Source organism: Scyliorhinus canicula, chromosome 4 (genome assembly GCF_902713615.1).
Source record: "Scyliorhinus canicula chromosome 4, sScyCan1.1, whole genome shotgun sequence".
Classification (NCBI taxonomy): domain Eukaryota; kingdom Metazoa; phylum Chordata; class Chondrichthyes; order Carcharhiniformes; family Scyliorhinidae; genus Scyliorhinus; species Scyliorhinus canicula.
In genome coordinates this window covers 205,327,293-205,471,471 of record NC_052149.1, presented here as the reverse complement: position 1 = coordinate 205,471,471, position 144,179 = coordinate 205,327,293, and the positions used below count along the sequence as shown (strand labels likewise).

The following is a 144,179-nucleotide window of genomic DNA, read 5'->3' as shown; positions in this document are numbered from 1 at the left end:
CTGAGGCTAACCCAATTTAGTGTTTTACAGGATGGACAGGGAGCGTGCAGCGTCTTACCGTGTCAGGGTGTACGAAGCTTTCCGTGCTCCCGGAGTCCAGCAGGCAGCCCGTCTCGTGCCCGTTGAGGTGGATTTGCGTCATCGTCTTGGCGAGCGTGCTAGGACGTGACTAGTCGAACTGAATGGCCGTGAGCCATGGATAAGATCCATAGTCGTCGTCGTCGGCCGAGTAGGTGCTGGCAGGACCTTGTGTGCCAGCCCAGGATGGCGGCGCCCAGGACCCGCACGTGGAGTCGGGGTCCCAAGATGGCGACGCCCAAGACCCGCACGTGGAGTCGGGGCGCCAAGATGGCGGCGCCCAGGACCCGCACGTGGCGTCCGGGGCCCAAGATGGTGGCGCCCGCAGGACCCTCGTGGTTGCTGGGGGCGGGGTTAGCGGTGCCGGCGGGCCGATCGGACCGGCTGAGAGCGGGGGCAGAGAGGCACGCAGGCCGGACGCAGGGCCCCGGGGGCGGGGGGGGGGGGGGGGGGGGGGGGGGGGAGGGGGCGGGGGGGGGGGGGGGGAGATTGACGCAGTGCGCTGGAAGGGCCCGGAAGGGCCCGGAGGAGGAGATCTCCGGTCGCTGCGTGGCACAGCAGCGACCGATTTGGCCTGGCAAACCGTCGAAAAATGGCCCTTCTTCCCGCAGCTCTTACAAAGGGCGGAGCGGGCCAGGCAGCGTGGGCGTGGGTGTTTGGCAAGCCCACAGAAATAGCAGCGGGGCCCCGCGGCCTTGTCGGGGCATCCCACGGCGCAGGCCTGAGGGGGGTCAGGAGCGGCAGATGGCGGTGGGGAAGCGTGCCAGGAGGCCCAGGGCGCTGCAGCATGGCTGGGGACATAGGCGCGGGTGTTTATGTCGGCGACCTCCAGGGAGGTGGAGAGAGTCCTTGACTCAGTTAGGCTGAGGTCGTCTTTCTCCAGCATCCGCTGGCGGATTCCGGCGGACTACATCCCAGCCACGTAAGCATCTCTGATTAAAAGTTCCATGTGCTCAGTGGCTGAAACTTGGAGGCAGGCGCAATTCCTCCCCAGGACAGCGAGGGCCCGGTAAAAATCATCTAAGGACTCACCGGGGAACTGTTGTCTGGTAGCCAGCAGATGTCGGGCGTACACTCGGTTTACCGGCTTAAGAAATTGTCCTTTTAGCGTATCCATGGCCACGTCATATTCCTTTTCTTCCTCTATCATCGCGTAGGCCGCTATGCCCATGCTAGAATGGAGAATATGAAGTTTCTGTGCCATGGTGGGGGGGCTGCTTGCGGTCGCCAGATAGCTATCGAAACACAACAGCCAATGCTTGAAGATTGCTGATGCGTTCGGAGTTTGCGGGCTGATGCGGAGGCAATCGGGCTTGATCCAGAGCTCCATCTTCAAATTTCTAGTATATTAAATTGATGTACCATCAGTTGAACATGAGACGAGTTGCTGAACAAAAGTATGGCTTTAATATACTAGATGTTAAGCCCTGCGGTCGATTACAGAAGGACGACCTCTGGGAGTACTGGGTATTTATACCCCAACTCAGCCTCTCGACCAATCGGGGAGCCGTCACATGACTGGTCTCAACCAACCGGTCGAGAGGCACATGACTGACCAGGGCCAATGGTAAGCCGGTGTTCTGCACCAATGGCAGGCAGCTATGCTAATCATACCACCACACTTTGTAAATAAAAAATGATTCATAGACACCGTCGATGCGCACGTGACCACAATACTGTCATCATATTTATACAATGTGTGCATATGTACTTTAATCTTTTTGTGCATTTGTTGGTGAAATGGTAATACGTATTTCCGAGTGCACAAGTCTTTCATGATCATTATGTGCGCTTTTCTTTCAGTTCTTGCTTTTAGTCTTCGGCTAAAATGGTGTGTAACATGAGTGAAGACCCGGGACTTCAGCACCATGCAAACACCAGTAGCATTGTATGGAGAATGGAGCTATCATTGGGGTCAACTCAACCAATCAGAATAACCACTTCAGGCCAGCACAAAGCAAGCCAAGCCACTAATGAACAGCTCCGTTGGCATGTGCCATGGTAAATGGCAAGCAGCGGCCAGCCAAATTCTGAATGTAGAGCAGTGGTTGTTCAGGCATGCCTTCATGCATCAGTCAACATACTTGGCAAAACACTCTGATGAAGCTGAAGTGCAACAGCTGGACTTACACATTGCACGAAGGTTGTCTGTGCTCGATAAGGCAACTCCAGAATTGCAAATTTTGGCAAGACTGAAAGATTGTAATGAATGACAGTTGATTTGTGGTCAGTAAGTATACATGGGAAGTGTAATTTCCTGTATTGTGCCAAAGCTACTGTCTACAAAAAATATGCATGTGGCTAAAATGGTGTCATTAGTCAATGACGTCTCGGTCATTGTCATTAACACTGTCTTTGGAAGCAGGGGACGGGAATGATTGATAGGAGAGTAGGGGATTCTTTTGTACTTTTATGTTATTCACAGGCCATTTTTCTGAATGCTTACTCATTATGTCACTGGTGAATGCACATCAACAGTGAAGTGTAGGAAGTTCCTTGACTATTCCTTCTGTCTGTCGTTTATTTATTTGAATAATGTGCACAGTGTAAAGTTTAAGGTTGTTGAATGGTAATGAGCATATTTATTTATCTCCAAAGTTTTTGTCATTTATTACTGACTGGCAGATAGTAACAAATGATGTGCCAATCTATAAAATAGGAGGATCCTGCCAGGTTAAAGTGACCTGGTGAAAAGGGTGCAGCAGGTCTACAGAACCAGCTTGTCTACATGCTTTCTGTTAACTGGAAACCACATTCACCTGATTTCTGGGAAGAGGCTACAGAATAATACATCACATTAAAGTGAGATTAAAGTGACACAGTGTAGTCACTCCCCGAAAAACAAATTGTTGGGTGCTAGTCTTTGATTGGATCCCACTATTTATGAAAGAACAGATTTTTGAAATCTGAGTCATAGGACCAGCCCATTTACAGGAAAAGCAGAAACCTTTTACAATGAAACAGCTCTTTGCCCAGCAAAAACTACAGAACTTGCCTTTGGACTGGTCAGAACAGACTGAGATTCTGTCAATTCGGCAGAACTCCATCTTGGGAAACGCATGAAAACCTAAGGAGATTTGCTCCTTATTTGCCATGCTCACTCCCAGCCATAAATTATTTTTATTTTTTAAGTTTGTCCAATTAAGGGCCAATTTAATGTGGCCAATTCGCCTACCCTGCACATTTTGGGTCGTGTGGGTGAGACCCATGCAGACACGGGGCGAATGTGCAAACTCCACACGGACAGTGACCCGGGGCCAGGATCACACCGGGTTCATGTGGCAACAGTGCTAGCCAGTGTGCCACCATGCCGCCCCCCCAGTCATAACTTATGGCCATCTGACATTAACTCCCGTTTTGTTAACATTTGCCCCAGTCGCCTTCAGACGTAACTTAGGGCCCTCTAACAGAAACTTCATTAGCTTCTGCTTTGTTAACATTTGATCTGTTGGCCAGTAAATATAACTCAAAAGCAATGAGACTCTGCCTGGAATATTAGAAACTGCAGGGTTTGCCTGAAACGTGTTCCCTAAATGGCTTAGCTAAATTAGGCCTGCTCTAAACCAAAATACCGGTTGTGATAATCATTGATTTAAGGCCTGAAACTAGGCTAACAAAGCACGACCAAACACCACAGGAGTCTCAATCCTTCAATGTGACTGGAATGCTCACATTTGTTATCAGCAGAAGAAATAATCAACAGGAGATTGTGAGTGTAAGGGAGGAAAGCATAACCACAGATGTTCCTTCCATTAGTTTACCTCAGAAGTGTTACGAAGTCGTATAAGAACTACACTTTGTAACAGTATGTGATTCATTTGAAATAGTGCAGTTCTTCAGATCATGACTATTCAACAGTATGTATACATTTTAAACAGTGTCTATTGCTAAGCACTTATATTATACCTACTCTGCATAATTTTAAGTGCAACTTGCATTGTAACCTTTCTGTGTTAGTACCGTGTAACATTCTGTAAGTTATAAGCCTTTACCACACTATCCTTCCTTTTAAAAGTAAAGTGATTCATTCCAAGTTCCAACACTTACAGTGAGAAGGACTGGGGCCTCACAGTGAGATTGCTGATAAGGGAACGACATGTCATAATATACACACAAGTATATGATGGTGCACAGACAGACATTGATTGACACACAGGATGGCCAATGAACACACAGAACACAGCAGCCAATCACCAGACAGGACATGACCACTATAAAGCCAGAGGGCACTAGTTTTCCCGCTCTCTCGGGATCCAGCCTCTGAGACAGTCAGAGCTCGTGAGCAGCAACTAGAACATCCACCATGTGGTAGTAAGATAGTCTGGTCAGGTTAGCCTCAGGTCTCCAGTCAACTCAGCATAGTGTCAACCCACAGTTAAAGTATGTTTAATAGTTAAGAGTTCAATAAAATAGAGTTGCATTTCTCCAAGTGTTGGAAGCCTGTCTCTCTCACTGCTATGGTAAGCGCAGTCCTCACAGACCCAGCATACCCAACACATCATGGTACCAGTGCGTGATGTTAGAGTTTGACGGACCCACCTTGAGATAATCTGCCTTTGACCAGCGATCAGCCATCCGGTAACATGGACAGCGTCCGCCCTCCCCCGCCGCTCCGCATCGCCGGCAACCTCGGTGCCAACTGGAAGATTTTTAAGCAGAAGTTCCAGCTGTATCTTGAAGCCACCGACCTCGAAGCGGCATCGGATGCCAGGACAATCGCTCTCTTCCTCTCTACAGCCGGGGACCACGCTATTCACATTTTTAACTCCCTCATCTTTGCTGAAGGTGAGGACAAGTCCAAGTTCAAAACAGTCCTGCTGAAGTTCGACAGCCACTGTGACATCGAAGTCAACGAGAGCTTTGAACGCATGGCAAGGCCCCCAAGATGCAGAGCGGGTGCATGCCGTAAAACAGCTTCAGGGCCTGAGTCTGGATGAGGGCAGCCATTTTGCGCGCTTTTCCCGGGCCCCTGCGCATGCACGCAATGACCGAGGGGATGGAGATGCCGAGGACCGAACTGTGCAGGTGCGCACATCGTTCGATCGCACCGCGCATGTGCGGTGGCGCACGGAGCATCCTGACATCGGCGCCATGACGTGCAACAACTGTGGCTCCTCCCACTTAAAGCGGCAATGTCCCGTGAAATCTCGACGCTGTCTCCAGTGTGGCTTGGCCACTACGTAGCCCTGTGCAGATCTGCTCAACTGCCCACCACACATCGATCCCAGCCGCAGCGCAGGAATGTCCGGTCAGTGCAGCAACCCATTGCAGACTCCGAATCCGACATAGTTCCAGATCCCGACACCAAGGATCTCACATCCCCATTCCGGGTGGGCATCATCACCAAGCATACAATGCTTTCCTCAAAAAACGCCAAACCCCTCCCAGTGATGAGCATTGATCTGGAGGACGAGTGGTGTGCCACCCTTACGGTCAACAAATCTCGTATACTCTTCAGGCTGGACACCGGCAATTCAGCTAACCTCATTTCGCAGTCTGACCTGGATACCATCCACGTCAAGCCGAACATTCTTCCATCGGCCTGCCAGTTTCTCGACTACAATGGCAATGCCATTGCTGCCAATGGCTCATGCCAGCTGGTGGTATCGCATCGTTCTTTAAGAGCCACCCTGCGTTTCGAAATTGTATGTTCCAACAAAGCTTCCTTGCTCGGTGCTCAGGCCTGAAAGATCCTGAATCTCATACAGCGGGTTCACTCCATGTCGCCCACTGAGGCATCAGCCTCGCCAGATGCCAACTTCCAAATCCAATTAAATGACATCATAGCACAATACCACAGCGTCTTCGAGGGTATGGGCACACTCCCCTACACGTACAAGATTCTTCTGAAACCGAATACCACACCTGTTGTTCATGCACCCCGTTGGGTGCCGGCGCCCCTTAAGGACCGCCTCAAGCAGCAACTGTAAGACCTCCAGGACCAGGGCGTCACTTCTAAGGTCACGGAACCCACGGACTGGGTTAGCGCCATGGTTTGTGACAAAAAACCGTCAGGGGAACTGCGCATTTGTATCGACCCCCAAAGATTTGAACCGCAACATCATGAGGGAACACTACCCTATCCCTAAGCGCGAAGAGCTCACCAGCGCAATGGCTCACGCCAAGTTTTTCACGAAGCTGGATGCCTCCAAGGGGTTTTGGCAAATACAACTTGATGCATCCAGTCGAAAGCTCTGCACATTTAACACCCGTTTGGCCGGTATTGTTACAACCGGATGCCCTTTGGCATCATCACCGCCTCGGAGGTGTTCCACCGAATAATGGAGCAAATGATGGAGGGCATCGAGGGGGTGCAGGTGTACGTCGATGACATCATTGTCTGGTCCATGACTCCGCAGGAACACATCGATCGCCTCATATGAGTGTTCCAGAGGATCCACGGGCATGGCCTCCGACTCAACAGAGCCAAATGCTCGTTCGGTCAAGCAGAAATGAAGTTCCTCGGTGACCATACTTCGCAGTTCGGTGTGCAGCCAGATGCAGATAAGGTGTCGGCGATCAATGCTATGAAGACACCAGAGGACAAGAAGGCGGTCCTCCGCTTCCTGGGGATGGTCAACTTCCTTGGGAAGTTTATCCCAACCTTGCATCTCACACCAGAGCTCTCCGCAATCATGTGAAGAAAACCACCGAGTTCCAGTGGCTCCCCACTCATGAGCGAGAGTGGCATGAGCTCAGGGCGAAACTCACCAAGGCCCTGGTACTGGCGTTTTTGACCCTGCCAAGGAGACGAAGATCTCCACTGATGCGAGCCAGTCTGGCATTGGGGCAGTACTCCTCCAGTGGGACGAATCCTCCTCCTGGGCCCCAGTCGTATATGCATCTAGAGCCATGACACCTACTGAGCAGCGCTATGCTCAAATCGAGAAAGAGTGCCTGGGCCTCCTCACGGGGATTGACAAATTCCATGATTATGTGTATGGACTCCCCAAGTTTACGGTCGAAACGGACCACAGGCCACTGGTTCACATCATACAGAAGGACCTCAACGATATGACGCCACGCCTACAACGAATCCTCCTCAAACTCCGTAGCTATGATTTTGACCTGATCTACACCCCGGGCAAGGAGCTCATTGTGGCCGATGCACTCTCTCGCTCCCTCACCATGCCGTGCGAGCAGTCGGACTTCGGTCTGCCAGATCGACGCCCATGTTGAATTCTGCGCATCCAACTTTCCGGCCACTGACGAAAGGGTCATACAGATTCATCATGAAACAGCCAGGGATCCTCTACTCCAACGGATGCGACTTAGCACCCTGCCTTTCTCAAGGTCTAATGGGCTCCAGTTAAATATAGAAGTTGATGAATTGATGTTGGATTTGACAGTTTTAGTGGCCCACTACCTTGAACGGCAGCACAAATAGGAGATTGGTATGTCCTGAGGCAGCCAGCAGTATTCATAAAAATCATGGCTGCGTGCAGCCTAATTGGTGCTTCATAAAGGGTCTTAAACACTAGTGTAAAATGGAATAAGTAACTCATTATCCTCAATGATACAGTATTCATAACGCCGCCGTTGCCGCTCTCCCCTAAGAGGTTTACCACGAGCCCGGTGGTGGCGGCGATCCAAAGAATCTGGGGACAGTGGAGACGGCATAGGGGGAAACAGGGGGCTCGATGAAGGGAACATGTTCAGATACTTGCAGGTAAAGGCGTTTGTTAGGCGACAGGTAGAGGGATTCCCTTTGCTGCCCTCGCGGGGACGATGGACAGAGTGCTTTCGGGGGTGTGGGTCGGAGAGGGAACGGTGTCGGACATCTATAAGGTAATGCAGGAGGTGGAGGAGTCATCAGTTGAGGAACTGAAGTCTAAATGGGAGGGGGAACTTGGGGAGCAGATAGAGGACGGGACTTGGGCGGATGCCTTGGAGAGAGTCAACTCTTCCTCTTCATGTGCGAGGCTTAGCCTCATCCAATTTAAGGTGCTGAGAGGATCAATACAAGGGTTCTATAAACGATGGTAGCCTTTTCTGGACTTCCTGGCTCAAAGATAGGTATCTTGGTCAATAGCAGCAGCATCCCGGGGAGGGAGGGGGGTTTCTATTATGTAACTTAATATTGTGTTAATTTGCGTTTTAATTTGCGTTGTTGTTAATATGCTGTGTTGTTCATGGAGGTGGGGCGAATGTTTATGATTGCTAATATTATTGTTATTTTTGGTATTTTATTATGGTTCGTTGTTGTATAAATTCAAAATTTTTCAATAAAAATTATTTTTTTAAAAAAATGATACAGTATTCATTATAATTGGATTCAAAAAGTTGAATATGATTTGATGAGCCAGTCACTGTTCATAATTTAAATGTTGAAAAATGAGAACAATCCGAATTGGCAGCATTTTCTGATGCACTGAAACAAAACCCTGCCTCATTCCTTCAACGGTTGAGTGGCTGGCCGGCGGCCTCTCATTCTTGTGGTACTAATCTGCTACGTAAAGGTGATAGGAATTTGTTTCAGCAGCCCAGCCAGCAACGCTGTAAATAAAAAGATAACTGCTTTCCAGTGAATTATTCTCCGGAACCACAAGGAAGCAGTGTTGCTGCCAGAATATGTGCTGCTGTCCTGCGCAACACAGCTCAGGAATGTCACCAGGGCCTGACTTTATCCTTCAGGATACACCCAAGGTCAATGTAGCCAGAAGCGGATCTCAAACCTGCTCCCATCCGAGATGGCATTGCTCACACAATATTACGTTGACTGGCCAATTAAGGCCCACCCAGCGTCAAACTCAATGGCCTGTTGGCTTTCCAATGTGTGGGGGGGGGGGGGGGGGGAATGTGTCAGTCTTCGGGTCCAACAGGGACTCAGCGGTGGGGTTTCAAAACTGGAGAGATAGCTTCCCGAAGGCTGCCAGAGTTATGGGGCGTCTGAGGAAGGTATTTGGAAGTTTTGCAATAACTGTCCCTGGTGTCTTGTCATGGCGTCAGCTTCTGATGGTCATGGAAGGGGAGAGGGAAAGTTGGATGGGTACTCTAACCCCCCCACCCCCATTTTTCTGATGGGTACCTGGGAGTCCTGGTTGAGGAGGTCAATGCCAGGCAGAAAATCATGTCAAGGGGCAAAGGACTTAATGACCTTCTGCAGTCAGCAAGCATAAGTGCAGAGTTGGCATGGACCTGTGCAATGAAGTGTAATCGGGTGCCCGTTCCTCAGGGCACTTAGGGGTGTAAGAACGTGTACGTCAATTGGCATTGAAGTATGCTCTGCCAAGGTTGGGATGTCAGCATGCTTGGCCTCTGTGCATTGCAGGGTGCTGTTTGCCACTGTGAGACAACCCACTAACTGCTGGGGTGGGAGGAGGGAGCGGTAAGAGTTGTAAACTGGAATGGAAATTCAGGGAGATGGAGCACTAATAATAAATTCTAGTTTTCCCTGTCAGGAGAAGAGAAGCCATAATGCTGTAGAGCGACAAAGAAAGGGTGGCCACGTTCTTAATCTGTATAACCTCATCAAATGTGAGAGCTGAATTGCTACAGGCCAGCACGCTCCTCCGGTTGGGTGTGGTCGGTGTTGGTGGGGACAGGCTGGGGGGGGGGGTGTTGTCAGATGAAGTTGAAAGTGCATTTTACAGATTCTTGTGCGCTGGGTACTGCAAATATCGTGGGGTCGTCTTGGCTGAAATGGAGATATCTCAGTGAGAGTGCCCATTGATCCTCCAACGCATATGGCGCCATGCTGCAGGTCTCCATTGGCACCTCAGCCTGCCCAGCATGCATTTTTAAAAATTCATTCATGGGATGTGGGCACTCACAATGCTGAGAGGGAGGGGGTTTCAGGATTTTTACCTAGTGGCAGTGAAGGACTAGTGATATATTTCCAAGTCAGGATGGCGAGTGACTTGGAGGAAATCATCTAGGTGGTGGTGTTCCCATGTATCTGCTGCCCTTGTACTTCTTGATGGTAGTGGTCATGGGTTTAGAAAGTGATACCTAAGGAAACTTGGTGAGTTCCTGCAGTGCAACTTGTAGATGGTACACACAGCAGCTACTGTTCACCGGTAGTGGAGGGATTGAATGTGTATGGTAGCAATTCAGCAGGCTGCTTTATCCTGGATGGTGTCTAGCTTCTTGAGTTTTGTTGTAGCTGCACTCATGCAGGCAAGCGGAAAGTATACACTCCTGACCTGTGCCTTGTAGATGGTGGATAGGCTTTAGGAAGTCAGGAGGTGAGTTACTCGCTGCAGGATTACTAGTCTCAACCTGTTCTTGTAGCCACAGTATTTATACGGCTAGTCCAGTTCAGTTTCTGATTAATGGTAAGCCCCCAGGATGTTGATAGTGGGGGATTCAGTGACAGTAATACCTTTGAATGTCAAGAGGTGAAGGTTAGATCCTCTCTTGTAGGAGATCGTCATCGCCTGGCAGTTGTGTGGCGCAAATGTAACTTACCACTTGTCAGCTCAAGCCTGGATATTTCCAGGCCTTGCTGCATTTGGACATGAACTCCTGACTATGATGTCTCAAAGTACTGGTATCTTCTCATCCTCTTGCAGATGAGTTGTCTCTAGGAGTCTACGACAATCTCAAGGAGCCCTCATTAAACTCGGAGGAAGATTTCGCACGTGCACTAGCATCACACTGTCTTTGGGAACCAGGCACCAGCGCAGATTCTCACACGTCGGTGGGCATTAGGTCATCAGCTCCACAGGTAATGCACTTGTGTGAGGAGCTGGCAGAGGCTGAGAAATCCCAGGGCACTAACAGTGAGGGCACAGCTGGAGATCAGGACCGTGCTAAGTCCAAGGCAGATGGCAAACCTCTGAGATGTCTATCAGGCAGCAGATGGTGGATGTCCAGTGGGATGTGTGGGGAGATTTGGCAGAGATTCAAGAGGGAATTGTGTGCCATAGTGTGCGTCATGGAGGAGTCCATGCAATACTGCATTGACACTGAGCAACAAGTACAGCCAGCCATTAGGAAAACAAAAGTAGTTTAAAGGGAATTAGATTTGTATTGGCAAATATTAAAAATGAGGTATAATTTTAAGTGGGTTTAATTTAATGTTTCTGTGCCTGGAAGGGTAAAACCTATAGTTCGATTCATGCTGGACAAAGGGGTTTGTACGTGTGGGGGTTGATTAAGTTCCAACTGTGTTTCTATTGTGCATAGAGAGCAACAGCATGAAGAATAACCTGATGCATCCAGGGATCCCACACGTGAACCTGTCCATATGATATTGGAAAATGTCCGCGGCTTACGGAAACCCCGAATGGTAACCTTTGGAAACAGAACCTTCCAAAAGGAATGCGGAAAGTCATTATCTCCTGGGATGTCTTCTCCAGATGTTGCAACCGGTAGCCATTTTTTGACATTGAGTTGAGAAAATAATTTGGCAGTTGCAAATTGGGGTACAGCTCTTCAAGTGTGGGAATTTTATGAAAGCATCACTTTAGATCCGTGTCCTGATGTTTTGGGACCAACCAAATATGTATAGAACAACCTTTCTTAATGAGACTCACGAAGGAGTTTACACTAGTCTGTGCGGGGTTGGCCTTCTCAGGCAAAGCCATTTCTCTGTTTATTTTGATTTTTGTACATGATTTGATATTGGATTTGTTATTTCACATTATATTTCTTGGTTCAGACTCTGCCCTGTGCAATTCAATCTAGTTGATTAAGGAGATGCAAACGTTTTTCTTTCACATAGGTCCCAGACCCCTGTTGAGGTTGCTGCAACAAGGTGTTGTGTAAATTCAGACGGTAATTAAACAGGCAAAAGCAAGTCTAACAAACAGCAGGTGCCATTTATTTACTGTAAATTACGGCCCCGTGACTTTGCTTTCTCCAATATTTACTGGAATAGATTCTGATTTCCCCAAGTCTGAGGAGCGGACAAGCAGTCTGGTGGCACAGAGACAGTGGATGGAGTCAAGGAAGGTAACAGAGAGCTAGTTGGAGCTGGAAACTTCCATGTTGCTTGAGAGTGAGAGCAGGCTTTTTGGCAGGTCAAAAGCCAGCCATGACTTCCTAATGAAAGGTACAAGCAAGGGTACACAGCTGATAAAGAAGTAGCATCACTTGATCTGCCGCTGGCAGCTACTAGCTGGGATATAGGCAGTTTAGAGAGTAGTACAGAAACAGAAATTACCCAGCATATGTGGGCCACAGCCTGGCCAGGGGGAAAGGGCGGCTTGTGTGTGTGCCAACTCTCAAGGGGATGAGGCTGCAGAGAGATTCTGGTGCAGACGATCCAGATGAAGACTTTGATGAGACAATGTATAAGAAAATGCTGCTGAAAACCGACTGGAGGCCCAGAAGGTAACAATTAAAGATCTGGAAAGGGCCTCATGGGACCAGAGCGACTGGATTGTTGCCTTGGAAAAGGAAGTGGCAAGGCTGATAGCGACACAATGCAACCTGAGAGGAAAAGTTGAGGATTAGGAGAACTGGCCGAGCAGGCAGAATCTCGGAATCGTGGGCCTACCAGAGGGGATCGAAGGTAGGAACCCCACAGACTATGTGGCCCAAATGCTGGGTAATCTGGTGGGTAGGGACAGCTTCCCCAACCCATCAGAAATCGACAGAGTGCACCGGTTGCTCCGACCAAAGCCCAAAACCGGGGAACCGGCGAGGGCAATAATTGTAAAAATACACCAGCACCAATACCAGGAGAGAATCCTGTGCTGGGCCAGGCAGTCCACAAACTGCAGCTGGGAAGTTCACAAGATCCGGATCTATCAGGATATTGCGGCTGACCTGGCTACGCGCCGGGCAGAATTTAACAAAGCAAAGGCCGCGCTGTACAGAAATGGTGTAAGATTCGGAATGCTGATCCAGCGAAGCTCTGGGTTACATATCAAGGCAGGGAGCACTTGACTCTGACACGTTTGTCGCAGAGAACGGTCTGGAGAAGCGGTAGCAGGGGCAGCGATGAAGAGCCCGCAGAATGAGACTTTGATAACGCAATATTTTAACAAAAAAAGTTCTCCCCCTTTTACAGTCTCTACAGCCAACAGTAGACCATTGTCACAGCGACCGCTTTGCACGGACAGCACTGCCTCGTTTTGGAAACAAGACCAGCAAGAGAGGGAGGGATGACCTAAGCACAGCTAAACACAGGGTAAAGTGGGGAAATGGCAGACAGGGGAGCCCACAGATTGGGCAACGGGAGGTAGTGCTACAATTCCCAGGAGGGGGGCCAACACCAGAATTCATGAGGAAGAAAGAGGCCGCGGCACATCCCTAGCAAGGGGGAGGGCGTCTGGCAGGGAGGGGTGGTGCTGATAATGGATACGGGGGGAAATTGGAGGAAGAAACAGGGGCAAGGGGTTTAGCTATGGGATGGGGGGGGTAAGAAGGCAGAGGGGGAAGGTGAGGGAGAGCACCGCAAGGGAGAAATAGGTAAAGAAAGATGGAGGGCATTAGACTGGCTACAACAGGCCACACATGGTGACTCGGCAGCACGGTAGCATTGTGGACAGCACAATCGCTTCACAGCTCCAGGGCCCCAGGTTCGATTCCGCCTTGGGTCACTGTCTGTGCGGAGTCTGCACATCCTCCCCGTGTGTGTGTGGGTTTCTTCCGGGTGCTCCAGTTTCCTCCCACAGTCCAAAGATGTGCAGATTAGGTGGATTGGCCATGATAAATTGCCCTTAGTGTCCAAAATTGCCCTTAGTGTTGGGTGGTGTGACTGGGTTATGGGGATAGGGTGGAGTTGTTAACCTTGGGTAGGGTGCTCTTTCCAGGAGCCGGTGCAGACTCGATGGGCCGAATGGCCTCCTGCATTGTAAATTCTATGATTCTAAAATGGCGCTGCAAGCAACCACTTGGTAAGGTCCTTGGACAAAGGGAAACCGGGATTACAGGGGCTCATCCGCATGGTGAATGCACAGTTAGCAGACATGTTGGATGCCCCCTTTACAAAGGGAAATCCCAGAATGCAGGGGCCCGACCTCATGGGGAGAACAGTGACCGCGGCCATTTTGGACGGCCCCCTAACAGAGGGAAACCCCGGAGTGCAGGGGCACATCCACCAAGTTAGTATGGTTGAACAGGGGGACAAAAACCTCGCATCATCTAGATAGTCACCTGGAATGTTAGGGGGCTTAACTTAACAGTGACAAAAAAGTCTTCGCCCGCCTGAGAAACATGAAAGCCGACATAGTCTTCCTCCAAGAGACGCATCTGAGGGAGATGGACCGACTAGAGGTAAGGAGGGGCTGGATGGAACAGGCCTACCATTCCTGCTATAGGACGAGCGCCAGGGAGGTAGCCGTTTTGCTCAATAAGAGAACGATGTTCACGGCGACAAAGACGGTTACGGATCCAGGGGGACGGTACGTCATGGTCAGTGGTGCCCTAGACGGCCCCGGTAGTCCTCGTTAATGTGTACGCTCCCAACTGGGACGACACAGAGTTTCTAAAGAAGACCATGGTGGGATCCCTGACATAGATACGCGCTGGCTGATCATGATGGGGGACGTTAACTGTGTACAGGACCCACGGATTGACAGGTCGAATCCCAAAATGGGAAAGACCTCCAACATGGCAAAAGAACTCAGCCTATTTATGGAGCAGACGGGGGCAGAGGGCCCATGGTGATTCACCCACCCAGGGCAGAAGAAGTTCTCAAAGAACAAAGAGAGCAACCTTTGCCAAAACCCTCAGCACTTCTTTGTGCCATATCCCTCTATCCTCGTCCTATCCGTGTGTTTGTCAAGATGCCTTTTGAACACCGTTAATGTATCTGCTTCCACAACCTCCCCTGGCAACACATTCCAGGCACTCGCCACCCTCTACGTAAAAAACCTGCCTCGCATATCTCCTCTAAACTTTGCCCCACGGACGTTAAACCTATTCCCTCTGGTGACTTATCCCTCCACCCTCAGAAAGAGTGCCAGCCCATCCACTTTGTCCAGGCCCCTCATAATCATGGAGACCCCTATCAGGTCACCCCTCAACCTTCGTCTTTCTAATGAAAACAGTCCAAGTCTATTCAGCCTCTCCACATAGCTAACACCCTCCAGACCAAGCAACATCCTGGTAAACCCCCTCTGCACCCTCTCCAAAGCCTCCACATCCTTCTGGTAGTGTGGCGACCAGAATTGTGCGCAATATTCCAAGTGCGGCTTTACCAAGGTTCCATACAACTGTAGCATGACTTGCCAGTTTTTATCCTCGATGCTTCATCCAATTAAGTCTTACAACACCAGGTTAAAGTCCAACAGGTTTGTTTCGAATCACTAGCTTTCGGAGCACTGCTCCTTCCTCAGGTGCTCAGGCCAGTTGGTGGGGGGTGAATATAATGCGCCATGATGTGGAGATGCCGGCATTGAACTGGGGTGAGCACAGCCTGGGCTTGCGAAATCCTACCAACTGTCCTGGCTTGAGTCAATTCACACCTCTTTAACCTGTGATTCTCTCTCTCTCCAGTTGCTCCGTTTGGACCTGCAAAGACTTAATTACCTGTAAAGAATCGCATTCAAAGTATTGTCTTGCATCTTTAATTTTGTCTATGTATATTTTTCCGTAACCTACCTCTTCACTCACCTGAGGAAGGAGCACTGCTCCAAAAGCTAGTGTTTGAAACAAACCTGTTGGACTTTAACCTGGTGTTGTAAGACTACTTACTGTGCTCACCCCAGTCCAACGCCGGCATCTCCACATCATGACCATCCAATGAAGGCAAGCATTGACTGAAGGGGGGGGGTTCAGCGATGATACCTCTTAAAACTGAATAGTTAGCATGCCACTAGAGTAGTTTTACATAAGTTTCTTTATTAAGGATGCAAACTATTCAGTTTTAAGAGGTATCATCGCTGAACACCCCTTCATTGACTACCTTGTCCACTTGTGTTGCCACCTACAAACTAGTTTGCACTGACCCTTCAAATGTGCCCTCTACCCATATCCATTCACCAACCCCCCCCCCCCCCCCGCCTCATAACCCCACAACCTAACCTGCACATCACTGGACACTAAGGGGAAATTTATCATAGCCAATCCACCTAACCCATACATCTTTGGACTTTGGGAGGAAACCGGGGCAACCAGAGGAAACCCACGCAGACATGGGGAGAATGTATAAAAACCCACAGGCAGTGACCCAAGACTGGAATTGAACCCTGGCGCTGTGACGCAGCAGTGCTAACCACTGTGCCATCTCCCTCTGGGCCCCAGCCACAGCGGCACTCTCATCCCACCTAATAAATATTCAACAAGCAACACTCCAATCATGGAACCAACTGCGACAGCATTCCGAGCTAACCAAAGTGCCCGATAAAGCCCCCATCTGCAACAACCACAGGCTCTCGCCGGCGACCATGTATGCCTCCTTCAAAAGGTGATGACAGGACGGGGGTAGCTGACAGTTAGGGAGTTATACGTCAACAACAAGTTAACAATGCTCGAAGAGCTGACAGAAAGATTCCAGCTGACAGGGGGCAACAAACTTAGGTACCTACAACTCAAGAACCTTCTACAAAAAGAAACAAGGACGTACCCACGATCACCACGACAGTCACTGCTAGAGGACCAGTTGGACATGGACATTTTAGGAAAAGGGAACTGCGGTGACATGCACTGATGACTGCTAAGGGGGGGGGGGGGGGGCAACACCCAACTGGACGAAACAAGAGCGAAGTGGGAGGTGGACTTGGGGTTTGAAATAGGGTGGGGACTCTGGAGCGAAGCACTGCACAGCTTCAACTCCAGCTCCACGTGTGCAAGACGCAGCCTAATGCAGCTAAAAGTGGTACACAGATCCCACTTAACCAGAACCCAAATGAGCAGGTTCAACCAGGAGGTGGAGGACAGATGTGAACGGCGCCAAGGAGGCCCGGCCAACCATGCCCACAGGTTCTGGTATTGCCTCAGATTCACTGAGCACTGGACAGCCTTCTCTGAGGCAATGTCCAAAGTGGTGGGGATGATGGTGGAGCCATGCCCGAAAGTGGCAGTCTTTGGGGTATCAGAACAGCCAGATCTCTTCATGGGGTGGAGGGCCTTTGCCACCCTAATCGCCCCTGGAGAATCCTGCTTGGCTGGGGGTCAGCAGCACCACCCAAAGCTGCAGACTGGCTGTCCGACCTGTCGGAATTTCTCCAAATGGAGAAAATCAAATTCGCCATCCGAGGGTCGGAAGAAGGCTTCCACAAAACGTGGGAGCTATTCACTCAGTTGTTCCAAGACCTGCTTGTAGCCAACAACTAGGAAGCTAAAGATCAGGAAGGGGTAGCCACAAAACAGTAAGGAAGGAGGTGGGGGGGGGGGGGGGGGGGGCAACAACAACCTGAACAAACGGAAGAAAAGCAAAGAGAAAACCAGTGGGGAACGTAACGGAGGGGACCACAATTACCATGGCAAACACTGGCAGGAAGGAATAAAAGGAAAGGAAGGGAAACTGATGTATTTATATAAATAGTCAAAACCGACCTAGGTGTAAATAGTTCTAATTTACTTCTTACATATTTTCCTGTTTAACTCCTACTGTTTGTTCATACTTATATTTGTTTTTATACTAAAAGCTCAATAAAAAGCACTTAAAAAATACATTAGTGAGTAAGGATCAGGAAGTAGAATTAGCATGGAATATTAGGAATCGCTAGGGTCAGAAAGCACTTGTGGGAAAAGCTCAAAGGCTCCCGAGCAATAATTATGCCAATGAGCATAACATTAAGCAACAAATTATTGGAACTAATGGCAAAGGCAATGTAATAGTTGTTGGGGGCTCTAATCTTCAATTAGACTCACTCTAACATTAGATGTGATTCCACAACTGGACAATACTTGCTGAACAATCCCAAATGTGTTAAGAATTACGCAAATAACCAATTTAAGATTATTCGTAGGTCTCACAATGTGACTCATTTATGCTTTCTGGAAGCTATGTATATTCCTTTGCAGGGACCTATATTTTGCAGCCAAAAGGACCATGTCCAGGCATTGTACCTTCTTTGAATTTGGAGACAATTGTGGCCTGGTCCAAGTTCCATGGCAACGCCGCAACCTATCAGCCTTGACTTAGCAAACAACCATCACCCTTCGAATGCAGTATAAATTGTTGTTCCCTTTGAAATGTAGCATTCTTGCATCTGTCTGATCAGTGCAAGATAAAAGTCTTCAATGACATGTCTTTCTTTTAAAATACTTATGTTCTGTACTACAATGGTGCCTGTCCAAATGCAGCAAGGCCTGGACAATATCCAGGCTTGGGCTGACAAGTGGCAAGTTACATTTGCGTCACATACGTGCCAGGCAATGACCATCCCCGACAAGAGAGGATCTAACCAACACCCCTTGACATTCAATGGCTTTACCATCGCTGAATCCCCCACAATCAACATCCTAGGTGTTACCATTGATCAGAAACTGAACTGGACTAACCACATTAATACTGTGGCTACCAAAGCAGGTCAAAGGCTAGGAATACTATGGCGAGTAACTCACCACCTGACCCCTCAAAGCCTGTCCACCATTCACAAGGCACAAGTCAAGAGTGTAATGGAATACTCTCCACTTGCCTGGATGAGTGCAGCTCCAACAACACTCAAGAAACTCAACACCATATGGGCGGCACGGTGGCACAGTAGTTAGCACTTCTGCCTCATGGCGCCGAGGGCCTCGGTTCAATCCCAGCCCCGGGTCACTGTCCGTGTGGAGTTTGCTCATTCTCCCCATGTCTGCAACCCCACAACCCAAAAAGGTGTGCAGGGTAGGTGGATTGCTCATGCTAAATTGTCTCTTAATTGGGAAAAAAGAATTGGGTACTCTAAAATTATAAAAGGAAAAAAAAAACTCAACACCATCCAGGATAAAGCAGCCCACTTGATTGCTACCCCTTCCACAAACATTCAATCCCTCCATCACCGATGGACAGTGGCAGCCGTGTGTACCATCTACACGATCCACCGCAGGAACTCGCCAAGGTTCCTTAGGCAGCACCTTCCAAACCCACTAACATCTAAAAGGACAAGAGCAGCAGATACCCTGGAATCCCACCACCTGGAGGTTCCCCCCCCCGCAAGTCACTCACTATTCCAACTTGGAAATATATTGCCGTTCCTTCACTGTTGTTCAGTCAAAATTCAGGAAATCCCTCCCTAACAGCCCTTAACTACACCTCAGGGACTGCCGCGATTCAAGAAGGCAACTCACCATCACCTCCTGAAGGGCAACTAGAGAGGCAATAAATGCTGACCAAACCAGAGATGCCCACATCCCATAAATCAATTTATCAATTCTCCATATGAGAGCTGGAGCTGCTCAAGGAGGAGGAAGCTGCAGCAGTGGAGCGGGCAACAACAGAACAGGAGGGAGCTGCTGATGATAGAGAGCCAGCCTCCCAACAGGCTGAGGAGGAGGAGGTGCAAAAGAGACGCCGCATGAGGCCTTGTGTGTACTGGCAGCAGCTGGCATCGTGGACCTGTCAGAAAGAATATGCCATCGAAGACTCCGGCTGAGCTGGGGGGACTCCGGCTGAACTGGGGGGACTCCGGCTGAGCTGGGGGGACTCCGGCTGAGCTGGGGGGACTCCGGCTGAGCTGTGGGGACTCCGGCTGAGCTGGGGGGACTCCGGCTGAGCTGGGGGGACTCCGGCTGAGCTGTGGGGGCTCCGGCTGAGCTGTGGGGACTCCGGCTGAGCTGGGGGGACTCCGGCTGAGCTGTGGGGACTCCGGCTGAGCTGTGGGACAGTGCGACATATCTTCCAGATGATGATGCACCTACCATCGCAGGGGTATGGGGGAGGACACCCGCTCCCAGTGGCCATCAAGATGATGGTCGCCCTGAACTTCTATGCCACGGGGTACTTCCTAGCGCCAAGTGGGGACCTATCAGAGATCTCACAGAGATCGGTGCACAGGTGCATCCACATCGTCATGGAGGCCCTTTATGCCCAGCCGGCTCAATACATCGATTTCAATGTGGACAGAGCCCACCAGGATACCCGGGCAGCGAGGTTTGCCACAATCGCTGACATCCAAGGGTTGATAGACAGGATGCATGGCGCCCTATGAGCACCTACAGATGACAAGCCACTCTACGCAAATCAAAAGGGCTTCCACTCAATGAATGTGTAGCTAATATGTGACCATCAGATAGACATCATGCATGTCTGCACGTGATACCAGAGCAGTTTGCACGACGCCTTCATTCTGGCACACTCAACAATTCCGGGCCTCTTCAAGACGGCCCCCCAGCTGGGATTTTGGCTCCTGGGTGACGGGGGTTATCCACTGCGGGTGTGGCTGATGACACCTATTCAAAGGCCACTGACCGACACAGAGACCAGCTACAACGATGCCAATGCAGCGACCATGGGCATCATCGAGCGGTGCTTCAGCATCCTGAAGATGACCAGGGGCACGGGCACTGCATCCCACGCCCACACACCCACTCCCCCCAGGCATCACCCCACTTGCAACCCCCTGCCGAACTATGGGGTTGTGGGCCCTGGGTTGGCAGTAACAGCGGGTCTGGTTCATGGGATGGAGTATGATGACAACCTGCTCTGCGATGGGCCCTGGTGCTCCATATTGTTCATCAATGCCTGACTCCTACGCACGGTAGCACTTTCCACCGTCCACCTGGGTGATCCCTGCATGCGAGGAGTTGGTCATTCCCTCACACGGTCCCATCGGATCCCTGGGGTGGCGGAGATGGGGATGATGTGGGGGGATGTTGGGGAGCCCAGCTCACCCACAATGTCTGCCCATTCCCCCCCCCCCCTCCTTGCCCTGGCTGGCCAGCCCAGACCAGCCCACCCCTCACACCTTCTGACAGAGCACCGCGACAGTGTGAGCAGGTGTTTAATGTGAACAAATATATACAGAGTCATGCCCTCGCCCCAATAACTATACTGTACATTGCTCCATGAGATGGGGGTGCGAGCGGAACTATCCCCTGATGTCCCCCTGCCACCTGCCGCTGCCAGTCCAGGATGTCACTCTCATCTCAGCCAGGGTCTGCATGCTCGCGGCCATGGAGCACAGGTAGTGGACCTTCTCCGCCTGGGACTGTGCCACATAACGCTGTGATTGTGCCACCACTTTCTAGGGCCTGTGCCACATCAGCCAGTGACTGGGCCATCTCCCTCTGAGACTGGACCACCTTCCTCTGTGTCTGTGCCATGTCGGCAAGCGCCTGAGCAATGCTACCGACACTCTCAGCCATGACCCTCTGTGACTAGGCCACGCTCAGGAGCGCCGCTGCAATGTCCAGGTGGCTCTGGCACATGGGTGCCTGTAAAAGGGCAGCTTGAGATATGACAGCCTTGTCCTAGGCCTTGGCTACTGCCTGTACAGAGACCCCAGGCCTTGGACATACTGATCCATAGCCAAAATACTCGCCCTCGAGATCCCCACCTCAGACGCCACCTGTGCGGTGTTGGCCTGGGTGGCATCTACTGCTCCTGCACGCGGTTGGACTCCTCCATCTGCACCTGAAAGTGCTGGATGCTCACTGACAACCTCTTATGTAGTCCCTGGCTCTGTGATGGTATCTCCACAATAGAGGAGACTGTCCATTCGAGAAGCCCCTGGGGTCAGCCCGCCCTCGACCAGAGCGGCTGTGTGCTCTGCACCGGAGAGTGTCCCAGGAGCCTTTTCACTAAAGTGCCCAACCGAGGTGAGTGTCTCTGGGATGGTGGTGTGGGGATGGTGTGGGGGTGAGGGTGGTTTGGGGATGGTGTGGGGGTGAGGGTGGTGTGGGGTAAGGGTGATGATAAGGGTGGTGTGGGGGTGAGGGTGGTGTGGGGGTGAGGGTGATGGTGAGGGTAGTGTGAAGGTGAGGGTGGTGGTGATGGGAAGGTTGACATATGTGGCATGGGGGAACCGGAACTCAGAGTGGTCTCACTTCCTCGCCCGTGGCCGGACTCCACCCCAGTGACCTCCCATTCCTCAGGCCCGCCAACCACGTCGAGGACCCGCTGCTCTGCCACGGTGAAGGGCCACAGGTCCAGCGGTCCCCCTCTAGGTTCCTCCCACTCCCTACGGTTCTGGGTGGCCTCCTCCTGGGTAGGGGGTTGGGGAGAGACAGAAAGCACACAATGTTAGACAGTCTGACGCATGCAGCCCGGGGTGTGGCAGGTGGCTTCAGTGGCCAGGACACCTAGACAAGGCGGAGGGTATGGGTGCTGTCATGTGGCGCAAAATGGGGGATTCGACCATCCTCCTGGTGGGGGGGGGGAGGGGGGGTATTACGGGTGTGTGGGACAGGGGTTGGTGCCACCGTGCCGCCTTCTCCCCCTAGCCGCCCTGAGGCGGTTGTGCAGTTTCCTCCAGCACTGCAGGTAGGTCTGGATGGTGGTGCTCACCGTGCTGACCGCCATTGCCACCTGTGCCCGGGCATGGTGAACGGTGGTGGCAGGAAGCCTCCTTCGAGGCCCGGGGTACAGTGTTGCCTGCCTCTCCTCCACAGCGTCCAGGAGTCGCTCAGCGTCCGTAAATCATTGGGTCAAGTCTCTCGCTGACATCTTGTTGGCTGGGATGGTGTGTGTGGGGAGTGAAGTGTGTATTTGTGGCTGCAGCTTGTCAGCCTCCTGAGTGTCAATCACAGACCCGGCGAATCCAGCACCATTTTTCATCAGAATCGATTGTGTTCCACATGGTGCCGATGCAAGCCCCTTTACAGTCGCTGAATCGGTCCAGGTGCGACGCCATTTTGCTGTCGTGGAAGTCCAGGAATCCTGCACTGGGAATACTGCCATTGATCTTTCAGGGAATCGAGGGATATATAGATTGGACAGTAAAGTGGAATTGAAGGCCAAGGTCAGCCATGGCAATATTGAATGACAAAGGAGGCTCGACAGGGTATGTGGTCTTCTACTGCTCCTGTTTATGTTTCAATGCAATGCCTGGTGGCCGATGTCTCAGTTTCCATTGCACCACAGGCAGAAGGCACACAGCATCTGAGTGCTGCAGTGTAAGCTCAGCCTGGGGTCAGGAGATTCATGCTAGTCCCAATGCAAAATCAACTGATCTTGCAGGCTCAGGCTCCTGCCATTATGACTGTGGATGCCAGTGATCAAAAGGGCAGGTAAGGTTTCAATCCAGCTTTCTGTATTTTAGCAGATTTCAAGGATTGTTCCGGTGATTGTTCCGGCAATGACCTCATGGTACAAACTTACTGCCAGACTCTCAGGATGACAGCATTCATGTTCCCACCACTACTACTCCACCCGTGCCCCTGCTGAAGCCTGTCAGCCAGGCAGGACTGACTCCTGCCATGTTGAGGTGGCGCAGTATTAAGCCAGACATCCTGGGGCTCAAACTGTTAAAGGACATCTTGCAATCCTCCTGATTGAAAATCAATAGCAACCACCAGCCAGGTTGCTGTCAGAGATATAGCATTGTGTAGGAGTATTGGCCCAGGCAAAGGCATCCACAGAACAAAGGGAATGCACATGGCTGTATAGTTCAGTTGTATGTATATTATTGGAAGTTCTGTTGGGTAAAGTCATTCTGGAAATCTTTTGTATTGTCTTTTATTTCAGGATTCTGGCCAAGAGGAAGCGGTGATAGGTTGTAAGAGAGGGATGCAAAATGGTGCCATTGTGATGTTGGGATGGTTTTTGGGGAAGCAGAGTCTAATTAGCCACACATGAATCGTGATTGGATCCCGATGTCTCTTCCCTTCCTCCTCCACTTCTCCATCCCAAGGTCCTTGCTGAAGACTTGATGGCAGGGGCTACATCCTCATGAATACTAATTTGTGTATCACACAGCAGGTCACCATGACTTTGGAAGAAAGCTCTGAAGGGTGTTGTAAAGCACCCCATAATTGGTACAAACAGCGGAACCAGTGTTTTAGAACACCAATGTTTTCAGGCAGTAGTCCATAATCAGACCCACTCCTCCTTGTAACACTTTTTGACTATCTGCCTACAGGGGACATTTAGATTCCCTTTCATGCTCGTTGCCTTCTGCTAACTCTTTGCTTCTTCAATTCACCGTTTATATCCAGCCTGGCACTCAGTTGAATTATCCACCTGGCATCTCTCATGAACTTACCTTTTCTGCTTAATCTTAAACTCCAGGAAGGCCAGGACCACTTGTGACCACTCAAGTGAGGTAATTGAACCAAGATTTGCCAGCAACCTTCAGCACTTTGTTGGTATTTCATCCATGCCCTCGGGGCTCGACCTGGCACGGACATCCACACCTACCTGCTGTCAGGGCCTTATAAATGTGTGTACGAAGGACTCCTTGGCCCCTAGCGAACACAGGACTTCACTCCTCCTGTTCACCTCCTCCTCCGCCAAGACTTCCAGCGCCATGTTTGAAAACCTCGGAGCCCATGCTGTGCAATCTTTCACTTGTTTCCCAGATTTATTTTCTGCAGGGCTGCAAACTCTCGCTGTCACAGTTCACCCCTGTTTAAGAGAAGCAGGCCAGATCGAAATGGTGCCAGCAAGTTCTGGTTCTTTGGTTCCCTGGTGACATGTGCCCATCAGCACGTTTAATGCTGGCTATCCACATAAATCATTGGGAAAGAGCAGGCAGCACAGAGGGATGGGGATTTAGGGATAGGCAATAATTACTGGCCTAACCAGCTAGGTCCACACACACACAGTGAAAGAATACAAAAATAGTTGGTATGGCTCAAGCAGTGCATAGGATGCATGTTGCTGATGCAGTGTGAGTTCCCACTTGCTATTTTTGGGAGACTAACCAGTTTAGATGCCGTTGCCCATGCCACATTTCAACTTTTACAACGAGATTTTAATTGCTCATAAATGAAGTGGTATTTACTGATACAAACGCACCCAAGTATGGTTGTGTACAGTGAGGTGATGTGCAAACCCCGGTCTGTCTTACGCGGGAGGACAAAAGTGAAAGATGTGAACACGCTGGAGTGTGGAAGTGAAAGTAAAAGTTATACGTTAAATCTGTTGGAAAGGACAGGGCAGCTTTCCTGTTTGTCAGCGGCAAATTTAACGGCAGATCCCCGTGAAAACGCTTCGGGATTTTATGAAATAGTGAGTTTGGGATTACAGAGATGTGCGGATCGAGGGACACTTCGCTCTGTGAGGTGAGATTTGAGCTCTTAACGTTTTACAGATAGTTAAACGACATGGTTCTCCCAGCGTTTTGTGCTGTGAAAGCAATGTACAGATTTCCTGCTTACCTTGATGTATAGGTTTTGTGTTTGATGTGCAGGTTGGGACAGTAACAGATTTGACCTGTCGATCTGTCGAGAGCGAAAAGGAAAATGTTTACTTTCGATGGGCCAAGCTCCATTATTGATTCGCCTTGAGTTACAATATGTGTACATTACTGGTGATGGGCGTAAAAGGAGAATTAATTCGCGTAGGTAATGAGGTGGAAACAATAGGAGTGACTTTTAAAAATGTCAAAATAGGGGGGGGAAATGGTACAATTTAAACAGATTTATACTCTTTTCATATATTTTATTTCCTTTCGGTTTCACTTTCTGTGCTGGAAGGGGCTGGTTTAGCACACTGGGCTAAATCGCTGGCTTTAAAAGCAGACCAAGGCAGGCCAGCAGCGTGGGTTCAATTCCCGTACCAGCCTCCCCGAACAGGCACCAGAATGTGGCGACTAGGGGATTTTCACAGTAACTTCATTTGAAGCCTACTTGTGACAATAAGCAATTTTCATTTTCATTTTTCGTTTCATGTTTCGACACCATGTTGAGCTGGTACCTTTGATTAAGGAAGATGCTGGAGGTTCTACCTGCCAAATTAGAATGCCCAGAAATGTGTGAAATTTGAATTCCTGTCAATAAAATGAAGCATACATTTCCTCTCTACACCTTGCACCCCTCCAGAATGTGGATGCTGCAGGCTAGTGATTGCATCTTCCGATTTCCCTGTCTTGTTTTTTTCAAAGGAACATGGCTGAGATTGAGAGACACATCCTGATGATTGTAAACTCAAATCTAAAGCTTAATGCTTCTCGTTGCAACATATTGAGAGTCCAACCCCACCAATATTTAAATGTTGTTCAGTAATTTCCTAGTGGGTGGAGGTTATGCCATCTCCCGCTTGTTTGTCTGTAATATATCTGAAACATGAATGGATGGAATTCAACATTAAATGGTACACAAATAGGGTATAGCCCAAGGAAGAACTCATCTCTTTTTGACAAATCCTGACCTGGATCCTGGATTTTTGGAGGGATTCATCAATATAGGGAGATGGGTAAAATTGACATATATTGAACATTATGGGTTGTTTTATTTAGAGTGTCATTGATTGTTGTAGTATATTGTGGACTGTCTCAGCTGCTGTGTTGGATTTTGTCACAGTTGTCAAAAAAGGAGCAGAATCTTCAGAGCATATTGTTGGATCCATTATGGATTGGCCTGATGTCTACTCATTGAGACATATTAATTATCAACTTGTAAATGCTTTTAATATGCCTGATGACAGGTGGTAAGACAGATTTCTGGCCTGTCATATTGATGAAGGCAAAGGCAAAGCACTGCGGTACTTTGCCAAGCATAATCATGGTCCAATGATCGTGACCAATCCAATGGAAGTCCATGATTGCCAATTTCTTCTTGGGGCATTGTACTTGAAGGTGAGAGAGGAGTTCTGGAGTATCAACCAGGCAGTAAAAACCTTAAGGAAGAGCTGTGTACTCGTGATAATGTTAAGTTAACAGTGTGGTGGAGTTGTACACTCTATTGTGTGCCTTCTTCCATTTGTTTTAAATGTGTGTAATCTATTTTTCTTTGTCTCTGTGTTCTTATAAAGAAACACCCATGGAGTGATGGTTAACTGGAGATTGCAACATTCCAATGGTTCCTGCATTCAATTCTGCCCAGGAACAGGTGATATTTTAATGCATTAGACAGATCAGTCCAAGGTTTGGTGGACAGCATTTAGTGAACAGTTAGTCATGAGCAGGCAAAGACCCTTCATGCAGCTAAGATGTTGCTGTTAGCTGTGTTGCTGAAGAAGTGGCAGTGTACAGTCACTGGCTGCTTGTGGTTGGGGCTCAGGGTAGCTCACCAGGAGCTGAGGTGTCTGAAGGTGGAATTGAAAGGGACCTGACTGCCAGAGAGCTCTGAGGTGGCAAAGGAAATCCTATGATCAGCGGTAGTCTGTTAATAAATTTGCCTGTGGGGGCAGAAGGGCTGCATGTGCACAGTGGGACTCTACTCATAGCAGCCGGAGAGCTGGAATTGTGCTGGTGATCAGATGGTGGAGTTCAGCCTTGTGAATCAAGTGGGACTCGCTCTCAGGAGAAGAGATTGAGTGACTGGGAGGTGAAAAGTTATTGAGGCAGTCTGAGTTGAAATGGTTTGAGGAAAATCAGAGGTCAGATCTTCACAAGAGAAGCTGAAACACCTCAGGGCTGCAATAGAGTTTCAAATAATGTCTGACTCAGTGGTGTCTGGGTGGGTGGTGAGACATTTGTGGAATCTGTCTTGATTGTGTCGGGATATAATGTGTGTTCTGCCAGTTTACTCGTTAATTGATGTTCACCTTGTGTTGAAAGATAATGTTCACCATTTGCTTTGTAATATATCCAGATGTGTAAAATTTATTTTGATTAAACCCATAGAATGTTGTGGCTTCATTCTCTTAGTAACTGGCAGGGAATTTAAATGTTGTTCACTTTAGACAAAAAGTAATAGATCCCGAACTATATTGCAACCAAATTTAGAGATCTGAATGGGATCGTAGCGTGTATTTCATTTTCTTCATCTCCTGTAGATTTTCCTGTACCACACACACTTCAACTGTGATAATATCCACTCTAAGGTGATAGATTATTGATTTATTGATTTATTCATAGTTTTAGATGATAAAATTGAATGCATGTAGCTGATGTCATGTGAGAGTACTTTTAAGAAATGGTTGTTTATAAATGGGTGTGTATATAAATATCTGTAGTGAGAGTACCTTTCAGAAATGGGTGTTTATTACTGCGGTGATGTCAGAGAGTGGGTGGAGCTGGGCTGTCTGTCAGCTTTTTACTTTCGTTTTAGGCTGTTTGCCGCAGGGTGTGTTTTAGTTTTGTTTTCAGAGCTGGATAGCTGTAGTCACAGCCAGAAGATGTGTGAATCACTCTCTGTAATCCAAAGACTGTAAATCGATCCTGGTGATTTAAAACTAATAACATTAGTGACTTTAACCTGATGTGCTTCTGGTAAAAGGTGTTTTAAATTTTATGGATGTTCAAAGGAAAGCTTAAAGGATTACTTAGTGTTGTATTCTTTCGGGGTTGTATTTGAATTAATGGTTGCTAAGATGTTCACTGTATGTTTTTAAAAAGTGAGCTTGAGTTCATAGAATAAACATTGTTTTGCTTTTAAAAAATACTTTTCCATTTCTGCTGTACCACACCTGTAGAGTGGGCCGTGTGCTCCCCATACCACAATCTATTAAAAGTTGTGGGCCGGGGAGCTCCATGATACACTTTGGGGTTCTCCAAACCCTGGTCCATAACAAATTGGGGGCTCGAGGGGGATAAAAGTCTATCTATTGGATTGGCTTAGTGAACTTAAAGACAATGAGGGGTGAGCATATTGTGGTTGCTTTTCAGGTGTGGTATTCTAGTTTAAGTAGGGAGTGTGTTGTGGACAGTGGCTCTTTCAGAGGCTCAAGAGGTTTCTGGGGGTGGAGATGGTCACACGCAGTATCTTACGGACAGAGACTAAAGGCAGACTGTTAGATTTGGCAAAAATATTGAAGTTAACATTCCCTGAAAAAATGCGAAAAAGATGAGGTAATTATGGCGGGGGCTCAGCATTTAAAGTTGCCTGAGATACAGTTTGACTCAATGGAAATGGTAAAAATTCAGTTACAAATTAAACAAATGGAACATGAGAAAGAATTAAAGCAGCTTGAAAACAAAAGAGATAGAGAGGAAAAAGAAAGAAAAAGAAATAGAGAGGAAAAAGAAAGCGAGAGAGAGGAAAAAGAAAGGGAGAGAGAAGAAAGGAGAAAAGAAAGAATAGCCCGAGCAAAACAAAAAGAAAGAGAAAGGGAGTTACAGATCAGGGAAAAAGATACACACAGAGAGTTTGAACTTAAGAAAATGACCATGAAACATGACAGTCAGTTACAGTTTACAGAAAAGTACAGTTGGATGATAGTGATGAGGATAGTGAGAAAGAGCGTCAAAGTCAAAGGCTTGGCGGGGATCTATTTAAATATGTCCAAGCATTGCCAAGGTTTCATGAGAAGGAGGTAGAAGCCTTTTTCATTTCATTTGAGAAGGAGCTAAACAAATGAAATGGCCACAGGACATGTGGGTATTACTGATTCAAACAAAGCTGGTAAGTAGGGCTAGTGATGTGTTTACATCACTACCGGAGGTGGTATCTGGGACGTATAAGGGGGTGAAAAAATCCATCTTCGGTGCAAATGAACTCATGCCTGAAGCCTACAGACAAAGGTTTAGACATTTAAGGAAATAATTTGGTCAAACATACATGGAATTTGCAAGGCTCAAATAGAGTAATTTTGATAGGTGGATAAGGGCTTTGAAAATAGACCACACGTATGAAGCTCTCAGATAAATTATACATTTTAGAGGTGTTTAAAAATCCAATTCCTGATGTAGTGAGAACTCGTGAGGAAGAACAAGGGGTTAAAACTGCGAGATTAGCAGCAGAAATGGCAGATGATTATGAATTAGTTCATAAATCAAAGCTTAGGTTTCCGACTTCAGTTTCAGCCTGTGAGGGATAGAAACTGGGGACATGAAAAATACTCAAGTGGTAAAAGTAAAGGTGATCTGATGGGAGATAATAAGGAGAGTGTACCTTAGATTAAAAGAGAAATCCAGGAGGGTGGAAAAGAAATGAAAAGTTTCAAATGTTTTCACTGTGATAAACTTAGGCCATGTAAAGTCACATGTTGGTGGTTGAAGAAAAGCACTGGGAAGGCTGATGAGGTGAAACAGGATATGACAGTGGGGTTTGTTAAAGTGGTAAAGGAAAGCCCAAGTGAAGCGAAGGAGGTGCAAAAGATTGTACAGCCTGATCAAGGGGTGATTCATAAGAAGGTGCCAGATCTCTTTAAAGAATTTACTTGTGTGGGTAAAGTTTACTCATGTGTATCAGGAGGAGCAGGTAAATAAGTCACAATTTTAAGAGATACGGGAGCTAGTCAATCTTTAATGGGAAGAGATGAGGAGTTATGTAGTTTGGGAAGAATGTTGCCAGAAAAGGTGGTAATATGTGGAATTCAGGGTTAGAGGAGTAGTGTTCCATTATATAAGTAAAAATTGGAAAGTCCAGTGATGAGTGGTGAAGTGGTAGTAGGAGTAATAGAGAAACTATCTTGTCCAGGAATACAGTTTATCTTGGGTAATGATATAGCTGGATGGCAGGTGGGAGTGATGCCTACTGTGGTTGATAAGCCAGTGGAAAATCAGACAACTGAAGTGTTGAAGGACGAATATCCTGGGATTTTTCCATACTGTGTAGTAACAAGGTTGCAAAGTCACAGGTTAAGAAAAAAGGACAAATCAAAGAATGAAGATGAAGTTGAAGTGCAATTATCAGAAAAGATTTTTGATCAGATGGTTGAAAAAGAGCAATAACAGGTGGAGGATGAGGCGGATATTTTTAGTTCAGGAAAATTGGCGGAGTTACAACAGAAAGATATAGAAATAAAATGGATGTATCAAAAAGCACATATGGAAGAGGAATCTGCGCGTATACCAGAGTGATTTTACCGTAAAAGTGATGTCTTGATGAGAAAATGGAGACCTTTACATATGCAGGCAGATGAAAAGTGGGCAGAAGTTCGTCAAGTAGTATTGCCAGTAGGGTATAGAATGGAGGTGTTGCAAGTTGCACATGAGGTACCAGTGGGAGGTCATTTGGGAATAAGGAAAATTCTAGCTAAAATCCAGAACCATTTTTATTGGCCTGGACTACATAAAGATGTAGTTAAATGTTGTCAATCATGTCACACATGTCAAGTGATAGGGAAACCTCAAGCAGTGATAGAACTACTGCCCTTAATAACTATTCCAGCATTTGAGGAACCTTTTACAAGGGTCCTAATTGATTGCATAGGACCGCTTCCTAAAACAAAAAGTGGTAATCAGTACCTTTTCACGATAATGGATGTGTCTACTAGGTTTCCAGAGGCCATTCCAGTCGGCAATATTACAGCTAAAAAGATTGTGGAGGAGTTACATAAATTCTTTACGAGATATGGACTACCCACAGAAATACAATCAGATCAAGGATCAAAGTTTACCTCCAGGTTATTCAAAGATGTTATGGATATCTTAGGAATAAAATAATTTAAATCAACTGTGTACCATCCAGAATCGCAGGGAGCGTTAGAAAGGTGGCATCAGACACTAAAGATAATGTTGAGGTCTTATTGTCAAGATTATCCAGAGGATTGTGTTAAAGGAATTCCATTCATACTATTTGCAATTCGGGATGCACCTAATGTGTCAACCAAATGTAGTAATTTTGAACTCATTTTTGGTCATGAGGTAAGAGGACCACTTAAATTGATGAAGGAAAAATTGGTGAGTGAGAAATCAGAACTTACATTATTTGATTATGTGTCAAATTTCAGGGAACGATTAAATAGAGCAGGTGAATTGGTTAGAGAACATTTAAAAGTTGCACAAAATGTGATGAAATGGATAGCGGACAAGAAATCCTAAGTTCATAGTTTTGCCAGTGGAGATAAAGTTTTAGTGTTATCAGTGGTAGGTGAGCTTTTAAAAGCTAAGTTTTATAGATCTTATCGGATTGAATGGAGATTACGTGAGGTGAGTTATCAGGTAAAAACACCAGATATAAGGAAAACTCACTGAGTGTGTCATGTGAATATGCTTAAAAGGTAATTTGAAAAGGAAGGAGAGAAAAAGGCTATTTTAATGCTTCTAACTCAAAGTGACGAACCAAATCCAGATGACTGTGGATTTGACATACCTCAAATTAAATTGGAAAACCAGGATGTTCTTAAAAATTGGGATAAATTATTGAGTTCCCTTCCAGAGGAAAAACGAACTGACCTGAAAGAGTTATTGATATCACATAGGCAAGTTTGTGGAGATAAATTGGGAAGTACTAAAATGATGTAGATGTGGGAAATGCTGTTCAAATCAAACAACATCCATACAGACTTAACCCTTTAACATTGGCACAGGTTAACAAAGAGATTGAGAGTATGCTTAAAAATAGCATAATTGAAGTGGGTTGCAGCCAATGGAGCTCACCCATAGTGATGGTACCTAAACCAGACGGTACCCATACCCAATGGTTGTGTGTGGTCTATAGAAAGGTTAATGCAGTTACAAGAACGGACTCTTATCCTATCCCACGTTTGGAGGATTGCATTGAGAAAGTGGGACAATTAGTTTTTATTTCCAAACTGGATTTACTTAAAAGTTACTGGCAGGTACCTTTATCCGGAAGGGCGAAGGAAATTTCAGCTTTTATGACTCCAGATGGTATATACCAATTCAAAGTTATGCCATTTGGCATGAAAAATTCCCCAGCAACATTTCAATGGTTAACTAACAAAGTCGTTTCAGGATTCCCCAATTGTGCGGTATACATCGACGATCTGGTAATTTTCAGCCAGACATGGACAGAACATTTGAAACATCTGATGGAGTTATTCGATCGACTTCAGGAGGCAGGTTTGGTGATAAACTTAGCCAAAAGTGAATTTGGAAAAGTCCAAGTCACTTTCCTTGGCCATACAATTGGACAGGGTCGAATGGTCACACGGGATGTGAAACCAATAGTTATTGAGGAATTTTCAATACCCTCAAGACGAAGGGAAATAACACGGTTTCTTGGCATGAGTGGTTTTGAGCGGACATTTGTGCAAAAGTTTTGTGGCGTGATTGTTCCACTGATGGACTTACTGAAGAAACGTCGAAAATTTCTACCTCCTCTGATAGTGATGCAAACACTTCACTAGCCCTACCTATCAGCTTTGTTTGAATCAGGAATACCCACATGTCCTGTGGCCATTTCATTTGTTTTGCTACCTTCTCAAATTAAATGAAAAAGGCTTCCCCTTCTCGTCAAACCTTGGCAATGCTTAGACAAATTTAAATAGATCCCCACCAAGCCTTTGACTATGACGCTCTTTCTCACTATCCTCATCACTGTCATCCAACTGTACGTTTCCCTTTATGTCTGCCAATTTTAACTGACTGTCATGATTCATGGCCATTTTCTGAAGTTCAACTCTCTCTCTTTACCTATTTCCCTGATCTGTATCTCCCTTTCTCTTTCTTTTTCCTCTCTATCTCTTTCGTATTCAAGCAGATTTAATTCTTTCTCATGTTTCATTTGTTTAAAACTGTATCTCAGGCAACTTTAAATGCTTACCCACTGCCATAATTAACTCATCTTTTCGTATTTTGTCAGGTAATGTTAATTGCAACGTTTTTGCCAAATCTAACAGTCTGCTTTTAGTCTCTGTCCGTAAGGTACTGTGTGTGACCGTCTCCACCCCCACAAACTTCTGAGGCTCTGAAAGAGCCATTGTTCACAACACATTCCCTACTTAAAGTAGAATACCACACCTGAAAAGTAACCACAATATGCTCAACCCTCACAGTCCTTAGGTTCACTAAGCCAATCCACTAGATAGACTTTTATCCCCCTCAAGCCCCCAATTTGTTATGGGTCAGGGCGTAGAGAACCCAAAAATGTATCATGGAGTTCACCTGACCCACAACCTTTAATAGATTGTGGTATGGGGAGCACATGGCCCACTCTACAGGTGTGGTACAGCAGAAATGTAAAATTATTTTTTTAAACAAAACAATATTTATTCTCTGAACACAAATTGACCTTTTTAAACATACAGTGAACATCTTTGCAACCATTAATTCAATACAACCCCCAAAGACTTTAAGCTTTCCTTTTTAACATCCATACGACGTAAAAACAAAACCTTTATCAGAAACACATCAGGTTAAAGTCACTACTGTTATTAGTTTTAAATCACCAGGATCGATTTACAGTCTTTAGATTACAGAGAGACTCAAACACGTTCTGGTGTGACTACATTAACCAGCTCTGAAAACAAAACTAAAACACACGCTGCAGCAAACAGCCTAAAATGAAAGTAAAAAGCTGACAGACAGCCCAGTTCCCTCCACACTCTGACATCACTGATAAACACACATTTCTGAAAGGTACATTTCTTAAACACCCGTTTCTTAAAGGTACTCTCACATGACAATACCATCCAGGACAAAGCATCCCACTTAATTGGCAACCCACCTTCCATATTAAACATTCACTCCCTCCACCAACAGCAGATTGTGGCTGCAATGTGTACCACATACAAGATGAACTGCAGTAACTCACCAAGACTGTGCCAAAATCATCTTCCAAACCTTTGACCATTACTGTGACAAGGGCAGCAAGAACAAGGGAACATCATTAACTATATTTTCCCTCCAAACCAAACGCCATCATGATGTGCAAATGTAGCACCATTTTTTCATTGTCACTGAACCAAAATTCTACAGCACTGTGGAAACATCTTCCTCACCTGGACTGCACTGGTTAAAGAAGGTGGTTCATTATTACCTACTCTGGGGCATTTGGGGTTGGGCAAAAACTGGCCTTGTCAGTGATGCCCACTTCCTCCTCAAGAATGAATACTATTAATAGGATAGGTAGAATAGGAACTCTCTGCATCGACTGTTTCCACATTCGATTTGATTTATTTTTTTTGTAACTCCCAGAATTGGTTGTGATGTGTGATTAATCAGGGTCTTCCTATATGGATGACTTGTATTTCAGTGCGGACCTTGAGCTTATGGAACAAAGGTTATCTGCTGTTAATTCTGGAAATTCTGTAAGCTCTGCAAAAGAGGTTTTGTCAGATTGAATAACAAATGTTTGGTGATGGGTTTCTGGGTGAAAGCTGTGCACTGGATTGGAAATATCTTTCGGGGGAATCGAAGCGCGATTATAATGGTCCAGCACTTAATGTACGATGAATCTCAGTCCTAAGTGGCTTCCCATCCCCTTAACAACGATATCATATACCTCCTTTAATACGGCAACGAATCTCAAGGCACTTTACAGGAGTGTAATCGCCAAAAAAAATCATTCAACTATCAAAGTGGGTCATAGGACAGGTGACCAAATACTTGATCAAATGTGTTAACAGCATCTTAAAGAAACAAAGAGCAGTGGGGGGGGGCCACTGCAGGGAATTTCAGAGCTCAAGCCTAGATAGCTAATAACTATTAATATAATTTGCTGAATTGTTAATAATATTAATCTTTATTATTGTCACAAGTAGTCTTATATTGACACTGCAATGAAGTTACTGTGAAAAGCCCCGAGTCTCCACACTCCGGCCCCTGTTCGGGTACACTGAGGGAGAATTCAGAATGTCCAAATTACTTAACCATGATGTCTTTCGGGACTTGTGGAAGGAAACCGGAGCACCCGGCGGAAACACACGCAGACACAGGGAGAATGTGCAAACTCCACACAGACAGTTACCCAAGTTGGAATCGAACCTGGGATCCTGGCGCTGTGACACAACAGTGCTAACCACTGTGCTACCGTGTATACAATAAGATACTCAATACTGAAGAGAAGAAAAAGTGATCAAAAATAATGCCAGTCAATTTTGTATACTTCCTCAAAATCCATCTTCATTTTGAACAGCTCCTTGAGCAACATGCTTAACATTTTGTTTCAATAAAATCTAAGCAGAGAGAAACAATCACTGTTTCGAATCCAACATGATTCTTCTTTGGAACAGTTCTGAAGAAGATTCATACGCACTCAATGTTGATTCTGTTTCCCTCTCCATAGATGCTACCAGACCTGCTGAGTTTACCTAGCACTTTCTATTTTCATTACGCACTCCATGGCCTTGACATCGTTCCTAAATCAGAATGGTTAAAACTGGATGAAATATTTTTTTGGCCTAATAGTGATTTGCATAGATTCTGCAACTGTGCTGTTTTACTTGACGTTTCCATCTTCTGCATGCTTCTCTTGTGTACGATTTGCACAAATGTGTGCGTATGGATTGTGCGTTACTTCTGCATATAATTCCAAGATAAACCAAACTGCTGACACACAAAGGTTGATTTCCCCCATTAGACACAAAACGGGAAGCAGAAATTTCCCCACTTCGTGCCTGTTACTCCTCACTAGGAACTCTCAAGTCCATAGAATCCCTACAGTGCAAAAGGAGGTCATTTAGCCCAGTGGATCTGGTGCAGACCCTCCGAAAGACCACCCTACCCAGGCTTTCCCTGTCACCCCAGCTAACCTGAACATCGGTAGCACAAGTGGATAGCACTGTGGCTTCACAGCGCCAGGGTCCCAGGTTCGATTCCCCGCTGGGTCACTGTCTGTGCGTTCTCCCCGTGTCTGCGTGGGTTTCCTCCGGGTGCTCCGGTTTCCTCCCACAGTCCAAAGATGTGCAGGTTCGGTGGATTGGCCATGATAAATTGTCCTGAGTGACCAAAAAAAGGTTAGAAGTGGGTTATGGGGTGGAGGTAAGGGCTTAAGTGGGTCGGTGCAGACTCGATGGGCCGAATGGCCTCCTTCTGCACTGTATGTTCTATGTTCTTTGGACACTGGGAGGAAACTGGAGCACCCAGAGGGAACCCACGCAGACACAGGGCGACCGTGCAGACCCCACACAGACAGTCACTCAAGATTAGAATGGAATCTGGGTCCCTGGCACTGTGAGGCAGCACTGTGCCACGGTGCAGACAGCCATGCAGCTGTCATAATCCCATTCAAGAGTAGGCATTGGCTTTGAAAAATCACTTAAATTTCACCATCTTTACAATCTAATCTTGGAGGTTAGTGTACCACCCAACTTTTATTTTCTGGAAAGCCCTTGTTTCATCTTAATAAACTGAATGGATATTTACTTATTAATCTATATTAGGAGAATGCTTTCAGCAGCTGTCAACTTAACCTTTCCCCACAAATGTAATTGTTGAAATGATCTGTCTCTGATCTCCATAAATAAAATTTGGATGTCTGCCCACATGTAGTTTGTTTTACCATACAGCTGCTATTGAAAACAATGCTTAAAAAGTAGTTTTCTGTAACTGAAATTATTTATTTTGACAGGATTTATATGTAATATTTTAATACCTTCCACCAAAATTTGGTCAAAAATATTAAAAGCATGTTTTAATGCCATTGTTAAACTCCTATGTTTACTGTTAATCTTGGCTAGATCTTGCAGCTTATTCTTGTTGGTGTGTGGGGGGGGGGGGGGGGGGTGCGGAATCTCGTTGGTTTCTGCTGAAACATGTTTGTGCTGTCAGAACAAGCTTACCAATGCAAATAATGCTCCACCAACAACAGCAGTTTTCCAAGAAACTGAATGCTCCAGTTAAGCAACCCTGACTAAACATGACAATTCTGTTTTGTTGATCACTTTCTGTAGATTGCTGACAGGAAAGCATTTTCAGTTCCACACAATTCTGACCCAACCATCCAATCCATTTCTCATCACCTTTTAATTTTATTATTAATTGTAGAATAAGAATTCAATCAAAATTGCGGGTTAAGAAGGCATTCTTGTGTTTGCTCATTGCTCTGTACTAATAATAATCTTTATTGTCACAAGTAGGCTTACATTAACACTGCAATGAAGTTACTGTGAAAATCTCCTTGGCGCCACATTCCGGCGCCTGTTCGGGTACACAGATAAAGTCTTTTTATCTGTACACAAATAAAAAAAGTCTTTTGGGACTTGTGGGAGGAAACCGGAGCAGCCGGAGGAAATTCACAGACACAGGAAGAACATGCAGACTCCGCACAGACAGTGACCCAAGCCAGGAATTGAACCTGGGACTCTGGTGCTGTGAAACAACAGTGCTAACCACTGTGCTACCGTGTCACTCTCTGTTAATGTTGGTCTTAAAATGCTGGGCTTGATTTTAAAGGGACACCCTGGTCCCCACCCACTAAATGTTCAGCTATCGCCAACCAGAGAGAATCTAACCATCCCTACTTAACATGCAACAGCATTACCGCCACAGAAAGTCCCACCATTGTGTAGTTTACCATTGACAAGAATCTTGACTCAGTGGCTATGAGAGCAGGTCAGAAGCTAGGAATTCTTTAGCAAGTAGCTCCTCTCCCAACTCCAAAGCCTTGTGTAAGAAAGAGAACCCAATGTTGTCCAGTTACAGTTGGATATTCTCAAAGTAGGGAAAGTCAGTGCATGATCATTTGTCATCCAGAGTTGGGAAGCCAATTAAATGAACTAATTGGCTGATAAACATGCCTCTCCTTCCCCCACCAGCATGTTCTCAGTGCAGGACAGGCCACTGCCCTGTGGAGAGACGTCCAGGTAAACCTCTACAGGCATATGCAAAGTGCCAGCCCTCAGAGTGGGCCGTCATCTCTGAGACACAAGCCCCTTGTTCTCAACTGGACGTCAATCCTGGTTATGGGCCTCTAATAGTTTGCTACTGGTAAGCTGCTACCCAGAGTTGTGCCATCTGCTTATGCAGATGTTAGGACCTTTAGTCCCAGTGGAGGGACAAACCGCCTTTTTGAAAAATCCAGCCCAGTTCCTCTGCTAATGTTGCTGAAGGCAGGTGGCAGGGTAGCACAGTGGTTAGCACTGTTGCTTCACAGCTCCAGGGTTCCAGACTCGATTCCTGGCTTGGGTCACTGTCTGTGTGGAGTCTGCATGTCCTCCCAGTGTCTGTGGGTTACCTCCGGCTGGTCCGGTTTCCTCCCACAAGTCCCGAAGGACAAGCTGTTTGGTAATTTCAGCATTCTGAATTCTCCCTCTGTGTAGCCGAACAGGCTCCGGAATGTGGTGACTAGGGGCTTTTCACAGTAACTTCATTGCAGTGTTAATGTAAGCCTACTCGTGACAATAAATATTATTATTATTATTATTATTATTATTAAGCCATGAGTCAGAGTTAAGCCATGATCCAGGATGACAATCCCTCCAAATTTCACTTCCATCCTGTAATGAATCACAGTCAATGTACAACAACCTCCCCACTAGCCAGTAACAAGGCCCATATTGGAAAAGCACTTGGAAGGTGGCTGATGTTAGCTTGTGCCTTGGAAATCTATATCTCTTTGATTAGAACCTCTTAAAGTTCAATTTTAAATAAAATGGCTGCATAACTGAAAAATCCCAAATGCTAAATTTAATCTCAGACAGTTTATCTTTAATATTGTGTAGCTATTTTTCCTATTGAACCATTGTCATTTGGAAAGAAAAACAAAGAGATTGTTCATGTATAATGGCAAGGAGACCTACTCCAACATGGAGGCGCTCCTCCTGGTTTGCAGGAGTTTCTCCTTTCAGCTGCTTCAGGGGGGCCTGCACCTCATGCCCATAAATTAATCTGAAGGGGCTGAAGCCACTGGACTAGTTCGGGGAGTCCTTGGTGCCGAACAACCGGAAGGCCAAACTCTTATCCCAGTCATGGCAATATCCAGTGCAGTAGGCCCGAATCTTAATTTTCAGGTTTTGGCATGCTCGCGCCCTCTGGGACTCAGGGTGATACGCTGATGACTTCAGCTGGGTTATACCTAGCCGTGCATGATTTTCTGAAACACTTGGGACTGGAGGTCATTCCCCTAATCCGAATTTCCGGCAGGTTGTCCTGGGTAAAGAACTGATCATCCCTTTGAACTGGCTGTGGAGGGGAATGGTTTCAGAGAACCTGGTGGCTAGATTTATTACGGTTAGAAAGTGTTGGTAACCAGTCTTGATTGTGGGTCGGAGACCCATACAATCAATCGGCTATCGGTCAAAGGGTTCACAGAATGCTGGGGTGGGCTTTTGAGGTGGGGAAGGGGTTGCTGGTTTAATAGTGGCCTGAGGTTTTCCTGCAACCTGGCAAGCATGGCAGATTTTGCAGAATTCCATGACATCAGACCCTAGGCGTGGCCAGTCAAAATGCTTACTGACACGGGCTAACGTTTTATGGCTATCTGCGTCCAGTCATTGGGATGGCACAGGCTATTTTCAGAATTTGCTGATGGTATTCTGAGGGCAGAACCAAACCTGGTGGAGCACTGCCTGCTCTTCATCTGCAGACATAAGGGAGTGGGGGGGGGGGGGGGGGGTGGGGGGGTGGGGGTGGGCTTTACTTCCGTATTACAACTCCTCTAGGAGCTGGCTGGCTTCTGTTTCTGAGCAGGCAGTGCGATGCTCCGCACCTCAGGATCCACCTGTTGAGCATTCACCAGGGAGGTTCAGCTGAGCACTCCTCCACCCCGTCAGCTTTCAAACAAATGTTTCTACTAGCCTGATTTCAGGCCCATCTTGTGGGGCTCTGGCTCTTTGCTCACTGCGTTTTCCTGCCTCGCCTGGGATCCCATCACTACACAATCAAGGAAAATTCCTTAGATAACTTCCTGTCACTGATAAGGTTCCCTCTCTTCATTTGGCTGCTCTAAATCTGCTGGGGTGGTGACCGCCTTGTTAGCAGCCAAATCCTTCCCAATTGTGAAATCAATTCCAGTCACTGGCAGCTCGGAGGTGATTTGTACTGTCACCGGGCCAGGTGGATCTGGTGGAGGGAGGGGGACAGGTATTCCCCCTCCCACTCCATTTATCAGTGCCTCAACTGTTGGGAGCATTTGGAGGTGATTGGGAGCTGGGGGCGGGGGGGGGGGGGGGGGGGGGGGGAGTGGCCCCTGTGTCCAGGAGCAGTATAATAAATTTGTCTCATTTTGGGACAGGTACAGGGACACTGTTCCTGGCAGGTCAAAACTCCCGGGAATTCTGTCCATTCCGTCTACACATAGGTCTATGCCCTCAGGAAGTCTAGCCCCAGTAGTGAGTGTCTTCCCCTGGCTCTGCTGCACTACGCATTATGGCTTTCTTCGGGGAACTACTCATATGAAGCCACATTGGGCCAACTGGCTTGCTGTGTAATCTCATGCATTCACGTCTGCAATGGCCTATTTTGTTGCAATGAGAACACACCAACCTCTGGGCAGTCTCCTTTCGGGCTGCTGGGGGGGCTTCTCACAAACCTTTTGTTTCTTGTCTGGGAGGAGGGGGGGGGGGGGGGCGGTCTTTTCTCTGCAGCTCTGCTTATCTTTCCAAAGCTCATGGGTATGGTTTGAAAAGGGTCTGCCTGTGTTTCCAGACTCGTGGGTGAGATCAAAGCTGTCTGCTGTGACGGTTGGAGCCCTGGCTGTGAAAGTGTGAAGGTTCTCTGCTGCTCCGAGTATACAGGCAGTTCTCAGACTTAAGTTGTATTCAGGACCCAATTGTGTTATAATACACCCTCCATACTGGCGCTGGAGGGTGTGCAGAGGAGATTCACTAGGTTAATCCCAGAGTTGAGGGGGTTGGATTACGAGGAGAAGTTGAGTGTACTCATTGGAATTTAGAAGGATGCGGGGGGGGGGATCTTATAGAAACATATAAAATTATGAAGGGAATAGATAGGATAGATGCGGGCAGGTTGTTTCCACTGGCGGGTGAAAGCAGAACTAGGGGACATAGCCTCAAAATAAGGGGAAGTAGATTTAGGACTGAATTTAGGAGAAACTTCTTCACCCAAAGGGTTGTGAATCTCTGGATTTCCCTGCCCAGTGAAGCAGTTGAGGCTCCTTCATTAAATGTTTTCAAGATAAAGATAGATAGTTTTTTTGAAGAATAAAGGAATAAAGGGTTATGGTGTTTGAGCAGGAACGAGGAGCTGAGTCCACAAAAGATCAGCCATGATCTCATTGAATGGCGGAGCAGGCTCGAGGGGCCAGATGGCCAACTCCTGCTCCTAGTTCTTATGGTCTTATAAGTCAAAATGTCATAAATTGGAATCAATTTTCCAATAGTAACAATGGTATAAAGGGGGGATTGATTCCTGAACCAAGGCCAAAGATCACATATGGGGTGTCTAATAGTGTTAAATACTCTCAACTCTTATCCTGTCAAATTGCTGAGATGACTGTTGATGACTGCACACCTTACCCAAGTGGTTTAAAGGAGGGGGGATGGGGTATAATGAAGCTATCCATCACTGCCAGGTTTTTAAAATTCATTTTTACGGGATGTGGGCTTCGCTGGCCAGGCCAGCATTTGTTGCCCATCTCTAATTGCCCTCGAGAAGGTGGTGGGGAGCTGTCTCCTGAACCACTGCAGTCCAGGTGATGTAGGTAGTTACCTGTTTAACTTCGAATGTCTGCAAGTCTGATACACATATTAAATACAGCCTAAGCATGTAAATGCATTCGTATTCTGACAGTTGTACCAAAAAGAATAAACAGAATAAAACACTCGTTTACCATCTAATAAAAATGTTTCGATCTGTACAGATGAATGGCACGGGTCATCCATGCACATGGGCACGCTAGTGTGGCGTCGTAAGGGATGGGCAATTAATGCTGGCTGAGCCAGCGATGCCCACATCCCATAAATTAATTAAAAAGAAGTTGAAAGCAACATTGTAAAGTCGAAATGTGGTGTCCATTTATAAATGCCGTTCATTGACTTCAGGAGGCGCCATGTAAAAAATTGGTCGCACCTTGGATGGGATCTGCCCGAGACTTGATTTTTTAGAATTTAATGCCCGGTCCCAGGGGCAATTTTTTGTTAAATAAGTGAAAGAAGACATAAGGAAGAAGGATGTCCAAAACCCAAAGTAAAGCCATCGTGAAGAAGGGGGCGAGTGAAGGTTCGCCGTGGAGTGGAAGGGTCGGCTCGGCAACTGGAAGGATGACGGAGGCTGGGTCGCTGGGCGGGGTCGCACTAATCACGGCAGAAAAGATGACTGAGGTGATGGTTGTGGAACTTGAAAAACAGTTCGCAAAGCACATGGAGGTGATGAGGAAGGAGATAATGGCAGCACTGAAGGTGCTGGTGGAGGAGGCAATGGCCCAGTGAAGGCAGCGGTGTTGAGGGCATCGGCCGAGGTGCGAGAGCAGGGTGAGAAAATGAAGGGAGTGGAGGAGGCCCTATCGCAATACAGGCATCAGCTCACCTCAATGGCTGAGGAGCTGCAGAAGGTGGTGGAGGCCAACAAGGGTCTGCGAGCCAAAGTGAAGGACCAGGTAAACAGAGCTAGCCGGCAACATCTGGGGATAGTGGGCCTGCCCGAAGGGGTGGAAGGCCCGAGGCCGATGGAGTATTTTGCCAGGATGTTGACGGAGCTGTTGGGGGAGGGGGAAGGTCCCTCCCGGTATGAACTGGATCGGGCTTACAGGGTGTGGAGGCCTAAACCAAAGGCAAATGAGCCGCCAAGAGCAGTGATTATTTGTTTCCGAAGGTACCGCGTGAAGGAGAATGTTATAAGTTGGGCATAGCTGAAGCAGGAAGTGCAGTGGGCTGGAGCTGGAAAACGTATATACCAGGACTTTACAGTGGAATTGGTGAGGAGGCGGGCGGCCTTCGGCCGAGTGAAGACGGCACTGTATAACCACGGTATGAGGTTCGGCACAGTGTACCCAGCTTAATTGAGGGTGACCTACAACTCCAAAGACTTTTATTTTGAAACAGTGGAATCGGCGGAAGCGTTTGTGAAGGCAGAAGGACTGGGGCAGAAATGAGAAATGGGACTGAAGATTGGTCTTGGACTGAGGGTAGAGGGGTGGAGGAGTGTATGTAGCTCTATTTTTTAGCTCATGTTGTGATATGTGCTAAATGAGTTGAAGTTGCCTATTTGGACAAGGTAGGAGTTTTCTTTTGCAATGATGGCTCTTTGGGGGTTTGTGTGTTTACATTGGGGTTGTGTGCTGAAGGGGATTTCTTTGTTTTCCTGGGACCGGTGGGGTGGGGGGGGGGGGGGGGGGGATTGGATGGGAGTGAGCCTGGGTAGGGGCCTCCATACTTGCTAGCTCTAGATGGCCAGTGAACAGGAGTGTGGGAGGGAGGGAGGGGCTATGGCAATCGGAGCTTGTTAGAAATGATTTCAATGGGCCTAGGAGGTGTGAAAAGTCGGGGGAGGGGACTGATACTGGGTGAAGTGTTTTCAAGAGGAAATGGATGGGAGGATTCTGGTGGGGGGGGGTTCGATGGTAACAATGGGACGGGGCAGGCCAAGCCTAGTGGGCAGGGCCCGGAGTTATGATGAATCATAGAATCATGGAATCAACAGTGCAGATGGAGACCATTCGGCCCATCGAGTCTGCACCAGCCCTTGGAAAGAGCACCCTACTTAAGACCACACCCGCACCCTATCCCTGTAACTCAGTGATGAGCCATCAATTGCACGAGAGATGAGTTGCTGTACAAAAGTTAGGCTTTAATAAGCTAGAACTTAGTCCTGCAGTTGTCTACAATAAAATGGATGACCGCCAGGCGCTTCGACTATTTATACCTCGGTAAGGAGGCGTGGTTAACTCAGCCTCTCGACCAATCGGAGAGCTGTCACATGACTGGTCTCAACCAATCGGTCGAGAGGCACATGACCGACCAGGGCCAATGGTAAGCCGGTGTTCTGCACCAATGGCAGACAGCTATGCAAATCATATCACCACACCCAGTAACGCCACCTAACCTTTTTGGACACTAAGGGCGATTTATCATGCCCAATCCACCTAACCTGCACATCTTTGGGCTGTGGGAGGATCCGGAGGAGCACCCAGAGGAAACCTGCGCAGACACGGGGAGAACGTGCGGACTCCGCACTGACGGACCCAAGCTAAGAGTCGAAACTGGGCCCCTGGAGCTCTGAAGCAACTTTGCTAACTTATTTTTGTTTGTTTTTTCTTAAATAAATAAATAATAAATATAAATAAATAAATGATCTTTATTGTCACAAGTATCTTACATTAAGGCTGCAATGAAGTTACTGTGAAAAGCTGTGAAAAGTTACTGTGGTTGTTTATTGATGAAAATGTTGAAAATGAGACTAAAAAGATTTTTAAAATCTGTAATAATAAATGCCGTTTGTCGTAACTCAAGCATCATAACGTTGAGTACAGCCTCTATTCACAGGTTGGAGGGTTGGCAATTTTTAAATCCCTCCAACAGTACTTTATAGGTCTGTGGGATTCTTAGCAATCTTATCCATCGGTCAAATGCTATTTGTTTCAACCGTTGAAACTCAATGTAGGTTTATGTGAGCTTCTTAAAACATTTTTTGGAATTGCCAGTGATATTCTTCCAGGACGAACTCATAGGCACCTCGGGTGGCAGTCACGGCCTGTTTATAATTCAGTGACACATCAGGTGGCAGAACTGAGTAGACCTGTTGGGCTCTCCCTGACAGCTGGCTGTGCATTAATAATTGACCGCATGTCTGAGGGTCATTTGAGCTGTCCGGCTATTTTCTCAAATGTGGCAAAAAAAAAGCCTCCACATCAGGGAAGGCCTGAGAATTTTGGAATGAATCTCACATACTAATCAGGAATGAATCTGTCATACTTGAGGGCCTCCGAGTGGTTCCAGGTTAGAAGGATAAGGAGTTTGACTAGTTAGATAGAGATTTTTCCCTTGTCTCTTGCAATATCAGGTCCTTCTATTCCTTTGAGCTGCTAACTCCACTTCCAATTTTCAAGGCTTGAATTCGATTTCCCATTCCTGATTCCTTTGCTCTCTCTCGTTCTCTTGCTTTCCTTTTTCTTTTTGCCCTCTCCAGAACGTGCCCTCTCCTGAGAACCTCTGCTAAAGGCACAATGCCCAGTGCAAACAACAAGGGGGACGGGGCAGCCCTGCCTAGTCCCTCTCTGAAGACCACAATTCTCAGATGTATAACCACTCATGAGCACTGAGGCAAAAGGCCTATGGTGCAAAATCTGAATCCACTTATTATATTCCTCACCCAACCCAAATCTTCGCAACGTACAAATTAAGTAATTCTACTCCACCCTGTCAAAAGCTTTCTCTGCATCCAAGGAGATCACTAACCCATCCAACACCTGCTCCCGGATCACATTCAGTAACCTTCTGATATTATTGCTAGAAATCTGGGGCTGGGGCTGGGACTGGGGCTGGTTTAGCACAGTGGGCTAAACAGCTAGCTTGTAATGCAGAACAAGGCAGCAGCACGGGTTCAATTCCCGTACCAGCCTCCCCAAACAGGCACGGGAATGTGGCGACTAGGGGCTTTTAACAGTAACTTCATTGAAGCCTACTTATGACAATAAGCGATTTTCATTTCATTCATTCATTTTATATATAGATTTTATAGATTTATAGATATATTGATATAATTATAAAAATATCATGAGGTCATAGTGCCTGATTGTCAATGTCATACAACAAGATCTAACTTATCTCATGCTAGGCCAAGCTCAAATATAGCATGCTCAATCCTGTATTAGAGAGCATTTCACGCTTCCAATCAGGAACCAATATCCATAACGAATTGCCTTTAGTCTATTCAATTCCAGATCTTACTGCCCAATCCCACATCTTGTACAGACCATCGTGGTCATCTTTGAACCAAAATACTGCACTAAAAACTGAAGAATTAGATATTGCTGCTTCTTTACAAAAAAACATGTTTACCGTTGACCCTTCTGTGCTAAGCAACTGCATGGAAGAAAGGGTTGCGAAAGAGGAATATCATTGGACTGCTATCTTGCACTTTAATGGCTATGGGTGGTGTTAGTTGGAGTGTCAAAACCCGTTACTTACTTACTTGGACTCAAATTGATCAATGTCCCAGGGACAAAATAACTTGATGAAAAGAGAAGAGGGGCTCATTGCTTCAAAAACATAAATTGGATTTTGGGGATATTTAAATTGTCTGGTTTCAAAAGTGCATTGTTCGCAAGGTAGGGCAAAAAGGCGTTAAATCCTCCTCTGACTCTTCTATTTTCATGAAAATGACATCGGGTAAAGTCTGTTGTAGACCCAGTAGAAAGTTACACAAAGGCAGTGCTATAATGTTGCGGCTTTGTCACTAATCCTCACTGCTTTCAACGATCCCATAACTTGTCGCATTTTACAGGTATCCCAATGTTGCGCTAGGGAATCTCTCCAGGGAGTTCCCATGTCAGGGTTTATCCGGCAATTGCCCAGAAGTGCAAACTTCCTCTGGACAATTGCGTTGGGGTGGGAACCATCCAACAGAAGCAATTTAATTGCTAACGTCAGATGGTTCTCCCAATTTTATCCTGATAGATGCTCTGAAAAAGTTGCAGGAAAAAGAAATGATTTCTAACTCCAGAGTAATTAACTTCAGACTCATCCTCGCATGGACACCCCACAGACATGCACATGACCACCCACCCCCACTCTTCTCGTCTGACCCAAACCCCTGCCCCACCCGCCCCCATTGTCTGAGCCAGTTACCTTTTAATTGTCCCTTTAAACCTCCCCTTTACGGCAGCTACTGCCGGAAAAAGGGAAGTTTCCTACCTAGCTGCATCCCAGTTACTCCACGTTGATGCAGCCAGGAGCTCACTTCGCTGCTCATGTCTCACCCAGCCTGACTGGGGAAGATTGGGTGAGACAAGGGACTTCAGAATCCTAGCGAAGGTCAGTCCGTCGAGAGTGGCAATCTGCCAGAGATTGCCACCATGAGGAAGCGACGAGTATATCTCCATGGTTTGAGTGCAGGATTGCTGAATGTTTTGGTTAATTACTGTCCCAACGTCCTGCGCTCAACCATCAGCAAAGTGATGGAAGGTGTCGTCAACAATGCATTAAGCAGCACATGCTCATGACTTTACTGCAACAATAAACTGCTCACTGAAACTCAGTTTGGATTCTGTCAAGTCCGCTCCGCACCAATTTACAGATTTGGCACAAATATGGCAAAAGAGCTGAATTCAAGAGGCGAGCAATGTGTGACTTAAGCAATGTGTGACGTCGAGGAGCATTTTAAAAATTGAAGTCACTGGGAAGAAGTGGGGAAACTCTTCACTGGTTGGAGTCATACTGAGCAAAAAGGAAGATAGCAATGGTTGTTGCAGGCCGATCATTTAATCCCCAGGATATCATTGAGGGAGTCCCTGAGGGCAATATCATAGATTCGATCATTGTCAGCTGCTTCATCAATGGCCTTTCCCCTCATGAGGTCAAAAGTGGGATATTCGCTGATGAATGCACAGTGCTCAGTTTCATTTGCAACTCATTTGTCCACATGCATCAAAACCTAGACAACATTCAGCCTTGGGTTGATACCTGGCAAGTAACATTCACGCTGCACAAGTGCGAAGCAATGATGATCTCCGAAAATTGAGACTCTAACGGGCGGCATGGTGGCAAAGTGTTCAGCATGGCTGCCTCACAGTGCAAGGGACCCAGGTTCAATTCCAACCTCGGTGACTGTTTGTGGGGTGTAGCGCTAACAATTATACTCAAAGCCGAGTGACTGGTTCAATAGAGGCTTTATTGTTGTACAATGTTGTCCCTCCATCTGCAACTGTAGACTAAGGGTCTGAGTGGCTCTCATGCATATTTATACACAAGCTCCCTGTGGGCGGAGCTAGCCGGCAGGGGCTTACCGGAGGAACCTGTATTACAGGTACAGGCATACATCCCCCTACTGCAGTACGCATAACTACAGTGGTTATCTCACCACATGGGGTGTTTGCACATTCTCCCCATGTCTGTGTGGGTTTCCTGCCCGTGCTCTGGTTTCCTCCCACAGTTCAAAGATGTGCAGGTTAGGTGGAGTGGCCATTCTAAATATCCCTGAGTGTCCAAAGGTTAGATGGGGTTACAGGGATAGGACAGGGGAGTGGGTCTAGGTAGGAGACTCTTTCTGAGGGTTGGTGTAGACTCGATGGGCCGAATGGCCTCCTTCTGCAGTGTAGGTATTCTAGAGTAATTCTAACCACTACCCCCTGTCATTCAAGTACAGCAGACACATGGGAACCACCAGCCGTTAAGTTCCCCTCCAAGTATGACTTGGTTTGGTTTCATTTTTTTGTTCCGCATGGTTTGGTCAAAAACCTGGAATTCATATCCTGACAGGACTGTGAATGTGCCTACACTGCACGGACTGCAGTGGTTCAAGAGAATGGATAACATCATTCCTTCAAGGGCAATTAGTGATGAACAAAATATGCTGGTCTTCCGAGCCATGCCCAGAGCCCACTAACAAATAAAGAAAATCCTGGTAGTGTGTGACTAATGAGGACTTTCTACATTCAATGGAAAGTTTTTATCTGTCTTCTAATTTACATTTTTCCGTCATGCAACGGTTGTTGAAGGAAGATTCTATCACATTTAACTATGCAAAAGACAAACTGAATAAAATTGGCTTGAAAAATGAAAAAGTAACACAAGCTTGCTGGGAGCCATGCCAAGCCACATGCAACTTCCTTCTCAGAAAATGTGGAGAAACATCAATCAGCAAGGATCAAGCAAGTTCAAACCAGGTCACTTCAGTTGGCAGATTCTTGTTGCTCGCTAGCTTCCCCTTTTCCCAGGCCCAGTAGCCACCAACTCTAAAGAATATTCTAATAATTACAATGTAACTCAACACCAACCTATTAATGAAATGAAAATTGCTTATTGTCACAAGTCGGCTTCAAATGAAGTTACTGTGAAAAGCCCCTAGTCGCCACATTCCGGCGCCTGTTCGGGGAGGCTGGTACGGGAATGAAGCCATGCTGCTGGCGTGCCTTGGTTTGCTTTAAAAGCCAGCTATTTAGCCCAGTGTGCTAAACCAGCCCCTAAACATCCCCACTTCAATCCTGTATTAGAGAGCATACTATTACCTACGCTTCCAATCAGGAACCAATGTCCATAACGAATTGCCTTTAGTCTATTCAATTCCAGATCTTACTGCCCAATCCCACATCTTGTACAGTCCATCGTGGTCATCTTTGAACCAAAATGCCGCACTAAAACCTGAAGAATTAGATATTGCTGCTTCTTTACAAAAAAAATGTTTACCTTTGACAGCAGCATCGATCAAATTTCAGAATTAAGGGTCAGAATTTTACCCTTCCCACTTCGCGTTGGGACACTCACAGACTAGGCGCATCTGCCTTCTGAAAAAAATGCTCTGAATGGGGTGACTTTCATTTCTGGGTGCATGGCTGAGTCAGGCCTACAGGCCCTGGACACAGATAGGAGGTGGCCACAGGGGCTGCTGAGACGGGCTGGTTAAAAGGCCTGTTTCAGTTCTCTGACTCTTGTTTTGTTAAATGTTTTTTCCCACTAGACCTCACCCCTCATGCCCCATCATTCCCAAATCATACCAGCCCAGGATACTTCTTCCAATCCCCGTGCCCCCTTATAGTCACCACAGCAACTTAGTGCCAACTCATGAGGCCTCACTCATCTCATGCCAGCCCATGTCTGCCCAACCACCATTCTTTTCCCTTACACTCTCCCTGCCAATTCACCCTTTATCCACCACAGGCAGACCTCCGGAGCCATACTGAGATGAAACAGTTCTAAGATCCTAGTACAGACTTCAATAGATTTAAAATAAACATTCATTCAATAAAGGCCATTCAATACATTTAAATTCCCTCGTGAATCAATCTCTTATAAGGCACGCATTTGTAATCATAACCTCACATCAGAGACCGCTAGTCCCTTAACAGACTAAGGACTGAATTTAACTGTCAATAAAACTGAGCTTACAATTCCCCACTGTGATAACAACAGGTTGCAGAAACAGTCACGAGGTAATCATACTGTAATGATAGCACTTCGGGTTATTGCAACAAACATCTATTGAAACTGCCAGAATCAATTATTTACACTCAAAGAGGACTTAAATAATTTGACATCAAACAGTACGATATGTTTTTTGCCTGTTAAGCACATTTGCATCTCCATCCTAAGGTCATGGAACTACACTGAGGGATGAGGCCCTTTTTGGACTGAAAATAGTATCTGCTTATGCTGTGCATTCAATTTAAATGACCCAGCAGATATAGAATTTACAGTGCAGAAGGAGGCCATTTAGCCCATCGAGTCTGCACCAGCCTTTGGAAAGAGAAGTCTACCCAAGACCACACCTCCACCCTATCCCCGTAACCCAGTAACCCCACCCAACCCTTTTGGACCTTAAGGACAATTTAGCATGGACAATCCACCTAACATGCATATCTTTGGATTGTGGGAGGAAACCGGAGCACTCGGAGGAAACCCACACAGACACGGGGAGAAAGTGCAAACGCCTCACAGACAGTGACCCAAGCCGAGAATCGAACCTGGAGCTGTGAAGCAATTGTGCTACTGTGCTGTCCCCAAAGTTATGCCTACTGTTCAGAAATTGTTTTAAGTTATATTTGTATCTTGTAAGTGTTAGGAATAAGATTGTCTGTAAGGGCAATGTTTAATTTATATTTCTGTATTTGTGTTAAGAAAGGAGAGACTTGAGTTTTAGTTTCACTTTCAAAGATTCCTGCATTTTAATCAGGTTTTATGACTCTCAATATGGGGAAAAAGAAATGATACTGTTGCCTAGTGACAAGGGACCCATGGGCAGAAAAAGTAATTTAAGTTCAGTGGGAAGAAGCTGAGCCAGAAGAAAAGACCAGGGCCGGGATTCTCCCCTACCCGGCGGGGCGGGGGGTCCCGGCGGGACGGAGTGGCGTGAACCACTCCGGTGTCGGGCCTCCCCAAAGGTTCGGAATTCTCCGCACCTTTAGGGGCTAGGCCCGTGCCGGAGTGGTTCCCACTCCGCTGGCCCTCGTGAACGGCCTTTGGTGCCCCGACAGCTGGGGCCGAAAGGCCTTCGCCGGCCGGCGGAAGTCCGCGCATGCGCCGGAGCGTCAGTGGCTGCTGACGTCATACCGGCGCATGCGCAGGGGAGGGTTGAAGGCCATGGCGGGGGCGGAAGAAAAGGAGTGCACTCACGGCACAGGCCTGTCCACCGATCGGTGGGCCCCGATCGCAGGCCAAGCCACCGTGGGGGCACCCCCCGGGGTCAGATTGCCCCGCACCCCCCCAGGACCCCGAAGCCCGCCTGCGCCGCCAAACTCGCCGGTACCAGAGGTGGTTTAAACCACGTCAGTAGGAAAGGCCTGTCAGCGGCGGGACTTCGGCCCATCGCAGGCCGAAGAATCGCCGTGGGGGGCCCACCGAATCTCGAGGGGCGGAGAATTCGGGACACAGCGGGGGCGTGATTGACGCCGGCCCCGGGCAATTCACCGACCCCCCCAGGGGTCGGAGAATTCCGCCCCAGTTCACAGAACCTGCTGGAACATGCATGACGTGCAAAGGGACAGAGATCAAATCCCAACCTAAAGAAGTAGGTTCCAAAAAACAATATTTATTGTCACAAGTAGTCTAATATTAATACTGCAATGAAGTTACTGTGAAAATCCCCTCATCGCCACATTTCGGCGACTGTTCGTATACACCGAGGGAGAATTGAGAATGTTATCCCAACAGCACTTATTTTGGGACTTGTGGGAGGAAACCGGAGCACCCGGGGGAAACCCACACAGACACAGGGTGAACGTGCAGGCTCCACACAGACAGTGACCTAAGCCGGGAATCAAACCCGAGAACCTGCTGGTGTGAAGCAACAGTGCTAACCACCGTGCTATTTAAGTATCCTCAGGCTTTCGTAGGTGGTCGTCTTGTTTGTTGGGCTCTACAAGTTTAGTACATGGATGGAAATGCCTGCACAGATTGGACATAGGCAGTACCACTGCTCAAATGGCCAAACAATGGGAACAACAGTGTAAAATCTCTAACTCGAGCTTCTATCCCAAGTCACGTATAATTTGCACACAGTTTTCAATCATTTTAATCATAGTCTCTTTTACTAATCTATGACATCTAGACCATAAGAGTTAGACATAATATACTAGCTGAGGAATGCAAAAATATATTTATGTGAAATTCCTCCGCTAATTTAACGGAGTCTTTATTGGGTTTAAAGTAAACGGTGAAGCTAGCATTCAGCCATTGGTATGCTCCCATTATACATATGCCAAGAGGTTTTGAAATAACATGACTGTCTGGGCATCTATTTGACTTATACCTACATTGTATTGATTGACAGCAGTTGTATTGTTAAACTGTTATTGTTATCATAGATTATCATAGATTATCATAGAATTTACAGTGCAGAAGGAGGCCATTCGGCCCATCGAGTCTGCACCGGCTCTTGGAAAGAGCACCCTACCCGAGGTCAACACCTCCACCCTATCTCCATAACCCAGTAACTCCACCCAACACTAAGGGTAATTTTGGACACTAAGGGCAATTTATCGTGGCCAATCCACCTAACCTGCACATCTTTGGGCTGTGGGAGGAAACCGGAGCACCCGGAGGAAACCCACGCACACACGGGGAGGATGTGCAGACTCCGCACAGACAGTGATGCAAGCCGGAATCGAACCTGGGACTCTGGAGCTGTGAAGCAATTGTGCTATCAATTATTAGCAATTATTGCTCTCTTCCTGCAACTCTTAGCTTGGATTTTTGCTCTTGGTCAAGAGTGCAGAGTCAGGACAATTCCAACTGCAAGAAAAACTCAGAAGTTCATATTTTCATTCCCGGTCTAGGGGCTGGAATAGGCTAGATTAGAAATCAGGCCTGTTGTCCCGTAGAACAAACGCACAGGTTCCTAAATGCACAGGTGGGGTGGGTGAAAGCCTCTCTCTGTGCTCTGTTACTTCCAAAAATGATTAAAACAAGAAACCATATTCATTCACTTAGCCCTTTATAGCTTCTATGCCAACTCATAACTCCACCCGCTACCCTTTGCATTTACACCTTCATGCCAAGTTTTGTTTTTGTTTCATTCACTCACAGGATGTGGGCGTTGCAGGTTGCCCTTGAGAAGGTGGTGGTGAGTTGCCTTCTTGATCTGATGCAGTCCCTGAGGTGTAGGTTTCCCCACCGCGCTGTCACGGGGGAAATTCCAGGATTTCTACCCAGCAATAGTGAAGGAACGGTGATGTATTTTCAAGTCAGGATGGTGACTGGTTCAGAGGGGAACTTCTCAGGTGGTGGTGTTCGCAGGTATCTGCTGCCATTGTGCAGCACAGTAGCACAAATGAATAGCACTGTGGCTTCACAGCGCCAGGGTCCCAGGTTCGATTACCTGCTGGGTCACTGTCTGTGCGGAGTCTGCAAGTTCTCCCCGTGTTTGCGTGGGTTTCCTCCGTGTGCTCCGCTTTCCTCCCACAGTCCAGAGATGTGCAGGTTAGGTGGATTGGCCGTGATAAATTGCCCTTAGTGACCAAATAGGTTCGGAGGGATTATTGGGTTCTGGGGCGGAAGTGGGGGCTTAAGTGGGTCGGTGCAGACTCGATGAGCCAAATGGCCTCCTTCTGCACTGTATGTTCTATGTAATCTATGTAATTCTACATGATAGTGGTCATGGGTTTGGAAGATGCTGCTGAAGGAAACTTTGTGTGTTCCTCGAATGCATCGTGTAGATGGTACACACGGCTGCCACTGTTCATAGGTGGAGGGATTCAATATTTGTGGAAGGGGGTAGCAATCAAGCAGGCCACTTTGTCCTGGATGGCTTCTTGAGTGTTGGGACTGAACTCCATCCAGGCAAGTGGAGATTAGCCCATCACACTCTTGACTTGCACCTTGTAGATGGTGGACAGACTTTCGGAAGGCAGGAGGTGAATTACTCGCCACATGTCCTGACCTTGTAGCCATAGTATCTATATGGCCAGCTCAGTTTCTGGTCAGTGGTAACCCCCAAGATATTCATCTTCTCATAGCCACCAAGGGAAAACCTCAGGAGCCAAGATGACATAAAATAATGTGTCTATTGATAATGTCACTATTTTAAAGATACACTGATTTAAAAATGCAATACATTGAAATGTTTTCAACTAATCTCTTATGAAAGCAAATATTTGTATTTATAACCTTCTTGGAGCTGCCAATAAAACTGGCCTCATAACAGGCACCTCACTGTGATGATGTTCAATTATAAAATCAGTCATGCAGCAGGAATCCTAGAATGATAACCCTCAAGCTTATGTCGACAGAGTGAAATGCTGGCACTAATATTTTGCTTTAAACTCCACACTTGTTAAATTTAAAGCCCAGCAGAGTTGAATCTCTTGACTTCTTTGAATGTTCCAATGAAAGTTGACAGTTGTTTGATAGCTTGATTCATGCCCCAAAGTCAAAATACCATTAGTCATCTTGTGAGCCATCTGACTAACGAGCAGTATTTTCTGATTATTGTTCTACTGTATATAGATTCTTGTCTGATTTTATACTCCGCATGTTGTGGATTTTATACTCAATGAGAGTGTATGATGGTCTGTATATTTGTTTCTGTCAAGGACTGTAATAACTAACAGATGTATTGCTACTATTCATGAGCTGGATTTTACGCTCACCCGCTGGCTGGCTTGAAGTTGGAGATCACGGAAGATCCAGTGTGTAGCGTTCAAGCTACCACCACCTGACTTGTATAGCATTTTACAGGGGGTGATGGTGGCATTGTGTGGCCCATGGTAAGGGAAGGGGCACTTTAGTTCTGTAGGTTGGTGTCAGGCAGGATCAGGTTGGACCTTCTTTTGTGGGTCCACTGTGACAATTGGAGGACCCCCCATCCCCATGGGTGGTCTCCCCACCAGTCTTTAAGCCAGTATGTTTGCGGGGTGGAGGATTGGGGGGAGGGGGCGGGGGAATTACAGTTCCTTGTCAAATCCAGTCCCTGGGCTTCTAACAGCCATACATACTATGAAATTTAGGACACAGATCAACCATTATAAGGAATTCTAATATTAATATAATGAATCATCACTGTATATTTGGCAATATTGAAAGATAATCATGACTTCTTCTCGCTTTAATGATTGCTATGCTGTGGTTTGGAACATAAGCAGGGCTAGGTGAAAGAATGAGGCAATAGTGTTTGGCTTGGGCTGGAGTGATTACATAATGAATGCATTGAAATGTGGGACAACCTGGCTCTGAGTGTGAGATTTTGAAAGGCACATTTGCAGATTCATTGACTTTAAATCCATGGGTGAATTATAGTTTGGCTTTTATGAAAATAAAGAGCTGGAGTAAAATTCCCCAAAGCTCCAAAAGTATCTGTTGTTCAGAGGTGACAAGATTAGTCATGCAGTAATAATGGGTTCTTTGACAGCACCGTGACCACCGAGTCACATGACATCCGGACTTGGACATATATCGCCGACAATGGCTGATCACTATGTACAGCATCCTATAACTCATAATATCACAGCGTGGTGGGAGCACCTTCAGGACACGGACCGCAGCAGTACAGGAAGCAGGCTCGCCATTATTTTCTCAAGCCGAACTAGTGCTGAGCAATAAATACTAGTTTGTCATTGAAGCCCACATCCTGACACAAATATGGCAGGTACTGGGAAAGGAAGATTGGGGTCAGAATAAAAGAAGAAATCTTTTTTGAATAAGACATTAAAAGTCTGTCTTGGAATTAAGCTATCTCCTTTAAGCTACCAGAATTCTGCTGTGTTTAACTCTGAAGTATTTAGGTTATATTAATATCAGCTGGAGGACTGGCAAGTGCCCTGCTCCTCGGCCTGTTCTGGTATTTTTCTAAATGACTGCGCTTGCAGTAAATAATGGATATTTAAGTAAACATGCAGCACAGGTTGTCTCCTGATAACGTTTTGAAAACTTTGCTTGGTGAATTGCTTTTTAGTATAATATTCTGTATAAGCCCTTTAATAAGGTTTGGGCAGTCCAAAGTAAGCAAAAGTAAACAACATTTATTTTACAACAAATGTATACATGAGTACCGATGACGCGCCAGGGGCATTGCGACTGCACTCAGCCCGCCTCCTGATGATGCCAATTTGGAGGGGGCAGAGCATCGTGAACCGGCATAAAACCGATGCCTGCCCCGATTCCGGTGTCGGAGGCCATTCTCCGCCCAATCGGCGATCCCGATTTCGCCGTTGGGCTACGGAGAATTCCGCCCATGATGTTCTTTCATTAAAACACAACAATGGAAGTCAACTTCAATAAGCATTAGTATTTCTCCATATTTGCCTTGGAGATTTAAGCATATTAAAATAGCAGATGAAGTTTCCATGAATGAATAATAAACCTGACCTTTTGAACTATTTGCTTCCTCACTACAATCATTGTCTGCAGTGTGCACTGCTGCAGAAAGCACTGGCAGTGACATTCATACCACACAAGTGTCAGGGAATGAATTGCTCCAACAAGAGAGAATCTAACCATTGCCCCATGGGAGTTACCATGCAGAAACCCAACTGGTCAGAGGCTGAGAAATCTGAGGCATGTAACTGAGCTCTTGACTCCGCAAAGCCTGTCCACCATCTATAAGGCAGAGATCAGGGGTGTGATGGAATACTCTCCATTTGTCTGGATGAATGTGGTTTCAACAATACTCAACAAGCTTTAAACCATCCAGGATAAAGCAGCCCACTTGATTGGCACCCTATCCACCAACCTCAGCATTCATTCCCCCCACCACTGGTGCACAGTGGCAGTAGTGTGCACCATCTACCAGATGCTGCAGAAACTCACCAAAGCTCCTTAGACAGTACCTTCCAAACCGCTACTTGCTATGACACAGAAGGGCATGGGCAGCAGATGCAAAGGAACACCATCCCCTCTAAATGATACCCCGTTCCCCGACAAAACCAAACAACCTCTAATTATATTGCCATTCCTCTACGGTCCCTGGATCATTAAACCTGCTAAACCCTTCCTAACAACACTGAATGCACCTACACTATGTCGCCTGCAGCAGTCCAAGAAGGCTGCTCACCACCACCTTCTTGAGGGCAGTCTGGAATGGGCAATAAGCGATGGCTTAGCCAATGACACCTAGATGCCACAAAAGAATTTTAAAACGCATTCGAACTTAAACATGCAGTGAACCAAATAGGTAGCCAGAAAGGAGTGGTAAGTTTTGTAATCCATTTTAACTCTCCCTCTGCCTTGTTTCTACCACATTGAGGGATGTTAAAATCGATCCAAAAATACCAGACAATAGACTAGTGGGTTGACGTTCAGCTTCCTGTCCGAGTATAAAACTATTATTGAGGATCGGCCATCCAGTGGAAACATTGTCCATTTGCATTTCCTTGGATTTCAGTTTAATGCCTGGACAGCAACGTGAAAATATAGTCCTACAATTCCAGTTGATGATAAAAGTGCAGTTCCATTAGACCACAGCAAAATAACACTTATTTTCTCATCATACACTGTCATTTTTTTTAAGAATTACTTTTAGAAAGTTCTTAACTTCCTTAGGACACAGGAGGCCATTTAACCCATCAGATCTGCCCTGCCATTCAATGAGATCATGACTGATATAATCATCAGCGCCACTTTCCTACCTTAGGGGCCTCACGGTAGCATGGTGGTTAGCATCAATGCTTCACAGCTCCAGGGTCCCAGGTTCGATTTCCGACTGGGTCACTGTCTGTGTGGAGTCTGCACGTCCTCCCTGTGTGTGCGTGGGTTTCCTCCGGGTGCTCCGGTTTCCTCCCACAGTCCAAAGATGTGCGGGTTAGGTGGATTGGCCATGCTAAATTGCCCGTAGTGTAAGGTTAATGGGGGGATTGTTGGGTTACGGGTATACGGGTTACGTGGGTTTAAGTAGGGTGATCATTGCTCGGCACAACATCGAGGGCCGAAGGGCCTGTTCTGTGCTGTACTGTTCTATGTTCTATGTTTATCCTTGTCCATGGACAGCCAGGCCACTCCTATGAGCTGCAGGAGGCTAGGTTCATGATGACTGACGGAAGTCATACTGACGAACCAGGTTTGCTGTATCTATGTCAATAGCCGACCATCATATGTAGCTCCTGACCAACATTTTAACCTTGGTCTAGCTAGGATGAATACTGAGCAGCTCCTGCAGCAGGGGCTGTCTTGCTGAGGGTGATATCACCATCTGAGAACCCCCGAAACAATACTCCACCTTCACATCTGAGTTCAGCTTTCCACAGCGGTAGGGCTTGAGGTGCTCTGACTTGGACCTTTGAGAGGACTGTCACGTTGGGTTCAGTTCCTGATGTGGGTCGAGGAGACTGGCTGGGTATCCAGAAATTTTAACGCCAGAATAATCTCTTGTGGCTCAGGCAGCGGCAGGTGTGTCAAAGTTTGGGGGAGTGGGAGGTGACTCAGGACATTGGAGGTCTGCGTCCTGGGTCGATGCTAGAAATAATAGCTATAAGCCACCAATAGCAAGTCCCACCGTCTGGCTCTGGCTGAAACAGTCAGTGAGATTGGTTTATCCTCACGAGTAGCCCTAAATGTAGCTTGTGGTCAGTTACAATGGTGAACCAGTGTCCCTACACATACTGATAGAATTTCTTATCGCTGTATATCACAGCTAGACCCTCTTTTCTATTTGTGCGTACTTTCATTCTCCAACAGTGAGTGTTTGGGAGGTAAAGACAATGGGCCAGTCCATGCCATCTTCCATCTTGTGGGACAGGGTAACTCCTACACTATATGGCGATGCATTGCAAATTAGAATTATTAGTTTGCCTTCGCTGAAATGGACCAACAAGCCGAACAATGTTAGGCTTGTTTGACTTCTTTTTGTGGATTCTTCCCATAACAGTTTTGGTGTTTCTTTAAAAGGACGTTTAGTGGCGCTAATGTCGCTGCCAAATTAGGGATAAGCCGGCCAGAGTAATTTACCATGCCCAGAAACAATTTCAATTCTGTCACATTCTTTGATGCAGGGACTTATTTGTCCTCTAAAGGGTGCAGGCATTTTGAGTCCACTTTAAAACATAAATACTTGACCTCACTGGCCTGAACTGTGCACTTTTCTCTTTTAAATCTGATACCCAGTGTCTTTGAACCTTTTTATGGACTTCTTCCAACATGGCCAGATGCTCTTCGTGTGAAGCCTCTGCCACTAAGACGTTGTCTAAGTATGCCACAACTTTGGGGATTCCTTGCAAAAGGTTCTCCATTGTCCTCTGAAATGTTGCAAGAGCAGATGATATCCCAAAAAGTAACCTGGAAATGGAAATGCCCTTTGTGCATATTGATGGTCATGGGTTTCCTAGAGACCTTGTTCAGCTTGAGTTGTAAATAAGGGTGGCTTAGGTCAAGCTTTGCATTTGTGAGGCTCCTTGCCAACTTTACAGACAGGCCTTCTATCCGAGGCATCGGATACTTGCCGAGTTGGGCCGCTTGGTTTATGGTGGGTTTGTAATCACTGCATCCTGACAGAGTGGTCAGGTTTTAAGACAGGCACAATAGGGGCCACCCATTGATGTAAGTGAACCAATTTTATGATCCCTTGTTCTTCCGAGCCTCAGCCTCTAATTTCTGGTGGAAAGCACATGGGATTTTTTTCTACTTCATGCGGTGGATTCATTTTGTGTTTTTTATTAGAACTGGGTGTGTCCTGTCTGGTGCAGCAACATGCCTGAATGTGGCCCTTCCTATTGCCCTTTAGACACACAAACTGTCTGCAATGGCACATTTCATGTGGATGGTCTCCCCCTCAGCTGTAATACTCAACAAAATTCCTGGGCTGACAAACACTTTTCTTCCTTACCTCTGACCACGATCCTGCTCCTGGGATCTCTGTTCTGCCTCCCCTGTTCATATTGTTCAGGGTACTCGCCTAACAGCTGTTCAATTACAAAACTGATTTACCTCACCTTCCTGCACACTCTAGTTCAGAAGTGCCTTTCTCAGTGCATTGGGTTGCTTTGTCCAGGGCAATTTTCGTTTTGTCGAACAATTTTCTTGATACATTGATAGTGTTGAGAACACAGTAACACAGTCGTGCAGCATGTCACTTAGTTCCAAGACCAATGTCTCCTCTGACTCCTTGCATCGGTTCCCATCCCCCTGTAATTTTAGTTTATGTTTCTTGGAGATTTTTGATATTATCCTTCTCCCACAAATTTTGAAACTTGTGATCATTTTCAATTTACTCTCATCGCCAATGCATCACTGGCGAGTCTTATTGTATAACAAAGAAGTTTATTGGAAACAACAATGAGGTTTAACTGCACACAGGCACAGAGGTATTTCATACGGTCTATACACCTTGACTCCTGGGTTTACATTACCTTGCCCCTGCTCCCAGGGCCGCGTGCTTTTCCCCCATTGGTTGATGTTCATGTATTCCCACATGATAGGCCCAGAGGGGGGTCATGTGATCTGTGAAAGATCACCCCCTAAAGTGGCCACATGACCGCACCTTGATTCCCTTACTGATTAAAAATACATGTTTGTGAGAAAACTTGAACACGGGCTCAATATTTGAGATAGATTTTGCTTGACTTCTGGCTCATTTCAGCTACTTATTGAAGCAGAAATTCACTATCAACTTCAAGCTGTGAGCTCTGGTGTATGCCATTTTATTTTTAAGATTGCAATGGCACTAGATCTGAAAAGATTGTCTTTCATAATTTAATCAGTTTCCCTCTTGGTGGATTCTGATGTCTTCACTGGTTTCCAAACTCAAAGGCTCAGCTTCTTACAATGGTTGTTCTACAGGTTATCATTCCAGAAGTTCCTTTGCCTCTCCTCATACGGATCTTGCTCATGCTTCTGGTCACATACTCCCAGGACAAGCACCAATCAATCATTGTTCCGTAGTCATGAATGCTTGGGAATCGTGACTCTTCCAGGGGTCGTATTTCTCTTGGGAGCATTACAGAGGAGTCTGTGTTCAATCACTATGTGTGTTCAAGATATAGCAACAGCCACTGTCCAATTAGCTCCGGTGGTCAATCCCTGGCTACACATCCTGGGCTGGATTCTCCGACCCTCCGGCGGGTCGGAGAATCACCGGGGCGCAGCGTGAATCACGCCCCCACCGGCTGCCGAATTCTCCGGCGCCGGAGATTTGCCGGGGGTGGGAATTGCGCCGCGCCGGTCAGCAGCCCTCCCGGCGATTCTCCAGCCTGCAAAGGGCCGAGTGGCCGCCCGTTTTCGGCCAGTCCTGCCGGCATAAATTAGAGTGGGCACTTACTGGCGGGACCTGGCTGCGCGGGCAGCCTCTGGGGTCCTCGGTGGGGCGCGGGGGGATCTGGCCCCGGGAGGTGCCCCCACGGTTGCCTGTCCCACGATCGGGGCCCACCGATCTGCGGGCGGGCCTGTGCTGTGGGGGCACTCTATTCCTCCGCGTCGGCTGGTGTACAAGTCCGTGATGGCCGACACGGAGATGAAACCCCCCCCCGCATATGCGCTGGGATGACCCCAGCGCACGCCGGCACTCCCAGGCATGCGCCAACTCGCGACGGCCGGTGGATGCCCTTCGGTGCCGGCCGGCGGGGCGCAAACCACTCCGGCGCCGGCCTAGCCCCTGAAGGTGCGGGGCGGCCCGACGCCGGAGTGGTTCACGCCACACCTCGGCGTCAGGACCGCTGGGTTGGGGAGAATCCCACCCCCTGTTCTTTGCTGCAGATCACAGCAGTTTATGTTGATACAGCGTTCACCTTTTTAACCATCAGGCTTTGCTGGTGTCTTCACTTTGCTGGTGTCTTGACAAGTATCCATCAGGCTACAGGGTGATGGAGAGTAAAATGTGTCAGTAGTTTCTACCAACTGAAAGCAAACAGTAGCTATACTCATGCTAATATACAGCTCACCTGACCTACCAGAAACATTGGGATCCAACCCCTTCACCTCAGAGACCTTAGACAAGCACCGTTTAATACTGGACCCCACAAACAGGGTCCAGGCGGTACTGCACTTGCAGGAGGAGGGGTGGGGATATCCCAGCGGATGGGTGGCCCTCGGGTGGTTGCCCCCGGACATGGTTGCACCCTGGCACTGCTGCTTCCACCTGAGCACCTTGGTGCTGCCAGCCTGCACCCTGTCTAGGTTCCTGGGTGGCACTGCCAGTGTGCCAGACTGGCAGTGTGCCAAGGTGCTAGGTTGGCATTGTGCTCTTGCCAGGGGTCAGGCCCGGGTTGCCCTGCCTGGTTGAGGTGGGATGCGGTGAGGAGGCCGAACACCCCTTTAGAGATGAGTTAGGGCTTTGGGGATCTGTGGGTCACGTTGGGCAGATCAAGAGATTGGGGCGCCATCTCCTCCTCCACTGAGGAGTTCTTGCAAGCAGAGCTCTGAACTGCGGCCTTGGCAGGGCCTTCCCTGCTGAGGCCCCGGATTGCAACAGAGTCCCATTTAATGGTGTGGTCTTTGTCGGTGCTTTGTCAGTGCTGCAAGTGCCGAACCACCTGGCCAAACCTGTTCAACATGGGACTGTTACAATTCAGTAAGATTGCAACCCAAATAAAGTTTGAAATATATTATGGATTTCACTATGTAGAGTCGGTAAAGACAAATTCTATTCATGAAAGCCCATTTCAATTTTTTAAATTTCACATGCATAAAACAAACCTCTATTTCATATCACTCATCAAATAGCTACTTTAAGCTGTTAATCAAACTGTGCAACTCACTATGAAGATAATTGTAGCCTATGGAAATTAGCCAAGCATTAATAAATAGTTCTCAGGGAAATGTCAATAGGCAGCTATTGAAATTGTTTGAAAATCATTTTTTCTTTTAATACTCATCTGAAGGTGGTATGTCTTTATTTTTAAAGGGCTGGTTATTTAAATAGCTTAACACAATGGCAGTTCATAGAATCATAGAATTTACGGTGCAGAAGGAGGCCATTCGGCACATTGAGTCTGCACCGGCCCTTGGAAAGAGCACACCAGTTACGCCCATGCCTCCACTCTATCCCCATAACCTAGTAATCCCACCTAACCTTTTGGACACTAAGGGGAAATTTAGCATGGCCAATCAGCCTAACCTATGGGTGGCACGGTAGCATAGTGGTTAGCACTTTTGCTTCACAGCACCAGGGAGCCAGGTTCAATTCCTGGCTTGGGTCACTCTCTGTGCAGAGTCTGCACGCTCTCCTTGTGTCTGCGTGGGTTCCCTCCGGGTGCTCTGGTTTCCTCCCTCAAGTCCCGAAATTCGTGCTTGTTAGGTGAATTAGACATTCTGAATTCCACCTCAGTGTACCTGAATAGGCGCCGGAGTGTGGCGACTAGGGGATTTTCACAGTAACTTCATGTAAGCCTACTTGTGATACTAATAAAGATTATTATTATTATTATTATTAACCTGCACATCTTTGGACTGTGGGAGGAAACTGGAGCACCTGGAGGAAACCCACACAGATATGGAGAGAAAGTGCAAACTCCACACAGACCTTACAGACCTTATTCACCCTTCAATCGCCTTTAACGTCTTCTCCAAATACTTATGCTGGGTTAAGTCACAGCCAAAATGGGATCTGCCTGAACTCAGCACTGCGTTCAAATGGTCCTGTTGAGTTTGGATTTCCCTCATGTGCAAATCACGCCCACCCCTTTTCCGTCACTGGCAAAAAAACTGGATTTGTTGAAAATGGGAGCAGGACTTGCACATCCAAGACCCACCACCCATCATTTGGAAGCTCTGCGGAGCATCCACAACTCTCAGAAAGTCTAGGTCTAAACCTCTGGAATGATGGTTGTTTTCAGGATTCAGACGAGAGCGGCTGATTTTGTTTACAGCAGAATGAACTGGGGCAGCCAATTCGGAAGATTAAACTGGCCAGGCCTACACAAAGAGATCTGGGGTTGGGGGGGTGGGGGTAGAAAAATCAGGTTGTTAGTTTCCTGTGAAGCCAGGAATTTAGAGGCAAGGAGGATCCAAGACGCCCAAGTAGCTTGGGAGCTTTATCACTGAGGCAAGGTGAACTACCTAGTTGCCTAGAACTACCTCAACCAGTATGGGGATTAAACCTGCACTGTCGGCATTACTCAGGGCCCCACTCTCAGCCAATGGAGCAAACCAGCCCCATCTAAAATAATAGTCATCATATTAAGATAGTAACTTGAATTCCATACAGTGGAGGGATAGGGAACTATTGGATAATTCACGGTATTATTTATGACATTTTCTCAATTGATAGCGAACTTTGCAGCTTCATTGTGTAGACCATAGTAATTATGACAAAATTGTTGTTAAATGCATGATATGTTGTCCTTTCGGTAACTAGGCACAAATGCCAGCAACAAGTTGCCATTCATTCTCCTGTGAAACCAGTTTATCCACTCCTCTAAAGCTTATATCAGATTGTTTTGTGATAGGACACTGGCAGCCTGTTTTTATAATCTGATATCAATGTGGCTAAATGCCAGCCTACAGCAGGTTAGGGCATGTTTGATTGCATCTTAGTTTTCAGACACTGCCTTTTGTAATGACTAGGTAAAGCGTTGAAAACATTTCACATTTACTTTTGTGGAACAAAGAGATTTTTGGGATGCCCAGACTTAATCTTTCTTGCCAGTAAATCCCACTATTGGTTAGAGGTGTGGATGTATAGCCACGCAGATCTTAAGTGATTGGGTAGGTTGGCTATTTGCTTTGTCAATAATTAAGAAACGTGTGCATTGCTGACCATAGGGTTTCTCGTGATTGTTAAAAGATTAGTTGAGTAGAAGTTCCAGCTTTGAGTAGCTTGCCCTCATAATTTACTTGCAAGCTCATGAATTTTTCTCAGATGATCTCCTGTGATTACAACAGACCTATCTGTAACCTGGGAATTACTACTAGCAATGTTAGTGGATGAGCGTTTTAGTTGTATTTTCTCATTCACTGTCACCCTTTTGACATTTCCTGTCATCTCTGATCACTTTCTTGTGCCACTTTCCACTCACATCCCCTACCAGCCTCCCCGAACAGGCACCGGAATGTGGCGACTAGGGGCTTTTCACAGTAACTTCATTTGAAGCCTACTTGTGAGAATAAACGATTTTCATTTTTCATTTCACATCCCCTCCCATTCCGAAACCTCATACATTGTGTGCACCCCTGGGGGAAAAAAATTCTCTCCCAATTCACTTGTCACCTTGACACCCAATTCACCCGGCACCTTCAAAACCCCAGTTTTTGACACTTCTGGGTCTCCATTCACCACAACATTCTCTAGCGACTTTTCAGCACAACCACACCCTCACCATTACATTTGATGTCCTCGTCTCCATTAAAATTATTACGCCCTCTCACCTGCTCGCTAATGCTGCTCACATCTCCATCCACTTAAGTCCAAGGAACCCCGGTTGGAGTAGATATGGCAGGCAATGGTTTAGCCATTCATTAGCAGATCTTTCTGGGCCACATAAAGCACCACCGGGTCTTTCTTTCTTTTGTCTGTAAAGATTGCACGACTATTTCAGGATCATCTTGGAATACAAAGGTAACTCCTGACTTACTCTCTGTACTGAAACCCATATTCTGAAAATTCTATCACTCTCGCCTGCAACAAATTCAAGAACCTCATGAACTTTCTTGTCACAAGAGTGAAACGGTCATCTCTCTCCTTTAAAAAACAATCTTCCTCCATCCTTGCAGCCTAAACCCTCCCCCACCGATCTTCAACCTCCCTTTTCTCTCCAAAGTTCTTGAACACATTGTTGTCTCAGAAATCCTTCTGCATATTTCCCAGAACGCCATAATTGAATTCCACCAACCCTCAGCATTTGTTTCCACATGTACACTGATGAAGCCCAGCTCTAACTCACATCGCCTCTGTTGACCCCTCCAGTAACTCTAAATTGTAAGGCTGCAAGTCTGACATACAGTATTGGATAAGCAAATACTTCCTGCAACTAATATTTGGGGTTGGATTACGAGGAGAGGTTGAGTAGACTGGGACTGTACTCGTTGGAATTTAGAAGGATGAGGGGGTATCTTATAGAAGCATATGAAATTATGAAGGGAATAGATAGGATAGATGCGGGCAGGTTGTTTCCACTGGTGGGTGAAAGCAGAACTAGGGGGCATAACCTGAAAATAAGGGGAAGTAGATTTAGGACTGAGTTTAGGAGGAACTTCTTCACCCAAAGGGTTGTGAATCTATGGAATTCCTTGCCCAGTGAAGCAGCTAAGGCTCCTTGATTAAATGTTTTTAAGATAAAGATAGATAGTTTTTTGATGAATAAAGGGATTAAGGGTTATGGTGTTCGGGCCGGAAAGTGGAGCCGAGTCCACAAAAGATCAGCCATGATCTCATTGAATGGCGGCGCAGGTTCGAGGGGCCAGATGGCCTACTCCTGCTCCTGGTTCTTATGTTCTTATATTCGGAAGACCAAAGGTATCAGGCATAATCTACCTGAATGGGAATAGAGCCCCGTGGAGCACGTGATTAGCCAGATGTTTCCGGCACTCAGAGGAACACTATGCTTTTGAAAGGCCATTCAGGTAGATTGAGGGCCTCAGTGGGGAAAGCTGTCCCGTTTCATGCACTGAGGAGCTCTGCTCACCCGATGAGATCGGAAAGCCATTTTTAAATGGCGTCTCAATATCTCGACCCCCCCCCCCCCCTCAATGCGACGTCCCCAAGCCCCAACTCACCAATAAGGGGGTCCTCAGGCCATCCTGCACACCCTTGCACCTGCACAAGGCACCTCCATGTCAGATCCGCAGCACAAGAAAAATGTTGGTCTGGCACCCTGGCAGAGCCACCTGGGCCACGGTTCAACATATGCCAGGAGACCCCGCTCTCGGGATGTACCAAGCTCGCCACGCCTTGCAAGATCTAATACAATCTTGCGAGACATCGCAATGTGAAGCCCGCCAGGTGACCAGATAGAATGGCACTTGTGGGGGTCTCCCAGGGGATTAGAGGCCCCCAAGTGCTTGCCCTCTGGGTCAGGGTGGCATTCTGGTGCTGCTGGTGCCAGCCTCGTAACCTGGCTGTGCCAGCCTGGCACTACAGAGAGTCATGAACACCGCCCAGTCCATCACACAAACCCGCCTCCCATCCATTGACTGTCTACACTTCCCACTGCCTTTGGAAATCAGGCAGCATAACCAAAGACCCCTCACCCGCGTTATTCTCTCTTCCAACTTGTTCCATCAGGCAGGAGATACAAAACTCTGAGAACACACACTAACAGATTCAAAAACAGTTTCTTCCCCGTTATTACTAGACTCTTGAATGACGCTCTTATGGACTGATCGTATTTTATGTTTCATCTATAATGTATTTTATTTTCATGTACAGAATGACCTATCTGAGCTCCACGCAGAACGATACTTTTCACTGTACCACGGTACAAGTGGCAATAAACAAATCCAATCCAATCTCCGGAAGTGCCACCTGGCACTGCCAAGGTGCCAAGCTGACATTTCTTGTGCAAGGTTGACCAGGGGTGCCATGGGCACATGAGGTGAGGTGCAGGGGAGTCCAAGGGCTCCTTATAGGTGAGTTGGGGCTTTGGAGGGTCAGGGGGTTGCATCCAGGGGTCGAGACATCAGGACGCCATTTAAAAATGGCATCCCGATTTCTCACTGCAATGAGGAGATGATCGGGGCTCCTCAGTACAGGAAAGGTGACTAAGTACGGTCTCAATCACATGTTCCCCGCTGAGGCCCTGTAACTAACCGGAGTGGCATTAGATAGTGTTGTGTTTCTCGACTCTGCGAATGTCAGGAAACATGCAGCTAAACACGCTCGTCATGGGACATAATTCCCATTTGGTTTGATCGTGCCACTTGTCTACAGCCCTGGATGAACGGAGTCTGTAAACAGAGCTCAGGATTGCCAGGTAGAGTGAGGGGTTAAAAGGAGGCAGGAAGGACCCCAATTCTGCCTTATCCCCAAGCTTCTTGTCCACTATTCTGTACAGAAAACGTGATTACATCTTACACAGGGTTGGCTTGTCATATGACCTTCTTCCTTTGTCTATCTACTCCAAAGATGCCTTGATTTGCTCACATCTGGTAGCTAATTTAATCAGGACCCCATTGTCCAAGCAAGTATTCTAAATCACTCATCTCCAGTTGAATACCTCAAATGATTGCAATATTGCTAATGAGATAGGTTGTGAGTCCATCACACTCCCATGAAGTCATTGCCTTTGGTGGGTTTTGCGAGAGACTGACTCTACTCCAATGAATTGGGATGTGGAGCATCTGGTAATGGAATTTGGGGTTGGCAATCTTGGGCTGTGATTTCAAGTCATTTCAGTCTTTTTTAAGTTTGCTTTTGAAAGCTCCATTCTTCAGTTTTCCAGCCAATGGATTAATAATAATCATCTGGCATAAAACATATCTTCAAGAAGTTGCCGTTACTGTTACTCTGATCTATACCTCTCAAGGCTGACATGAAATCATTTGCAGAACTGTTGAATGAAATAAAGTATAACCACTGTCAAATAGCAAGATACTTCCTCTTGATTGCTTGGAGGATGTAAGACAACTTACTGATACACAGGTAGAGAGGTCAACACTTCAACAAGCACGCTAAATCCCTGCCTGAGTTGCTGGAATGACGAATTGTAAATGAACAGAATCTGGGACCCGGTAAAGTTGGTGAAGCAGAGACCCCAAAGACATACATAAGACCACAAGGTATAGGAGCAGAATTCGGGCATTTGGCCCAATGAGCCTGCTCCGCCATTCAATCATGGCTGATATGTTTCTCATCCCCATTCTCCTGCCTTCTCCCCATAACCCCTGATCCCCTTCATCATTCAGACTGAAACCTGAAAAAACAGGAACAGAGCCCATATTTGACCAACTGTTAAAATCCAAGTTGGTGCAATAATTGGATGGGAAGAAACGTTTGCGTTTTGCTATAAAATGTGGAGAAACAGTGTCACGGGACTGCTAATTAGCCTTAACAACAACAAAAAATTATTAAACATAAAAAGTTGATTATGGTACAATACTCCTCCCCCTCAGCTACACAAATATACACAGATTTTAACATTGGTTACTGCAGCTGTCTTTTCAATTCAGAATGCTTTATCTGCTTTTCCCTTGAATTCTGAACAGTATCTTGTTCAGCTTCTTGGTCTCTGTTCCCTTAACTTCAGCCTCTCTGAGACATTCTTTCTGTCTCAGTTCCCCGGTTGTCTGGACTTTACCTGATGCTTTAGGAAGTCTGCCTTTTTGGAACTCCCTTGTCCTGTCTGCCTTTTCTTCTGGCAGAGCTGAAAGATATTCACTCCCAGCTTCATAACTCCAACTGCAATATGTCCAGTTAAGAACTAAACTCAAAAAGCCTTCAGACCTCAAAAGCTGCCCCCGATTGCTGAGCAACAATTTTATGCTTCGATAAATGTGTTTACTTTTCACACCGTAACGCTCTGTAAGCACAATAGAAGTAATTGGAACTGAACCAACCCCCTTTGTCCAGCATGAATCTAACTTTCTTAAACATAGACATTAAATTAAATTAACTTAAAACATATTTCTAATATTTACCAATACAAATATAAATCCCATAAAGCTACCTTTTTGTTTTCCTGATACCAACATCTGATCTGGAAAAGCAGAAAAGATCATTAACAACATTAGCAACTTCAATGAGCCAATATCAACAGCATCACTAACAAGTAATACAACATTGGCAACATCAAGCACAACTCCTACAACACCAGGAGCAACATGCACAGCATCCCCTGTACAGCATGCCAAATCATCACTGAGAGCGATAAATGCTAAGTCTACAACATGGAGGCACCACGTCCTACCACCTACGCAATATTTAGAATAGACAACAAGCTATAACAGACCTTATAGATGTTCCATTTGTGACAAGTATTTAGTTCATAATATTTTATCTATTTTTAGTTCTGGGAAGTTTATTGGGAAGGCAAATAAACTAAAATTCTGACCTTAAAATATTGCCAGAACATCTAAAAGAAAATGGCAGCTCTAACGGTTACCCATGTTTGTTTAATAGTGTCAGGATAGAAGATATGGAGCCATAGAACAGCAGGTGGGCTTACTTAGCTGCAGAAGTGGAAAGATGACGTCTACACTGCTTGCAAAGAAGTGCACTCCAGAGTGATATTTGGGAGCGAGAGCTAAATTAGCTTTAATGCATTCAATAAACCCTGAGAGACCATGTCATCGTGGAGATGGGTGGAGCTTAAGAATATTCGCTGGTTTTAACTTACCTGTGCGTTTGCTAGGCATGGGGTTGGTCATAGTTTGGATTTCATGTAGGTTGCATCTCGCAAAGAAGCCCTGAGAGCTGTTAGGAGGCTCCAGGAAATCAGGGCTCAGCAACATCCAAGAGAGTCGAGAAGATGGTGGTAGATCATTGGATCCATGCTGGAGAGAATTACAGCTCAGAATAAGCCCCGGGAGACATTTCGAGCTCGCTGCAACTGGGAGCCTGGAGGCTGGTGATACACTAGGAAAGCGTTTAGTGAAGGTAGTGGTCTGAGCAAAAGAGTTGGAATTTGATTGGCAGTTAGAGGTGGGAATGCAGCTTTGTGAATCCCACGGAATGTTGTCTCAGGAGACGAGATTTAACCATTGGGAGGTGAGACGCCATTGAGTCAGTCTGTGTCTGATTGGCCTTTGAGGGAATTCAGAGGCTTGATCATTATGAGGGAGACAGAGAGCGTGGTTCAGCAGCCTCGTCACGCCTGACTTGGTGTCAGGACAAGGTCGTTGAATCGCGTGAGAGGCCTGCATCGAGATTTCCGACACTCAAAACATTTCACAAGGCTGCTTTTGCTGGGCGAGATCCAGCCACAAATATTTAAATGATCCATTAGGTTCATTTAAATATGCGCTCACCCAATTCACCTGGGGCCTGGAATTCACCGGGAGCCATTTGGCACTGGTTCATAAAGCTGCGAATCAGTCGTGATGGCACCTCAGCGGGACTTGCTGGGGAACTGATGACCCCAGGTGGCTGGGCAGTGTGGCACCCTGGCACTCCACCTTGCACCTACACACCTTGGCATTGCCAGCCTGGCACCATGACAGCACCACCATTGCACTGCTAAGGTGCCCAGATGGCGCTGGCAGGGGCATTGCCATGGTGCCAGACTGGCAGTGCCAAGGTGCCCAGGTGCTAGATTGCCCATTCCAGGGGCCGGGCTCAGGGGGGGCTTGCCCATAAGCAGTGGAGTGAGGGGGGCTCGAGGACCCCGGAAGAGGTAAGTTGGGTGAAGTAACGAGGTCCTGAGGCTGTGGTGTCGGCATGGAAGAGGGGGGGGTCGACAGATTGGGGTTGCCTTTAAATATGGAAAGTGCTGGAAATGACTTAAAGAATGACTTCAATGGGGTGTTCCTCACTGACACCAAAAAGACCAGCAAAGTGCCGCTGGATAGCGAGGTCTTTCTCAGCACCCACCTGAGTCCGCTAAATAATGCCCAGAGCTTTAATGTGTAATATTCTTGGCCAGTTTGCCAGTAATTCATACTTGCCTCAAGTTAATTTTAAGTTTTTGAACACAAGATAGATACTGTCGACTGCTTTACTTCTCTGACTTTGCATAGTAAAGTTTGTTTTTTAAAAACTGTGCAGTCATGTGGCTTTATTCTCTGAAGGATAACTGGAATTTCAAACTTTGTCCACATGAAGCAAAATGATACTGGTGGTCCCGAACCAAATTCTAACAGGTTTCATTATATAAGTCGATTGTTAATATTTTAAAATTAGATATAATATAAAATAGTTAATAATCAGACTCGTCATATTGATACAGAGGCCATATGGTGTTTGAAGAAAGAGGAATGTTATATTATGTGTAAAGAGCCAGGAGCTGCTTGTTGTGAGAATGAACATCCGGGCTGCCACTTTCATTGTCACACTGCTGTCCAGTGCTGAGCAACAACGTTCCGCCATCCATATGAAAAATGAAAAAGAAATGAAAACTGCTTATTGTCACAAGTAGGCTTCAAATGAAGTTACTGTGAAAAGCCTCTAGTCACCACATTCCGGCACCTGTTCGGGGAGGCTGTTACAGGAATTGAACCGTGCTGCTGGCCTGCTTTCAAAGCCAGCGATTTAGCCCTGTGCTAAACAGCCCCTATTGAAAGCTGCTGGAAAAAGACCAGATGAAGCTCCAGCATTGAGTCTAAAAAATATGATTAGTTTGAATTTCTGGGCAGAGGAAGACATGACACATGCATTATTTGTCATCCAGAAATGAGCCAACTACCTTATTGCTAAAGGACACAAAATCTGCTTGATTTGCTCACATTTGAAACTCACATTAAGCCCCTTCCATGCACAAACAATAGGGCCAAACAACTGAAAAGAATAAGTACCTGGGAAGAAAAATGAAGAAAATGTTTAAATTGTGAAGTCCAAGGAGTTTTTTAAATCAGATTTTAGACACCAGAAAATGTCCCTTCAGGAAGAAATAAGTGTATCCTCCAGCCCGGAATGAAATGTGCACAACATTGGTTGACTCTTGAGTCAGCAGATTGGAGGTTTATCATTTTTGCCTGGGGGTAGAGGCGCACACTGTGATTCAGTGCTGGAGGGGCTAACTTTTGGATGATACACGATTTGTCTGCTGAGGTGGATTTGGGTGGCATGGTAGCATAGTGGTTAGCACTGTTGCCTCACAGCGCCAGGGTCCCGGTTCGATTCATGGCCTGGGACACTGTCTGTGCGGAGTCTGCACATTCTCCCCGTGTCTGCGTGGGTTTCCTCCAGGTGCTCCAGTTTCTTCCCAGAAATCTCGAAAGACATGCTTGTTAGGTGAATTGGACATTCTGAATTCTCCCTCAGTGTACCCGAACAGGTGCCGGAATTTGGCGACTTGTGGCTTTTCACAGTAACTTCATTGCAGTGTTAATGTAAGCCTACTTGTGACAATAATAAAGATAGTTATTATTTAAAGATCCCATCCACTTTGTCAATGAGGAGCAGAGAACTCTCTCGCTGTGCAGGTCAACATCCATTCATCAATGCATACAGCCAAAACAATTTACCCAGACCTTTTTATTTTAGTGTTGCTAATGCACTGTTACTGTGTGAAATTTTTTTAATGATCTAGCACTTAAATGCACTTCAACAGAAATTTACTTGTTAAGAAATGAAAATTGTGGGGTTCTGCAGTGTGCAATGTAAATTATTTTTCAATAACTGTTAGAAAGATGTGCTTTATTTCAAATAATTATTTTTAATCCATTGGCTGGAACCTTGAATTGTTCTATTAAAAGCAAATGTTTTAAAAACAAAGAGCTGACCGTACAGACCAAGATGGCTAACCCTTTTACTATACTTATGGGCCGGGATTCTCCAACCCCCTACCGGGTCGGAGAATCCCCAGAGGGAAGCACGAATCCCGCCCCGCCGCCAACGCCAGCTTCCCTATTCCCTAGCGCTGTTTTCGGGGCCGGCGGGATTCCCGCCATGCTGGTCGGGGGCCGTTGACAGAGGGCCCCCCACCGGCTATTCTCCGGGCCCCGATGGGCCGAATGGCCATCAAGTTTTGCCCAGTCCTGCCGGCGTGAATTACTCACCTCACAAACGGCGGGACATAGAACATAGAAAAAATACAGCACAGAACAGGCCCTTCAGCCCACGATGTTGTGCCAAACCTTTGTCCTAGGTTAATCACAGAATTTACAGTGCAAATGGATGCCATTCGGCCCATCGAGTCTGCACCCTACCCAAGGTCAAGACCTCCAAACTATCCCCATAACCCAGTAACCCCACCCAACACTAAGGGCAATTTTGGACACTAAGGGCAATTTATCACGGCCAATCCACCTAACCTGCACATCTTTGGACTGTGGGAGGAAACCGGAGCACCTGGAGGAAACCCACGCACACACGGGGAGGATGTGCAGACTCCGCACAGATAGTGACCCAATCCGGAATCGAACCTGGGACCCTGGAGCTGTGAAGCAATTGTGCTATCCACAATGCTGCTGTGCTGCCCTTAAGAACAAATTAATCTACACTCCATCATTCTACCTGGGACCTGGCAGGTAAGTGTGTCGGAGCCGTCCTTGGGGAGGGGTAGGCAGGGGGTACGACTCCGGGGGGGGAGGGGGGGGCACGGTGGCCTGGCCCACGATCGGGGCCTACCGATCTGCGGGCGGGCTGGTTCCGTGGGGGGCTTGTTTCCTCCGCGCTGGGCCCCTGTAGGGCTCCGCCATATTGCCCGGCGGCCAGCGCGGAGAAGGGAACCCCCGCGCATGCGCGGAAATACGCTGGCCAGTCTGCGCATGGTTGGAAATACGTTGGCCGGTCCGCACACGCGCGAGGCCACGCCGGCCATTCCGCGCATGCGTAAACTCACTCCGGCCCTTCGGCACCGGCTACAGCTGCGGGAACCTCTCCGGTGTCAACGTAGCACCCGAGAAAGTGGAGAATTCCTCACTTTCAGAGGCCATTGACGTTGGAGTGGTTGGCGCAGGTTCTCATGCCGGCGTGGAGACATAGCCCCATTATTGGAGTATCCCGCAGACAATGGGCACGATTCCCCGCTCCCATGCCGGGTGGGAGAATGGCGGGAGGGCCGCTCTGGCACCCCCCACGATTCTCCCCCCCCCCCCCCCCCCCCCCCAAATGTGGCTGACTAGGAAGTTGAGATTATTATCAAATTGAAAATAGAGATATGAAATGGTGCAAACAATAGTGGTAGGCCCGAATATTGGGAAATCTTTGGGGTGGAATTCTCCAATTTTGAGATTACGTGCCGCGGCAGGAATGTGGAGTGTTTCCACTGTGGGGAAAGCAACCCAAATCATCTAGGCCTGACTTAAAAAAAATTTTTTTTTTACAGTACCCAATTATTTTATTTTCTCAATTAACATGTAATTTAACATGGGGCACAGAACATGGAACAGTACAGCACAGTACAGGCCCTTTTGGCCCATGATGTTGTGCCGACCATTTATCCTAATCTAAGTTCAACCTAACCTTCACCCTTCAATTTACTGCTGTCCATGTGCCTGTCCAAGAGTCACTTAAATGTCCCTAACGACTCTGACTCCACCACCTCTGCTGACAGTGCATTCCACGCACCCACCATTCTCTGTGTAAACAACCTACCTCCGATCACTTCCCTATAACTTCCTCCAATCACCTTAAAATTATGTCCCCTCGCGACAGCCATTTCCGCCCTGGGGAAAAGTCTCTGGCTATCCACTTTATCCATGCCTCTCATCACCTTGTACACCTCTATCAAGTCACCTCTCTGCCTTCTTCGCTCCAGTGAGAAAAGCTATAGCTCCCTCAACCTTTCTTCATAAGACATGCCCTCCAGTCCAGGCAGTATCCTGGTAAATCTCCACTGTACCCTCTCCAAGCATCCACATCCTTTCTATAATGAGGCGAATGGAACTGGATGCAATATTCCAAGTGTGGTCTAACCAGGGTTTTATAAAGCTGCAGCAAAACCTTGCAACTCTTAAACTCAATCCCCTTGTTAATGAAAGCCAATGCACCATAATTTTGCGTGAACAATCTACCTAACCTGCACATCTTTTGTGTTGTGGGGTTGAGACCCATGCAGACATGAGAGGAATGTGCAAACTCCAAGCCTCGACCTAATTAATTACGCACCTTGGTGGTTTACGCCATATTTAATGGCGGGCAAGCCAGAGTCCACTGTGATGTCCAGGTGCCAAATTGTAAAGGTGTCCATCATCACTGACCTACTGTTGAAGAAAGAAGGTGGACTGTCTGAGACTAAAGGTAGATCTCTTGGAGCACTTGAGACCAGAAGATGAACCTTCTGAGAATGAAGAAGGAGCCGTGCTCCGAAAGCTCGTGTTTGAAACAAACCTGTTGGACTTTAACCTGGTGTTGTAAGACTTCTTACTGTGCTCACCCCAGTCCAACGCCGGCATCTCCACATCAGACAGTCAACATGGTTTTGTGAAAGGGAAAAAGTGTTTGACAAATGTATTTGAGGATGTAGCAAACAGGGTAGATAAAGGAGACTAATCAATGAAGTTTATATGGATTTCCAAAGGTTACAAAGAGCTTATGATGCTGGGGGTAATATATTAGCAGGGATAGTGGATTGAATAACAAACTAAACAGGGGAAAATTAAATGGGCATTTTCATCCTTAGCTGGATTTAAGGCCACAATCAGGTCAGTCACGATCTTATTGAATAGTAGTAGGGAAAATCGCATACTCCTGCTCCTATATGTTATAACCATAGAAGTTTCAATGGGTGAGGAGTCCATTGGAATTTTGAGACCAATGACTGGTATCGGAAAAGGCCTATGTTCATTTAGCAGCATTGAAAACTAAAGGCTGGGAGTGGAAGGATTCCTCAAGAAACAAGGGAGCAGGTGTTGCGGAGATGTGGCAGTGAAGCTCCTGGTTAAGGAGATGGAGAGAAGGAGGGATGTCCTCTAGGGGAGGACAACAGACACAGCTGATGCACAGCATGTGGGACATGGATTCACTACTGTAAGAAATTTAATAACCTGAAGGTAAGATGAGCTCAGGTGGGATTCTCCGCCCCGCCGGCAGTGGGATTCTCTGTCCTGCAAGCCGGCCAATGGGGTTTCCCGTTGTGGGCAGCCCCACTCCATTGGGAAATCCCCGGGCGTGGGTGCACTGCCAGCGCAACAGAGAACCCCGACAGTGGAGAATCCAGCCCATCATCTCACAAACACACTTCTGAACAGCTTCTTCACCAGAACCAGCATCACAACCTCAATATCACAACCGGGAGCTGGTTTAACACAGGGCAAAATCGCTGGCTTTGAAAGGAGACCAAGGCAGGCCAGCAACGCGGGTTCAATTCCCGTACCAGCCTCCCCTAACAGGCGCTGGAATGTGGTGACTAGGGGCTTTTCACAGCTTTTCACAGTAATTTCATTTGAAGCCTACTTGTGACAATAAGTTTTCACAGTTACTGTGAAAAGCCCCATTTAGACAATTACACACTATTTTGCATGCTTAATGACACTGCTTGCACCTCAGACACATCTCACAGCCCTTTGAACATGTGAGGCATTGCACACGAACAATCACATTTTCCAACCACTCCCTCAGGAGAAATTAGTACTTATATAGTTGACAGCAGGACTGGACCAGGGGAGGGGAAACACGACTTCTTGATATCACTTCCGTTGTGGAGACAATGCTGGATTTACCATGAGGAGCGTGTGAGACATCATGGTGAGAGTTAGAGCAGGGCCTACCCGTCAAGAGGCATGTGGTCACAGCAATTTTCCTGCACAAACATATCCATTCCTGATTTCTAACTGCCCAAATGTGCCCCCACTTCCAAACTCCATGGACGGGATTCTCCGACACCCCGCCGGGTCGGAGGATCCCAGGGGAGCGACGCGAATCCCGCCCCGACGCTGGCTACTGTATTCTCCGGTGCAGTTTTTCGGGCGGGGGCGGGACTCACGCCACGCTGGTCGGGGGCCGATGGCAACGGCCCCCCAGCGTTTCTCCGGATCCAGATGGGCTGAGTGTCCGTCCGTTTTTGGCCAGTCCCACCGGCGTGTATTACGAATGGTCCCACACGGCGGGACCTAGCAGGTAAGTCAGCATGGTCAGTCCTTGGAGGGAGGGGAGTGGGGGAGGCCCCCATGGTGGCCTGGCCCGCAATCGGGGCCCACCGATCTGCGGGCGGGCCTGTTCCGTTGGGGCCCCTCCTCCTTCCGTGCTGGCCCCTGTAGACTCCGCCATGGCCGATGCGGAGAAGAGAACCCCCTGCGCATGTGCCAAAATACAACGGCCGGTCTGCACATGTGCGGAATCATGCCGGCAGTTCCGCGCATCCGTGAGTTCACGATGGCTGTTGCACGCATGCGCGAACTCACGCAGTCCCTTCGGCGTCCACCTAGCCCCGAGACAGGTGAGAATTCCTCACCTTGGGGTCCCATTGGTGCCAGAGTTGTTGCCGCCGGTTTTCCCGCCGGCGTGGGTTCTTAGCCCCCGGAAGGGAGAATCCCGGCCCATATGTTCTTATCCTCACTACATGTGCTGGAAATTGGCCCTTCATGTTTTATTATTGCAGGGCTCCATGAGCAAAATGCAATTCTCCCTCGCTCCCTGGAGGAAGGCCAGCAACAGCCCCGCCCCTTCACCGGAGGAGGTGAGGCAGGAAGAATGCATTGTATTAAATGATTATTACTGTCAACTTGGAGGCTTGGTTAGAACATGGATCCTCATGGTGGAAAGCACAGGCATGGTGGCACAGTGGTTAGCACTGCTGCATCACAGCTCCAGGGTCCCAGGTTCCATTGCAGCCTCGGGCGACTGTCAGTGTGGAGTTTGCACATTCTCCCCGTGTCTGCGTGGATTTCCTCCGGGTGCTCCAGTTTCCTCCCACTGCCCAAAGATGTGCAGGTTAGGTGGATTGGCCACGCTAAATTGACCTTAGTGTTCAGAAGGTTAAGTTGGGTTACTGGGTTATGGGGATAGGGTGGCAGCATGGTCTTAAGTAGGGTGCTCTTTCCAAGGGACAGAGCCGACTCGATGGGCCAAATGGCCTCCTTCTGCACTATGTCCTTATCCTCACCAAACATGCTGTAAATTGGCCCTTCAAGATTTATTATTGCAGGACTCCATGAGCGAAATACAACTCCCCCTTTCTATGATTCTATGATATAAATGGGAGCAGCGACTCAAAGTTGAAGGGACATCATAGGTGCCAATTTCCATGATACAGGGTCACATGCTACGAATGAGTCATATGAAGGAGTTGCAGAATCACGCTTCTGAAGAAGCCTGTTGTATGATAAACCTGTTGCAATTCAAAGCTCGCCTGAAAAACAACATGTCATGTATAGGGGAATGGAGAAGTTGGTCCGCACCTTGGTCTGTGGTTGGACACTTAGCCTGAATCTCATCCTTTTCAATGTGGGGAGGCTGGTGACTTTCCACCAGTGGCTTGTGCAACCTGACATTATGCAGCATCCGGCCGATTTGCAGCTTCAGTGCAGTCAATGTGACTCTCTTGGATCAGCAAGTTGCTACAATGGAAGCTCAGGCAGCTGACATGGTAGCTCTAGGCTCCTTGCTTGAAAGAAGGCCAGAGGTCTGTCTTCCACCAGATCAGTGGGTGAACTGAACAGAGGCCCCAAATAAGTGGTGTGGCAATCATAAAGTAGGCAACTACCGGCCTCCCCCACTCCTCTGTCATTGGCTGTCGGTGAAACGTTTCGAGCTCAACTGATTACCTTAAATTTGTGGCATTTTCCACTGACAGGATATTACTGTCAGTCCAGAAAGATGTTCTGCCAATGTTAGAATTGAGCAATGTCACCGATGAATTTCAGTGCTGGGGTGATGGCAGATAATCTGTACATCCCAATAATAGACTGAATGAACCTGACTGAATGAACCAAACAACATGTTCCTCTGGTTATAGTCAAAGTGCAGTCACCCTCAAACCTGCAAACTCACTTGCAAAACCAAAACAAAATGTCTACTGTTAGATTTGATTCTGCAACTGAGCAGCACTTGCTGAACAATCTGGAGCGTGCTAATGACTACGCTTACAACCAATTTAAGATAATCAAATTGAGCTTGCAATGTGGCACAGTAATATATAGGTGCATTTTCTTACTGGTGGATTCAATAATTTAAAGTTGAAGTGAAGGTCTTGTAAAGTAAAAGGTTCAGAGCGGGTTGAGGATTTTTTATTGTTAAATATCTCGGAAGTTGATTCTCAGGTGAACTTTGAAACAGGAACAGGTTAAGCACTTTGGCTACTTGATGACTTGCTGTTATTTTCAAAGTCTGGTTCACCGACTAGCTGATGACTAGTAGTTCTGGACAATCTGCTGGGTTTTGGGGTAATGCACATACACAAGTGCACACACTGGATTCAGGATGAATTCAACGGTATCAATACTGCCAATTTAAAGACTTAGGTGACAAAGTTGGTTGTTCTTTGGGAGATAGTAGTGCTGGGTTAAATTATTTGAATAAATCTCTGTTGCATTAGCATGGATGTCTTGCAAAAGGGGTTCAAAGCTTAATATGTGGACTGGAGAAAAATGAGTTAGGAAGGGCCCACTTAGGTCTTCCCCAAAAGCTGCTTGGTCTCAGTTCTGCTAATGAAATATGTGTGACATACAAAGGTTTGGCTTGTCATTTAACCTTCATTCTCCAACTGCCAGGATGATTCAATAACGACATCCAAGTATTCCAAAGACCACTAATGTTTGGAAGCTGGCTTAGCCAGGGTCCCATTGTCCTATCAATTAATTTTAATGTACAGTCACCAACAGTTGAATATCTCAGAATACCATAAAATCCTTGCTAATGAGACAGGAGATGTGCAAGTCCTTCACATTCTCCTGAAGTAATCATTTTTGGTAGGTTGTTCAGGCAGGCTGATTCCACTCCAATTAACTGGAACATAGGGCGGCATTCTCCGCAAGGCCCAACGCCGTCGTGAAACCCGGAGAGGTTCACGACGGCGTCGGAGGCCGCTCCTGGCCTCCTATTCTTCCCCCCTCGGGGGGGGGGGGGGGGGGGGGGGGGGGGGGGCTAGGAGGGCCGTGCCGTAAATCTCGGCCGCCGGGCTTTGTCGCTGGCGTCAAGGCCCGGCGCGCCGAGAATGACGCGGCCGGCGCGCCTAATGATGTCAGCCGCGCATGCGCAGGTTGGCCGGCGCCAACCCGCGCATGCGCGGTTGCTGTCTTCCCCTCCTCTGCCCCGCAAGACGTGGCGGCTTGATCTTGTGGGGCGGCAACGGGGAAAGAGTGCGTCCCTTTGAGACGCTGGCCCGACAATCGGTGGGCACCGATCGTGGGCCAGTCCCCTCCTGATCACGGTCGTGGTGCTCACTCCCCTCTCCGCCCCCCCACAAGCCACAAACCAGCTCCTGGCGCCATGTTCACGCCGGCAGCGACCAGGTGTGGTTGCCGCCGGCGTGAACAGGTCGGGAATGGCAGGCCGCTCGGCCCATCCGGGTCGGAGAATCGCGGGTCGCCGTGAAAAACGTGCATCCATCACTTTGTTCTCTATGGGATATGTCTCCCTTGAGAGCTATGAAGTATCTCCTTAAATATCTGCCACTCCTTCTCCACCATCTTACCTTTTTAAACTTAGTTTCCCATTCTACTTTAGCCAACCTGTCTTCATACCTTTAATTGCATTTATGTAAATTTTAAGACCCTAGTTTCAGGTCTAAATTTCTCACCCTCAAACTAAATATAAAATTCTATCAAGTTATAACCATTCTTACCTGGATTATCCTTTACTATGAGGTCATTCGTTTGCCTTGGTACCAGGTCTAAAATAACCTGTTCCCTGCTTGGTTCCAGAACGTATTATTAAAATAAACTGTTCTGAATACACTATCAGCTCATCCTCCAGGCTACATCCGCCACGGGCGTCATTCAGCAACCCCATCTCGGCACAAAGGATGAATCATGCAAGAGCCTCAAATCAGGATCTGCGCCAGGCCAATCGCAAGTCACCAGATTCACTCCACTCTCGTTGGGCCTGAACCAGACCTGCATATTTAAATGAGCCAAATTGCCTTGCCACTTGGGGGGGATGGTAGAGGCGGGGGGATATACCAGGTGCCTGGAGAATGTTGGGGGGGGGGGGGGGGGGGGAAGGGGTGGTCAAAAAGCGGGGCCGGGAGCCTGAAAGTGGGGAGGGAAGATCAGGGCTGCCGATCAAAATGTCGCCCCGATCTGGAGTCAGACATTTCTGTTCGTGAGATCAGCTCAGATATACCGAGTTGCGGGATTTTGTGCGGAAGGAGGTGCCCTAGTTCCTTTGGTTGCCGGAGCACACTCTGTTGGATGGGTTTTTATCGCCAGATGAGTTGGGAGATGGGAAGATCGCAGATATTTACGATGGCTGGTGGGCACAGGGAATGCACTAATCAAGGAGGTAAAGCGGAAGTGAGAGGAGGAGCTGGGCATGGAGTTGGAATGGAGTTGGCATAGAGGGGCGTGGAGTGAGATTATGCACCGGGTCAATGTAATGTCGTCCTGTGCTAGGGTGAGCTTGGTACAGTTCAAGTTGGTGCATAGGGCCCATATGACATGGGCGCAGACCTGTGGGTTATTTTTTTTTTTTTTGATAATCTTTATTGTCAGAAGGAGGCTTACATTAACACTGCAATGAGGTTACAGTGAAAAGCTCCTAGTGGCCACATTCCGGTGCCTATTCGGCTACACAGAGGGAGAATTCAGAATGTCCAATTCACCTAACAGCACGTCTTTCGGGACTTGTGGGAGGAAACCTCAGCACAAGGAGGAAACCCACGCAGACACTGGGAGAATGTGCAGACTCCACACAGACAGTGACCCAAGCCGGGAATCGAACCTGGGACTCTGGAGCTGTGAAGCAATAGTGCTAACCACTGTGCTACCATGCAGGAGGTAAAAGATAGGTGTCCACATATTTTGGTCATGTCCGCGATTGATGGGGTTCTGGGGCTCGATATTTGAAACAAAGATTGTGGGGGTGGAGATGTCACCGGGCCCTCTGGTTGGGATCTTTGGGGTGTTGGAACAGCCGGAGCTGTTGGAGGATAGGGGGGCTGATGTAGAGGCTTTTGCCACTTTCGCCTGGCGGCGAATCCTACAGGAGTGGAGGTTGGTGGTGCCTCCAAGGTTGGGGGATGTTGCTGAATTCCTTAAACTGTAAAAGATTATGTTTATGTATGCCCTTGTTTTTCAAAACAAATTCCACGTTAATCTGTTTTTCATTCGATTTTGGTACCAGGTGCTTTCTTTAGTTCAAAATTTACATGACAGGAGAGTCGGATTAGTTGGCTAGATCTACCAACGAGCTTGCACAGGCAGTTAGCCAAAGGACCTTCTTTTGTGATGTATCTTACTACACCTTTATCAGGTAGCATAAGCTGCTCGTCAGATGCAGCTTGGAAACAGACTTTGTTCCCAGAACCTCTTTGTAGTAAAACAGTAATGAAGTTCTTTGGCGTGGCATTATATTTTTAAAAGATGGCTTTTGTTTATTATTGATTATTTAGTTGATTATTTAGCCAAAGAGCAAAGAACTGACTAAAGAACACAGTGTATGGACTTCCACTGACATTGGGATAAAGTAAATGGCTAAAATTAATCAAATTCAAAATAAGATAAGTAAATATATAAAGGCAAAGTTCACACCAACCTAATAAAATAAATACTTGTAGATAAGTTATGATAATCCCTCATGACATTCCAGTAAATGGCAATGGTGTTAGCAACCTTTAGCACCTCAGAATTGACATGGATTGCATTTAACTTTTAAAGTTCTGTACATACATCAACAGGCACAGGACACTTAAGCAGGTGCGATAAGAACCCAATAATAGGCTTTTAATATTCTATCATTGGTAAATATTATTTCATATTTCAGTTGAAATAGGTACAGTAAATGTAAAAGATGAGCACTCCAAGATACATTTTTATCATCTTGCATTTATAGTCAATCAAACAAACCTCATTACTTTTGTGTCATTCACCCTGGGGTAACATGAACTGCAACAGGATGCAGATGGACTGTAAAGCATACACTAAACTTAGGCGTTGGTTCAATACGATTTATTGAACTTCCGTAACAATGCACCCAGCTGGCTGTGGGTTGACACTCTACTACTCTAAGTGGACTAACTCTAACTAACTGAACCAGACTAGCTCTGATCCACGTGTAGAAGGTGCTGACTGATATATACACCCTGACTGTCACTACAGTTGTCACCAGTGGAAAGAGGCGGAGTGCTGATGCCTCGTGTGTTTTGTAGCTGGAATCCCCCCTCTAGTGTTCTGTCTGGTGATTGGTTGTGTTCTGTCCTGTGTGTTGATTGGCTAACCTGGGTGTCTGTCACTGCCTGTTTTTACCTCATGATGAGCATGGGTGCATATTATGACAATTACTACTGCTGACTTTGTAAAATTCAATGCTGAACCAAGAGTTGTATACACCTAGCCCCGAACATCCACCTGAAAAGTGATGGCAATGTAAAAAAATAACTAATGGCACTGCTTGAGATTAGCAGTGACGTTTCTGATGGTTACTATACTTTCACCGCGACCTAAATGGCTCTACTCGTGTCACTGTAAGACAGCAAATTTCCTGAAATAATGGCCCCAGTTTTAAGAGGGCAGATGTGATTTTGTGAGCCCTGAAGTGGGCAACGCATCTATAGAGTTCAGGGATGTGGAGGTGTGCCTTATCTTAGTGGCTGGATCTCACTGAGAACTTTCATTAGAATCCTGAGAAAAGTCAGCCAGATGCATTACCTGGGCAGGAGCAGAGGATGGCAGGCAGGAGACTACAGCCTGGAACCTGCAGATTAGGCCTCTGGCAGTCAGTTAATTACCAGCCAGTCAAATATAGGGGAGTGGTAAAAGGAGAAACCTGGGATAAGACAACCCAGGACAAAGGCTTCCTTCTGAGGGACAGAAGAACACTCCTGCTTCACACAGAAAACTTTTTTTTAATTAACTGCTTGCACGTGCCTCCTCTCGCCCGCAACATTTCTCCCAGCAGACTTGGCCCGATAAGGAAAACGTTATCCCTCCTCCATTTGGACCACCAACTAAAACTGTAGATTGGGTCCCGATGAGGGTTGCCAACTGTGATTAAATGTTTTCCTGGGGGTTTCAATCACATCATTAGTCAGCCAACAACACATCCACCCTTGTGGTTATTCATGAAGACCCCACCTTCTCAACCTTGCCCTTCGCCTGAGGTGTGGTGATCCTCAGGTGAAATCACCTCCAGTCAGCTCTCCCCCTCAAAGTGGAAAGCAACCTCTGGTTATCTGGGACTACGGTGACTTTAATTTACTTACCTTCTGACCTACAGTCTTCCTACAGCAATTGAAAAAAGAAGGACTCATTACCCAATAGGATGATGTTTGCCTGCCAGCCAAACCTAGTTTTTCCTCCCTTTTTCAATGTTTTTATATCTTGTAAACAGGAATGTTATTATATTCCTATGATTTTTCTCCATGATTGCACAAAGCTGTGTCCTGGAGGTTGACCTTCAATTTCTGGAGACTCCAGGTCATCCTGGAGGATGGCAACACTTGTCCCGGTGATTTTGTTAAGGAATTCCTCTCTGTGGAGCCTATTCAAAAGGAGGCAGAACTTGCATGTGAAAAAGTGTCTACTCTCCAGGTTGCAGGCACAAATGTACTTGCGCACCTCACCAATATTTCCCTATTTTTTGCCAGCATCACAACTAAGGCCTTTAGAGTACTTCATATGTAAGAATGGAGATCATTCTATCTAAAAGCGCATTTTGCAAAGTGCAATGATGATTGACTTGCCATTAGGAAGGCAAATTGAATGTTGGGCTTCAGAACAAAGCAATCAGAGCACATGCCACAATTGTAAGGGCTTCAGTGATTCAACCTGTAAGACCAGTGTCCAATTTTGGCCTCCATATTTAAGGAAGGGTTTTCTTGCATTGTACACTGCAATGGCTCACCGGCCGCGTGGCGTTCTCCGCGACATCGCCAATTTTCGGTGCCGGGACAATCACTGAACCGGCGCCAGGCCCGATTACGGTGTGAAACTAGATTCTCCGCACGGTGCTGGCCTCGATTTCTGTGCGGGGCTTTGGAGAATCCAGCCCATGATGTTCAAAGAGTCCTGGGTGTGGTAAAATTTACAGCAAGCAATTAAGAAAGCAAATGGAATGTTGGCCTTTATTGCAAGGCAATCAAAGGACAGGAATAAATAATGCTACAATTGTATAGAGCTTTGGTGAGACTGCACCTGGAATACCTGTTGGTCTCCATATTTAAGGAAGGATTTACTTGCATTGTAAGGCAGTACAGTTCACTACATTGGTTCCTCTGATGAAAGGGTTAGAGTCATTGAGGTTTATAGCACGAAAACAGGCCCTTCGGCCCAACTTGTCCAAGTCGCCCAGTTTTTACCACTAAGCTAGTGTCAGTTGCCCACATTTGGCCCCTATCCCTCTATACCCATATTTCCCATATAACTGTCTAAATGCTTTTTAAAAGACAAAATTGTACCCGCCTCTACTACTGCCTCTGGCAGCTCGTTCCAGATACTCACCACTCTCTGTGTGAAAACATGGCCCCTCTGGACCCTTTTGTATCTCTCCCCTCTCACCTTAAACCGATGCCCTCTAGTTTAACTCAGGCTCTATATAGGTTATCCTATAATGAGAGGCTGAGTAAATTGGATCTATGTTCTCTGGAGTTCAGACAAATAAGATCATCTAATTTGAAACATACAAGATTCTGAAGGTGCTTGACAGGATGGATACTAAGAGATTGTTTTTGCTGGCTGGGGAATCTAAAACACAGAGTAACAGACTCAGTATAATGGCACAATCATATAGCACTGAGATGAGAAATACCTTCATTCAAAGGATTGTTAATCTTTAAAATTCTCTTTTGCAAAGGGTTGTGGATGCTCCATCACTGACTATGTGGCGCTGAAATAGCTGAAATAGCTCTTGCAATTGAGGGATATGGGGAGTGGGTGAGGAAAGTGGAGTTGAAACCCAATATCAGCCAGGATCGTATTAAATGATGAGCCAAATGGATGACTGCTGCTCCTATCGCTTGTGTTCTTGTGCTTTGTGTAGTATTAAAATATGGAAGCAAGGGGAGAGATACTTTTTTAAAAAAATATTTTTATTCTCCTTTTTCACATTTTCTCCCGAATTTACACCCACCAACAATAAACAATAATCAACAACAGATATGTCAATCCCCATAACAATAACAACGATCCCATCCTCCCACCAACCCCCAAACATCAGCTCACTTGTAGAGTTTTATAGATCTCCAGGCCGAAAATCCAGATCACCTGCCTCTGCTGCTCACCTCGTGCATGCTGGTAAACTGTAGTTAATTACAATATGGGCTGGCATACATTCAAAGTAAGATGGCATTCACAGTCATTAACTTCTTTGGACTTTCTAAGATTTTCTGAGTTAACATGTCCATAATTGGCTCGCCCATGTATTAAAGATTGGTATTTTGTTTTCAGTCGATTCAAATGATTTGGAGTTCAGATCGTCTCTGGAAAGCATGACTCTGTTTAGGATCACAAAGGTCTGTCACATGACTACACAATCACAAGAGCAAAATCTTAGTCACACCTTTCCCAAACAAAGTAAATAAAATCTGAATAAGAAATATCATGGCTGTGTGGAGACAATGGCCGGAATTCTCCGGTGGTCGGGATTCACTTTTCCCGTGGGCAGCGCATACCCCCCCACGGGTTTCGCGGCGGCGAGGGTGGTTTCAGGGCAGCATGGTAGGACAAGTGGTTAGCACTGTGGCTTCACAGCGCCAGGGTCCCAGGTTCAAATCCCCGCCGGGTCACTGTCTGTGTGGAGTCTGCACGTTCTCCCCGTGTCTGCATGGATTTCCTCCGGGTGCTCCGGTTTCCTCGCACAGTCCAAAGACGTGCAGGTTAGGGGGATTGGCCATGATAAATTGCCCTTAGTTACCAAAAAAAAGGTTAGGAAGAGTTATTAGGAAGGGCTTAACTGGATCGGTGCACATTCGATTGGCTGAATGTCCTCCTTCTGCACTGTATGTTCTATGTTCTATGGGAAATTACATTGACAAGCGGTGAGGGGACCAGAGAATCCCGTCCAATGTATTCCACAAAGATCTCAGCGGTAACAATTTGCATTAAATAGTGCCTTTCAACATAAAGATGTTCCACAATAAGATGTTCCACAATAAGTGAATTGGAAACATGATATAGAACTAGGTAGAGTTTCTGATTTACCAAAGAGATGTCACAGGATCATAGGCCAGTACAGCATAAAAGGAGACCAATCAGCCCACATAACCTGCTGGGGAACAGGTTTTTTTAAAATCGAGAAGCGGCAGAGGGTTTTACTGAGATTTTCAGAAGGTGTCAGACTGGCAGAAGCAAGTTTTCGATGTCTAAAAGTCAGATAGCTATCATTACATCAGAGGCTTATGAAATTTGAACCCCATGAGCTACTTGATTTGCATGGCTGACGGATAGTGTGTTTCTGTCAGAAGAACTGTTGACAGCTGTTTGTCCCCAACAAAGACAAGGGTGTAGAAGTTTATATGTGTTTTCAGTCATTAGATGGGCAAAGCCATGCTAATTTAGCACGGATAAGACTTGTATGTTGTGCAAAGGCACCATGAAAACTGCCAAGCCTCACGTGTAAGTTTGCATTATGAGCACAAGTCCAGGTTCAGTATTATTAGGAGAGTTAATGAAGTGCTGCCTCTTGTTTTATGCACAACAAGATTTCAAGTTTGATGATGAAGTGAAATTTATATTGACTTTCTGAAATTATAGGTTGGATTCTCCGATTCTGCGGCTATGTCTGCAGGATTCATCGGCGCCGCCCCACACGCTCCGCCCGGTGGGGGGTTAGCAGCCACGCCACGTAAAGTCTCCGGCTTTACCAGCTGATAGGGAGGCAGAATTGCTGGGTCCGTGGCCGCGCATGACAGCGGACTGCGACGGCCACGCTGTACAACATGGCGGCGGTCACGTGCCTGCCAAAAACTGCCTACCTGTAACCCCCCTCACCACCCCGGACCACCCCCCACCAGTCCCTCCAACCCCTGCCAAAGCCCCCGCTGCCAGGGGAATGGCCTCTCCCTGACTGTGGCGACGCTGGACACAGTCCGCAGCCGCCAAATGAGGTCCCTGAAAAGTGAGAGGACACGCACCCCATGCCGTCGGGGACTCGGCCCATCGGGGGGCGGAGCATCAGGGGAGGGCCTCGGGTGATGACCTGACGCCGTCCCAATGACGTGGCGATACTCCTTCAGTATGCCGTTTTTGGGGGGCCGTTTTTGGGGGGGCAGAGCATCAGACAAACGGCGCCGCCCCCTGATTCCAGCGTAAAAATGGATTCTCCGGACAATTGCCAAACCCGATTTCGGCGATCAGAGAATCCGCTCAATGAATTTTGTATTTTCAACAAACCAAACCTGAACTTTCTATTCAGTCCAGCAGATAATGTTTTCCCAAAATCCCCTGGTAAGGAAGATAAAGGAAGATCTGGGTCAAATCCATTGAACTAATACAGTAACACATTACCAAATATTGTATGAAAGTGATCGCGCTCTATTGTGTTATAACACCCTTGGTCAGTGTGCGGTTAATTCCAGCTCCACAGGCCGCTGGGTCCCAGCATAAGTGAATTAACCAATACTTCATATATAGGCCGGGATTCTCCGACCCGCCGCCGGGATGGAGAATCGCTGGGGGGGGGGGGGGGGGGGGGGGAGGGGGGGAAGGGGGGGCGGCGTGAATCCCACCCCGCTGCCCCAACGCCGGCTGCCGTATTCTCCGGCACAGGTTTTTCGGCGGGGGCGGGAATCGCATCGCGCCAGTCGGGAGGCGTTGGCAGTGGCCCCCTCGGCGATTCTCCGCTCCACGATGGGCCGAGTGGCCGCCCGTTTTCGGCCAGTCCCACTGGCGTATATCAAACAAAGTCCTTCCCGGCGGGACCTGGCTCCGCGGGTGGCCTGTGGAGTCCTCGGGGGGGCACAGGGGTATCTAGCCCTGGGGGGGCCCCACGGTGACCTGGCCCGCGATCGGGGCCCACCGATCTGTGGGCGGGCCTGTGCCGTGGGGGCAGTCTTTCTCTCCGCGCCGGCCGCTGTAACGGTCCACCAGGGCCGGCACAGAGAAGAACCCCCCTGCGCATGCGCTGGGATCGCGCCAGAACACGCTGACGCTCCCGCGCAAGAGCCAACTCGCGCCGGCCGCCGGAGGCCCTTCGGTACCGGGTTACACGGCGCCAAGCCTCTTCCACGCCGATCGGCGCAGCGCCAACCGGGCGGCCCGACGCCAGAGTGGTTCACGCCACTCTTTGGTGCTGGTACAGCCCACCCCGCCGAATAGCGGAGAATCCCGGCCGTCGTATCTGAGATCTTTGACCTTTGACTGCTCCAATGACTTACAGGCACCAAATTTGTTTTTTTTTAATGTTTTTATTAAGGCATTTATATATATATATATCGAACACAACCAAAACCAAAAAGAGAGCAAACAAGAAAATTCGTAACAAATAAATTAGCAACATTCAGCCCTGCCCTCACTGCCCTGCCCCACCCTCTTTGTCTTCTTTTTTTTAAACACCACCCAAGTTCCCCCCTCCCCCCCACTCCTCCCCCACCCTGCTGACTCAACTATCCTGGAAGAAGTCGATAATCGGTTTCCATCTCCGGACAAACTCCACAGACCCTCTCAAAACAAACTTAATTTTTTCCAGCCGAAGGAATTCTGCGAGGTTGCTCACCCACACCCACAATTCCGGCGTCTCCGAGTCCCACCATCCCAATAGGATCTGTCTCTAGGCTACCAGAGAGGCAGAGGGCCAAACATCGGCCTCTCTCACCCACTGGACCTCAGGTCTTCGGACAGTTCTGAATTCTGGCCAATTTCCAATTCTGGACTTGGGACCACCTTCAGCATCTTAGACATCACGTCAGTAAATCTCCGACAACAGTCCCTCTAGCTTCGGACAGGCACAAAACTTATGGACATGGTTCATGAGTCCCCATCACACACTGCCCTCACCTATCCTCTACCCTCTCAAAAACCTGCTCATTCTGGCCACTATCATCTGTGCCGTGTAGACAAGACATTGTTAAACTCGGTGGTCCGACACGTGTGTGTATTTCCGCGCATGCGCACACCGGCCGGCGTATTTCCGTGCCAGTTCCCGGGCAATATGGCGGAGCCCTACAGGGGCCCGGCGCGGATGAAACCAGTCCCCCCATGGAACAAGCCCGCCTGCAGATCCGAAGGCCGCGATCGCGGGCCAGGCCACCGTGCGGAGATCCCCCGGGGTTGGATCCCCCCGCGCCCCCCTGAGGACCGCCCCTGCAGACTCACCCAGCAGGTCCCGCCATGCGTGAGGTCAGTAATTTACCCCGGTGGGACTGGTCAAAACTGGACGCCCGCTCAACCCATCAGGGCCCGGAAAATCGCCGGGGGGACTGCTGTCAATGACCCCCCGACCGGCGTGGCGGGAAGCCCGCCGCTGGCCAAAATACAGCGCCAGAAAATAGGGCAGCCGGCATTGGGGTGGGATTCGCGCCGCCCCTGGGGATTCTCCGACCCGGCGGGCGGGCGGTACCGCCGCTAAAGAGTGGCGTGAACCACTCCGGCATCGGGCCGCCCGTTAGGTGCGGACGCATCCGCACCTTCGGGAGCTAGGCCGGCGCTGGAGTGGTTGGCACCGTGCCAACCAGCACCGTAGGGCCTCCGCCGGCTGCTGTCAGTTGGCGCATATGCAGGAGCGCCAGCGGGTTCCCAGAACCATGTGATTCCTACACATGCGTAGGGGGTTTCTTCTACGTGCCGGCCATGGTAGAGCTTTACACAGGTTGGTGCGGAGGGAAAGAGTGCCCCACGGCACAGGCCCGCCCACAGATCGGTGGGCCTTGATTGCAGGTCAGGCCACTGTAGGATCCCCCCGCGCCCCCTCCACCGAGAACTCCGCAGGCCACCCTTAGAGCCAGGTCCCGCCTGTACGGACCTGGTCTAACCCACGCGGCGGGACTGGCCAAAAGCGGGCGGCTGCTCGGCCCATCGGGGACAGGAGAAACGCCGGGAGGGGGGGCCACTGCCAATGGCCCCCGACTGGCGCGGTGCGATTCCCGACCCCGCCAAAAAAACAGCGGCGGAGAATTCAGCAGCCAGTGTTGGAGCAGCGAGGCGGGATTCACAAAACTCCCCGGCAATTCTCCGACCCGGCGGGGGGGTCGGAGAATCCCGCACTTTATATTTAGAAAAACAAGAGAGACAAGATTTGCAATAATTATAATAGAATATCGGGAGCTAACCTATTACTCCCTTCATTTACCATTCCACCCTCTACCAAAAAACACAGAAGACAAACACACAGAGGAAGGGGAAAGGGGTAAAGTAATAGGGGTTAAAATGGAAGAAAAAGAGATGAGTGTCCTTGTTGCTGATATTGAAGTCATTGTAACTGGCTATCTTCACAGGACGTGGAGTGTTGGTTTGGATATTCTGACATGTGCTATACGATAGAGATAGATAGGTTCCTGATTAATAAGGGGATCAGGGGTTACGGGCAGAAGACAGGAGAATGGGGATGAGAAACACATCAGCCATGATCGAATTGCGGAGCATACTCGATGGGCCAAATGGCCTAATTCTGCTCATATATCTGATGGTCTTATAATTATCGCAGGGTAAGTTCAAATATTGTTATCGCATGTTTCCGGTTTCCATTGTTCTCGAAATAAAATGGACTGATTACGGCTGTAAAAAAATATAGTTAGGTTAATACCTGTTGTTAATGTGCACATCTGGCATTGTGCAATTAAATGTGCCCCAGATGAAACCTCATCCACTTGGCTTCTCTGGCAGAAGATTGTTACTAATGATTTGAGGATGGCGATATTTGTGCAGCCTTCTCCTCCGGTTTGTCGTTTAGTTGTCACCACTATCCACAACTTGATGTGACAGGACTGCAGAGCTTTGTGTTTTTTTGCTGCAAAAATATACTTTATTTGTAAAATATCTGAAAGAATATTACAAACATTTCAAAATGGCCATCACACACAGCGCAATAATATTCCTGCTTTTTACGTGCTTCAGGTTGCACTCAAGATGCTCCAGTACAGTCAAAAAAAATTACACTGTTAGTTTTGGGATTGCTTCGCGCCACCTACATCCTGCTGCTTCCATTAGTTCCACATTATGAGGAAAGCATTAACCCATTAAACTTCAACATTCAGAGTCTTTAAATTAATCCAAATGAAGAGCAAAAAGTCAAAGATGGACATTGAAACTAAACGTTAAGTGCTGTACATCTGCTGGGTGACATGTTACAAGATCAGTAACATCTCAACCAAGCCCACTGGTGATCTCCCACTGTCCATTTGCAACTTCAAAAATGGTTACCAACAAAATATAAGAGCAGAGTTCCACACGTGACATTAGTCAACCACTTGGAAAAGCTCTGAAAAACTCACAGCCAACTCTCTGAAAGCCCCTCCCTAAATCCACTTCTACCTCCAAATCAATCTTTCGATCAAACTTCCTGTCACATTTCCTGACATGTCTTACTTTGATCTAGTATTTCTCTTCCCCCTCCCCCGACACCTCGCCCCCCCCCCCCCCCCATCTATTTCCATGAGCTGCTTTAGAATTTTTTTTGTACACAATGCAGATTGTTGTTTTTGCACAATTCCTCCAACAATACCTTTTGTCTCTGCAATTTGGGATTTCATTGGCATGACGCTGGTTATGAATTCTTCACTGAACGGGAATTTTGCCAACGATCTTGATTGAAGGCTTCTCTAATGTATAAAAATTTAGCTTTTGTTAATCAAAGCTATAGTGAGGCACACAAGACAGGAATTTTCTATTTAAATATTGAGTCAGTACCAAACAATGGAAACAATTACTTGGGTGGGCCCTTGCATACTGTGGTAAATTAGCATGTGTTTGGAAAGTGTATCTCGTTCCAAGTAAGTGATGTATTCTGTGAAATATCCACAATCTGATTTTATTTATTTTTTTCCCAACTAAGGAGCAACTTAGCATGGCCAATCGACTTACCCTGCAAATCTTTGGGTTGTGGGGGTGAGGCCCACACAGACATGGGGAGAATGTGTAATCTCCACACGGACAGTGACCCAGGGCTGGGATCGAACCCGGATCCTCGGCGCCTTGAGGCAGCTGTGTTAACCACTGCACCACTATGCCGCCCTACAATCTGATTCATTAACCACTCTGGAGCTATCAGTCTTCATACCAGGGTTGGAAAGATAGAACCTTCTTGAAACTAATATATTAGCTACTTTTTCGACTGCTACGCCTTTCAGTTACGATTTTCATCTTTTGAATCCCAGCAAAGGTTGGATGCTGAATAAACTATTGGCTTTTCATTTGGTATTTGTTTGAATCCAGAGGGAGAAAATCGCTGATTTGGGATTAATAAGGAAAAAAGAAGTGTTACAATTGTCATTTGTTACCTATCTGCTAAAAGCATAGTCCAAAGGCTACTCACCCTGAATGCTAGTCCATTGAAAAGAAGAAGGTGTGCACACGATGAATGAAAACTAAAGGAAAATATGTCATTAGTAGGGCGGCACGATGGCACAGTGGTTAGCACGGCAGCCTCACAGCGCCAGGGGCCCAGGTTTGATTCTGACCTTGGGTGTCTGTGTGGAGTTTGCACATTCTCCCCGTGTTTGCGTGGGTTTCCTGCGGCTGTTACAGTTTCCTCCCACAGTCCAAAGATGTGCAGGTTGACCGTGCTAATATTGTCTAAAGGTTAGGTGAGATGGAGCGGGGGATTGGCCGAGGTAGGGTGCTCTATTGGAGCAGGGACTGGTGGAGACTCAATGGGCCAAATGGCCTACTTCTGCATTGTAGGGATTCTACGATTTCTATTTCAATGATTTTCCCTTTTTAAATGGGAATTATCAACTTCTTGGCAATAGAATTTAAGGTATTTGGCTGTGCAAGGATCTGATATTAATCTTGTTTCATGACACATTATAGGAAAGTGATACCATGGCCTTTAAGTCACAACATAGACTTGGAAGCAAGCCTACTCTAATATAAAAATAGGACAGTAATGCCCCTTTTGAGGGAATTTTTTAAAAATCTGATCTAATGATGCTCAAGCTCCAAGCAGCTGCTGATCAGACACTTGTTTTCACACAGAGGGTAGTGAAAAGAATCAGTTAGTGTATATAGGAGTCACAGCTTTGCAAGGTTACGCTGCCGGCCACAGTGCCTTGACTGCAGTAAACACACCCCACCTTGCGTACCCATAAACACCCCAGGCCACCGTGGGCGCTCCCCCAGAGTCGGCTCCCCCAACTACCCCCTTCCAGGACGGCCCCCACGCACTTACCTTCCAGGTCCCGCCATGTGTGAGGTGAATAATCGGCGCCGGAGAATAGGGAAGCCAGCGGCGGGGTGGGATTCACACCTCCCCCCAGGGATTCTCCGACACGGCGCAGGGTCGGAGAATCCCGACCCATGTCTTTCGGAACTTGTTGGAGAAAACCGGAGCACCTGGAGGAAACGCACGCAGACACAGGGAGAACGTGCAGACTCCATGTGGTAGTCGGTATTAGGGGTATTACAGTACCATGTGGTAGTCGGTATTAGGGGTATTACGGTACCTAGGTTGGAGGTACCTGATGCTGTAAGATCATAGATGTTGGAGGTACCTGATACTGTAAGATCATTGGTGAAGCCTGCCTGCTGGTTCCGCCCAGTAAGGCGGAGTATAAGAGTCTGTGTTTCCCTAGCTGCTGCATTCTGTACCTGCACTGCTGGGGGAAACATCTAGTTCAATAAAGCCTTCAATTGTCCTAAAATCTTGCTTCGGGAGTTATTGATCGTGCATCAATTTATTGAACTAGATTTGAAGAATGGAGCTCCGCATCAAGCCGGAGTGTCTGCAACTTAGCCCCCACGCGGCAAACTCAGCGGAGACCTTCAAACACTGGCTGGCGTGTTTCAACGGATACATCAGGATGGCCACAACCACACCCACCGAGGACCAGAATCTGCAAGTACTCCACTCAAGGGTGAGCCCAGAAATCTACACGCTCATCGAAGACGTGGACGGTTTCGAGGCCGCAATGACCCTGTTGAAAGGACACTACATCCGCCCAGTAAGTCAGGTTTACGCCCGACATCTTCTCGCTACCAGATGACAAATTCCGCGGGAATCGCTAGACGAATTCTACCACGCACTGCTGGTACTAGGTAGGAACTGTGACTGTCCGCAAGTTTCAGCCAACGACCACACCGAACTTTTAATCCAGGACGCCTTCGTTGCAGGTATGCTGTCCTCTCAGATCCGCCAGCGGCTGCTGGAAAAAGAGATTCAAATTCTCAAGGAGGCATGGGCCTTCGCAAGCTCCTTAGACGTAGCCTCCCGCAACGCCCGAGCATATGTCCCGACCGCGCGGCAGCCCCATAGGCAGCGTGGACCCCACCCGCAGCCGATTCCGACGTATCCCCCAACCCCCCACAAGCTTGTGCCGCGCAGCTGCCAGGCAACCCCGGGGGGCCCCGATGTTATTTTTGCCATCAAGCCAAAGGCCTGACATCGCTGCCAGCCCGCTCCGCAACTTGCAAGGGCTGTGGAAAAAAGGGGCATTTTGTGGCGGTATGCCAGGCCCAGGCGGTCGCCGCTGTCTCCGGGGGCGAACCGGGGCCGCGCCATTACTCTCATCACAGGCCACCTGCGTCCCATGGGCGCCGCCATCTTCGAACCCACGAGCCACGTGTGGACCCGGGGCGCTGCCATCTTGTTCCCCAGAGACCACGTGCGATTCATGGACGCCGCCATCTTGCCCATCCCCGGCCATGTGCGACCCGTGGGCGCCGCCATGTTGTTTGGAGTCTCAAGACCCCGATTTGGATGACCGCACACTGCCCGAGGAATCCCATCAGCTTCTGCCACAACTCGCCTCGGTGACTCTGGACCAGTCTCGGCCCCAAACTCTTTTGACCGCTACAACGACTGTACTCATCAACGGACACAAGACATCCTGCCTGATCGACTCCAGGAGCACAGAGAGCTTTATACACCCCAACACGGTAAGGCACTGCTCCCTCCCTATACACCCAGTTAACCAGAGAATCTCCCTGGCCTCCCTCTGTAGAGATCAAGGGGTACTGCATAGCTAACCTCACAGTCTAGGGAAGAGAGTTTAAGAATTTCCGACTCTACGTCCGCCCTCACCTCTGCGCTGCCACACTCCTGGGATTTGACTTCCAATGTAACCTCCAGAGCTTATCCTTTAAATTCGGCGGCCCTATACCCCCCTCACTGTCTGCAGTCTCGCGACCCTCAAGGTCGACCCACCTTTCCTTTTTGCAAACCTCACCCCTGATTGCAAACCCGTCGCCACCAGGAGCAGATGGTACAGTGCCCAGGAGCAGACCTTTATTAGGTCGGAGGTCCAGCGGTTACTGAAGGAAGGTATTATCGAGGCTAGCAACAGCCCCTGGAGAGCTCAAGTAGTGGTTGTAAAGACCGGGGAGAAGCACAGGATGATCATCGATTACAGTCAGACCATCAACAGGTATACGCAGCATGACGTGTACCCTCTCCCCCGCGTATCTGATTTGGTCAATCAATTTGCACAATACAAGGTCTTTTCCATGGTGGACCTCAAATCCGCCTACGACCAGCTCCCCATTCACTGCAGATGGGCGGCTCACCACTTCCTAAGGGTTCCCTTCGGTGTCACAAATGGGGTCTCGGTCTTCCAACGGGAGATGGACCAAATGGTTGACCGGTACAGTTTGCGGGCTACCTTCCCGTACCTCGACGTCACCATCTGCGGCCACGACACCAACCTCCGCAAATTTCTCCATACCGCCAGACTCCTTAACCTGACCTATAACAAGGAGAAATGCGTATTCAGCACCGATCGTCTAGCCATCCTCAGCTACGTAGTGCATGATGGAGTCATAGGCCCCGACCCCGAACGCATGCGCCCCCTCATGGAGTTCCCCCACCCACACTGCTCCAAGACCCTGAAACGTTGCCTGGGGTTTTTCATATTACGCCCAGTGTGTCCCCAATTATGTGGACTACTAATCCGCCCACTAATCCAATCCACGGTTTTCCCCCTGTCGGCAGAGGCCCGCCAGGCCTTCAGTCGCATAAAGGCAGACATCGCAAAGGCCACGATGCACGCAATCGATGAATCCCTTCCCTTCCAAGTCGAGAGCGACGCATCTGCGTAGCTCTGGCGGCCACACTCAACCAAGCGGGCAGGCCCGTGGCCTTCTTCTCACGCACCCTCCATGCCTCCGAAATCCACCATTCCTCCGTTGAAAAGGAGGTCCAAGCCATAGTAGAAGCTGTGCAGCATTGGAAGCATTACCTGGCCGGCAGGAGATTCACGCTCCTCACTGACCAACGGTCGGTAGCTTTCATGTTCGATAATGCAAAGCGAGGCAAGATAAAGAATGATAAGATCTTACGGTGGAGGATCGACCTCTCCACCTACAACTACGAGATCTTGTATCATCCTGGGAAGCTAAACGAGCCTCCTGATGCCCTATCCGCGGCACATGTGCCAACGCACCGACTCCGAATCCTCCACGATGACCTCTGCCACCCGGGGGTCACTTGTTTCTTCCATTTTATCAAAACCCGCCACCTGCCCTACTCCATCGAGGAGGTCAGGACCGTCAGCAGGAACTATCAAATCTGTGCGGAGTGCAAGATGCACTTCTACCGGCCAGAGAAAGCACACATGGTGAAGGCATCCCGCCCCTTTGAACGCCTCAGCATGGACTTCAAAGGGCCCCTTCCCTCCACCCACCGCAGCTCATACTTCCTAAATGTGTTTGCCATTCCCTGTCCCAACATGACCACTGCCACTGTCATTAAAACCCTCCACAACATCTTTACACTGTTCGGTTTCCCCGCCTACATACACAGCGATAGGGGGTCCTCCTTCATGAACGACGAACAGCATCAATTCCTGCTCAGCAAGGGCATTGCCTCGAGCAGGACGATCAGTTATAACCCCCAGGGAAACGGGCAGGTGGAGAGGGAGAATGGAACGGTCTGGGAGACCGTCCTACTGGCCCTATGGTCCAGGAATCTCACAGTCTCCCGCTGGCAAGAGGCCCTTCCGGATGCTGTCCACTCCATTAGATCACTACTGTGTACCACGACCAACGAAACGCCTGATGAATGTCTCCTTGTCTTCCCTAGGAAGTCCTCGTCTGGGACCTCGCTCCCAACCTGGCTGGCAGCTCCTGGCGGGGGTTCCCTTCTACGGCCCCTGGGCAATATGGCGGAGCCCGACAGGTGCCCGGCATGGAGTAAAGTAGGCCCCCACGGAACCAGTCCGCCTGCCGATCGGTAGGCCCCAATCACGGGCCAGGCCACGTGCCCCCCCCCCTCCCCCCCACGGTCGGCTGCCGCCCCCTCCACCCCGCTCCAGGACGGCCCCTGCGCACGTACCTTCCAGTTCCCGCCATGTGTGAGGTGAGTAATCGGCGCCGGAGAATAGGGAAGCCAGCGGCGGGGCGGGATTTGCACCCCTCCCCGGGGATTCTCCGACCCGGCGCAGGGTCGGAGAATCTCGACCCATGTCTTTCGGAACTTGTGGGAGGAAACCGGAGCACCTGGAGGAAACGCATGCAGACACAGGGAGAACGTGCAAACTCCATGTGGTAGTCGGTATTAGGGGTATTACGGTACCTAGGTTGGAGGTACCTGACTCTGTAAGATCATTTGTGTTGGAGGACATGATATTGTAAGATCATTGGTGAAGCATGCCTGCTGGTTCCGCCCAGTAAGGCAGAGTATAAGAGTCTGTGTTTCCCTAGCTGCTGCATTCTGTACCTGCGCTGCTGGGGGAAACATCTAGTTCAATAAAGCCTTCAATTGTCCCACATTCTCACTTCGGGAGTTATTGATCGTGCATCACTCCACACAGACAGTGACCCAAGCCGGGAATCGAACCTGGGACCCTGTAGCTGTGAAGCAACAGTGCTAACCATTGTGCTACCCTGCTGCCCTACATGGTAGCCAGGCTGCAAATGCAAATGCTCAAATAATTGGGCAGTGTGAGAAGAACCCAAATATAAAAAGATTCCAAATTTTAATCTCGTTATACAATTTAAATGGAGAAATAATAAAATTTTTGAGCTGAAGCTAAAGAGGGTCAAGAGGCTTTATTGCATCACTATTTATTTGTTTCATTGTATCACTTATGACAGAACAGGAGGCAAATATTTACAAAGCAATGAGTTTAGGTTTGGACCAAATAGCCACTGCACCAGTAATAACATTGGTACGCCAAGAGTTTCAGCAAAGAACACTGCTGGAGACTCCTTTGGGAGTCACTCCATTAGCTGCGTAGGTTAGACAGAAGATCAAAGGAGACCTAGGATTGAAGTAGCGTGTTACCACCTCAGAGTTAATCACCCCCCTGAAGCCTGCCGATATAAAGAGGCTGAATGTTTACTCCGCCACAGAAAAGGTCACTTAAGGCACCGATGTAAAAGTAAGTCAAGTCTACCCAGTAATAGAGTCAGTAATACATCGTAAGTGCATAACATGGAGGAGTCCAATACCACGGATTTAAATGTTCAATCGTTGTTCGATGTGAAAGTGGAGAAAGTAGCCCTGATTGGCTCAAGGTAATCAATTTAAACTGGATGGAGATCTTCCAAGTACGAGAAGAGGAACTGCCTGAGTTAATGAAGAAGTATGAGAATATTTTGTGTGATGAGTTAGGTAATATTCATAGAATTTACAGTGCAGAAGGAGGCCATTCGGCCCATCGAGTCTGCACCGGCTCTTGGAAAGAGCACCCTACCCAAGGTCAACACCTCCACCCTATCCCATAACCCAGTAACCCCACCCAACAGTAAGGGTAATTTTGGACACTAAGGGCAATTTATCATGGCCAATCCAACTAACCTGCACATCTTTGGACTGTGGGAGGAAACCGGAGCACCTGGAGGAAACCCACGCACACAAGGGGAGGATGTGCAGACTCCGCACAGACAGTGACCCAAGCCAGAATCGAACCTGGGACTCTGGAGCTGTAAAGCAATTGTGCTATCCGCAATGCTACCGTGCTGCCCTAAAATAAAGGCCCTCCAGGTGAAGATCTATGTAGATCTTTTTTTTAGACCGACCAAGCCCAGTACCATTTGCTTTGTCATGAAGGTTGGACAAAGAGTTGAAGAGATTGGAAGAACTGGCTATTATCCAGCCATCTTAATTTGCGGAGTGGGGAGCACCCATATCCCCTGTGCTAAAGTCTGACAAGACCAATCGCATCTGTGGAGATTACAAATTAACAGTTAATCAGGCTGCCAAGTTAGATAAGTATCCAATCCCCAAGACTGAAGACTTGAACGCAAAACTGACTGGACGTCAGTCTTAAGCTAGATATGAACCACAGATATCAGCAACTTGAGTGAAACGGGGCTTCCCAAGGTTATGTTACAATTAACACACACAAAGGTTTGTTTCAGTATATGCGCCTACCCCGTGGTGTGTCATTGGCATGTGCTATTTTTCAGAGTACAATGGAAAGTCTGTTGCAAGGTCTGCCATGAGATGTTTTGATGTTTTGATAACTGGATCGTCAAAGGTTGAGCACCTAGCTAACCTAGAGGAGGTGCTAAATAAATCTCAGGGGCTGAAGTACACCTCGAAGGAAAAACTTAGTTTTTAAGCCACTAAGCTCACCTCTCTGGAGTATTGTGTAGATTCACTAGGGAAACACCCCATGGGAGACCAGGTCAGAGCAATAAAGGAGGCACCAGCCCCCAGAAACATAGCTGAGCTCAAGTCATTCTTCGGAATGGTGAATTACTATGGGCGTTTTCTACCAAATTTGCCAACATTATTGGGCCCTTTGCACATGTTACTGAAGAAGCACCAGCATTGGGTTTGGATGAAGCCCCAGAAAGAAGCTTTTAACAGAGTAAAGCAATTGTTACATTCATCGAGTTTATTGGTGCATTTCGATCCGTCCAAGGAATTTCTCTTAACCTGTGATGCCTCTCCATATGGCTGATCTTTTGTGGACTCAGCTCCACTTTCCGGCCCGAACACCATAACCCTTAATCCCTTTATTCTTCAAAAAACTATCTATCTTTACCTTAAAAACATGTAATGAAGGAGCCTCAACTGCTTCACTGGGCAAGGAATTCCATAGATTCACAACCCTTTGGGTGAAGAAGTTCCTCCTAAACTCAGTCCTAAATCTACTTCCCCTTATTTTGAGGCTATGCCCCCTAGTTCTACTGTCACCCGCCAGTGGAAACAACCTGCCCGCATCTATCCTATCTATTCCCTTCATAATTTTAAATGTTTCTATAAGATCCCCCCTCATCCTTCTAAATTCCAACGAGTACAGTCCCAGTCTACTCAACCTCTCCTCATAATCCAACCCCTTCAGCTCTGGGATTAACCTAGTGAATCTCCTCTGCACACCCTCCAGTGCCAGTACGTCCTTTCTCAAGTAAGGAGACCAAAACTGAACACAATACTCCAGGTGTGGCCGCACTAACACCTTATACAATTGCAACATAACCTCCCTAGTCTTAAACTCCATCCCTCTAGCAATGAAGGACAAAATTCCATTTGCCTTCTTAATCACCTGTTGCACTTGTAAACCAACCTTCTGTGACTCATGCACTAGCACACCCAAGTCTCTCTGAACAGCGGCATGCTTTAATATTTTATCGTTTAAATAATAATCCCGTTTGCTGTTATTCCTACCAAAATGGATAACCTCACATTTGTCAACATTGTATTCCATCTGCCAGACCCGAGCCCATTCACTTAACCTATCCAAATCCCTCTGCAGACTTCCAGTATCCTCTGCACTTTTCGCTTTGCCACTCATCTTAGTGTCATCTGCAAACTTGGACACATTGCCCTTGGTCCCCAACTCCAAATCATCTATGTAAATTGTGAACAATTGTGGGCCCAACACGGATCCCTGAGGGACACCACTAGCTACTGATTGCCAACCAGAGAAACACCCATTTATCCCAACTCTTTGCTTTCTATTAATTAACCAATCCTCTATCCATGCTACTACTTTACCCTTAATGCCATGCATCTTTATCTTATGCAGCAACCTTTTGTGTGGCACCTTGTCAAAGGCTTTCTGGAAATCCAGATACACCACATCCATCGGCTCCCCGTTATCTACTGCACTGGTAATGTCCTCAAAAAATTCCACTAAATTAGTTAGGCATGACCTGCCTTTAACGAACCCATGCTGCTTCTGCCCAATGGGACAATTTCTATCCAGATGCCTCGCAATTTCTTCCTTGATGATAGATTACAGCATCTTCCCTATTACCAAAGTTAAACTCACTGGCCTATAATTTCCTGCTTTCTGCCTACCTCCTTTTTTAAACAGTGGCGTCATGTTTGCTAATTTCCAATCCACCGGGACCACCCCAGAGTCTAGTGAATTTCGGTAAATTATCACTAGTGCATCTGCAATTTCCCTAGCCATCTCTTTTAGCACTCTGGGATGCATTCCATCAGGGCCAGGAGACTTGTCTACCTTTAGAACATAGAACAGTACAGCACAGAACAGGCCCTTCGGCCCTCGATGTTGTGCCGAGCAATGATCACCCTACTTAAACCCACGTAACCCGTATACCCGTAACCCAACAATCCCCCCCATTAACCTTACACTACGGGCAATTTAGCATGGCCAATCCACCTAACCTGCACATCTTTGGACTGTGGGAGGAAACCGGAGCACCCGGAGGAAACCCACGCACACACGGGGAGGATGTGCAGACTCCACACAGACAGTGACCCAGCCGGGAATCGAACCTGGGACCCTGGAGCTGTGAAGCATTGATGCTAACCACCATGCTACCTTTAGCCCCATTAGCTTGCCCATCACTCCCTCCTTAGTGATAACAATCCTCTCAAGGTCCTCACCTGTCATAGCCTCATTTCTATCAGTTGCTGGCATGTTATTTGTGTCTTCCACTGTGAAGACCGACCCAAAAAACCTGTTCAGTTCCTCAGCCATTTCCTCATTTCCCATTATTAAAACTCCCTTCTCATCCTCTAAAGGACCAATATTTACCTTAGCCACTCTTTTTTGTCTTATATATTTGTAAAAATTTTTACTGTCTGTTTTTATATTCTGTTTTATAAATAGGCTTAAAACCGGCCCTGGATGTGGATGCAGAGGACAGAATGTGCTGCAGTGGTTAGCACTGCTCCCTCACGCGCCGAGGTCCCAGGTTCGATCTGGGCTCTGGGTCACTGTCTGTGTGGAGTTTGCACAATCACCCCGTGTTTGCGTAGTGCATCGTTACAGGAAGATAAGATATGTTGACATTATCGTTGTGTGTAACATCAACATATCTTACCTTCCTGTAACGATGCACTATCACAGGCTTCATTAGTGAACACAAAAGGCATTTATTAATAAGAATTGCACAGCAGTCACTTGACTGTAGCTAGCTCCCAAAATATCTCTGCTTAGGAGCCTCTTTCACCATGGGGTGATTACACACTCTGAGTCCCGATTGGTCACCCAGCCCAGGTGACCCTTACTTTGCTATGTTGCCCTTAAAGGGACAATCATCACCTTTCCCTGGTCCTATATCCCTGGATTCCCTCAGTCCACAAAAGTCTATTACTCTCACTCCATAATATACTCATCGACAGTTCATTCACAGCCAGTTAGAATAGAGAATTTCAAAGATTTACAATCCTCTGAGAAATAAAAATGTCTGCTCATGTCAGTTCTAAGTGGTTGATCCCGTAATCTGAGATAATGGCTGGATTTTATTGGGCACTGTGGTTAACCTCACTCCCCACGCCCTGGCTATAAAGTTGGTGAGGCCCAAGAGATGAATGGCTGCCCTTTGCAATTAATGATCAATTGGCTGTAAGTAAGCAGGAGAAGTGATCTCCACTCCTCAGGAACAGATATCCTGATGTCCTGCCTCAGAGAGCTGCTGACCTCCTGTGGTCCCAGCTGTAGCAAATGGGAGCAGTGGTCACTGCTATGGTTACAGGCAGTCTCCAAGCCCCCGATGGAGATTATTGCTGGAGCTGCACACCAAGGCTCTGGATAGATTCCCTTGCCTAACAAGACACAAAAGTTATTGGAGCTAGATGGGAACGTGGAATTTGAAATACACAAGCCCAGTGGTCGCGGCCACGCTGAAAACGTGGACCCAGCTGAGATAACACTTCGGGATAACTAAAATGTCCCCCATGGCCCCCATCTGCGGCAATCACAGATTCCCACCAGCCACCACTTTCAAATGATGGAGGCGGGACGGGGGTACACTGACGGTCGGGGACTTCTACGTAGGGCACAGACTGGTGACACTGGATGAACTGACGAGGAAGTGGAAACTGGCAAAAGGACAGGAAATGAGACACCTCCAAATAAAACACTTCCTCCGCAAAGAGACAGTAGGGTACCCCAGAGCCCCAGAATCCACACTACTAGAGGATCTGATAGGCACAAGCAGCAAGGTGGGGGAGGCTATGTGGGAAAATAAACGGAAAGTTATTGGACAGAGCCTGAACACCACTGGACGAGACCAGACAAAAATGGGAGGACAAACTGAGGATAGAGATAGGGTGGGACTCTGGAGCGAAGCACTGAGCAGGGCTAACTCCACCTCCTCCTGCGCAAGGCTAAGCCTAATGCAGCTCAAAGTGGTGCACAGAGCGCACCTGACCAGAACCCGAATGAGCAGGTCCTTCCTGGAGGTGGAGGACAAACGTGAGCTGTGCCAGAGGAGCCCGGCCAACCACGCCCACATGTTTTGGGCTCGCCATAAGCTTGCTGGGTTCTGGACAGCCTTCTCCGAGGCAATGCCCAAGGTTGTGGGGGTGAGGGCGAAGCCATGCGCAACAGTGGCAATCTTCGGGATATCGGAGCAGCCAGAGTTACACATGGGGAAGGGGGAAAACGCCCTTGCTTTTGCTTCCCTAATCGCACGCCGGAGAATCCTGCTCGGCTAGCGATCGGCAGCACCACCCACAGCTGCAGACTGGCTCGCTGACCTTTTGGAATTTCTCCACCTGGAGAAGATTAAGTACGCCATCCGAGGGTCAGAGGAAGGCTTCCTGGATAGTTGGGTCAGTTTGTCGGCCTGTTCCAAAACCTGTTCGAGGCCAGCAATGAGGAGTAAGTTAAGAGTAAAAAACCAAGATAGATGAGGAACCAAACGACTGCGCAACCTGGGGGGTGAGGGGGCGAGGAGATGGAAGGAAGGTGGGGAAACCACAAGAGAGGTACCCCCCTTTCCCTGAAAATAAAAGCAAAACACAGCTGAAGCCAAAGGGGGGTGGGGGGGAGGGGGGGTTGGAAGAAGGTAGGGAGGTACAACAGGGAGGGGGGAAGAACTATAGACCGATCCAGAGGGCGGCAAAATGTGTATAGGGTCAATCAAACGAAGGACAAAATAAACCTTTCTGTATAATAAAGTAAATTAGCGCAGGTAAGAAAAATGCAATGTATATATACAATTGTTTATAAATATGAGAAATGCCAATAAAAACATTTGAAAAAAAGATAGGTTGACGTTAGAGTACAACGACAAACCTCTTGAATGCTGGAGCAAACCTGACAGGCCATCTGGCCGACTCCTCTCATTTTGTTTGTTTTTGTGTTCTTTTCAAGGCTAGAAATTACATTGAGTTCTTCATGAGCATCAAAAATCCCAACAAGAAAGGACATAGAACTTCCTTCCATTACAGGTTTAGAGACTACAGACGGGTCCGAGGTGAGTGAATAACGAGAAACAAATGTTATTTCTAAGCAATAATGTATACAATACTCAGCAGATCCCAGCATGGTCTGAGCTGCTGCATCCACATCTGGCCGACTTTTATATCAGTCTATTACCCTGTTCAAGGGCTCCCTGCCCCTAGCGGGGAAGCTGGTACTCAGTGAGGCTCACCGAGTGACTAATCCCTCTAATCCCCTGGGCTTTGAGCAGGTTATAATAACAGGGTGCTTGCAAGTACAGGTATTAATAGTGCATGTATCACCTTCATAACATGTTCACATAGAATCACTGGATGAGAATCTCTGGCATCTCCGCGGCGTGTTTCTTGGAGGCCCGCTTTTGGCCAGCGGTGGGATCTTGTGGTCCCACCATTGTCAATGTGATTTCCCATTCAATCCACCGCAAGCCATCGGAAAACCCCAGGCAGAGGGGTTTGCCGTCAACAGGACCAGGAAATCCCACCAGCTTGAAAAGACGGAAGATCACAACCATAGACTGGTTACTCCATATGGACCTCCATTTCATGGATCCAAGGAACGGGAGGGGTGATGTGGGTTCCTAGCTGTAATGTTTCCAGGTGGAGGACTTACCCCAGTCACTGCTGTATTGTGGTGGGTAAGAGCTGAGCTAGGCAAGAAAGCACTTTACCAGAAGGGAAAGGAGAGCAGAGGGACAGTGGTCACAGGCAGCTGTTGTGCACTTACTTCAAATGTCGAGCGTTATGTATTAGCAGAGACAACACATAATTCATGACGGGTGAAGGGGCGACATGCACGCCTTCACAAATCGTCAGCTATTCCTTTACTTACAATTTATGTACATATTTTACTGTCTGATCCTTTGTCACAACTAATACAACTTGGAAAAACACATCATGTAACATACCATTGAGTTGCATCAGATATCGCAAATTAAAAATAATTCAAGTCCTGAGCTATCAAAATAAGGAAATTATGGTTCTGCATTAAATTTGTGGAGAGTGAGAACTTTGGGCCAACCTTTTTTGAATGATTTATGGAACAGGAAAACAAAAAGAAACAGTTGAGTGTGGGTTTTTCTTTTTCCTCACAGTCTTGGGAGAACAGTTTACATTGTGAAGGGACACCTAGTCTGAACTACGTTCCGTGTAGTGCTTGACAGGAACATCTGTAACTGTGGTACACTCCGGATATCTGTTAGTTTGTTGTCTGTTATCCCTTCGTACCATACGTTAGGGACTTTCACCCTGGCATAAGTACAGGATATTCCTACATGTTGACACACCAGTATTCAAATGTTATCAGTGATTCAGATGGTTCAACTTTGCCCTCAAAAATTATATATTGTACTATCATTATCTGAACACATGGCCAATAACGAGAGATAAAATGTACAATCACATTGCTATTTAAATGCAGAAACTACAGGCCAGTCAGTATAACTTCATTAGTGGATTTTATGTGAGAAACAATAATCCCAGACAGCATTGAGTCAATTGGACAAAAGTGAAATAGTTAAGCATGCCAACATGAATTTGTTAAGGGCAAATCAAGTTTGACGAACTTGATTGAGCTTTTTTTGATGAGGCAACAGAGGGTTAGTGGGAGTAATGTGATGTATGTGGTGCATGGACTTCAAAATGATGTGATAAAGGCCCAGATTATCAACACGGCGGAGAGCCTCTGCGACAGAGGCTCCGAGAGCCTCGGGGCCTCACGGTAGCATGGTGGTTAGCATCAATGCTTCACAGCTCCAGGGTCCCAGGTTCGATTCCCGGCTGGGTCACTGTCTGTGTGGAGTCTGCACGTCCTCCCCGTGTGCGCGTGGGTTTCCTCCGGGTGCTCCGGTTTCCTCCCACAGTCCAAAGATGTGCGGGTTAGGTGGATTGGCCATGCTAAATTGCCCGTAGTGTAAGGTTAATGGGGGGATTGTTGGGTTACGGGTATACGGGTTACGTGGGTTTAAGTGGGGTGATCATTGTTCGGCACAACATCGAGGGCCGAAGGGCCTGTTCTGTGCTGTACTGTTCTATGTTCTATGTTCTATGACATGGAGAAAATGATGGAAGTCTTCCAAGATCCTGGACGGGATTCTCCAGTCCGCCAGCCATGTTTTCTGCCCAGCGTGCCACGGCCAGCAGCGGGTTTCTTCATTCCCGCAGCCGACCAATGGGGTTTTCCATTATGACCACCCCACGCCATCAGGAACCCGCGGGTCTGGGTGCGCTGCCAGTGGACCGGAGGATCGCGCCGATGGAGAATTCCGCTGTCTAAATCCCGCCCCTGAATACGGCAGTTCCCATACTCAGAGGGCAGGATTGGAGGCCAGCCAAATATCACACATGCACGGTTTGAGGAGGCATTTGGCTATTTAAATCTTCCTTTGGCTCCACTGAATTCGGATTTGCCATCCCTGTTGTCTGAAACCTGAAGTGTGCAGAGTGTGCCAGGTCAGGATTTAGGGGAGGCGGTCGCGTAGTGGTATTGTCACTGGACTAGTAAACCAGAAACCCAGGGTAATGCTCTGGGGACCCAGGTTCAAATCCCACCAGGACAGATGGTGAAATTTGAATTCAATAAAAATCTGGAATTAGAAGTCTAATGATGACAATGAAACCATTGCCGATTGTCGTAAAAACCCAACGGGTTCACTGATGTCCTTTAGGGAAGGAAATCTGCCATCCTTACCTGATCTGGCCTACATGTGACTCCAGGCCCACAGCAATGTGATTGACTATTAACTGCCCCTCAAGGGCAATTAGGGATGAGCAATAAATGCAGACTCAGAGTCAGCAACGCCTGTATCCCATGAATAAATTTTTTTAAATGTTGTGGATAGTCAGGTTGCTGGTCTGCCAAGACAGCTTTACTGACTCTTTCACCCAGAGGCAAGGAAATAAATTATGCTTCAGAAGTGCTCATTGCTCTATATCCGAAAGATAGGCCTTGCACCCTCTCACATAGAGACGGTGGAAGCCAGTCAATGTGAGCAGCTGGTGCACAGATTGATTGATTGATTGGGTATAGGGCACAATTTCAAAAATGGCAGCAGACACAAACTTGCAAATATTGTGAACAGTGCGGAGGAAAGTAATTAACTTGAAGAGGACATAGACAAGCTGGTGAAATAGGCAGATACATGGCAGATGAAATATAATGCAAAACACAGGTACACTTTGGTCTGAAGAACAAGGAGAGGTAATGTGAACTAAAGGGTACAATTGTGAAGAATTTCCTCCTTGCTATTTACCACACCACCAATTTATGTGTCATCTGCAAACTTGCTCATCAAACCCCCCCCCCCCCCCTCCAAATACCATGGGACCCAACACAGATCCCTGCAGTGCACCTCTGGACACAGTCTTCCAGTCACCCAAAACAACCTTCAACCAACACCCTCTGCCTCCTGCACGTAAACCAATTTTGGGTCCAATTCGCCCTGGATCCCACGGGATCTTATTTTTTTGATCAGTCTCCCAAGGGGGACATTGTCAAAAGCCTTACTTCGAAGTCTATGTAGACTACATCAACTGCACTGCCCTCATCTACACAGCTAGTCACCTCCTCAAAAAAATAAATCAAATTTGTTCGACATCTCCCCTTGCCAAAGCCATGCTGATTATACGAGATTAATCCTTGCTTCTCCATGTAGAGATTAATTCTGCCCCTCAGAATTTTTTCCTATAGTTTCCCTACCACTGATGTTCGACTCACTGGCCTTTAATAACCTGGTTTTCCCTACTTACCTTCTTGAACACTGGTACAGCGTTAGCTGTCCTGCAGTCCTCTTGCATCTCACCCATGGCCAGAGAGGATTTGAAAATTAACATCAGAGCTCATCCAATCTCCACCCTTTCCTCACACAGCAGCCTACAATATATCTCAACTGGGCCTGGAGATTTATCCACTTGTAAGCCTGCTAAAACTACGAACACCTCCTTATTCTCAATCTATTCAATTATAGCATAGCCTCCAACCCTGTTTTTGATAGCTACATCATCCTGCTCCATAGTGAACACAGATGCAAAATATTAATTTAATATCTCACATACATCCTCCAGCTCCACACACAGGTTGCCACTTTTGTCCTGAATGGGCCCTATTCTTTCCTTGGTTACCCTTTTGCCCTTCTTATACTTCTAAAACACCTTAAGATTTTCCTTGATTTTGCCTGCCAATGTTTACTCATGCCTCTTTTGCTCTCCTAATTTTTTTTTGAAAAACATTTGTTTTTCAAATTTTCAAAATTTCTACATTTTTACAACAAATAACCACAATCCCAATGCCAACCCCCATTGCCCCCCCCCCCCCCCACCCCAAACTGCCACCCGCACACCTTGACGGAAACCAGATCCCCAAAATGTAAGATAAACAAACCCCATCTTTTGCAGAGCCCCTCACCTGCCCCTCTCAGAGACAATTTCACCTCCAAATACAAGAACTCCATTAGATCCCCCAACCACACTGAGGCACAGGGGGGAGAAGCTGACCTCCACCCCTAAAGGATTCACCTGCGGTTGATCAAAAAGGTGAAGGCTAAGACATCTGCCCCTATACCCATCTGCAACTCCGGCAGGTCTGACACCCTGAAAATGGCCTCCAGGAGTTCCAGCTCCAAATCCATGTGTAGAACCTCAGACACGTGCTCAACAACGACCCCCAAAGTTTCTCCAACATCGGGCATGGCCAGAACATATGAACATGATTGGTTGGGCTCCTCCCACACTGCTGGCAGCTATCCTCTATCCCCTCAAACAGCCGGCTCATCCTTGCCTTCGTTAAGTGTGCCCTGTACACCACTTTTAATTGAATCAACCCCAGCCTCGCGCACGAGATTGAGCCATTGACCCTTCACAGCACTTCGCACCATAATCCATCCCCAAACATCATCCTCAACTCTTCCTCCCACTTGGCCTTCCATGGACACCTTCCGAAATGACCCCACCTTCCACCGACAGCACCTCCTCCAGCAACTAGGAGGACAGTGCCACCAGAAAGTACGTGAAGACCTTTCTTGCGAAGTTCTGCACCTGCAGATACCTGAAGCCCTCCTCCGCTGGAGCCAAACTTCACCCCCGACTCCTCCAAACTTGCGAACCACCCCTCCAAAATCAGATCCGTCGTCTCTTTCACCCTTCTCTCCTCCCATCCCCGGAATGTCAAATCCATCCTACCTGGCTGAAACCCAGGGTTGCCTCTTATCAGCATCACTCTCGAGCTTGCCCTCAACTTATAGTGCTTTCGGAATTGCCTCCAGATCTTCATCATGGCTCCCACCACAGGACTAACCGAGTACTTCCCTAGGCGAAAGGTAGCAACCACGACCCTTCACAAGAACCCGCCTCCAGCCACACCCACAAAGTCTCCGTCTCTACTCCAGCCCCACACCTTCTCTGCATTCACCGCCCAGTAATAGTATAAAAAGTTTGGAAGGGCCCACCCCTCCAACTGCTGCCCCCTTTGGAGCACTTCTTTCCTTACCTTGGCCACCTTACCACGCCCGCACAAATGACGAGACCAGCCTGTCCAGCCCATTAAAGAATGACTTTGGCAAATAGACTTGCAGACACTGGAACAGAAACAAGAACCGTGGCAAAATGTTCATCTTTACTGCCTGCACCCGGCCTGCCAGGGGCAAGGAGAGACTATCCCATCCCACCAAGTCCTCCTTCACCCTCCCCACCTGGCCCATGAAATTAAGCTTACATAGTCGAGCCCATCCCGCACCACCTGCACCCTCAAATACCTAAAATGAGTTATTGCTACCTGGAATTGCAACCCTCCCAAGCCACCTCCCCCCCCCCCCCCCCCCCCCCGCAACCTGTGCCCAGAGAAGACACCATTAAATATTTGCTTTTGCCTAAATTTACTTTATACCCTGAAAACACCCCAAATTTCCCGAAGGTTGGGATTCTTTTTTAACAAGAGTCAATAGTCTGGTTGATTGGAAGTGTCAAAAATACAACTTTATTGCTAATTACTCACTTGAATACACATGAAAAAGAACTGAATCTAAACTTAGAAACAAAATATCAGACAATACATAGAAAGGTCGAACACATGGCAAAAGTCATAAAACAAAAAGAAATCACTTTAACACAAACAAACAGATAGCTGATTCAAGAATGCAGGGATTCAGAAACAGAGACCTTGACCACAAGGTCCTACTTTTAAGGGAATTCTCTAATCTCTGGTTTAACCCCTCATTTACTCTCATTGGTTTCTAATTCTCAGCTGAGACCTCCTGGTTTGTCCAAATGAATTGTTAATCAACGTTGGACATTACTTAAGATTGACTGGTGCCTATCAAGACTAGCTCGCATCTGCATGCGCAGTCTCAGGAAAATTACTGGATATGTTTCTCATGCGTTCCATGTTACACAGCACGGTCCGGAGACCTTGCTGTAACTGATTAGTTGATTCGACGAAGAACATCCTTAGTGCTGAATACACTGGAATACAATGGCTAATTTATTATGTGAAACAATGACTGGATTCCCACAGTCAAGACACTTTTAATAATTTTACCTCTGAGCTACATGCATTCAACTAGCACCTAAAACTGAATAAATCAATACTCTATCACTTAGGAACTCCAATATATCCCTTACAGACAAGCTTCAGTCCAAGATGTACAGCAGCAGATCATCCACGTACAGTGACACCCTATGATCCAACACCCCCCTCATTATCCCCTACCATACGTCCAAACCCCTCAACGCAACGGCCAAGGATTCAAGGATGAATTGAAGGGGGGGCATGGGGGATCCCTGCATCACTCCTCGAAATAGTGGAAAGTACCCCGAATCATTCATCCGCTGCCAGGCCCTTGCATAACAATTCCATCCATGCCAGAAACCTAGGCCCAATCCTAAACTTCTCCAGCACTGCAAACAAGTAACTCCACTCCACTCTATCAAACACCTTGTCCATATCTAATGCCACCACCACCTCCAACTACCTTCATTCTGCTGGAGCAAGAACCACATTCAGCAGCCGATGCACATTCGAAGACAGCTGCCTGCCCTTAACAAACCATGTCTAATCCTCACCCCACCACCTTCGGAATGCACTCCTCTAACCTCACCTGCCAACACCTTCACCAATATCTTAGCATCCACATGCATAGAGAAATGGGACTGTACGACCCACGCTCCACCGGATCCTTCTCCATTTTAATACTCCAGCAATACTCCCCTTTTTCTTTTATTATAAATTTAGAGTGCCCAATTCATTTTTTCCAATTAAGGGGCAATTTAGCATGGCCAATCCATCTCCCCTGCACGTCTTTTGGGTTGTGGGACGAAACCCATGTAAACACGGGGAGAATGTGCAAACTCCACAGGGACAGTGACTCAGAGCCGGGAACGAACCTGGGACTTCGGCGTCGTGATGCAGCAGAGCTAACCACTGCGCTACCATGTTGCGCTACCAGCAATACTCCCCTAACCTTCACATCCTCAAACATCCTAATTTATTTTTAAATACCCTCCTGCACTTTCTATATCCTCTCAGGCACCCACTGTTTTCAGCCCTTGTAAGCCTTTTTTCCTTATCCAATCCTGTATTTCCCTTGATATCCAGGATTCTCTGGACTTTTTGTCCCACCCTTTACCTTTATGGGAACATGTTGGTTTCGTACTCTTTCTCTCTTACCTTTTTGAATGACTTATCCTGTTAAGATCGGTCTTGCCCCAATTCAGAACCTTTATTTCTGGTCCATCTTTATCCATTTCCTTAACTAAACGGAAAGACGTAGGAGCAGAGATAGGCCATTCGGCCCATTGAATCTGCTCTGCCATGCAAATAGATTGAGGCTGATCTGACATAATCCTTGACCGCACTTTCCCGCCTTATCCCCATTACTCTTGAATCCCTTATTGATTAAAAATCTGTCTGTCTTAACCTTAAACATAATTAACAAGACAGCCTCTACAGACCCCTGCAGTAATGATTTCCACAGATTCACTTCCTTCGCAGAGAAAAAAATTCCTTTGCATCTCTGTCTTTCTCTGAGATTATGCCCTCTGGTCTTAGGCTCTCGCAAAAGAGGAAACATCCTCTCAGCAGCTACCCTGTCCATTGCCCTAAGAACCCAACATATCTCAATAAGATCATCTCTCATTCTTCTAAACTTCAATTAGTACATCCCCAGTCTACTTAACCTTTCCTCCACACCCAGGTATGGAAATGTTGCGATCTGGATCTCACTCTCGCTGGAAGATTTCCGGACGTGCATGTTTAATTAAGCCATTAGGCTCTTTTAAGTTTGTCGCCGCCCAGTTCTCCTGACGCCTGGGAACGAATGCCCGATGCTGGGAGACGTTGCGATGACGCCGTTTAGCACTGGCCCACACAAAGGCAGACCAGACGTAACAGCACCTGTGGGGGCCTCACAGGCCGTTGGAGGTCCCTGGGCAATCTGGTTGTGGGCAGGGTGGTTCGCTGGCACTCCCTCTGCCACCTAGGCACCTCGGCACTGCCAGCCTGGCATGTTGGCACTGCCACCTGGGCACTGTGGCAGTGCCACAAGGGCACCATGCCAGGTAGCTCAGGTGGCACTGCCAGGCTGTCAGGGGCACAGTTTGGGTGCCCGGGTGCCAGGTTGCCCGTGCCAGGGATCAAGCTAGGGGTGTCCTGCCCTTAAGAGGTGGGGCAAAAGGGTGGGTTCCAGGACCCCCTAACAGGTAAGTTGGAGTGCTGGGGGGGATCCAGAGGTCACGGTGGAGAGTCTGAGGACAGGCCGAGAGATGTGGGTGGCATTTAAAAATGACGCCCCAATCTCTTCCTGCATTGACGAGCTCAACCCGTCAGGTAAGTGCGGCCTTGGGGCATCTCTCACAAAAGGAGGTCAAAAGGAAAGCAAGTTCCATTTGATAGCAGGGTTGCTCTTGGTGCTGCAGGCACCGACGATGCACCCTGCTATATGTGCCCAAAACTGGGCTCTGTTTTTGGGTGTTAAATCCTGCCCTTTGAGACCACGTATTCATCTCTCTGATTTTATGTACCCTGTTTTTTCTACCTAGCCTTCAAACTCAAAGCTGGTTTGAAAAGGTATAAGAGAGGAATATTAACCCAGCAGTCACTTATCTGTGATACTACACATGTGTGTTTAACTCAGTTGTTGTAGGATTGTTGCAGACTGCTCATTCTACCTGTGTCTTTTGTACCTACATGGACCACAACTATGCAATCCTCCCCCTCCCATGCACGTTCCTCCCCAGCCCGGAGCATCCCAGGCCATTGGAGGTCCCTGGGCAGTCAGGCTGTGGGCAGGGTGGTCCCCTAGCACTCCTGCTGCCATCTAGGCACCTTGGCAATGCCAGCCTGGCATATTGGCACTGCCTGGCAGGGGCACAGCCTGGGTGTTAGGCTGACGGTGTCAATGTGCCAGGGATCAGGCTAGGAGTGTTTCCAGCTCTCCGGTCTTGGTCCGCTCCTGCCCCCACTGACCTGTGGATGTGGTAATGGAAAGCAGGCACAGCAATACCTCCCTCTCCCACTTTCCTGAACTCCCACACTTGTCTGAACTCCTGAATTTCACTCACTGTAGCTAGCGCTCCATGCAGATTGCACGTTTGAGGCTTGTTTTTATACTCTCAGCCTCTCCCGTTTCCAGGAACAGCCTTAAACCTTACTGAGTTATGGCCACTATCTCCTAACTGCTCCCCCGCTGACACATCTACCACCAGCCCGGCTTCATTTCCTACAACTACGTCAAGCAACGCCCCTTCTCTTGTAGGAACTTTTATGCACTGACTCAAAAACCTCTCCTGGATGCACTTTAAGAATGTTTCCCCCTTTATGCCTTTCACACTCCTATTATTACTCCTATTATTGAAATCTCCTATTATTACTATTACTATTATTACCCGATTTTTTTCACACTTCTCTGAGATCTGCCTACTGTTCTTCTATCTCTCCCTGATTGTTTGGGGGCCCTTACTACACTCTCAGCAAAGTGATTGTCCCTTTTTTGTTACATTCCACCCATACAGCCTTAATCGAGAAGCCTGAAAAGATATCACCCATCATCACTGCAGTAATTGACTCCTTGATCAACATTGCAACACCACCTCCACTTTTCCAACACCCCACCCTCTCCCTTGCCTGAAGATGCCACACTCGGGAATATTGAGCTGCCAGACCTGCCCCACCCTCAACCATGTCTCTGTGACAGCAATATCATACTTCCATGTGTTAATTAACTCCCTCAGTTCATCTGCCTTACCCGTGAGACTCCTTGCATTAAAATATAAATGCCATCCAGCCTTGCCATATTCCCTTGTTCCTTCATGTTTTTCTTTGCTCTACCTTCCAAACTGACTCGGTCTTTCTTCTATATTTAGCTATGCGTAACCCCCTATTATACCTCCACTCTGTATCACATCTCCCTGCGAAATTAGTTTAAGCCCCCCTGCCAACAACACTAGCAAATTTCCCTGTAAGGATATTGGTCCCACTCAGTTCATGTGCAACCTGTCTGACTTCTGCAGGTCCTACATTCCACAGAAACTGACCCAGTGATCCAGGGAACTAAAGCCCTCCTTCCTACGCCATCTATTCAGCTACACATTCATCTGTTTACCCTCTTATTCCTGGCACGTGTAATCCAGAGATTACAAGCTTTGAGGTCCTGCTTTTTGATCTGTTACCTACCTCCCAAAATTCTTGGGTCAGGACTGTTGCTCGTTCTGAGTAAGTGTGCTTAACACTCACTTGGCTCTGTTTCTCTTTCTATGGTCTGGAGTCGCCAGGTGCCGTAAAGGACACCGTCACAAGTATCAAGGTCAAGTTCAAAGCAATAAAGCTGTACACCAATTAGTAAGTCCAAAACAATTAGAGTTTATTATAAAACAATTATAATAACACTCATGCACACGCTAAAGACTAACTTACGTCTACCACTAAACGACTAATACTTATCTAAGAAGGAACAGGCAAGGTCAGGGAACAAGGCCTTCGTTCCGTTCTGGTCTGCAACTTCGGGTTACTATCGGTCGGCAAGGGTATAAGTAATGCCTGGGTCAAGTAGCGATTGTCGTTTGGCACTTACTTATCGATGGCTGCTGCTCGACGGCTGGTGTAAAAGACAGGAGTCTGGAGTCGGAGGCCGGAGACAGGAGACTGAACCATGTGCGGAACCTTTCTTTTATAGGTCCCAGGGGGTCCGTGCCCCTTGGAGCGGGCTTCCTCACCTGCTGGGGATCGATTGGGCCTTTTCCCAATCGATATGATTTGAACCCCCCTATCCTAGGGCCGTTCCTTGATGGCTGGGGCGGTTCTTAGGACTCATTGTCCTGGCTTCGCTGGCTCCATCGTGTCTGCTTCGCTATTGAAAGTATCGATTGATACTTGAGTGTATCTATTGTGCCCGGGACTGTCCCGGTATCACCTCATTAATATGTAAACTGTTTTCCCATTTACAGCGCTGCCTGAACTCTGCATCTGTCGGGAAACCGGTTTTTGCAAGTTTCTCAATGCTGAAAGCATCTGCAAGCTGTTTGCTCTTTACTATGTCTGTTTTTCCCTGCATTCTTTGCAGTCTTCCATTTTGTGTTACCAGTGGCCATCTTAGATGGCTACAGGACCTCGTCCCTCTTACTACCAATGTAGTCGGTACCAATGTGAAACACAATCTCTGATTGTTCATCCTCCACCTTTAGAATACCCTGCAGCCGTTCAGTGACATCCTTGACCCTGGCACTTGAAAGGCAATCCTGGAGTCATCCTGGAGTCACATCTGCGGCCACAGAAACATCTGTCCGCACCCCTCACTATTGAACCTCCTAGCGCTATTGCTCTTCCACTCTTGCTCCTCCCACATTGAGCTGAGCCACCCACGGAACTTGTTGTGGTGTGATTGTGGTAGTCACCACTGTTGTATTGTGTATACTGCATATGAGGGTATTACAGTAAGGCACTTGGACTAGATACGGGGGTATATCCCTGCCTGCTGGCTCCGCCCAGTAGGCGGAGTATAAATGTGTAGGCTCTCCGAGCTGCAGCCATTTCAGCAGCAGCTGCGGGAGGCTCCACATCTCTGCGTAATAAAGCCTTGATTACTCTCTACTCTTGTCTCGTCGTAATTGATAGTGCATCAGTGACATGTCTGAAAACCTGCTACTAATGAACTTCTCAGCCTCGCAGAGGCACTGCGGTGCCTCCAGCCGACACTTAAGCCCTGAAACCTGGTTCTCAAGCCAGTCAAGCCGGCGGCACTTCCTGCAAATGTGGTCATCCAGACTGCACATAAAGTCCAGGAATTCTCACATGCTCCAGGCCGTGCATATCACGCAACTGAGTTCCCCAATCATACTTTTAGTTAAAAACGTAGGGCAGCACGGTGGTGCAGTGGTTAGCACTACTGTCTCACGGCACTGAGGTCCCAGGTTCGATCCCTGCTCTGGGTAACTGTCCGTGTGGAGTTTGAACATTCTCCCCATGTCTGCGTGGGTTTCGCGCCCACAACTCAAAGATGTGCAAGGTACGTGGATTGACCACGCTAAATTGCCTCTTAATTTGAAAAATATTAATTGAGCACTAAATTATTTTTTTTTAAACTCTTACGTAAAATTTATTCCAAGTAGAAAAAATAAGCTATTTTTTAAAAAGTTAGAACTCATAATTTTCCTTAATGTAACTTTAAATTGGAGAAAATCAACTTACTCACTACATTCCAATCAGCTCTGTCCCTTATCACCTCTACTCGAGCTCTAGGTGCTCCTGACTGCCTGTCCGCTGTTCTCGTCTAGCACTCTCCTCTAGGTGCTCCTGACTGCCTGTCCCAGTGTCCTCCTCTCGTACTCTCCTGTCGGTGCTGCAAACTGCCTGTCCTGGTATCCTCCTCTGACATTCCCCTCCAGGGGCTCCTGACTGCCTGTCCTGGTATCCTCCTCTGACATTCCCCTCCAGGGGCTCCTGACTGCCTGTCCTGGTATCCTCCTCCCACACTCTCCTCTAGGTGCTCCTGACTGCCTGTCCCAGTGTCCTCCTCCCACACTCTCCTCTAGGTGCTCCTGACTGCCTGTCCCGATTTCCTCCTCTCACACTCTCCTCCAGGGCCTCCTGACTGCCTGTCCCGATTTCCTCCTCTCACACTCTCCTCTCGGAGCTCCTCACTGCCTGTCCCGATTTCCTCCTCTCACACTCACCTCTCGGTGCTCCTGACTGCCTGTCCCGATTTCCTCCTCTCACACTCTCCTCACAGTGCTCCTGACTGCCTGTCCCGATTTCCTCCTCTCACACTCTCCTCACAGTGCTCCTGACTGCCTGTCCCGATTTCCTCCTCTCACATTCCCCTCCAGGGCTCCTGACTGCCTGTCCTCGTGTCCTCCTCTCAAACTCTCCTCTCGGAGCTCCTCACTGCCTGTCCTGGTGTCCTCCTCTCACACTCCCCTCTAGGGCCTCCTGACTGCCTGTCCTGGTGTCCTCCTCCTGCAATCTCCTCTGGGTGCTTCAGCGATATAAGACCAGCTCACAGAGTCAAGCATCTCTGTACAGGAAGTGCCATAATTATCAGGACATACAATGTTCATTATGAATTTTTAAAATTTGTTGAGAGGATGTGCGTGGGCTGGCTTGGCCAGCATTTATTGCTCATCCCTGATTGCCCTTCAACTCAGTGGTTTGCTAGCCATTTCAGAGAGTATTTAAGAGTCCATCTCATTGCTGTGTGTCTGGAGTCACATGTAGCCAGACCAGGTAAGGATAACAGATTTCCTCCCAAAGGAATCAGAACATTTCAGTAGTTCCACAGGGCCACTGAACAGATGAGGTGAAAGTGTGTGATCACAGCCGACACAGGTATGCAGCAATACTGTGGATAGCCTTAGTAATGGATGATGATGATGTAGTTCACTGAGCTTTCAACTTTCCCGTTCATCTAGCATGACATGATTTTACAAAAGTGTGTTTACAACACCACACATAAAAATCTAAAAGAGCTCAGCTCACTTGGAGACAAATGCATTTATACACAGGGTCTTTCTCTCAGGAGATTAAATTGGTAGTTCTATATTTGACACCCAAAAGCAGCATGGATGAAATGAACATTTCAACAGGTTTATCTTCACCCCTTTTCTTAGTTTTGAGGCCTGCTCGGGATCAGTGAAAAGTAGTAAGAATCGCATTTTGATTTATTACTGTGGTTGCTGTCAATCATGCATCGTCTTTATTGTCTGGAAAAAGTTGCTTTCCTCACAAGCATACTTGTTTGCTGCATGGGTTAAGCTGCAGACGCACTCGCACAAGGATCTCCCTTAACGTTGTATGACTGGATGACCTGGGGACTTTTTGTAGCAAATGCTGGGGGAATTACCCTGGTTGATTGGGTTTTCAATGATCCCACATAACTATAATTAGACATAAACATAAGCTCCACATTTGTCTCAAAATAATTTCTGAAAACTGCATTGGTGCTGTATTTTGAAAGACTGGAAACCATGAAGTCGGTTAATGAATAAACAGTTTATTAAGACAAAGAACTATTTACAGAGAGTGAGATAAAGGCTACCGTACTCCACCGCTCCTAACTCTGAACAGTAAAACCCCAGGATTTGCATGCTCTGTCCCGATTGGCCCTGCGGATCACATGACCCTCCGAGAACTCAACCCATTAAAGGGGCACGCTACCAGATGGGGCAAGATTATCACATATAGCACAGTACAGCACAGAAGGAGGCCATCCGGCCCACTGAGTCTGCAAAAATCCAGCAAAACCAACAGGAGGTTAAGGGTGGACTTTTGTTTGTGCAAAGTTAAAAGTGCAGCAGCACAATTTCAGCATAACTCGTGACAATTTACCATTCATGGGCATTCTCTTCTTCACCAAAAGTTGTGAGACAATTTACAAATTGTTAACAGTGACTGCAGAAAATTCTGGACCGATGTGGCATTAGCTGTCTCGATGATTCTGTGGCTCATATTCATTTTTTTAAAAGTTCCTATGAACTGAATGGTGCTAATTTTTTGATATATGACTGAACAGGAAATACAAACTCTTTAAGAGTGAGAGAGGACTTGGACAACCTGTCCATTCAGTCCTCTCCATATTCTCTTAACTACCACTAAACAGAAACGCCCAACCCGCCTAGCGCCATCTAAACACTAAGAAAAGACATTGAAAGTCAAAATCCCAAGACAGTAAGGGGAAACATTGGGCAGGATTCTCTGATCCTGAGGCTAAGTGTTGACGCCGTTGTAAACGCTGTCGTGTTTCCCGATGGCACCAACATGGCCTCAGGAGCAGTAATTCTGGCCCCTACAGGGGGTCAGCACGACACTGAAGTGACCCACGCTGCTCCAGCTGCCGGGGCGCCGTGGGTCCGTGTATGCGCAGTGGGACCGGCGCGATTTCTGCGCATGTGTGGTGTCTCCCTTCTCTGTGTGGCCCGGATGCAACATGGTGTAGAGCTACAGGAGCTGGCGATGAACAAAAGAGGCCCCCAGCCCGTGAGGACGGCCCGCCGATCGGTAGGCCCCGATCGCGGGCCAGGCCACAACGGAGGGCCCCCCCGGTGTCGACAGCCCCCCCTCTCCCGACCACAGGCCGCCCCCGGATCCGTCCACGCTGAGGTCCCGCCAGGTAAGACCAGGTTAGAACGTCGCTGGTGGGACTCGGGTTTTTTGGTACGGCCGCTTGGCCCATCCTGGGCGGAGAATCGCCAGGGGTGCCCTGTAGAGCGGCTCCCAACCGGCACCACGCCGACTGCGCCGGCGCCAATGGCACCGATTCTCCGCTCTCCGGAGAATCAGGTCCCGGCGTCTGGCCGGCATGTCGTGATTCACGCCGGTCGGGGCGATTCTCCGGCCCGGCCCCGGGGTGAGAGAATCCCGCCCAAAATCTGTGAAATTCCTCTGATAACTGTCCATGATCAAAGTTAGTCCAGGAAACTACATTAGCTCTATTATATATGTATATATTATACCTACTTCCCTCTTGCATAATGCACACTCGATCAGAAATGTGTCCATCTCTCCTCTGAAGGTGGACAGCAAATCATTATTCACCATACAGACAATCTATTCCACAGGTCCATGTTTCCAAGAAAGGAAGAGCTACCTAAAGTGCAACCTAATTCTGCTCTCACTTAACTTTCAAATATAACCCAAGGTTTAGTTGAAATAATTTGTCCACGTAAACACAATTTAATCCCTTCCGTAAACTTGGACCAAACTGCCCAAATTTATTCTTCTTCAAAACTACAGGCAAAGCTCTTTTTTTAAAATTTAGAGTACCAAATTAGTTGTTTCCAATTAAGGGGAAATTTGCGTGGCCAATCCACCTACCCTGCACATCTTTGGGTTGTGGGGGTGAGAACCATGCTGACACAAGGAGAATGTGCAAACTTCACACGGACAGTGATCCGGGGCTGGGATCAAACCCAGGCCCTCAACACCGTGAGGCAGCAGTGCCAACCACTGCACCACCGTGCCACCCAAGGGCAGGCATAGCTCTTTAAGTGTGTCTTGGTAACCAAGATTCTTTAATCTGTGAACCAATCTTGTGACTTTGAACCAATCTTGTGACTTTCCTCCCTTATCCTTTCCAAAGCCTCAATATCCTCCACCATATTAGTGAACAAAAACTGGACCCAGTATTATAGATAAAGCATAACTAAGATTTGTACATGGATTAAATGGTTTGCTTCGCAGTGAATGGTCCTATGAAACCAACCGAGTACTGTGTTTGCTTTTAATATCGCGGCATAACATTAGCTATGAACCTTTAGAGAGTAATTTATATAACAGCCAGATAAGACCATAAGATGTAGGAGCAGAAGTAGACCATTCAGCCCATTGAAACTGCTCTGCCATTCAATGAAATCATGACTGATCTGATATAATCCTCAATTCTGCTTTCCCGCCATATCCCCATTATCCTTGATTCCCTTACTGATTTAAAATTGTCTATCTCAGCCTTGACCATACCTAATGACCTAACCTCTATAGCTCTCTGCAGTAAAGAATTCCACAGATTCATTACTCTCTGAGAGAAGAAATTCCTCCTCACCTTTGTCTTAAATGGATGACCCCTTTACTCTTAGGTTATGCCCTCTGATCCTTGACTCTCCCACAAGAGGAAACAACCTCTCAGCATCTACCGTCAAGCCCCTGAGAATCCTGCATGTTTCAATAAGGGCCGGGATTCTCCGTGCCTCCACGCTGCCTGGCACGGAGGCGGAGAATGGGGCATCGGACCCACGGTGCCCTCCCGCGATTCTCCGGCGACTGGAGAATTTCCGGCAGTCGCGCGTATGGTCGACGCGGTGCCAGTCGGGGGCTGTTGAAAGAGGGCGCGGCGCCGATTCTCCGCAGGCGACCAGCCGAGTTCCCGCTGGCATGGTTTACGTATGGTTCCACCCGGCGGGAGCTCGGTGTCGCGGTTGCAGTGGCTGTCCTGGTGGGGGGGAATGGGGGGACCCATCACTGGGGGGGGGGGGGGGGGCCTCCATGACAGCCAGACCCGAGATCGGGTGCCATCGATCAGTGGGTGCCAACGATCTGGGTGGGGGGGCCTACTTCTTCGGTGCCGGCCCGCTGTGTGGGTCCACCATGTCGCACAGGGCCGGCACCACAGGCGGCCACTGTGTGCATGCACGGACCCGTTGCCAGAAGTGCAGGGCCCCGTATCGGCAGCCGGAGTTGCGTGGAGACTTCCGGGGCCCTGCAAGCCCCTTTAAAAATGGAGAATCACCCCGGACTTTCTGGAAAAAAGTCAGGAGTGATTCGCGCCCGTTATCTCGTGGCCATGGGGACATAGCCCCATTATTGGAGAATCACGCTCAAGGTCCCTCCTCATTCTTCTAAACTCCAATGAGTACAGGCCAAACCTATCCAAAGTAGGTTACAGCAAAGTACTGTACACTACACCTACAGCAAAGTACTGTACACACCCCTGTCAGCATCAACGGGGCCGAGGTGGAGATGGTTAGCAGTTTCAAATTCCTAGGGGTGCACATCACCAAAAATCTGTCCTGGTCCACTCACGTCGACGCTATCACCAAGAAAGCACAACAGCGTCTATACTTCCTCAGGAAACTAAGGAAATTCGGCATGTCCACATTAACCCTTACAAACCTTTACACATGCACCATAGAAAGCATCCTATTGGGCTGCATCACAGCCTGGTATGGCAACTGCTCGGCCCAGGATCGCAAGGAACTTCAGAGAGTCGTGAATACCGCCCAGTCCATCACACAAACCTGCCTCCCATCCATGGACTCAATCTACACCTCCCGCTGCCTGGGGAAAGCGGGCAGCATAATCAAGGATCCCTCCCACCCGGCTTACTCACTCTTCCAACTTCTTCCATCGGGCAGGAGATACAGAAGTCTGAGAACACGCACGAACAGACTCAAAAACAGCTTCTTCCCCACTGTCACCAGACTCCTAAATGACCCTCTTATTGACTGACCTCATTAACACTACACCCTGTATGCTTCATCCGATGCCAGTGCTTATGCAGTTACATTGTATATCTTGTGTTGCCCTATTATGTATTTTCTTGTATTTTCTTGAATTTTGTTTAATTCCCTTTTCTTCCCATGTACTGAATGATCTGTTGAGCTGCTTGCGGAAAAATACTTTTCACTGTACCTCGGTGCACGTGACAATAAACAAATCCAATCCAATCCAATCCAAACGACACTCATGAGAAAATCCCTCCATTTCCGGGATTAACCCAGTGAACCTTCTCTAGGCTGTCCCCAATGCCAGTATATCTTTCTTTAGCTAAGGAGACCATAACTGTTCACAGTAATCCAGGTACGGTCTAACTAATGTTTGTTTAGTTTTAGCAAGATTTCCCTATTTTTATACTGTACTCCCTTTGAATTGAAGGCGAATATTCCATTTGCCTTCCCAATTACTGTTGAACTTGCCTGCTTGCTTTTTTGGGACTTGTGCACGAGGACTCCAAAATCCCTCTGTGCTGCAGCTTTCTGCAGTCTTTCTCCACTTACATGTATTCAACTCCTTTACTTTTCCAACCAAAGAGCGTAATTTCACATTTTCCTACATTATGGCCGTTATTCTCCTCAAAGAGACCAAAGTCCCCTAGCGAGCCCGTTTAACCGCGTGGAAAGTGAGGCGCTAAAATTACGAACCGGAAAATTCTTGTGCCAAGCTGTAATTTTGGACCACACTGGCAGCTGTAGGTGCACGAAGATTTGGACAGTCTCTAGATTGACCAGGGTTCTTGCCATTTTTCAACTCTTTCAGAAATCCCAATATTTTCAAGGATGTAGAATTAGCATGTAAATGAGCAAAGTGCATCATATGATTTATTTTCCTCACTTACACCCGAACCAACATTTAGCTTTGTGACCATTGGATCAGAAATTCAAAGGCTGGTCAGAGTAATTGAACAAAACCGGCAGAGAAAGGAAAGGAGAGGATTTAAAATATTTCTGAGCACCTGCCAGATGTTTTCATCAGGTTTTCACCAGTTTGCCACAGCAGAATTCCTCAGCCGCAACAGTTTCACTCAAGTGTTGTGTGCCCAATCAGAATAGTTAAATGAATCTATCCTAGGATTCTGAACAGAGTATAGGGAGGTAGGCAGTGCATTAGCAGAAACTCCTGATCTGACTCAGGTATACCCAGTCCATGTCAGAAATATCTGCCTCAGAGTCCACAATGTAACAGAAACACAACAGTTTACACTCTGCTACATATTACACGTGGCACAGAGACAGACTATTCAACCTCACAGAAGAAACTTAACTTTACAGGAAAATCTGTGTTAGAAGTCCCAGAAAGAGGCCTAGCACATTTTCTGCAGCCTGGGCTCAAGCTCTACTGTAGCAGTAGATTTGGAAATTTGGTGTGGGATTTTGAGTGCAGAGAATGTCCAGATTATGTGCCCAATATCTGTGGCTGGGATAGCGAAAGAAAGCGATGAAGGAACAAATGTACTAAACTGCAAAACTGACAGCAAAACTGACTAACACAAGATTCCCAAATACAGCTTCCAAAAGCTGAGTTCTCGAAAGGGTACGATTCAGCTGAAATAATTCCAAATCTGTTTTTTGGGTGCGTTTGACAGGGTGTTTCTCAGTGGCCGCGTTGGCCTGTATTCAACAGCACTCAGTCCCAAAAATGAGCCCTCGTGTGAATCTTGCCATGCCTGGATCCCTCGCCGTCTGATTGGCCCGACTCATGCCTCAGCTGCTTGCCTCTAACAAGAGGGAGCTGCTTTTAAATGGCCGCACACCACTCATTCCCAGTCAACAAATGAGGATGGCAGCGCACAGACCTGCTCCTCGCATTGAGGCTGTTGATCTGACCAGGCTTCTCAATGCTATGGATTAGAGGTGGACAACCCTATTACCCCGAGGCAGGCAGATAACCAGCAGCAGGATCAGCAATCAGACCCTGGGAGGCAGGGGCTGTCAGTTCGGGCAGCATGACCAGGAGGACAACCGTCCAATGTCGGAAGAACATAAACAACTTTCAATGAGCTGCAAGGCTAAGTTACGCCTCTCTCCTGCCATCAATTCTGCCTGCCACCTCTCAAATTCCCAATGCATCCCTCTCCCCCCCTCCCTCACTCAACTGGCTGACACCTCGCACCCTCTCCACATCTGATCTTAAACTTGTTCCTCAGAATTCCCTGGTATCCACCAGCACAACCCCTTCATGTCCAGGTACATTGCCCACACATGCCACCTGCTATAGCCCCCCCCCCCCCCCCCCCCCCCCCCCCCCCGACCCATCAAGCATTCGGCTCACAATGCCCTCACTTTGTCTTCGCCGGAGACGATAGCCCATAATAAATGGAAAGGGCCAAGGCAGGGGGGGAGGGGTCCTCACTCTCTATGAGGAATGGACCCTGGAGACCGCAGAGTTGCCTGAGGAGAGAGGACTGACTGACAGCGACGTGGCCAGGTGAGGATTCACTGCCCCTTCACCCAGATGACTTGTCTCAAGTGAGCTGTTGATGTCCCACAAAATTAATCTTTCCCTTTCACTGACCACATGACCGTTGTCTTGCATGATCTCGATCTGATAAGGCCGGGTTATCCAGAGTCTTACCCCCCTCCTCCCCGTCTCGTCTGCCCCATCCCCTACCACCCCTGCCCCCCGCCACCCAAGAGAACACCTTGGAGGGGAGCTCCCAGGATAACACTGGGAATGTGTCACCGTTTTCATCCGCACCTTCCACCAGCACAGAGTATGGACAGGGGTTGGCGGCACAATCTGGTGGGAATCACACAGTTGCTGATGGACATCAGGTGGAGGGTGGAACATCCAAGAGTGACAGCAGTCGGAGGTCCCAGTCAGATGTCGAGCCTCCAGACAAGATTCTCCCGAAGCTGATGCTTATGATAGGACATAGCCGTGAGATTCAGGAGGTGGTGTCAGCAACATTCTCGCAACTGCAAGGCCGACTGGAGGAGTTCCAAAGTCTTCAGGAGCAGGATACGGTGCCGGCAATGCATGTCACTGAGGTAAACACAACTAGGGTGGCGACTACAGTGGAAAACCCAGTGCACAACATCCAACCTTGAGTGATGGTGTCCAAGGCATGGTTCAGTCTGTGACAACCACGGCTGAGGGCCTCGACATCATGTCCCAGTCAATGACAGACATCCTCAGGAGGAGGAAGTACTGGAGGCCAACCCGGAGGCTACCACCAAGGAGGCTACTGTGGTTGCCAGTTCTTCTGAATCCCCCCCTCCTGACACCAGCACATCTCAAGGGCAAAGGACAGAACAAGGTAGCATGGTGATGCCATCCTGTGACATCAGTAAGATGGCCAGGGCCCTCCGGTTCCAGCACCTCCAGAGGATGTCCACCAAGAGAATCAAAGGCCATGGGACACAGTAAGCAGTAGGCTGCCTCCACCTCTGATGTGTATCCTGGGGACACACCTGGACATAGCAGCAGGCCACGGAAGGTCAACAACAATGAGGAGCACTGAGTGGGCACTGGTGAGGTCACTATCTGTAGCTGGTGGGGAATGGAAATCTGTTACAATAAAATGTTCAGTATTAAAACATGCCACACCTGATGCATGTGAAGCCTCTGCCATGTTAATGTTCACAGCAGGCTTGCCCACACCCTGTTGCCCCCCCCCCCCCAAGGCACACAGGTCCAGGTTGAAAAGCCCCCAATACAGATTCTGTTTCGAGGATGGGTGTGAACGCACTGTCAGCAGAAAGACAGGAGTCAGAATTTAGCAGATCCTGAGGAACACCAGAGCTTTCCTCATACTGAGTGGTCACCACTCTCCTGCCATGTACATTGACCCGCTGACAGTGCTGACACAGGCTCATCACCCTGGAGTGATGTTACACAGACCCTCGCAGGGGGGAACAGAGTGGTCAGGAAGGGTGTGATGTGATAGGGTGGAGGAATGGGGGGAAATGGGGGTGGGGAGTGTTGACCTAATGTACATAGATTTTCACAGTAACTTCATTGCAGTGTTAATATAAGTCTACCTGTGACACTAATAACGATTAATTGATTAATTAGCCTTGTCCTCGGACAATCTGGAGACGATTAGTACCTCCCTGATCCTCCTGGGATGTCGAACTCTCATTGCAGCCTGTCCTCCATTTACCAGTTCCTTCTCAGGTTCGTCCTCCTGACCCCCCTGGTCCGCCTCCTCTTCCTCAGACCAGGCCACAAGTCCCTTCTCCAGCATGTCACCCCACTGCTGTGCCAGATTGTGCAGGACATAGCAGACCAGAGCGGGAGATCCTCTTGGGGGAATATACTGCAGGATACCGCCAGAGCGGTCAAGGCAGCGGAACCGCATATTGAACAGCCCAATGCATCACCCAATGACAGCACGGGGGGTGGCAACATGGGCCTCATTGGAACAGGTCTCAGCCTCAGTATCAGGCCTCTGCACCGGCGTCATCAGCCAAGTCCTCAGCGGGCATCCCTTGTCCCCCATGATCCAACCCATCATCCTGGGGAGGTCGATGAAGTCACTGGGGTTCTCCGAGTGCCCCAGGATGTAGCTGTCATGCACACTTCCAGGATAGCAAGCACACACATACATGACACGGAAGTGTTGGTTGCATGCGATCTGGACATTCAGGGAGTGGAACCACTCCCTGTTAATATGGGGCTCCCTGATACCCCGATGCTTGCAGAACAACATGCGCACCATCGATCGCTCCCTGGACCTTGGGCATCCCAGCGATGGCGGTGAATCCTCAGCCGGGGCATCTTGCTGGATGTGGTCCAGGTCTAAGGTGATATAGTCAGATGCCTGGGCTTACAGAGCATCCATCACCTCACGGATGCACCTTTGGGTGGAAGATTCTTAGTGGATGTGGTCCAGGTCTAAGGTGATATAGTCAGATGCCTGGGCTTACAGAGCATCCATCACCTCACGGATGCACCTCTGGGTGGAAGATTCAGATATGCCACACAGGTCCCTACTTCAGCTCTGAAATAACCCAGTGGCATAGATGTTTAGGGCTGCAGTGACCTCCATGGCAACTGGGAGCAGGTGTCCTGCTCCATGGGGTGCCATGTCTCTGTTGATTGTTAGCAGCTGCCACTAAGGTGCTGATGCTCCTAGATTCAGGCACGCTGTTCAGGCATCAAAGGTAGCTGGACAAGCAGTGCACTAATCATCCTCTGAGACACGGCACCTGTGCCTTCGAGGAGGCACTTAAGAGTTGAGGAGCATGAGTGCTCTCACAACTAATAAAGCTAATTCCTCATTTGAAATAGCCTTCAGCTATGAAGCTAGAGGCTGCCCACAGTCAAAGGGGGTGAAATTGACTTTCAGGAGAGAGGCTGCAGCAGGGCTGTGTCCTGGGAAAGTTCGGTGGGACAGACAGGCTGCAGCTTGCCCCGGTTCTGGGTCTCCACAATATTTAAAGATGGCTTGAAGGCCTCACAGACGCAAAGTCCCTCACACGCCCCAGCCCAGGGGAGACCACTGACCTGGAATGCTCCAGTCCCCTGAATAACCCCAACCCCATGAGCACTGGGGCAGCAGCTCCGGTACCCTTGAGCCGCTTGCCAGTAAATGGAAATAACTGCTCACTTCTTCACTTACCCTCCGCAGCCAGTGCGCCAGCTTAATATTTTTGAAAAGGAGTACAAAACGATGCCCGCGTGACTTCCCGCTGGTGAGTCAGGTCATTCCCCAGAGGCCGTTGCATTCGACTACAATCTCATTACTGAGATTGAAATGAATGCAAATGAGAGTTAATGATATTCTTGACATTTTTGGGTGAGATCAGGAACTCGCCATTGGGAACGGGCTGAGCAACTTACAAAATGTGTCACGCCTGGCACGGATCTCGATTTTGCCCTCTCCCCCTATTCACCCGGCGCACCCGGATCCACATTGGACGCAACACAGTCATTGAATCATGCCCAATGGCATTTGACAATATTCCACATAATTGACATTAGCAATATTAAAGCCCATGGGATTGCGGGATAGTGACTGCATAAATACAAACTAGGATAAGGGACAGAAACCACAAATTAGTGATTGATTTTCAAACTGTAGCACTACATTGTTGTCTGTGTTTATGATCATTTTTCTCTATTATGGCATTGTGTATCAGTGAGTTTACTTTCAATCATCTGCAAGACCACATTTTGAGAACCATGGGTCTACCCCATCAAACCCTTTCATAATCAGGTCACCACTCAGTGTTTTTGCTGAAGGAACCATAGAATTCTTAGAGTGCAAAGGAGGCCATTTGGTCCGTCTAATTTGCACCGACCTTCTGAAAGAGCACCCTACCCATGCCCACTCTCCTGCCCTATCCCCATAACCCCATCTAACCTGCACATCTTTGGACACTAAGGGACAATTAATCATGGCCAATCCAACTAACCTGCACATCTTTGGACTGTGGGGAAACTGGAGCACCCAGAGGAAACCCATGCAGACACAGGGAGAATGTGCAAACTCCACAGTCACCCAAGGCTGGCATCAAACTTGGGCCCCTGGCATTGTAAGGTTAGATGGATTGGCCATGATAAGTTGCACTTAGTGACCAAAAAAGGTTAGAAGGGGTTACGGGGATAGGGTGGAAGTGAGGGCTTGGGCGGGTCGGTGCAGACTCGATGGGCCAAATAGTCTCCTTCTGCACTGTATGTTTTATGTTCTATGAAACAGTGCTAACCACTATGCCATTGTGCATTCAGTTTGTATGTGTCCCAGTTTGTTAAATCTTTCCTGATGTGTATAATTCCTCAGGTATAATTTTTAGCTTTTTTTTGTACCTTCAACAGTGCCTCTGAATCTTCACGGTGATCAGAACTGTCACTCCAAATATGGTTTAACCAAGTCAGACCGGTTTAAAATAACTTCCACTGCTTTTCATTTTTATCTCTCTCGAAATCACCCCAGTGCTTTGCTTGCTTTGTTGGCATTTGTTTTTTACTTTTGCAGCCAGAGGCTTACACTGTCTCAGGTTCTGGGGCTTGAGGTTTGCTCCTTCCTTTGTCGATTAAATTACTTTTGGTGCTGCACAGGTTTGGTTTTCTAAGTGTCTGTGAACTCATGACCCCCATGAAGAAAATAAAAACTCTTGAACCTAAAATTAAAAGTGTCAGGAATATTTAATACACATTTTGCCCAAAAGTTGTGTCTCTCCGCCAGATGCGAGATGGAACTGTCCTGGATGTCTCTGTTGCTCCTCCAGATGTCTGCATTTGCTCTAGTCCTGGCCAGCGACAATGAACACCAAAACAAAATCACCTCGAACAAATGAATATGGATGCTTTATGATAAAGTGTTGAGTCTGTTCAGACAAAGTCATGTGGTTGAGCAGATCCTCAGAGGAAATAACGTGCAACAAGTTGATGATGCAATTGTTTCATCATTAAAGGGCAGTGTCCTGAATTGACTCCATGTGGTTTTGCAGATCTGTTGAGGCCTGTTGCTGCATCTTTCAGCAAGCTATAAATAAATAAAATTAAGTGAGAAACATTATTCTCGCAAGCACAAGGCTGTTTAAAAAAAAACGGAAGCCGGTTTTTCCTTCTGTATTGATATATGGTGTGGCAGGCTGGAATTATTGGCTTGATCCCACTGGTGGGTTTGAGGGGGTTGGTAAAATGTGAGCTTTCCTGCCGCCTACCTACCCGGCTCGACCTATCTCACATTTTACGGGGAGGCGGGGGGGGTGCATTGGAGGTGTCAGGTGGCACCACTTGCACTTGAGCCTATGTAGGAACGATAGATGCTGATTAATGACCATGTTATATCTCATGCCAGGATGCATTCATTGATGTTGATTAATCATGTGAGGTCATTAAACCACTTCCTCCACTGCATCAAGGTCCTTGGGGTTAGTCTGCTGGGATTGGCTGTAATGGCTACCTGTGTTTGGAAGGCCTCCTGGTACCTCCTCCTGCACCAACACCTTCAGCAAGAATCTTTGGACACACTCTCTGGCCTGTTGCACAATTCTTATAGCTTCTTCCTGGTCTCCCACTCTTTAACTGTTTTCAGCCCTCGCTACAGCTAGAGTGTACCTTGCCTTTATTCGTGCAATCAAACTTTAAGTGGTGCTAGCCTTGCATGGATATGGGACCCCTGCTGAAGAATACAGCCACTCAACAGTATTGAGCTGCACACCGCCAGGCAGCATAACGTTTGCATGCTGCCTGCTTCACCTGGAACAGGTGTGGATTTATCACATATCAGGTTCCCAGAACCCGATTTTGAGCCTTACCAATTTTGTCCCCCTTAATTCCAGATTGTAAACTTGAAGCTTTCCTATTTCTGCTGCCTCCTTCACCCGCTTTACATTTGCAGTCAGGCACGTTGCTGTATTTTCAATGCACATATATCCACCTGGCAGCGACCACACAGTAAAATGGTTCCCAGAGTGCATAGTTGAAACTATGAAGGCTGGATTCTCCATCGGCGGATCCTCCGTTTCACCAGCCGCGCACTCATGCTGTGGATTTCCCGACGGAATGGGGTGTCATGATATGCAGACATGCAGATAATGACATACAGACAGGCAGCTAATGAACACAGAGAACAGGACATGACCAATGAGCAGTCAGGACACTCAGGGGTGGTATCTCACTATAAAAGGCACGAGGCGCTCACACTCTGCCTCTTTCCACTGATGAACATCTACAGAGTGAGTCAGGGTGTATTTGCAGTATCACACCTCCAGCACATGGCTAAGAGCTAGTCTGGTTCAGTCAGACAGAGTAACCACATTTATGTTAGCAGAGAGTCAAATTCATGGAGAACTGAGCTAACTGTGCTACTGGTTCAGTAAATCAGATTGAACTAACTTCAAGGTCTGGATTATCTTTTGGTTAAATCCAGTTGCCGTCTTGATGAGACCATCAATTCACACGACACGTGGTTAGAAGTGAACAGTGGTTTTAATCGTCTTACAACAGAGCCTGCCTGACGGGATGAACTCGAGATGAACTGGCAGCAGGCTCACAGCACTGATCTTTATACTTCCGGCTGGGGGAGGAGCCATGGGCGGAGCCAAGGGTGGAGCCCAGTACAAACTCCTCATCTCCCCCTATGGGCAGGGCCGCGCGATTACACACAATCCGGTACAGAGTACAGGCTCAATACATGTGGTACAATACAGTGTGAATTACTGAGGTTTATAATTCACCACACGTCTGTGTTTTCCCAGAGTGCATAACACATCATGGGGGTGCCCACAATGGGAAACCCCATTGACCGGCTGCTGGGTAGGAGAATCCCGCTGCCATCATGTTGAGGAAATTAGAATTCTCAAAATATGGCATGTGCATTCCAAACCATCATTGCATAATTATTACTGTACAATTGTGGGATTTACCCAGCTTGTGGCTTTAAGTCCTCATTTGTAAAAGTCCTTTTTCTTTCTTCACTCATTCGTTCATTGGATTATTAGTCCCGTGACAAGGCCACTACGCCACCGCTTCCTCCTGTTAATTAAGGGGTAATTGTTTAGAAAAAGAATAAGGGAGCAGTTAAAACGAGGAGGTACTATTTCCATCAGTTTTTCCTGCTAAACTTCAGTGGGAGCTGCATTAATAAATGCAAATCATGGCCCCATGAAATACATGTAACCCTATGGCATTTAAGCTTAATTCTGAGTTTGGGCATTGGTTGTAACCACCCCTTGAGGCAAGGCTATTGAAAGCCAACTAGGCCTATAATCAATTTTAAAACTTTCTGAAGTGGAGCCAGGAAGAATAGGAATACTCTATGTGCTACAAGACAGTCTGGCCTCTACCACCCTGAGCTCCCATCCAGAAAAGATAACTTCCTTCCCAAACTCACTTTGCTACCACATGGCAGGCGGCCTCCAGATGGTGTGATGTCTGTTCCCCGACCCCAATAAACGGTTGCCGCAATCAGCCCAAACCAGGCGAGCAGCTGACTCGTGGTAATCAAATGAGGTCAGAGAGTTAAAATCTAACCACTGTTAGAATCATAGAATCCCTACAGGGTAGAAGGAGGCCATTCAGCCCATCAAGTAACCCACATAACCTTTGGACACTGAGGAGCAATTTAGTACGGCCAATCCACCTGCATCTCTTTGCACTGTGGGAGGAAACCGGAGCACCCGAAGGAAACACGGGAAGAAAGTGCAAACTCCACACAGTCACCCGAAGTCGGAATTGAACCCGGGTCCCTGGCATGGTGAGGCAGCAGTGCAAACCACTGTGCTGCCCATGTTATCTGCTTCCAACACCTTTCTTTCACCAACAGCTTTCTTGTTGCAAAAGTGAACAACTTCATGTTTTCCCACTTTATACTCCATCTGCCAGAATTTTGCCCAGTTGCTCAACATATCTATTTCCATCTGCAAACTGCTTATGTCCTCTTCACAACATGCATTCCTACCTAACTTTTTGTCATCTGCAAATTTAGCTCCCATGCCTTCGCTCTCCTCATCTAAGTCTTTGATGTAAATTGTAAAATGTTGAGGTCCCAGCAAAGGACCCTATGGACTCCATTCAAGAAACTTTGGTGTGGCAACTTATCAAACTTGTTCTGGAAATCCAAGTACAGCACATCTACAGGTTCCCCTTTATTGACAGTACATGTTACTCCTTCAAAGAACTCTAATAAATTGGTTAAATGTCATTTCCCTTTCAGAAAAAAATCAGGCTGGCTCTTAGTTATTTCTATGTGCCCAACATTCACCAATTAATGATGGATTCTAGCATCTTCCCCCTCACGACAGATGTCAGGCTAACTGGCCTATACGTTACTGTCTTTTGCCCCCTTCTCTTGAATATTTGCCACTTTCTAGTCTGATGCACCTTTCCAGAATCTGGAAATGTTTGGAAAAGACTTCCATTGCTTCTGTTTGTTCATAATCATTATTCACAAGGCTACTGGCCATGCCACAGACAAAATTGGGGGAACAGGACAATGGAGCTTTGAACTATTTATGCTTTGTAAACATTGAACAAAAATGTGACAATTTAACACCCTTACACAACTATAAATACTTGTCTTACTTGTTTTGTTACTCTTTTGGCTTCAGCAGAGCTCAGGTTAGGCAATTCATTCCCCTGGTCCAAATGCTCAGATGCTTTTAATTGATGTCCTCAGGGTTTTGGAACCTGTGATAGCCCTGTCAAAGGCACCTGCACCTGTGTAAGGGCAGATTCGATCACCAGAGTGGGAGGGATCATCTGGGGCGCTCACTGAAGGGGAAGCAAGGGGCCATGAGCACTTGGAGCAGAGAGCTAAACTTTCATGCTCCTTTTCTTTACATTCCCCTGCATGATCCAAATTGATTTCCCGGGCTATTTTTCCTTCAAGGAGACGAAGATGAGGCCTATGGGTGTGAGCTGTGGATCATTTTGAGAGGGTGCAAGGAAACCCTTTGCAGAGGGTCACTATGAGGGATGGGCTTGACATATCAATGACATGAGTATGATAGTGGTTTGTCAGATAGAGATGTGTAAAAAGTGCTTGAATGAAGATAAATGCACGGCTTGTTAATTTGAAGAGTGATATGTAAGAGAAGGTTCGGAAAGGTACAGCAAAAGGGTTTTTACTAGAATATGTCATGCTCCTCACCATTCCTATGCCGATCAGCTCACTGTAACAGCAATGTATCTGGAGATGAGGCACCCACATTCCTGCTGCTGACATCCCCGGCCACTTCCAACTGTGCCTGTTGGTTGTCTTTCATCTAGTAATAATAGTATAATCTTTATTATTCACCTATTCAAGGGGAACAAAATATCCCTGCAGGACCTTAGAGCCCAAATCAATATTTCCAGAGACCCACTCAGGAAGCATTCTGCTGCAGTTCCATGTTATACCATCATTGGAGCAGGTGCCCATTCTGACCCTCAAAGGAACTACTTAAATCGGAACTAAATGAGGCTGCCGCGGGTCATCATCGCACCTACCCACTCTAATTGGTCGGGACGCTCAGAAATCAGGTGCAAACACAATGCTGAGTTAAAAGGTGAGTGGGTCCGAAAGTTAAAATACTACCCATTTAATCTCAGACCCTTTTCCTTCTGATTTGTACCCAAAACAATGGTATTCGGTGGGCACATGTCAATGAAAAATAGCATTGTATTCCATTTCACCTGCCCCAGGCTCGTATATGATTTACTATTGTACAATGTCCTATTGCCAAGTTTGCGGATGACACTAAAATAGGTGAGGAAGACATAAAAGAGTTTACAGAGGGCTATAGACAGATTAGGTGAGTGGGCAAAGACTTGGCAGATGGAATATAAGGTAGGAAAATGAGAAATTAAGCATTTTGGTCGGAAGAATAAAGGAACTTATAGAGTCATAGAGAGTGTACTATTATTTAAATAGAGACAGGCTGCAGAAAGCTGCAGCGCAGAGAGATGTGGGAGTCCCTGTGCATCAATCACAAAACTATCACTTAAGTTCAGCCAATAATAGGGAAGGCACATTAAATTTTGGCCTTTATTTCAAAGGGAATGGACTATAAAAATGGGAAAGTCTTGCTAAAACTATCCAAGGCTTTGTTAGGCTACATGGAATACTGTGAACAGATTTGTCCCCCTTATCCAAGGAAAGGTATACTGGCACTCAAGGCAGCCCAGAGAAGGTTCATGGGGTTGATCTCAGGTATCAAGGGAGTTTCTAATGGGAAAAGTTGAGTAGGTTGGGCCTGTATTCATTGGGTTTAGAAGAATGAGAGATGACATTTTTGAGACATAAAGGATTCTCAGGATAGATGCTAACAGGCTGTTTCAACTTGTGGGTTATTTTCGGACACGAGGGTATAACCTCAGAATAAGGTGTTGCCCATTTAAGACAGAGTTGAGGAAGAATTTATTGTCTCAGAGGATAGTGAATCTGTGGAATTCTTTACCGACGAGGGCTGTAGAGGTTGGGTCGTTAAGTATGTTCAAGGCTGAGATGGACAGATTTTCAATCAGTAAGGGAATCAAGGGTTATGGGGATAAGGTGGGAATGTGGAGTTATGGATTATCACATCAGATCAGTCATGATCTCATTGGTGGAGCAAACACAATGGGCCGAATGGCCTCTATCTGCTCATATGTCTTGTGGTCTTATAGTCTATCCTTGTAACTAACAGTGAAAATTGAGGTTTAGTGAGATAGGAAAGGACAATGTGCTAACCCACTATTAACTCAATTATTCATATTAAATAGGTAGATGAATTGAGCTTCTTGCAAATATTAGCCAATATCAATTCTTAACCAAGTCTACCCCCAAGCAAACGCCCAAGAAACACACCCTCTAGCTATAACTAAGGCTTTAAGTCTGTGGTCAAATAGATAATGAATGCATTCTGTGTGATATAACTTTTTGATCCTTGAGCTCTTGACAGTGAACATACCAACTAGTGTTCTTAGTTCTTATTGAATTCTTGTTGTACTGTTAAATGGAGGTAGACTCCGCAAACAAAAAGGAGAAAAGTAAAACATGGCTGACTAATATATCTTTCCACTCTAGGTTCACAACTTTGCTACACTGATGCCTACAGAGGGGACAGTCCCAGTCTTAGCTACGGCCACTATAAATACAATTCACAAGTTCTCTCAACACACAACACATCTTGGCAGAGAACTGCAAACCCTGTCAGAGTTTAATCCACCATGAGATTAACTGTTCCATCGTTGCAAAGTACTTCATGCAGCAGCCTAACTGAAAATTGGGCGCAAACCACATTGAGCTGGCAAGACTGAAATACAGCCAAGTATTGGAACTCAGAACTTCAATCTCTCTTTGGAAGCACAGTGCTGTACTGCTGGGAGTAATTGGAACTTGGAAGCAAGTTGGCCACAAGTAATAATTGAAATAAAAATGAAAAACTGCAACAAGCTGTTTGGTGATTGCAAAAGGAAATACTGATGAGTCAACCCTCTTTACGTCAGAAGAAGGAAAATAGTTTGAATGTAAGTTTGCACTAAATACTGTTGCAAGTAGTTAGAGAATGCTGGATTGATATCACCAAAACTGAATATAGTTTTAAATTTTCAATAGAAACGTCAACTAACCCAGTCAAAAAATAACAGTAAGCAGGAGAAAAATATTATTATCTGTTTGCAACAAATGCATTCTTGGACAGGAAGCCTAATGTGGAAACATCAGCAAGATGTTTTATCAAAGCTGTCTGGTTTAATAGTGTGGAGAAAATTGTTCTAAAATGTAGGGATGAAGGGTCAGCATTAATGTGTGCTAGAGTAATACAGCACAAAGAAAAGTGGTTCAAAAAGTCCGTGGCTCAATTACAAATCTTAAAACAATTAAAAGAGGGCACATTTAATGCATGACTTGATGTGTGTTAGTGAAGGAAAATTCCCTGCTTTGCCCCGAGAGGTTTGCTGTAAATGGAGAAGGAGCTATTTGCTTTATCACAGAATCACATATTTTCAGCCCAGAGGAGTGAGTCTGCGCCAATGCCAGCTCTCCTACTAAAGCTGTGTATTGTCATCTCATTGCCCTGCTCTTTCTCTTCATCCTGGCTAATTATTACTTTTCAAATACCTATTAACTTCCTACTTCAATCATTTAATATTCTGTTTCAAGTGCATCTTCTGACAAAACATTCCATGTTCTTAACAATCTGAACAACTTTCTTCCATATTTCTTCTTCATTCTGCTCATGATGATCCTCGGGCTATGCTGCCTTTTTATGCACTCACTATTATGTGGAAACCCTCTTTCACTACATTCATAGCTTTGGAAACCAAATACCGTAGATTTCACGTTATTCTTCTCTGAACCAGTGAAGAAGTCCTGACCTTTGAACTTTACTCCATAAGTGCCCCATATGTTATTCTAATGAATTTTTACTATAGCTTTTCCCTGGCTCTAAGAGCTATAATACATATAACATAATGGCCCATAACTTCCTGGTTCTCCAGAGTTGCATTTAGGGGGTACCCCAATGATGCACTGGGGAATCTCTCAAGGAAGTTCCCATGTAAGGGTTTACCAAACAATTGCCCAGAAGTGCTAAATTCCTCTGAACAATTGTGCTGGGCTGGGAACCATCCAACAAAAGCGATTCAAATCGTAAACTGTGGATGGTTCTGCTAGTTTTACCCTGATAGTTACTCTGAAAGAAGTCAAGGAAAAAAAACATTTCTAACTCCAGAGTAACTATTGAAGCATCTGGACCCAGCCTCGCACAGAAAAACCCTCACAAACACGAGATCCCCCAGGGAAGCCACCACACCCCACCCCCACCAATTCAACCCCCCCCCCCAATCACAACCCCATTCCCCATTCCAAACACTGCCCTCCCCCGCTCCCCTGTGGTCAACACGCCTCCTCCCCCTGGTCCAACCTGCCCTTATCCAATCTGAACTCACTCCCCTGCAGTCCAACCGCACCCCTATCACCTCATGGCAGACCTCCATAACACTAAAGTCGGTGGAGTTGTGGACAGTGCAGAAGGATGTTACAAGTTACAGAGGGACATAGATAAGCTGCAGAGCTGGTCTGACAGGTGGCAAATGGAGTTTAATGCAGAAAAATGTGAGGTGATTCATTTTGGAAGGAATAACAGGAAGACAGAGTACTGGGCTAATGGTAAGATTCTTGGTAGTGTGGACGAGCAGAGAGATCTCGGTGTCCATGTCCATCGATCCCTGAAAGTTGCCACCCAGGTTGAGAGGGTTGTTAAGAAGGCGTATGGTGTGTTAGCTTTTATTGGTAGAGGAATTGAGTTTCAGAGCCATGAGGTCATGTTGCAGTTGTACAAAACTCTGGTACGGCCGCATTTGAAGTATTGCGTGCAGTTCTGGTCGCCACATTATAGGAAGGATGTGGAAGCATTGGAAAGGGTACAGAGGAGATTTACAAGGATGTTGCCTGGTATGGATGGAAGATCATATGAGGAAAGGCTGAAGGTCTTGAGGCTGTTTTCATTAGAGAGAAGAAGGTTAAGAGGTGACTTAATTGAGGCATACAAGATGATCTGAGGATTACATACGGTGGACAATGAGAGCCTTTTTCCTCGGATGGTGATGTCCAGCACGAGGGGACATAGCTTTAAATTGAGGGGAGATAGATATAGGACAGATGTCAGAGGTAGGTTCTTTACTCAGAGAGTAGTAAGGGCGTGGAATGCCCTGCCTGCAACAGTAGTGGACTCACCAACACTAAATGCATTCAAATGGTCATTGGATAGGCATATGGACGATAAGGGAATAGTGTAGGCGAACTTTAGAGGGGTTTCACAGGATGGCGCAACATCGAGGGCCGAAGGGCCTGTACTGCGCTGTAATGTTCTATGCTCTATGTTCTATGTCCATACCCCACTCCAGTCTGCCCCATCCTGACCCTCCCCCTCAAGTCCGTCCCCACCCTACCCCTTTCTGACTGGTCTGCCCCACTCCTACCTCGGGTCTGACCGATTCAAACCCCTCCTCCGCACCCAAAGTTATCCTCCCATTTCCCGGTCTACCCCCAATTGCCTGCAGCATTTACCTTTCAAACGTACCTGCTCCCTTCAAATTTTCAGTCTTGCAGAGGCAGGAGACATCGGGAACATTTCTTTGGTTCGTTAATGTTTTAGATTATTTGTGTTTAGCATTTATAAATATGTTTAAAATGAAAATAAAGTGAAAGGAAGATTTATTTTAATTAAACTTTGGTTAGTCATGCGGCTGTTAATTCCATTAAGAAGGATAATTTAATATATAAAGTGAGTTTGGAGTCACAGAACGTGAAATAATAATTTATTTTTAACCTAGCTTTGTGATGATGAAGTTAATTCCGTTAAATTAACTATAATGGCTAGAACGCGGTGATCCCTCGTAACCAAGTACGATTGTCCACCTAAGATACTCCGTGTAACTGGTTAAAGATTCTGTGGGTCCTTGCGTGGCTGATGAGCCCGATCCTAGAGCCACATCTTCAATCAGTCACTTGACAGGTGTTTCCAAAAGGCGGGATTGGTTCTTGGATGGATGCTAAGTCACGGATATTCCTTTCTCAGGCTCCTTTTTCGGGCCTCCTCTTGCCTCTGGGTATTCTCAAAGAATTGTGACCCTTCAATCTGGAGGTTCCTCTAAATAGGTTTCTTCTGAGCAGAAGTCTCCCAAGCATTGACATGTATGTTCCATTTCTTGAGGTAAGCCTATAAGGTGTCTTTGAAGAGCTTTCATTGTCCACCCCTTGTTCGGATCGTTTCTTGAGCTGGATGGAGATTTGCTTTGACAGTCAAGGCTCTGACATCCTAAGCATATGGGCAGCCCAGCGGATTTGGTTTCAAATGATCATGACCTCGATACCGGTGCCATTGACTCCTTCAAGGACACAACCATTAGCACACCTGTCGTCCCAGCTGATGCAGAGCTAACGTACATTTGGATTTTGCGATGAATTTTAAGCTGTGTTGTTTAAGAATCTCCTTCCAAGCCTCAGTGATTACTTCAAATGCTTTAACAAAGTTTAATGCCTTATTTGACATATACAAACCTTCTGCAAGCTAATGTGAACTACCTCTCTGACAGGTATTGCAGCGAATCAATTACCCACTCCTAAGAGTGTACTGACAAAGGATATCCCTGAATGATGTCAGAGGAGATATGTGCCAGGATACTGCGCTTCTGCTGCTTTCGGACTTTCTATTTGTAACATTAACAATTGGTATGTCAAAACCCTCCCCTCCCTCCCTTCTTCCGCCCTCCTCTCCTCCTTCCCTCCCTCCCTCCTCTTTAGAAATAGAAAGGATCATTGTGTTTTTGTGGAAAAATATATTTTATTGATCGTTGTGTTTAAGTGAGAAAATATACTTTATTGTAAGAAATTTGTAAAAGTTGAGGTAGATTCATGTCATTGTTCAGCTGATAAAGTTGCATATTAAGTTACATGTTCACCAGTTTCAAAGTTTTGAATTTATAAAATTATTTTTGTTAATAAATGTTTTACATTAAACTTTACAAGCTTTCACAAATGTCTTATGGAAATACCAAAACACAACATTTAATTCTAAGATAATTATAAATGAAGAAGATAATTGAAGTAAACAAGGCAGAAACATATTTAACACAGGTAACACGGTGGCACCCTAGTTAGCACTGTTGCCTCACAACACCAGGGACCCGTGTTCAATTTTGAATAGGTTTCCGAGAACTGTCTTTGCATAGGTTTCCGAGAACCATGAAATAGAGCCATAGATTCACTACAGTGCAGACGAAGGCCATTCGGCCCATCAAAGAGTATCATACCTGGGTCCACTACCCCGACCTATCCCCGGAACCTAACCTGTACATCCCTGAGTGGAAAGTTAGCATGGTCAATCCACCTAATTTGCACATCTTTGGACTGTGGGAGGAAACAAGAGCACCTGGAGGAAACCCACACAGATGTGGGGAGCATGTACAAAGCCCAAACATCACCCAAGGCCGGAATTGAACCCGGTGCCTGGCGCTGCAGTCAGCAATGCTAACCATTATGCCACCATGCCACCGCTGTTTCCTCTGGGTGCTTCGGTTTCCACCCACAGTCATAAGGGGGCAGAGCTGAACTCCTCCTGCGTCGCGCTGGAACCTGTGCAGACCGGGGCATTGGGGGCTCGAGCTGCCAAAGGGAAAAGAAGGTTGGACACATCATCAAAGCACAGGTAAGTGCACAGTTTTCTCTATGAAAACGGATGGCCTGTGCTTTCCCGCTGCTAGCCGAGAGTTACGGGCCATTATTTTTATCAGGCAGCCTGTAATGGTAGGTTATCTGAGGCTAGAGTTAAATCTTGGCTGTTCGGTGTTCTCTGGCTGCAAGAAGTGCTTTGTGAAATAAGTGGATGTATCCTGGTTTAAATTCATGATTTAAGAATCCGAGACCTCATGCAAAGATGTCCAGTTTTGCATTACACAGCTAAAGATCCCAGAGCAGCCATTTAAATCACACAGCATGACCTTGGTCTGAGTTGGGACCAGTTCGCTTCAATACCAGATATTCTGCTCTGATTAGTCAGGTTACTCTCGGTCTGTGGCCCAGAGACTGCCCAGCAATTTAATTGGGCGTAATTAAAGATTTATTCACCATCTGTCGGTGGCAGGCCCGGAAGTCTGAAGCAAAA

General features: G+C 47.3%; 1 long non-coding RNA gene across 1 annotated transcript; it reads left to right on the top strand.

The window, feature by feature from the left end:
• The first annotated feature begins 24,889 nt into the window (after window positions 1-24,889).
• On the top strand, window positions 24,890-143,208 carry LOC119965329. Its single transcript, XR_005460492.1, has 4 exons — window positions 24,890-25,068; window positions 106,606-106,708; window positions 138,599-139,041; window positions 142,612-143,208. It is a non-coding gene; the product is annotated as an uncharacterized LOC119965329 (long non-coding RNA).
• The last annotated feature ends 971 nt before the right edge of the window (window positions 143,209-144,179 follow it).